Below are 144,179 nucleotides of genomic sequence, written 5' to 3'. Positions count from 1 at the left end.
GGAATTTTAAATTTAATACTAAACAGAAAACAATAAACTTGCGGAAAAGATGGTATACCACCAATAAAGGTGCAAAGGTTTTTGTACACCATATCCGGATTTCGACAATTAATGTCTCTTCAGTGATGTTAGGAATCGAAACGGTATTTGGAAAGCCATACAATTTACCTCAATTTAGGATAGACTTGAATTTTGAGGAGTCAAAATAGGATGAACGGATCATATAAACCCGAAGGCAAATATACTTCAAGCCCAAACGAAAAAATATAAACAAGTCTAAATTGAAAACAACGTTCAAACCTATGATTGCGTTGGATAAAAACCGCAATTTTTATACGTGTGCATGCAAAACCAATTTCTTGTTAGAAAGCCATACAATTTACCTCAATTTAGGATAGACTCTTGAATTTTGAGGAGTCAATATAGAATGAACGGATCATATAAACCCGAAGGCAAATATAATACAAGCTCAAACGAAAAAATATAAACAAGTCTAAATTGAAAACAACGTTCAAACCTATGATTGCGTTGGATAAAAACCACAAATTTTATACGTGTGCATGCAAAACAAATTTCTTGTAAGAGGGATATAAATACAGCACAAACAACATTTTCCAAAAGACCAAAAACGTGAAAATGTATATTTTAACAAAACGCATTTGACTAACAGGTCGAACAACAAATGTTCTTAAACCCTGCTGACTGCCATTGGCGATTGCCAAATAAACGGATCACCGATGTAATAAATGGAATTTTAAATTTAATACTAAACAGAAAACAATAAACTTGCGGAAAAGATGGTATACCACCAATAAAGGTGCAAAGGGTTTTGTACACCATATCCGGATTTCGACAATTAATGTCTCTTCAGTGATGTTAGGAATCGAAACGGTATTTGGAAAGCCATACAATTTACCTCAATTTAGGATTGACTTGAATTTTGAGGAGTCAAAATAGTATGAACGGATCATATAAACCCGCAGGCATATATAATTCAAGCCCAAACGAAAAATTATAAACAAGTCTAAATTGAAAAAAAAACGTTCAAACCTATGATTGCGCTGGATAAATACCGCAATTTTTACACGTGTGCATGCAAAACAAATTTCTTGTAGCACAAACAACATTTTCCAAAAGACCAAAAACGTGAAAATGTATATTTTAACAAAACGCATTTGACTAACAGGTCGAACAAAAAATGTTCTTAAACCCTGCTGACTGCCATTGGCGATTGCCAAATAAACGGATCACCAATGTCATAAATGGAATTTTAAATTTAATACTAAACAGAAAACAATAAACTTGCGGAAAACATGAAGGTGCAAAGGTTTTTGTACACCATATCCGGATTTCGACAATTAATGTCTCTTCAGTGATGTTAGGAATCGAAACGGTATTTGGAAAGCCATACAATTTACCTCAATTTAGGATAGACTTGAATTTTGAGGAGTCAAAATAGGATGAACGGATCATATAAACCCGAAGGCAAATATACTTCAAGCCCAAACGAAAAAATATAAACAAGTCTAAATTGAAAACAACGTTCAAACCTATGATTGCGTTGGATAAAAACCGCAATTTTTATACATGTTGCATGCAAAACAAATATGCGGATTTCGACAATTAATGTCTCCTCAGTGATGTTAGGAATCGAAACGGTATTTGGAAAGCCATACAATTTACCTCAATTTAGGATAGATTCTTGCATTTTGAGGAGTCAAAATAGGATGAACGGATCATATAAACCCGAAGGCAAATATACTTCAAGCCCAATCGAAAAAATATAAACAAGTCTAAATTGAAAACAACGTTCAAACCTATGATTGCGTTGGATAAAAACCGCAATTTTTATACGTGTGCATGCAAAACCAATTTCTTGTTAGAAAGCCATACAATTTACCTCAATTTAGGATAGACTCTTGAATTTTGAGGAGTCAAAATAGAATGAACGGATCATATAAACCCGAAGGCAAATATAATACAAGCCCAAACGAAAAAATATAAACAAGTCTAAATTGAAAACAACGTTCAAACCTATGATTGCGTTGGTTAAAAACCACAAATTTTATACGTGTGCATGCAAAACAAATTTCTTGTAAGAGGGATATAAATACAGCACAAACAACATTTTCCAAAAGACCAAAAACGTGAAAATGTATATTTTAACAAAACGCATTTGACTAACAGGTCGAACAACAAATGTTCTTAAACCCTGCTGACTGCCATTGGCGATTGCCAAATAAACGGATCACCTATGTCATAAATGGAATTTTAAATTTAATACTAAACAGAAAACAATAAACTTGCGGAAAAGATGGTATACCACCAATAAAGGTGCAAAGGGTTTTGTACACCATATCCGGATTTCGACAATTAATGTCTCTTCAGTGATGTTAGGAATCGAAACGGTATTTGGAAAGCCATACAATTTACTTCAATTTACGATTGATTTGAATTTTGAGGAGTCAAAATAGGATGAACGGATCATATAAACCCGCAGGCAAATATAATTCAAGCCCAAACGAAAAATTATAAACAAGTCTAAATTGAAAAAAAAACGTTCAAACCTATGATTGCGCTGGATAAAAACCGCAATTTTTATACGTGTGCATGCAAAACAAATATCTTGTAGCAAAAACAACATTTTCCAAAAGACCAAAAACGTGAAAATGTATATTTTAACAAAACGCATTTGACTAACAGGTCGAACAAAAAATGTTCTTAAACCCTGCTGACTGCTATTGGCGATTGCCAAATAAACGGATCACCTATGTAATAAATGGAATTTTAAATTTAATACTAAACAGAAAACAATAAACTTGCGGAAAAGATGGTATACCACCAATAAAGGTGCAAAGGTTTTTGTACACCATATCCGGATTTCGACAATTAATGTCTCTTCAGTGATGTTAGGAATCGAAACGGTATTTGGAAAGCCATACAATTTACCTCAATTTAGGATAGACTTGAATTTTGAGGAGTCAAAATAGGATGAACGGATCATATAAACCCGAAGGCAAATATACTTCAAGCCCAAACGAAAAAATATAAACAAGTCTAAATTGAAAACAACGTTCAAACCTATGATTGCGTTGGATAAAAACCGCAATTTTTATACGTGTGCATGCAAAACCAATTTCTTGTTAGAAAGCCATACAATTTACCTCAATTTAGGATAGACTCTTGAATTTTGAGGAGTCAATATAGAATGAACGGATCATATAAACCCGAAGGCAAATATAATACAAGCTCAAACGAAAAAATATAAACAAGTCTAAATTGAAAACAACGTTCAAACCTATGATTGCGTTGGATAAAAACCACAAATTTTATACGTGTGCATGCAAAACAAATTTCTTGTAAGAGGGATATAAATACAGCACAAACAACATTTTCCAAAAGACCAAAAACGTGAAAATGTATATTTTAACAAAACGCATTTGACTAACAGGTCGAACAACAAATGTTCTTAAACCCTGCTGACTGCCATTGGCGATTGCCAAATAAACGGATCACCGATGTAATAAATGGAATTTTAAATTTAATACTAAACAGAAAACAATAAACTTGCGGAAAAGATGGTATACCACCAATAAAGGTGCAAAGGGTTTTGTACACCATATCCGGATTTCGACAATTAATGTCTCTTCAGTGATGTTAGGAATCGAAACGGTATTTGGAAAGCCATACAATTTACCTCAATTTAGGATTGACTTGAATTTTGAGGAGTCAAAATAGTATGAACGGATCATATAAACCCGCAGGCAAATATAATTCAAGCCCAAACGAAAAATTATAAACAAGTCTAAATTGAAAAAAAAACGTTCAAACCTATGATTGCGCTGGATAAATACCGCAATTTTTACACGTGTGCATGCAAAACAAATTTCTTGTAGCACAAACAACATTTTCCAAAAGACCAAAAACGTGAAAATGTATATTTTAACAAAACGCATTTGACTAACAGGTCGAACAAAAAATGTTCTTAAACCCTGCTGACTGCCATTGGCGATTGCCAAATAAACGGATCACCAATGTCATAAATGGAATTTTAAATTTAATACTAAACAGAAAACAATAAACTTGCGGAAAACATGAAGGTGCAAAGGTTTTTGTACACCATATCCGGATTTCGACAATTAATGTCTCTTCAGTGATGTTAGGAATCGAAACGGTATTTGGAAAGCCATACAATTTACCTCAATTTAGGATAGACTTGAATTTTGAATAGTCAAAATAGGATGAACGGATCATATAAATCCGAAGGCAAATATAATTCAAGCCCAAACGAAAAAATATAAACAAGTCTAAATTGAAAACAACGTTCAAACCTATGATTGCGTTGGATAAAAACCGCAATTTTTATACATGTTGCATGCAAAACAAATATGCGGATTTCGACAATTAATGTCTCCTCAGTGATGTTAGGAATCGAAACGGTATTTGGAAAGCCATACAATTTACCTCAATTTAGGATAGATTCTTGCATTTTGAGGAGTCAAAATAGGATGAACGGATCATATAAACCCGAAGGCAAATATACTTCAAGCCCAATCGAAAAAATATAAACAAGTCTAAATTGAAAACAACGTTCAAACCTATGATTGCGTTGGATAAAAACCGCAATTTTTATACGTGTGCATGCAAAACCAATTTCTTGTTAGAAAGCCATACAATTTACCTCAATTTAGGATAGACTCTTGAATTTTGAGGAGTCAAAATAGAATGAACGGATCATATAAACCCGAAGGCAAATATAATACAAGCCCAAACGAAAAAATATAAACAAGTCTAAATTGAAAACAACGTTCAAACCTATGATTGCGTTGGATAAAAACCACAAATTTTATACGTGTGCATGCAAAACAAATTTCTTGTAAGAGGGATATAAATACAGCACAAACAACATTTTCCAAAAGACCAAAAACGTGAAAATGTATATTTTAACAAAACGCATTTGACTAACAGGTCGAACAACAAATGTTCTTAAACCCTGCTGACTGCCATTGGCGATTGCCAAATAAACGGATCACCTATGTCATAAATGGAATTTTAAATTTAATACTAAACAGAAAACAATAAACTTGCGGAAAAGATGGTATACCACCAATAAAGGTGCAAAGGGTTTTGTACACCATATCCGGATTTCGACAATTAATGTCTCTTCAGTGATGTTAGGAATCGAAACGGTATTTGGAAAGCCATACAATTTACTTCAATTTACGATTGATTTGAATTTTGAGGAGTCAAAATAGGATGAACGGATCATATAAACCCGCAGGCAAATATAATTCAAGCCCAAACGAAAAATTATAAACAAGTCTAAATTGAAAAAAAAACGTTCAAACCTATGATTGCGCTGGATAAATACCGCAATTTTTACACGTGTGCATGCAAAACAAATTTCTTGTAGCACAAACAACATTTTCCAAAAGACCAAAAACGTGAAAATGTATATTTTAACAAAACGCATTTGACTAACAGGTCGAACAAAAAATGTTCTTAAACCCTGCTGACTGCCATTGGCGATTGCCAAATAAACGGATCACCAATGTCATAAATGGAATTTTAAATTTAATACTAAACAGAAAACAATAAACTTGCGGAAAACATGAAGGTGCAAAGGTTTTTGTACACCATATCCGGATTTCGACAATTAATGTCTCTTCAGTGATGTTAGGAATCGAAACGGTATTTGGAAAGCCATACAATTTACCTCAATTTAGGATAGACTTGAATTTTGAATAGTCAAAATAGGATGAACGGATCATATAAATCCGAAGGCAAATATAATTCAAGCCCAAACGAAAAAATATAAACAAGTCTAAATTGAAAACAACGTTCAAACCTATGATTGCGTTGGATAAAAACCGCAATTTTTATACATGTTGCATGCAAAACAAATATGCGGATTTCGACAATTAATGTCTCCTCAGTGATGTTAGGAATCGAAACGGTATTTGGAAAGCCATACAATTTACCTCAATTTAGGATAGATTCTTGCATTTTGAGGAGTCAAAATAGGATGAACGGATCATATAAACCCGAAGGCAAATATACTTCAAGCCCAATCGAAAAAATATAAACAAGTCTAAATTGAAAACAACGTTCAAACCTATGATTGCGTTGGATAAAAACCGCAATTTTTATACGTGTGCATGCAAAACCAATTTCTTGTTAGAAAGCCATACAATTTACCTCAATTTAGGATAGACTCTTGAATTTTGAGGAGTCAAAATAGAATGAACGGATCATATAAACCCGAAGGCAAATATAATACAAGCCCAAACGAAAAAATATAAACAAGTCTAAATTGAAAACAACGTTCAAACCTATGATTGCGTTGGATAAAAACCACAAATTTTATACGTGTGCATGCAAAACAAATTTCTTGTAAGAGGGATATAAATACAGCACAAACAACATTTTCCAAAAGACCAAAAACGTGAAAATGTATATTTTAACAAAACGCATTTGACTAACAGGTCGAACAACAAATGTTCTTAAACCCTGCTGACTGCCATTGGCGATTGCCAAATAAACGGATCACCTATGTCATAAATGGAATTTTAAATTTAATACTAAACAGAAAACAATAAACTTGCGGAAAAGATGGTATACCACCAATAAAGGTGCAAAGGGTTTTGTACACCATATCCGGATTTCGACAATTAATGTCTCTTCAGTGATGTTAGGAATCGAAACGGTATTTGGAAAGCCATACAATTTACTTCAATTTACGATTGATTTGAATTTTGAGGAGTCAAAATAGGATGAACGGATCATATAAACCCGCAGGCAAATATAATTCAAGCCCAAACGAAAAATTATAAACAAGTCTAAATTGAAAAAAAAACGTTCAAACCTATGATTGCGCTGGATAAATACCGCAATTTTTACACGTGTGCATGCAAAACAAATTTCTTGTAGCACAAACAACATTTTCCAAAAGACCAAAAACGTGAAAATGTATATTTTAACAAAACGCATTTGACTAACAGGTCGAACAAAAAATGTTCTTAAACCCTGCTGACTGCCATTGGCGATTGCCAAATAAACGGATCACCAATGTCATAAATGGAATTTTAAATTTAATACTAAACAGAAAACAATAAACTTGCGGAAAACATGAAGGTGCAAAGGTTTTTGTACACCATATCCGGATTTCGACAATTAATGTCTCTTCAGTGATGTTAGGAATCGAAACGGTATTTGGAAAGCCATACAATTTACCTCAATTTAGGATAGACTTGAATTTTGAATAGTCAAAATAGGATGAACGGATCATATAAATCCGAAGGCAAATATAATTCAAGCCCAAACGAAAAAATATAAACAAGTCTAAATTGAAAACAACGTTCAAACCTATGATTGCGTTGGATAAAAACCGCAATTTTTATACATGTTGCATGCAAAACAAATATGCGGATTTCGACAATTAATGTCTCCTCAGTGATGTTAGGAATCGAAACGGTATTTGGCAAGCCATACAATTTACCTCAATTTAGGATAGATTCTTGCATTTTGAGGAGTCAAAATAGGATGAACGGATCATATAAACCCGAAGGCAAATATACTTCAAGCCCAATCGAAAAAATATAAACAAGTCTAAATTGAAAACAACGTTCAAACCTATGATTGCGTTGGATAAAAACCGCAATTTTTATACGTGTGCATGCAAAACCAATTTCTTGTTAGAAAGCCATACAATTTACCTCAATTTAGGATAGACTCTTGAATTTTGAGGAGTCAAAATAGAATGAACGGATCATATAAACCCGAAGGCAAATATAATACAAGCCCAAACGAAAAAATATAAACAAGTCTAAATTGAAAACAACGTTCAAACCTATGATTGCGTTGGATAAAAACCACAAATTTTATACGTGTGCATGCAAAACAAATTTCTTGTAAGAGGGATATAAATACAGCACAAACAACATTTTCCAAAAGACCAAAAACGTGAAAATGTATATTTTAACAAAACGCATTTGACTAACAGGTCGAACAACAAATGTTCTTAAACCCTGCTGACTGCCATTGGCGATTGCCAAATAAACGGATCACCTATGTCATAAATGGAATTTTAAATTTAATACTAAACAGAAAACAATAAACTTGCGGAAAAGATGGTATACCACCAATAAAGGTGCAAAGGGTTTTGTACACCATATCCGGATTTCGACAATTAATGTCTCTTCAGTGATGTTAGGAATCGAAACGGTATTTGGAAAGCCATACAATTTACTTCAATTTACGATTGATTTGAATTTTGAGGAGTCAAAATAGGATGAACGGATCATATAAACCCGCAGGCAAATATAATTCAAGCCCAAACGAAAAATTATAAACAAGTCTAAATTGAAAAAAAAACGTTCAAACCTATGATTGCGCTGGATAAATACCGCAATTTTTACACGTGTGCATGCAAAACAAATTTCTTGTAGCACAAACAACATTTTCCAAAAGACCAAAAACGTGAAAATGTATATTTTAACAAAACGCATTTGACTAACAGGTCGAACAAAAAATGTTCTTAAACCCTGCTGACTGCCATTGGCGATTGCCAAATAAACGGATCACCAATGTCATAAATGGAATTTTAAATTTAATACTAAACAGAAAACAATAAACTTGCGGAAAACATGAAGGTGCAAAGGTTTTTGTACACCATATCCGGATTTCGACAATTAATGTCTCTTCAGTGATGTTAGGAATCGAAACGGTATTTGGAAAGCCATACAATTTACCTCAATTTAGGATAGACTTGAATTTTGAATAGTCAAAATAGGATGAACGGATCATATAAATCCGAAGGCAAATATAATTCAAGCCCAAACGAAAAAATATAAACAAGTCTAAATTGAAAACAACGTTCAAACCTATGATTGCGTTGGATAAAAACCGCAATTTTTATACATGTTGCATGCAAAACAAATATGCGGATTTCGACAATTAATGTCTCCTCAGTGATGTTAGGAATCGAAACGGTATTTGGAAAGCCATACAATTTACCTCAATTTAGGATAGATTCTTGCATTTTGAGGAGTCAAAATAGGATGAACGGATCATATAAACCCGAAGGCAAATATACTTCAAGCCCAATCGAAAAAATATAAACAAGTCTAAATTGAAAACAACGTTCAAACCTATGATTGCGTTGGATAAAAACCGCAATTTTTATACGTGTGCATGCAAAACCAATTTCTTGTTAGAAAGCCATACAATTTACCTCAATTTAGGATAGACTCTTGAATTTTGAGGAGTCAAAATAGAATGAACGGATCATATAAACCCGAAGGCAAATATAATACAAGCACAAACGAAAAAATATAAACAAGTCTAAATTGAAAACAACGTTCAAACCTATGATTGCGTTGGATAAAAACCACAAATTTTATACGTGTGCATGCAAAACAAATTTCTTGTAAGAGGGATATAAATACAGCACAAACAACATTTTCCAAAAGACCAAAAACGTGAAAATGTATATTTTAACAAAACGCATTTGACTAACAGGTCGAACAACAAATGTTCTTAAACCCTGCTGACTGCCATTGGCGATTGCCAAATAAACGGATCACCTATGTCATAAATGGAATTTTAAATTTAATACTAAACAGAAAACAATAAACTTGCGGAAAAGATGGTATACCACCAATAAAGGTGCAAAGGGTTTTGTACACCATATCCGGATTTCGACAATTAATGTCTCTTCAGTGATGTTAGGAATCGAAACGGTATTTGGAAAGCCATACAATTTACTTCAATTTACGATTGATTTGAATTTTGAGGAGTCAAAATAGGATGAACGGATCATATAAACCCGCAGGCAAATATAATTCAAGCCCAAACGAAAAATTATAAACAAGTGTAAATTGAAAAAAAAACGTTCAAACCTATGATTGCACTGGATAAAAACCGCAATTTTTATACGTGTGCATGCAAAACAAATATCTTGTAGCAAAAACAACATTTTCCAAAAGACAAAAAACGTGAAAATGTATATTTTAACAAAACGCATTTGACTAACAGGTCGAACAAAAAATGTTCTTAAACCCTGCTGACTGCTATTGGCGATTGCCAAATAAACGGATCACCTATGTCATAAATGGAATTTTAAATTTAATACTAAACAGAAAACAATAAACTTGCGGAAAAGATGGTATACCACCAATAAAGGTGCAAAGGTTTTTGTACACCATATCCGGATTTCGACAATTAATGTCTCTTCAGTGATGTTAGGAATCGAAACGGTATTTGGAAAGCCATACAATTTACCTCAATTTAGGATAGACTTGAATTTTGAGGAGTCAAAATAGGATGAACGGATCATATAAACCCGAAGGCAAATATACTTCAAGCCCAAACGAAAAAATATAAACAAGTCTAAATTGAAAACAACGTTCAAACCTATGATTGCGTTGGATAAAAACCGCAATTTTTATACGTGTGCATGCAAAACCAATTTCTTGTTAGAAAGCCATACAATTTACCTCAATTTAGGATAGACTCTTGAATTTTGAGGAGTCAATATAGAATGAACGGATCATATAAACCCGAAGGCAAATATAATACAAGCTCAAACGAAAAAATATAAACAAGTCTAAATTGAAAACAACGTTCAAACCTATGATTGCGTTGGATAAAAACCACAAATTTTATACGTGTGCATGCAAAACAAATTTCTTGTAAGAGGGATATAAATACAGCACAAACAACATTTTCCAAAAGACCAAAAACGTGAAAATGTATATTTTAACAAAACGCATTTGACTAACAGGTCGAACAACAAATGTTCTTAAACCCTGCTGACTGCCATTGGCGATTGCCAAATAAACGGATCACCGATGTAATAAATGGAATTTTAAATTTAATACTAAACAGAAAACAATAAACTTGCGGAAAAGATGGTATACCACCAATAAAGGTGCAAATGGTTTTGTACACCATATCCGGATTTCGACAATTAATGTCTCTTCAGTGATGTTAGGAATCGAAACGGTATTTGGAAAGCCATACAATTTACCTCAATTTAGGATTGACTTGAATTTTGAGGAGTCAAAATAGTATGAACGGATCATATAAACCCGCAGGCAAATATAATTCAAGCCCAAACGAAAAATTATAAACAAGTCTAAATTGAAAAAAAAACGTTCAAACCTATGATTGCGCTGGATAAATACCGCAATTTTTACACGTGTGCATGCAAAACAAATTTCTTGTAGCACAAACAACATTTTCCAAAAGACCAAAAACGTGAAAATGTATATTTTAACAAAACGCATTTGACTAACAGGTCGAACAAAAAATGTTCTTAAACCCTGCTGACTGCCATTGGCGATTGCCAAATAAACGGATCACCAATGTCATAAATGGAATTTTAAATTTAATACTAAACAGAAAACAATAAACTTGCGGAAAACATGAAGGTGCAAAGGTTTTTGTACACCATATCCGGATTTCGACAATTAATGTCTCTTCAGTGATGTTAGGAATCGAAACGGTATTTGGAAAGCCATACAATTTACCTCAATTTAGGATAGACTTGAATTTTGAATAGTCAAAATAGGATGAACGGATCATATAAATCCGAAGGCAAATATAATTCAAGCCCAAACGAAAAAATATAAACAAGTCTGAATTGAAAACAACGTTCAAACCTATGATTGCGTTGGATAAAAACCGCAATTTTTATACATGTTGCATGCAAAACAAATATGCGGATTTCGACAATTAATGTCTCCTCAGTGATGTTAGGAATCGAAACGGTATTTGGAAAGCCATACAATTTACCTCAATTTAGGATAGATTCTTGCATTTTGAGGAGTCAAAATAGGATGAACGGATCATATAAACCCGAAGGCAAATATACTTCAAGCCCAATCGAAAAAATATAAACAAGTCTAAATTGAAAACAACGTTCAAACCTATGATTGCGTTGGATAAAAACCGCAATTTTTATACGTGTGCATGCAAAACCAATTTCTTGTTAGAAAGCCATACAATTTACCTCAATTTAGGATAGACTCTTGAATTTTGAGGAGTCAAAATAGAATGAACGGATCATATAAACCCGAAGGCAAATATAATACAAGCCCAAACGAAAAAATATAAACAAGTCTAAATTGAAAACAACGTTCAAACCTATGATTGCGTTGGATAAAAACCACAAATTTTATACGTGTGCATGCAAAACAAATTTCTTGTAAGAGGGATATAAATACAGCACAAACAACATTTTCCAAAAGACCAAAAACGTGAAAATGTATATTTTAACAAAACGCATTTGACTAACAGGTCGAACAACAAATGTTCTTAAACCCTGCTGACTGCCATTGGCGATTGCCAAATAAACGGATCACCTATGTCATAAATGGAATTTTAAATTTAATACTACAGAAAACAATAAACTTGCGGAAAAGATGGTATACCACCAATAAAGGTGCAAAGGGTTTTGTACACCATATCCGGATTTCGACAATTAATGTCTCTTCAGTGATGTTAGGAATCGAAACGGTATTTGGAAAGCCATACAATTTACTTCAATTTACGATTGATTTGAATTTTGAGGAGTCAAAATAGGATGAACGGATCATATAAACCCGCAGGCAAATATAATTCAAGCCCAAACGAAAAATTATAAACAAGTCTAAATTGAAAAAAAAACGTTCAAACCTATGATTGCGCTGGATAAAAACCGCAATTTTTATACGTGTGCATGCAAAACAAATATCTTGTAGCAAAAACAACATTTTCCAAAAGACCAAAAACGTGAAAATGTATATTTTAACAAAACGCATTTGACTAACAGGTCGAACAAAAAATGTTCTTAAACCCTGCTGACTGCTATTGGCGATTGCCAAATAAACGGATCACCTATGTCATAAATGGAATTTTAAATTTAATACTAAACAGAAAACAATAAACTTGCGGAAAAGATGGTATACCACCAATAAAGGTGCAAAGGTTTTTGTACACCATATCCGGATTTCGACAATTAATGTCTCTTCAGTGATGTTAGGAATCGAAACGGTATTTGGAAAGCCATACAATTTACCTCAATTTAGGATAGACTTGAATTTTGAGGAGTCAAAATAGGATGAACGGATCATATAAACCCGAAGGCAAATATACTTCAAGCCCAAACGAAAAAATATAAACAAGTCTAAATTGAAAACAACGTTCAAACCTATGATTGCGTTGGATAAAAACCGCAATTTTTATACGTGTGCATGCAAAACCAATTTCTTGTTAGAAAGCCATACAATTTACCTCAATTTAGGATAGACTCTTGAATTTTGAGGAGTCAATATAGAATGAACGGATCATATAAACCCGAAGGCAAATATAATACAAGCTCAAACGAAAAAATATAAACAAGTCTAAATTGAAAACAACGTTCAAACCTATGATTGCGTTGGATAAAAACCACAAATTTTATACGTGTGCATGCAAAACAAATTTCTTGTAAGAGGGATATAAATACAGCACAAACAACATTTTCCAAAAGACCAAAAACGTGAAAATGTATATTTTAACAAAACGCATTTGACTAACAGGTCGAACAACAAATGTTCTTAAACCCTGCTGACTGCCATTGGCGATTGCCAAATAAACGGATCACCGATGTAATAAATGGAATTTTAAATTTAATACTAAACAGAAAACAATAAACTTGCGGAAAAGATGGTATACCACCAATAAAGGTGCAAAGGGTTTTGTACACCATATCCGGATTTCGACAATTAATGTCTCTTCAGTGATGTTAGGAATCGAAACGGTATTTGGAAAGCCATACAATTTACCTCAATTTAGGATTGACTTGAATTTTGAGGAGTCAAAATAGTATGAACGGATCATATAAACCCGCAGGCAAATATAATTCAAGCCCAAACGAAAAATTATAAACAAGTCTAAATTGAAAAAAAAACGTTCAAACCTATGATTGCGCTGGATAAATACCGCAATTTTTACACGTGTGCATGCAAAACAAATTTCTTGTAGCACAAACAACATTTTCCAAAAGACCAAAAACGTGAAAATGTATATTTTAACAAAACGCATTTGACTAACAGGTCGAACAAAAAATGTTCTTAAACCCTGCTGACTGCCATTGGCGATTGCCAAATAAACGGATCACCAATGTCATAAATGGAATTTTAAATTTAATACTAAACAGAAAACAATAAACTTGCGGAAAACATGAAGGTGCAAAGGTTTTTGTACACCATATCCGGATTTCGACAATTAATGTCTCTTCAGTGATGTTAGGAATCGAAACGGTATTTGGAAAGCCATACAATTTACCTCAATTTAGGATAGACTTGAATTTTGAATAGTCAAAATAGGATGAACGGATCATATAAATCCGAAGGCAAATATAATTCAAGCCCAAACGAAAAAATATAAACAAGTCTAAATTGAAAACAACGTTCAAACCTATGATTGCGTTGGATAAAAACCGCAATTTTTATACATGTTGCATGCAAAACAAATATGCGGATTTCGACAATTAATGTCTCATCAGTGATGTTAGGAATCGAAACGGTATTTGGAAAGCCATACAATTTACCTCAATTTAGGATAGATTCTTTCATTTTGAGGAGTCAAAATAGGATGAACGGATCATATAAACCCGAAGGCAAATATACTTCAAGCCCAATCGAAAAAATATAAACAAGTCTAAATTGAAAACAACGTTCAAACCTATGATTGCGTTGGATAAAAACCGCAATTTTTATACGTGTGCATGCAAAACCAATTTCTTGTTAGAAAGCCATACAATTTACCTCAATTTAGGATAGACTCTTGAATTTTGAGGAGTCAAAATAGAATGAACGGATCATATAAACCCGAAGGCAAATATAATACAAGCCCAAACGAAAAAATATAAACAAGTCTAAATTGAAAACAACGTTCAAACCTATGATTGCGTTGGATAAAAACCACAAATTTTATACGTGTGCATGCAAAACAAATTTCTTGTAAGAGGGATATAAATACAGCACAAACAACATTTTCCAAAAGACCAAAAACGTGAAAATGTATATTTTAACAAAACGCATTTGACTAACAGGTCGAACAACAAATGTTCTTAAACCCTGCTGACTGCCATTGGCGATTGCCAAATAAACGGATCACCGATGTAATAAATGGAATTTTAAATTTAATACTAAACAGAAAACAATAAACTTGCGGAAAAGATGGTATACCACCAATAAAGGTGCAAAGGGTTTTGTACACCATATCCGGATTTCGACAATTAATGTCTCTTCAGTGATGTTAGGAATCGAAACGGTATTTGGAAAGCCATACAATTTACCTCAATTTAGGATTGACTTGAATTTTGAGGAGTCAAAATAGTATGAACGGATCATATAAACCCGCAGGCAAATATAATTCAAGCCCAAACGAAAAATTATAAACAAGTCTAAATTGAAAAAAAAACGTTCAAACCTATGATTGCGCTGGATAAATACCGCAATTTTTACACGTGTGCATGCAAAACAAATTTCTTGTAGCACAAACAACATTTTCCAAAAGATCAAAAACGTGAAAATGTATATTTTAACAAAACGCATTTGACTAACAGGTCGAACAAAAAATGTTCTTAAACCCTGCTGGCGATTGCCAAATAAACGGATCACCAATGTCATAAATGGAATTTTAAATTTAATACTAAACAGAAAACAATAAACTTGCGGAAAACATGAAGGTGCAAAGGTTTTTGTACACCATATCCGGATTTCGACAATTAATGTCTCTTCAGTGATGTTAGGAATCGAAACGGTATTTGGAAAGCCATATAATTTACCTCAATTTAGGATAGACTTGAATTTTGAATAGTCAAAATAGGATGAACGGATCATATAAATCCGAAGGCAAATATAATTCAAGCCCAAACGAAAAAATATAAACAAGTCTAAATTGAAAACAACGTTCAAACCTATGATTGCGTTGGATAAAAACCGCAATTTTTATACATGTTGCATGCAAAACAAATATGCGGATTTCGACAATTAATGTCTCCTCAGTGATGTTAGGAATCGAAACGGTATTTGGAAAGCCATACAATTTACCTCAATTTAGGATAGATTCTTGCATTTTGAGGAGTCAAAATAGGATGAACGGATCATATAAACCCGAAGGCAAATATACTTCAAGCCCAATCGAAAAAATATAAACAAGTCTAAATTGAAAACAACGTTCAAACCTATGATTGCGTTGGATAAAAACCGCAATTTTTATACGTGTGCATGCAAAACCAATTTCTTGTTAGAAAGCCATACAATTTACCTCAATTTAGGATAGACTCTTGAATTTTGAGGAGTCAAAATAGAATGAACGGATCATATAAACCCGAAGGCAAATATAATACAAGCCCAAACGAAAAAATATAAACAAGTCTAAATTGAAAACAACGTTCAAACCTATGATTGCGTTGGATAAAAACCACAAATTTTATACGTGTGCATGCAAAACAAATTTCTTGTAAGAGGGATATAAATACAGCACAAACAACATTTTCCAAAAGACCAAAAACGTGAAAATGTATATTTTAACAAAACGCATTTGACTAACAGGTCGAACAACAAATGTTCTTAAACCCTGCTGACTGCCATTGGCGATTGCCAAATAAACGGATCACCTATGTCATAAATGGAATTTTAAATTTAATACTAAACAGAAAACAATAAACTTGCGGAAAAGATGGTATACCACCAATAAAGGTGCAAAGGGTTTTGTACACCATATCCGGATTTCGACAATTAATGTCTCTTCAGTGATGTTAGGAATCGAAACGGTATTTGGAAAGCCATACAATTTACTTCAATTTACGATTGATTTGAATTTTGAGGAGTCAAAATAGGATGAACGGATCATATAAACCCGCAGGCAAATATAATTCAAGCCCAAACGAAAAATTATAAACAAGTCTAAATTGAAAAAAAAACGTTCAAACCTATGATTGCGCTGGATAAAAACCGCAATTTTTATACGTGTGCATGCAAAACAAATATCTTGTAGCAAAAACAACATTTTCCAAAAGACCAAAAACGTGAAAATGTATATTTTAACAAAACGCATTTGACTAACAGGTCGAACAAAAAATGTTCTTAAACCCTGCTGACTGCTATTGGCGATTGCCAAATAAACGGATCACCTATGTAATAAATGGAATTTTAAATTTAATACTAAACAGAAAACAATAAACTTGCGGAAAAGATGGTATACCACCAATAAAGGTGCAAAGGTTTTTGTACACCATATCCGGATTTCGACAATTAATGTCTCTTCAGTGATGTTAGGAATCGAAACGGTATTTGGAAAGCCATACAATTTACCTCAATTTAGGATAGACTTGAATTTTGAGGAGTCAAAATAGGATGAACGGATCATATAAACCCGAAGGCAAATATACTTCAAGCCCAAACGAAAAAATATAAACAAGTCTAAATTGAAAACAACGTTCAAACCTATGATTGCGTTGGATAAAAACCGCAATTTTTATACGTGTGCATGCAAAACCAATTTCTTGTTAGAAAGCCATACAATTTACCTCAATTTAGGATAGACTCTTGAATTTTGAGGAGTCAATATAGAATGAACGGATCATATAAACCCGAAGGCAAATATAATACAAGCTCAAACGAAAAAATATAAACAAGTCTAAATTGAAAACAACGTTCAAACCTATGATTGCGTTGGATAAAAACCACAAATTTTATACGTGTGCATGCAAAACAAATTTCTTGTAAGAGGGATATAAATACAGCACAAACAACATTTTCCAAAAGACCAAAAACGTGAAAATGTATATTTTAACAAAACGCATTTGACTAACAGGTCGAACAACAAATGTTCTTAAACCCTGCTGACTGCCATTGGCGATTGCCAAATAAACGGATCACCGATGTAATAAATGGAATTTTAAATTTAATACTAAACAGAAAACAATAAACTTGCGGAAAAGATGGTATACCACCAATAAAGGTGCAAAGGGTTTTGTACACCATATCCGGATTTCGACAATTAATGTCTCTTCAGTGATGTTAGGAATCGAAACGGTATTTGGAAAGCCATACAATTTACCTCAATTTAGGATTGACTTGAATTTTGAGGAGTCAAAATAGTATGAACGGATCATATAAACCCGCAGGCAAATATAATTCAAGCCCAAACGAAAAATTATAAACAAGTCTAAATTGAAAAAAAAACGTTCAAACCTATGATTGCGCTGGATAAATACCGCAATTTTTACACGTGTGCATGCAAAACAAATTTCTTGTAGCACAAACAACATTTTCCAAAAGACCAAAAACGTGAAAATGTATATTTTAACAAAACGCATTTGACTAACAGGTCGAACAAAAAATGTTCTTAAACCCTGCTGACTGCCATTGGCGATTGCCAAATAAACGGATCACCAATGTCATAAATGGAATTTTAAATTTAATACTAAACAGAAAACAATAAACTTGCGGAAAACATGAAGGTGCAAAGGTTTTTGTACACCATATCCGGATTTCGACAATTAATGTCTCTTCAGTGATGTTAGGAATCGAAACGGTATTTGGAAAGCCATACAATTTACCTCAATTTAGGATAGACTTGAATTTTGAATAGTCAAAATAGGATGAACGGATCATATAAATCCGAAGGCAAATATAATTCAAGCCCAAACGAAAAAATATAAACAAGTCTAAATTGAAAACAACGTTCAAACCTATGATTGCGTTGGATAAAAACCGCAATTTTTATACATGTTGCATGCAAAACAAATATGCGGATTTCGACAATTAATGTCTCCTCAGTGATGTTAGGAATCGAAACGGTATTTGGAAAGCCATACAATTTACCTCAATTTAGGATAGATTCTTGCATTTTGAGGAGTCAAAATAGGATGAACGGATCATATAAACCCGAAGGCAAATATACTTCAAGCCCAATCGAAAAAATATAAACAAGTCTAAATTGAAAACAACGTTCAAACCTATGATTGCGTTGGATAAAAACCGCAATTTTTATACGTGTGCATGCAAAACCAATTTCTTGTTAGAAAGCCATACAATTTACCTCAATTTAGGATAGACTCTTGAATTTTGAGGAGTAAAAATAGAATGAACGGATCATATAAACCCGAAGGCAAATATAATACAAGCCCAAACGAAAAAATATAAACAAGTCTAAATTGAAAACAACGTTCAAACCTATGATTGCGTTGGATAAAAACCACAAATTTTATACGTGTGCATGCAAAACAAATTTCTTGTAAGAGGGATATAAATACAGCACAAACAACATTTTCCAAAAGACCAAAAACGTGAAAATGTATATTTTAACAAAACGCATTTGACTAACAGGTCGAACAACAAATGTTCTTAAACCCTGCTGACTGCCATTGGCGATTGCCAAATAAACGGATCACCTATGTCATAAATGGAATTTTAAATTTAATACTAAACAGAAAACAATAAACTTGCGGAAAAGATGGTATACCACCAATAAAGGTGCAAAGGGTTTTGTACACCATATCCGGATTTCGACAATTAATGTCTCTTCAGTGATGTTAGGAATCGAAACGGTATTTGGAAAGCCATACAATTTACTTCAATTTACGATTGATTTGAATTTTGAGGAGTCAAAATAGGATGAACGGATCATATAAACCCGCAGGCAAATATAATTCAAGCCCAAACGAAAAATTATAAACAAGTCTAAATTGAAAAAAAAACGTTCAAACCTATGATTGCGCTGGATAAAAACCGCAATTTTTATACGTGTGCATGCAAAACAAATATCTTGTAGCAAAAACAACATTTTCCAAAAGACCAAAAACGTGAAAATGTATATTTTAACAAAACGCATTTGACTAACAGGTCGAACAAAAAATGTTCTTAAACCCTGCTGACTGCTATTGGCGATTGCCAAATAAACGGATCACCTATGTAATAAATGGAATTTTAAATTTAATACTAAACAGAAAACAATAAACTTGCGGAAAAGATGGTATACCACCAATAAAGGTGCAAAGGTTTTTGTACACCATATCCGGATTTCGACAATTAATGTCTCTTCAGTGATGTTAGGAATCGAAACGGTATTTGGAAAGCCATACAATTTACCTCAATTTAGGATAGACTTGAATTTTGAGGAGTCAAAATAGGATGAACGGATCATATAAACCCGAAGGCAAATATACTTCAAGCCCAAACGAAAAAATATAAACAAGTCTAAATTGAAAACAACGTTCAAACCTATGATTGCGTTGGATAAAAACCGCAATTTTTATACGTGTGCATGCAAAACCAATTTCTTGTTAGAAAGCCATACAATTTACCTCAATTTAGGATAGACTCTTGAATTTTGAGGAGTCAATATAGAATGAACGGATCATATAAACCCGAAGGCAAATATAATACAAGCTCAAACGAAAAAATATAAACAAGTCTAAATTGAAAACAACGTTCAAACCTATGATTGCGTTGGATAAAAACCACACATTTTATACGTGTGCATGCAAAACAAATTTCTTGTAAGAGGGATATAAATACAGCACAAACAACATTTTCCAAAAGACCAAAAACGTGAAAATGTATATTTTAACAAAACGCATTTGACTAACAGGTCGAACAACAAATGTTCTTAAACCCTGCTGACTGCCATTGGCGATTGCCAAATAAACGGATCACCGATGTAATAAATGGAATTTTAAATTTAATACTAAACAGAAAACAATAAACTTGCGGAAAAGATGGTATACCACCAATAAAGGTGCAAAGGGTTTTGTACACCATATCCGGATTTCGACAATTAATGTCTCTTCAGTGATGTTAGGAATCGAAACGGTATTTGGAAAGCCATACAATTTACCTCAATTTAGGATTGACTTGAATTTTGAGGAGTCAAAATAGTATGAACGGATCATATAAACCCGCAGGCAAATATAATTCAAGCCCAAACGAAAAATTATAAACAAGTCTAAATTGAAAAAAAAACGTTCAAACCTATGATTGCGCTGGATAAATACCGCAATTTTTACACGTGTGCATGCAAAACAAATTTCTTGTAGCACAAACAACATTTTCCAAAAGACCAAAAACGTGAAAATGTATATTTTAACAAAACGCATTTGACTAACAGGTCGAACAAAAAATGTTCTTAAACCCTGCTGACTGCCATTGGCGATTGCCAAATAAACGGATCACCAATGTCATAAATGGAATTTTAAATTTAATACTAAACAGAAAACAATAAACTTGCGGAAAACATGAAGGTGCAAAGGTTTTTGTACACCATATCCGGATTTCGACAATTAATGTCTCTTCAGTGATGTTAGGAATCGAAACGGTATTTGGAAAGCCATACAATTTACCTCAATTTAGGATAGACTTGAATTTTGAATAGTCAAAATAGGATGAACGGATCATATAAATCCGAAGGCAAATATAATTCAAGCCCAAACGAAAAAATATAAACAAGTCTAAATTGAAAACAACGTTCAAACCTATGATTGCGTTGGATAAAAACCGCAATTTTTATACATGTTGCATGCAAAACAAATATGCGGATTTCGACAATTAATGTCTCCTCAGTGATGTTAGGAATCGAAACGGTATTTGGAAAGCCATACAATTTACCTCAATTTAGGATAGATTCTTGCATTTTGAGGAGTCAAAATAGGATGAACGGATCATATAAACCCGAAGGCAAATATACTTCAAGCCCAATCGAAAAAATATAAACAAGTCTAAATTGAAAACAACGTTCAAACCTATGATTGCGTTGGATAAAAACCGCAATTTTTATACGTGTGCATGCAAAACCAATTTCTTGTTAGAAAGCCATACAATTTACCTCAATTTAGGATAGACTCTTGAATTTTGAGGAGTCAAAATAGAATGAACGGATCATATAAACCCGAAGGCAAATATAATACAAGCCCAAACGAAAAAATATAAACAAGTCTAAATTGAAAACAACGTTCAAACCTATGATTGCGTTGGATAAAAACCACAAATTTTATACGTGTGCATGCAAAACAAATTTCTTGTAAGAGGGATATAAATACAGCACAAACAACATTTTCCAAAAGACCAAAAACGTGAAAATGTATATTTTAACAAAACGCATTTGACTAACAGGTCGAACAACAAATGTTCTTAAACCCTGCTGACTGCCATTGGCGATTGCCAAATAAACGGATCACCTATGTCATAAATGGAATTTTAAATTTAATAATAAACAGAAAACAATAAACTTGCGGAAAAGATGGTATACCACCAATAAAGGTGCAAAGGGTTTTGTACACCATATCCGGATTTCGACAATTAATGTCTCTTCAGTGATGTTAGGAATCGAAACGGTATTTGGAAAGCCATACAATTTACCTCAATTTAGGATTGACTTGAATTTTGAGGAGTCAAAATAGTATGAACGGATCATATAAACCCGCAGGCAAATATAATTCAAGCCCAAACGAAAAATTATAAACAAGTCTAAATTGAAAAAAAAACGTTCAAACCTATGATTGCGCTGGATAAATACCGCAATTTTTACACGTGTGCATGCAAAACAAATTTCTTGTAGCACAAACAACATTTTCCAAAAGACCAAAAACGTGAAAATGTATATTTTAACAAAACGCATTTGACTAACAGGTCGAACAAAAAATGTTCTTAAACCCTGCTGACTGCCATTGGCGATTGCCAAATAAACGGATCACCAATGTCATAAATGGAATTTTAAATTTAATACTAAACAGAAAACAATAAACTTGCGGAAAACATGAAGGTGCAAAGGTTTTTGTACACCATATCCGGATTTCGACAATTAATGTCTCTTCAGTGATGTTAGGAATCGAAACGGTATTTGGAAAGCCATACAATTTACCTCAATTTAGGATAGACTTGAATTTTGAATAGTCAAAATAGGATGAACGGATCATATAAATCCGAAGGCAAATATAATTCAAGCCCAAACGAAAAAATATAAACAAGTCTAAATTGAAAACAACGTTCAAACCTATGATTGCGTTGGATAAAAACCGCAATTTTTATACATGTTGCATGCAAAACAAATATGCGGATTTCGACAATTAATGTCTCCTCAGTGATGTTAGGAATCGAAACGGTATTTGGAAAGCCATACAATTTACCTCAATTTAGGATAGATTCTTGCATTTTGAGGAGTCAAAATAGGATGAACGGATCATATAAACCCGAAGGCAAATATACTTCAAGCCCAATCGAAAAAATATAAACAAGTCTAAATTGAAAACAACGTTCAAACCTATGATTGCGTTGGATAAAAACCGCAATTTTTATACATGTTGCATGCAAAACAAATATGCGGATTTCGACAATTAATGTCTCCTCAGTGATGTTAGGAATCGAAACGGTATTTGGAAAGCCATACAATTTACCTCAATTTAGGATAGATTCTTGCATTTTGAGGAGTCAAAATAGGATGAACGGATCATATAAACCCGAAGGCAAATATACTTCAAGCCCAATCGAAAAAATATAAACAAGTCTAAATTGAAAACAACGTTCAAACCTATGATTGCGTTGGATAAAAACCGCAATTTTTATACGTGTGCATGCAAAACCAATTTCTTGTTAGAAAGCCATACAATTTACCTCAATTTAGGATAGACTCTTGAATTTTGAGGAGTCAAAATAGAATGAACGGATCATATAAACCCGAAGGCAAATATAATACAAGCCCAAACGAAAAAATATAAACAAGTCTAAATTGAAAACAACGTTCAAACCTATGATTGCGTTGGATAAAAACCACAAATTTTATACGTGTGCATGCAAAACAAATTTCTTGTAAGAGGGATATAAATACAGCACAAACAACATTTTCCAAAAGACCAAAAACGTGAAAATGTATATTTTAACAAAACGCATTTGACTAACAGGTCGAACAACAAATGTTCTTAAACCCTGCTGACTGCCATTGGCGATTGCCAAATAAACGGATCACCTATGTCATAAATGGAATTTTAAATTTAATACTAAACAGAAAACAATAAACTTGCGGAAAAGATGGTATACCACCAATAAAGGTGCAAAGGGTTTTGTACACCATATCCGGATTTCGACAATTAATGTCTCTTCAGTGATGTTAGGAATCGAAACGGTATTTGGAAAGCCATACAATTTACTTCAATTTACGATTGATTTGAATTTTGAGGAGTCAAAATAGGATGAACGGATCATATAAACCCGCAGGCAAATATAATTCAAGCCCAAACGAAAAATTATAAACAAGTCTAAATTGAAAAAAAAACGTCCAAACCTATGATTGCGCTGGATAAAAACCGCAATTTTTATACGTGTGCATGCAAAACAAATATCTTGTAGCAAAAACAACATTTTCCAAAAGACCAAAAACGTGAAAATGTATATTTTAACAAAACGCATTTGACTAACAGGTCGAACAAAAAATGTTCTTAAACCCTGCTGACTGCTATTGGCGATTGCCAAATAAACGGATCACCTATGTAATAAATGGAATTTTAAATTTAATACTAAACAGAAAACAATAAACTTGCGGAAAAGATGGTATACCACCAATAAAGGTGCAAAGGTTTTTGTACACCATATCCGGATTTCGACAATTAATGTCTCTTCAGTGATGTTAGGAATCGAAACGGTATTTGGAAAGCCATACAATTTACCTCAATTTAGGATAGACTTGAATTTTGAGGAGTCAAAATAGGATGAACGGATCATATAAACCCGAAGGCAAATTTACTTCAAGCCCAAACGAAAAAATATAAACAAGTCTAAATTGAAAACAACGTTCAAACCTATGATTGCGTTGGATAAAAACCGCAATTTTTATACGTGTGCATGCAAAACCAATTTCTTGTTAGAAAGCCATACAATTTACCTCAATTTAGGATAGACTCTTGAATTTTGAGGAGTCAATATAGAATGAACGGATCATATAAACCCGAAGGCAAATATAATACAAGCTCAAACGAAAAAATATAAACAAGTCTAAATTGAAAACAACGTTCAAACCTATGATTGCGTTGGATAAAAACCACAAATTTTATACGTGTGCATGCAAAACAAATTTCTTGTAAGAGGGATATAAATACAGCACAAACAACATTTTCCAAAAGACCAAAAACGTGAAAATGTATATTTTAACAAAACGCATTTGACTAACAGGTCGAACAACAAATGTTCTTAAACCCTGCTGACTGCCATTGGCGATTGCCAAATAAACGGATCACCGATGTAATAAATGGAATTTTAAATTTAATACTAAACAGAAAACAATAAACTTGCGGAAAAGATGGTATACCACCAATAAAGGTGCAAAGGGTTTTGTACACCATATCCGGATTTCGACAATTAATGTCTCTTCAGTGATGTTAGGAATCGAAACGGTATTTGGAAAGCCATACAATTTACCTCAATTTAGGATTGACTTGAATTTTGAGGAGTCAAAATAGTATGAACGGATCATATAAACCCGCAGGCAAATATAATTCAAGCCCAAACGAAAAATTATAAACAAGTCTAAATTGAAAAAAAAACGTTCAAACCTATGATTGCGCTGGATAAATACCGCAATTTTTACACGTGTGCATGCAAAACAAATTTCTTGTAGCACAAACAACATTTTCCAAAAGACCAAAAACGTGAAAATGTATATTTTAACAAAACGCATTTGACTAACAGGTCGAACAAAAAATGTTCTTAAACCCTGCTGACTGCCATTGGCGATTGCCAAATAAACGGATCACCAATGTCATAAATGGAATTTTAAATTTAATACTAAACAGAAAACAATAAACTTGCGGAAAACATGAAGGTGCAAAGGTTTTTGTACACCATATCCGGATTTCGACAATTAATGTCTCTTCAGTGATGTTAGGAATCGAAACGGTATTTGGAAAGCCATACAATTTACCTCAATTTAGGATAGACTTGAATTTTGAATAGTCAAAATAGGATGAACGGATCATATAAATCCGAAGGCAAATATAATTCAAGCCCAAACGAAAAAATATAAACAAGTCTAAATTGAAAACAACGTTCAAACCTATGATTGCGTTGGATAAAAACCGCAATTTTTATACATGTTGCATGCAAAACAAATATGCGGATTTCGACAATTAATGTCTCCTCAGTGATGTTAGGAATCGAAACGGTATTTGGAAAGCCATACAATTTACCTCAATTTAGGATAGATTCTTGCATTTTGAGGAGTCAAAATAGGATGAACGGATCATATAAACCCGAAGGCAAATATACTTCAAGCCCAATCGAAAAAATATAAACAAGTCTAAATTGAAAACAACGTTCAAACCTATGATTGCGTTGGATAAAAACCGCAATTTTTATACGTGTGCATGCAAAACCAATTTCTTGTTAGAAAGCCATACAATTTACCTCAATTTAGGATAGACTCTTGAATTTTGAGGAGTCAAAATAGAATGAACGGATCATATAAACCCGAAGGCAAATATAATACAAGCCCAAACGAAAAAATATAAACAAGTCTAAATTGAAAACAACGTTCAAACCTATGATTGCGTTGGATAAAAACCACAAATTTTATACGTGTGCATGCAAAACAAATTTCTTGTAAGAGGGATATAAATACAGCACAAACAACATTTTCCAAAAGACCAAAAACGTGAAAATGTATATTTTAACAAAACGCATTTGACTAACAGGTCGAACAACAAATGTTCTTAAACCCTGCTGACTGCCATTGGCGATTGCCAAATAAACGGATCACCTATGTCATAAATGGAATTTTAAATTTAATACTAAACAGAAAACAATAAACTTGCGGAAAAGATGGTATACCACCAATAAAGGTGCAAAGGGTTTTGTACACCATATCCGGATTTCGACAATTAATGTCTCTTCAGTGATGTTAGGAATCGAAACGGTATTTGGAAAGCCATACAATTTACTTCAATTTACGATTGATTTGAATTTTGAGGAGTCAAAATAGGATGAACGGATCATATAAACCCGCAGGCAAATATAATTCAAGCCCAAACGAAAAATTATAAACAAGTCTAAATTGAAAAAAAAACGTTCAAACCTATGATTGCGCTGGATAAAAACCGCAATTTTTATACGTGTGCATGCAAAACAAATATCTTGTAGCAAAAACAACATTTTCCAAAAGACCAAAAACGTGAAAATGTATATTTTAACAAAACGCATTTGACTAACAGGTCGAACAAAAAATGTTCTTAAACCCTGCTGACTGCTATTGGCGATTGCCAAATAAACGGATCACCTATGTCATAAATGGAATTTTAAATTTAATACTAAACAGAAAACAATAAACTTGCGGAAAAGATGGTATACCACCAATAAAGGTGCAAAGGTTTTTGTACACCATATCCGGATTTCGACAATTAATGTCTCTTCAGTGATGTTAGGAATCGAAACGGTATTTGGAAAGCCATACAATTTACCTCAATTTAGGATAGACTTGAATTTTGAGGAGTCAAAATAGGATGAACGGATCATATAAACCCGAAGGCAAATTTACTTCAAGCCCAAACGAAAAAATATAAACAAGTCTAAATTGAAAACAACGTTCAAACCTATGATTGCGTTGGATAAAAACCGCAATTTTTATACGTGTGCATGCAAAACCAATTTCTTGTTAGAAAGCCATACAATTTACCTCAATTTAGGATAGACTCTTGAATTTTGAGGAGTCAATATAGAATGAACGGATCATATAAACCCGAAGGCAAATATAATACAAGCTCAAACGAAAAAATATAAACAAGTCTAAATTGAAAACAACGTTCAAACCTATGATTGCGTTGGATAAAAACCACAAATTTTATACGTGTGCATGCAAAACAAATTTCTTGTAAGACGGATATAAATACAGCACAAACAACATTTTCCAAAAGACCAAAAACGTGAAAATGTATATTTTAACAAAACGCATTTGACTAACAGGTCGAACAACAAATGTTCTTAAACCCTGCTGACTGCCATTGGCGATTGCCAAATAAACGGATCACCGATGTAATAAATGGAATTTTAAATTTAATACTAAACAGAAAACAATAAACTTGCGGAAAAGATGGTATACCACCAATAAAGGTGCAAAGGGTTTTGTACACCATATCCGGATTTCGACAATTAATGTCTCTTCAGTGATGTTAGGAATCGAAACGGTATTTGGAAAGCCATACAATTTACCTCAATTTAGGATTGACTTGAATTTTGAGGAGTCAAAATAGTATGAACGGATCATATAAACCCGCAGGCAAATATAATTCAAGCCCAAACGAAAAATTATAAACAAGTCTAAATTGAAAAAAAAACGTTCAAACCTATGATTGCGCTGGATAAATACCGCAATTTTTACACGTGTGCATGCAAAACAAATTTCTTGTAGCACAAACAACATTTTCCAAAAGACCAAAAACGTGAAAATGTATATTTTAACAAAACGCATTTGACTAACAGGTCGAACAAAAAATGTTCTTAAACCCTGCTGACTGCCATTGGCGATTGCCAAATAAACGGATCACCAATGTCATAAATGGAATTTTAAATTTAATACTAAACAGAAAACAATAAACTTGCGGAAAACATGAAGGTGCAAAGGTTTTTGTACACAATATCCGGATTTCGACAATTAATGTCTCTTCAGTGATGTTAGGAATCGAAACGGTATTTGGAAAGCCATACAATTTACCTCAATTTAGGATAGACTTGAATTTTGAATAGTCAAAATAGGATGAACGGATCATATAAATCCGAAGGCAAATATAATTCAAGCCCAAACGAAAAAATATAAACAAGTCTAAATTGAAAACAACGTTCAAACCTATGATTGCGTTGGATAAAAACCGCAATTTTTATACATGTTGCATGCAAAACAAATATGCGGATTTCGACAATTAATGTCTCCTCAGTGATGTTAGGAATCGAAACGGTATTTGGAAAGCCATACAATTTACCTCAATTTAGGATAGATTCTTGCATTTTGAGGAGTCAAAATAGGATGAACGGATCATATAAACCCGAAGGCAAATATACTTCAAGCCCAATCGAAAAAATATAAACAAGTCTAAATTGAAAACAACGTTCAAACCTATGATTGCGTTGGATAAAAACCGCAATTTTTATACGTGTGCATGCAAAACCAATTTCTTGTTAGAAAGCCATACAATTTACCTCAATTTAGGATAGACTCTTGAATTTTGAGGAGTCAAAATAGAATGAACGGATCATATAAACCCGAAGGCAAATATAATACAAGCCCAAACGAAAAAATATAAACAAGTCTAAATTGAAAACAACGTTCAAACCTATGATTGCGTTGGATAAAAACCACAAATTTTATACGTGTGCATGCAAAACAAATTTCTTGTAAGAGGGATATAAATACAGCACAAACAACATTTTCCAAAAGACCAAAAACGTGAAAATGTATATTTTAACAAAACGCATTTGACTAACAGGTCGAACAACAAATGTTCTTAAACCCTGCTGACTGCCATTGGCGATTGCCAAATAAACGGATCACCTATGTCATAAATGGAATTTTAAATTTAATACTAAACAGAAAACAATAAACTTGCGGAAAAGATGGTATACCACCAATAAAGGTGCAAAGGGTTTTGTACACCATATCCGGATTTCGACAATTAATGTCTCTTCAGTGATGTTAGGAATCGAAACGGTATTTGGAAAGCCATACAATTTACTTCAATTTACGATTGATTTGAATTTTGAGGAGTCAAAATAGGATGAACGGATCATATAAACCCGCAGGCAAATATAATTCAAGCCCAAACGAAAAATTATAAACAAGTCTAAATTGAAAAAAAAACGTTCAAACCTATGATTGCGCTGGATAAAAACCGCAATTTTTATACGTGTGCATGCAAAACAAATATCTTGTAGCAAAAACAACATTTTCCAAAAGACCAAAAACGTGAAAATGTATATTTTAACAAAACGCATTTGACTAACAGGTCGAACAAAAAATGTTCTTAAACCCTGCTGACTGCTATTGGCGATTGCCAAATAAACGGATCACCTATGTCATAAATGGAATTTTAAATTTAATACTAAACAGAAAACAATAAACTTGCGGAAAAGATGGTATACCACCAATAAAGGTGCAAAGGTTTTTGTACACCATATCCGGATTTCGACAATTAATGTCTCTTCAGTGATGTTAGGAATCGAAACGGTATTTGGAAAGCCATACAATTTACCTCAATTTAGGATTGACTTGAATTTTGAGGAGTCAAAATAGTATGAACGGATCATATAAACCCGCAGGCAAATATAATTCAAGCCCAAACGAAAAATTATAAACAAGTCTAAATTGAAAAAAAAACGTTCAAACCTATGATTGCGCTGGATAAATACCGCAATTTTTACACGTGTGCATGCAAAACAAATTTCTTGTAGCACAAACAACATTTTCCAAAAGACCAAAAACGTGAAAATGTATATTTTAACAAAACGCATTTGACTAACAGGTCGAACAAAAAATGTTCTTAAACCCTGCTGACTGCCATTGGCGATTGCCAAATAAACGGATCACCAATGTCATAAATGGAATTTTAAATTTAATACTAAACAGAAAACAATAAACTTGCGGAAAACATGAAGGTGCAAAGGTTTTTGTACACCATATCCGGATTTCGACAATTAATGTCTCTTCAGTGATGTTAGGAATCGAAACGGTATTTGGAAAGCCATACAATTTACCTCAATTTAGGATAGACTTGAATTTTGAATAGTCAAAATAGGATGAACGGATCATATAAATCCGAAGGCAAATATAATTCAAGCCCAAACGAAAAAATATAAACAAGTCTAAATTGAAAACAACGTTCAAACCTATGATTGCGTTGGATAAAAACCGCAATTTTTATACATGTTGCATGCAAAACAAATATGCGGATTTCGACAATTAATGTCTCCTCAGTGATGTTAGGAATCGAAACGGTATTTGGAAAGCCATACAATTTACCTCAATTTAGGATAGATTCTTGCATTTTGAGGAGTCAAAATAGGATGAACGGATCATATAAACCCGAAGGCAAATATACTTCAAGCCCAATCGAAAAAATATAAACAAGTCTAAATTGAAAACAACGTTCAAACCTATGATTGCGTTGGATAAAAACCGCAATTTTTATACGTGTGCATGCAAAACCAATTTCTTGTTAGAAAGCCATACAATTTACCTCAATTTAGGATAGACTCTTGAATTTTGAGGAGTCAAAATAGAATGAACGGATCATATAAACCCGAAGGCAAATATAATACAAGCCCAAACGAAAAAATATAAACAAGTCTAAATTGAAAACAACGTTCAAACCTATGATTGCGTTGGATAAAAACCACAAATTTTATACGTGTGCATGCAAAACAAATTTCTTGTAAGAGGGATATAAATACAGCACAAACAACATTTTCCAAAAGACCAAAAACGTGAAAATGTATATTTTAACAAAACGCATTTGACTAACAGGTCGAACAACAAATGTTCTTAAACCCTGCTGACTGCCATTGGCGATTGCCAAATAAACGGATCACCTATGTCATAAATGGAATTTTAAATTTAATAATAAACAGAAAACAATAAACTTGCGGAAAAGATGGTATACCACCAATAAAGGTGCAAAGGGTTTTGTACACCATATCCGGATTTCGACAATTAATGTCTCTTCAGTGATGTTAGGAATCGAAACGGTATTTGGAAAGCCATACAATTTACCTCAATTTAGGATTGACTTGAATTTTGAGGAGTCAAAATAGTATGAACGGATCATATAAACCCGCAGGCAAATATAATTCAAGCCCAAACGAAAAATTATAAACAAGTCTAAATTGAAAAAAAAACGTTCAAACCTATGATTGCGCTGGATAAATACCGCAATTTTTACACGTGTGCATGCAAAACAAATTTCTTGTAGCACAAACAACATTTTCCAAAAGACCAAAAACGTGAAAATGTATATTTTAACAAAACGCATTTGACTAACAGGTCGAACAAAAAATGTTCTTAAACCCTGCTGACTGCCATTGGCGATTGCCAAATAAACGGATCACCAATGTCATAAATGGAATTTTAAATTTAATACTAAACAGAAAACAATAAACTTGCGGAAAACATGAAGGTGCAAAGGTTTTTGTACACCATATCCGGATTTCGACAATTAATGTCTCTTCAGTGATGTTAGGAATCGAAACGGTATTTGGAAAGCCATACAATTTACCTCAATTTAGGATAGACTTGAATTTTGAATAGTCAAAATAGGATGAACGGATCATATAAATCCGAAGGCAAATATAATTCAAGCCCAAACGAAAAAATATAAACAAGTCTAAATTGAAAACAACGTTCAAACCTATGATTGCGTTGGATAAAAACCGCAATTTTTATACATGTTGCATGCAAAACAAATATGCGGATTTCGACAATTAATGTCTCCTCAGTGATGTTAGGAATCGAAACGGTATTTGGAAAGCCATACAATTTACCTCAATTTAGGATAGATTCTTGCATTTTGAGGAGTCAAAATAGGATGAACGGATCATATAAACCCGAAGGCAAATATACTTCAAGCCCAATCGAAAAAATATAAACAAGTCTAAATTGAAAACAACGTTCAAACCTATGATTGCGTTGGATAAAAACCGCAATTTTTATACATGTTGCATGCAAAACAAATATGCGGATTTCGACAATTAATGTCTCCTCAGTGATGTTAGGAATCGAAACGGTATTTGGAAAGCCATACAATTTACCTCAATTTAGGATAGATTCTTGCATTTTGAGGAGTCAAAATAGGATGAACGGATCATATAAACCCGAAGGCAAATATACTTCAAGCCCAATCGAAAAAATATAAACAAGTCTAAATTGAAAACAACGTTCAAACCTATGATTGCGTTGGATAAAAACCGCAATTTTTATACGTGTGCATGCAAAACCAATTTCTTGTTAGAAAGCCATACAATTTACCTCAATTTAGGATAGACTCTTGAATTTTGAGGAGTCAAAATAGAATGAACGGATCATATAAACCCGAAGGCAAATATAATACAAGCCCAAACGAAAAAATATAAACAAGTCTAAATTGAAAACAACGTTCAAACCTATGATTGCGTTGGATAAAAACCACAAATTTTATACGTGTGCATGCAAAACAAATTTCTTGTAAGAGGGATATAAATACAGCACAAACAACATTTTCCAAAAGACCAAAAACGTGAAAATGTATATTTTAACAAAACGCATTTGACTAACAGGTCGAACAACAAATGTTCTTAAACCCTGCTGACTGCCATTGGCGATTGCCAAATAAACGGATCACCTATGTCATAAATGGAATTTTAAATTTAATACTAAACAGAAAACAATAAACTTGCGGAAAAGATGGTATACCACCAATAAAGGTGCAAAGGGTTTTGTACACCATATCCGGATTTCGACAATTAATGTCTCTTCAGTGATGTTAGGAATCGAAACGGTATTTGGAAAGCCATACAATTTACTTCAATTTACGATTGATTTGAATTTTGAGGAGTCAAAATAGGATGAACGGATCATATAAACCCGCAGGCAAATATAATTCAAGCCCAAACGAAAAATTATAAACAAGTCTAAATTGAAAAAAAAACGTCCAAACCTATGATTGCGCTGGATAAAAACCGCAATTTTTATACGTGTGCATGCAAAACAAATATCTTGTAGCAAAAACAACATTTTCCAAAAGACCAAAAACGTGAAAATGTATATTTTAACAAAACGCATTTGACTAACAGGTCGAACAAAAAATGTTCTTAAACCCTGCTGACTGCTATTGGCGATTGCCAAATAAACGGATCACCTATGTAATAAATGGAATTTTAAATTTAATACTAAACAGAAAACAATAAACTTGCGGAAAAGATGGTATACCACCAATAAAGGTGCAAAGGTTTTTGTACACCATATCCGGATTTCGACAATTAATGTCTCTTCAGTGATGTTAGGAATCGAAACGGTATTTGGAAAGCCATACAATTTACCTCAATTTAGGATAGACTTGAATTTTGAGGAGTCAAAATAGGATGAACGGATCATATAAACACGAAGGCAAATTTACTTCAAGCCCAAACGAAAAAATATAAACAAGTCTAAATTGAAAACAACGTTCAAACCTATGATTGCGTTGGATAAAAACCGCAATTTTTATACGTGTGCATGCAAAACCAATTTCTTGTTAGAAAGCCATACAATTTACCTCAATTTAGGATAGACTCTTGAATTTTGAGGAGTCAATATAGAATGAACGGATCATATAAACCCGAAGGCAAATATAATACAAGCTCAAACGAAAAAATATAAACAAGTCTAAATTGAAAACAACGTTCAAACCTATGATTGCGTTGGATAAAAACCACAAATTTTATACGTGTGCATGCAAAACAAATTTCTTGTAAGAGGGATATAAATACAGCACAAACAACATTTTCCAAAAGACCAAAAACGTGAAAATGTATATTTTAACAAAACGCATTTGACTAACAGGTCGAACAACAAATGTTCTTAAACCCTGCTGACTGCCATTGGCGATTGCCAAATAAACGGATCACCGATGTAATAAATGGAATTTTAAATTTAATACTAAACAGAAAACAATAAACTTGCGGAAAAGATGGTATACCACCAATAAAGGTGCAAAGGGTTTTGTACACCATATCCGGATTTCGACAATTAATGTCTCTTCAGTGATGTTAGGAATCGAAACGGTATTTGGAAAGCCATACAATTTACCTCAATTTAGGATTGACTTGAATTTTGAGGAGTCAAAATAGTATGAACGGATCATATAAACCCGCAGGCAAATATAATTCAAGCCCAAACGAAAAATTATAAACAAGTCTAAATTGAAAAAAAAACGTTCAAACCTATGATTGCGCTGGATAAATACCGCAATTTTTACACGTGTGCATGCAAAACAAATTTCTTGTAGCACAAACAACATTTTCCAAAAGACCAAAAACGTGAAAATGTATATTTTAACAAAACGCATTTGACTAACAGGTCGAACAAAAAATGTTCTTAAACCCTGCTGACTGCCATTGGCGATTGCCAAATAAACGGATCACCAATGTCATAAATGGAATTTTAAATTTAATACTAAACAGAAAACAATAAACTTGCGGAAAACATGAAGGTGCAAAGGTTTTTGTACACCATATCCGGATTTCGACAATTAATGTCTCTTCAGTGATGTTAGGAATCGAAACGGTATTTGGAAAGCCATACAATTTACCTCAATTTAGGATAGACTTGAATTTTGAATAGTCAAAATAGGATGAACGGATCATATAAATCCGAAGGCAAATATAATTCAAGCCCAAACGAAAAAATATAAACAAGTCTAAATTGAAAACAACGTTCAAACCTATGATTGCGTTGGATAAAAACCGCAATTTTTATACATGTTGCATGCAAAACAAATATGCGGATTTCGACAATTAATGTCTCCTCAGTGATGTTAGGAATCGAAACGGTATTTGGAAAGCCATACAATTTACCTCAATTTAGGATAGATTCTTGCATTTTGAGGAGTCAAAATAGGATGAACGGATCATATAAACCCGAAGGCAAATATACTTCAAGCCCAATCGAAAAAATATAAACAAGTCTAAATTGAAAACAACGTTCAAACCTATGATTGCGTTGGATAAAAACCGCAATTTTTATACGTGTGCATGCAAAACCAATTTCTTGTTAGAAAGCCATACAATTTACCTCAATTTAGGATAGACTCTTGAATTTTGAGGAGTCAAAATAGAATGAACGGATCATATAAACCCGAAGGCAAATATAATACAAGCCCAAACGAAAAAATATAAACAAGTCTAAATTGAAAACAACGTTCAAACCTATGATTGCGTTGGATAAAAACCACAAATTTTATACGTGTGCATGCAAAACAAATTTCTTGTAAGAGGGATATAAATACAGCACAAACAACATTTTCCCCCCCAAGGGTGACTGGGGAATAGAAGTATGGTCACCATTGGTCTTCCTCCGACCGGCAGTAAAACCCGTGCTAAAGTGGGGCGTCCGTTTGGCTGTGCGGGATGTACAAATTTGCAGCCACGTCCGGTCAGAATGGGGACGTTAAATCCGATGCCTCGTGTAAAGAGAGTGCCACGCTCTTTGCACGTTAAGAACCCTTGCAACAACTCTTTGAGGGGTCCGTAGGTGACCTGTTGCAAAGCTAAATTTCTGTCCCTATCCAATATACCCTCATTTCCCGTGGCAGTCTAAATTTCTCCAACCTTAATCCCTTAATCTATTACAGAACTTACCTATTGTATTTATTGTGAACTTGTTCTCGTCCTGAATATGCATGAAATATTTGCCACTGGACGTTAAGCAACCAACAATCAATCAATCAAACAACATTTTCCAAAAGACCAAAAACGTGAAAATGTATATTTTAACAAAACGCATTTGACTAACAGGTCGAACAACAAATGTTCTTAAACCCTGCTGACTGCCATTGGCGATTGCCAAATAAACGGATCACCTATGTCATAAATGGAATTTTAAATTTAATACTAAACAGAAAACAATAAACTTGCGGAAAAGATGGTATACCACCAATAAAGGTGCAAAGGGTTTTGTACACCATATCCGGATTTCGACAATTAATGTCTCTTCAGTGATGTTAGGAATCGAAACGGTATTTGGAAAGCCATACAATTTACTTCAATTTACGATTGATTTGAATTTTGAGGAGTCAAAATAGGATGAACGGATCATATAAACCCGCAGGCAAATATAATTCAAGCCCAAACGAAAAATTATAAACAAGTCTAAATTGAAAAAAAAACGTTCAAACCTATGATTGCGCTGGATAAAAACCGCAATTTTTATACGTGTGCATGCAAAACAAATATCTTGTAGCAAAAACAACATTTTCCAAAAGACCAAAAACGTGAAAATGTATATTTTAACAAAACGCATTTGACTAACAGGTCGAACAAAAAATGTTCTTAAACCCTGCTGACTGCTATTGGCGATTGCCAAATAAACGGATCACCTATGTCATAAATGGAATTTTAAATTTAATACTAAACAGAAAACAATAAACTTGCGGAAAAGATGGTATACCACCAATAAAGGTGCAAAGGTTTTTGTACACCATATCCGGATTTCGACAATTAATGTCTCTTCAGTGATGTTAGGAATCGAAACGGTATTTGGAAAGCCATACAATTTACCTCAATTTAGGATAGACTTGAATTTTGAGGAGTCAAAATAGGATGAACGGATCATATAAACCCGAAGGCAAATTTACTTCAAGCCCAAACGAAAAAATATAAACAAGTCTAAATTGAAAACAACGTTCAAACCTATGATTGCGTTGGATAAAAACCGCAATTTTTATACGTGTGCATGCAAAACCAATTTCTTGTTAGAAAGCCATACAATTTACCTCAATTTAGGATAGACTCTTGAATTTTGAGGAGTCAATATAGAATGAACGGATCATATAAACCCGAAGGCAAATATAATACAAGCTCAAACGAAAAAATATAAACAAGTCTAAATTGAAAACAACGTTCAAACCTATGATTGCGTTGGATAAAAACCACAAATTTTATACGTGTGCATGCAAAACAAATTTCTTGTAAGACGGATATAAATACAGCACAAACAACATTTTCCAAAAGACCAAAAACGTGAAAATGTATATTTTAACAAAACGCATTTGACTAACAGGTCGAACAACAAATGTTCTTAAACCCTGCTGACTGCCATTGGCGATTGCCAAATAAACGGATCACCGATGTAATAAATGGAATTTTAAATTTAATACTAAACAGAAAACAATAAACTTGCGGAAAAGATGGTATACCACCAATAAAGGTGCAAAGGGTTTTGTACACCATATCCGGATTTCGACAATTAATGTCTCTTCAGTGATGTTAGGAATCGAAACGGTATTTGGAAAGCCATACAATTTACCTCAATTTAGGATTGACTTGAATTTTGAGGAGTCAAAATAGTATGAACGGATCATATAAACCCGCAGGCAAATATAATTCAAGCCCAAACGAAAAATTATAAACAAGTCTAAATTGAAAAAAAAACGTTCAAACCTATGATTGCGCTGGATAAATACCGCAATTTTTACACGTGTGCATGCAAAACAAATTTCTTGTAGCACAAACAACATTTTCCAAAAGACCAAAAACGTGAAAATGTATATTTTAACAAAACGCATTTGACTAACAGGTCGAACAAAAAATGTTCTTAAACCCTGCTGACTGCCATTGGCGATTGCCAAATAAACGGATCACCAATGTCATAAATGGAATTTTAAATTTAATACTAAACAGAAAACAATAAACTTGCGGAAAACATGAAGGTGCAAAGGTTTTTGTACACAATATCCGGATTTCGACAATTAATGTCTCTTCAGTGATGTTAGGAATCGAAACGGTATTTGGAAAGCCATACAATTTACCTCAATTTAGGATAGACTTGAATTTTGAATAGTCAAAATAGGATGAACGGATCATATAAATCCGAAGGCAAATATAATTCAAGCCCAAACGAAAAAATATAAACAAGTCTAAATTGAAAACAACGTTCAAACCTATGATTGCGTTGGATAAAAACCGCAATTTTTATACATGTTGCATGCAAAACAAATATGCGGATTTCGACAATTAATGTCTCCTCAGTGATGTTAGGAATCGAAACGGTATTTGGAAAGCCATACAATTTACCTCAATTTAGGATAGATTCTTGCATTTTGAGGAGTCAAAATAGGATGAACGGATCATATAAACCCGAAGGCAAATATACTTCAAGCCCAATCGAAAAAATATAAACAAGTCTAAATTGAAAACAACGTTCAAACCTATGATTGCGTTGGATAAAAACCGCAATTTTTATACGTGTGCATGCAAAACCAATTTCTTGTTAGAAAGCCATACAATTTACCTCAATTTAGGATAGACTCTTGAATTTTGAGGAGTCAAAATAGAATGAACGGATCATATAAACCCGAAGGCAAATATAATACAAGCCCAAACGAAAAAATATAAACAAGTCTAAATTGAAAACAACGTTCAAACCTATGATTGCGTTGGATAAAAACCACAAATTTTATACGTGTGCATGCAAAACAAATTTCTTGTAAGAGGGATATAAATACAGCACAAACAACATTTTCCAAAAGACCAAAAACGTGAAAATGTATATTTTAACAAAACGCATTTGACTAACAGGTCGAACAACAAATGTTCTTAAACCCTGCTGACTGCCATTGGCGATTGCCAAATAAACGGATCACCTATGTCATAAATGGAATTTTAAATTTAATACTAAACAGAAAACAATAAACTTGCGGAAAAGATGGTATACCACCAATAAAGGTGCAAAGGTTTTTGTACACCATATCCGGATTTCGACAATTAATGTCTCTTCAGTGATGTTAGGAATCGAAACGGTATTTGGAAAGCCATACAATTTACCTCAATTTAGGATAGACTTGAATTTTGAGGAGTCAAAATAGGATGAACGGATCATATAAACCCGAAGGCAAATTTACTTCAAGCCCAAACGAAAAAATATAAACAAGTCTAAATTGAAAACAACGTTCAAACCTATGATTGCGTTGGATAAAAACCGCAATTTTTATACGTGTGCATGCAAAACCAATTTCTTGTTAGAAAGCCATACAATTTACCTCAATTTAGGATAGACTCTTGAATTTTGAGGAGTCAATATAGAATGAACGGATCATATAAACCCGAAGGCAAATATAATACAAGCTCAAACGAAAAAATATAAACAAGTCTAAATTGAAAACAACGTTCAAACCTATGATTGCGTTGGATAAAAACCACAAATTTTATACGTGTGCATGCAAAACAAATTTCTTGTAAGAGGGATATAAATACAGCACAAACAACATTTTCCAAAAGACCAAAAACGTGAAAATGTATATTTTAACAAAACGCATTTGACTAACAGGTCGAACAACAAATGTTCTTAAACCCTGCTGACTGCCATTGGCGATTGCCAAATAAACGGATCACCGATGTAATAAATGGAATTTTAAATTTAATACTAAACAGAAAACAATAAACTTGCGGAAAAGATGGTATACCACCAATAAAGGTGCAAAGGGTTTTGTACACCATATCCGGATTTCGACAATTAATGTCTCTTCAGTGATGTTAGGAATCGAAACGGTATTTGGAAAGCCATACAATTTACCTCAATTTAGGATTGACTTGAATTTTGAGGAGTCAAAATAGTATGAACGGATCATATAAACCCGCAGGCAAATATAATTCAAGCCCAAACGAAAAATTATAAACAAGTCTAAATTGAAAAAAAAACGTTCAAACCTATGATTGCGCTGGATAAATACCGCAATTTGTACACGTGTGCATGCAAAACAAATTTCTTGTAGCACAAACAACATTTTCCAAAAGACCAAAAACGTGAAAATGTATATTTTAACAAAACGCATTTGACTAACAGGTCGAACAAAAAATGTTCTTAAACCCTGCTGACTGCCATTGGCGATTGCCAAATAAACGGATCACCAATGTCATAAATGGAATTTTAAATTTAATACTAAACAGAAAACAATAAACTTGCGGAAAACATGAAGGTGCAAAGGTTTTTGTACACCATATCCGGATTTCGACAATTAATGTCTCTTCAGTGATGTTAGGAATCGAAACGGTATTTGGAAAGCCATACAATTTACCTCAATTTAGGATAGACTTGAATTTTGAATAGTCAAAATAGGATGAACGGATCATATAAATCCGAAGGCAAATATAATTCAAACCCAAACGAAAAAATATAAACAAGTCTAAATTGAAAACAACGTTCAAACCTATGATTGCGTTGGATAAAAACCGCAATTTTTATACATGTTGCATGCAAAACAAATATGCGGATTTCGACAATTAATGTCTCCTCAGTGATGTTAGGAATCGAAACGGTATTTGGAAAGCCATACAATTTACCTCAATTTAGGATAGATTCTTGCATTTTGAGGAGTCAAAATAGGATGAACGGATCATATAAACCCGAAGGCAAATATACTTCAAGCCCAATCGAAAAAATATAAACAAGTCTAAATTGAAAACAACGTTCAAACCTATGATTGCGTTGGATAAAAACCGCAATTTTTATACGTGTGCATGCAAAACCAATTTCTTGTTAGAAAGCCATACAATTTACCTCAATTTAGGATAGACTCTTGAATTTTGAGGAGTCAATATAGAATGAACGGATCATATAAACCCGAAGGCAAATATAATACAAGCTCAAACGAAAAAATATAAACAAGTCTAAATTGAAAACAACGTTCAAACCTATGATTGCGTTGGATAAAAACCACAAATTTTATACGTGTGCATGCAAAACAAATTTCTTGTAAGAGGGATATAAATACAGCACAAACAACATTTTCCAAAAGACCAAAAACGTGAAAATGTATATTTTAACAAAACGCATTTGACTAACAGGTCGAACAACAAATGTTCTTAAACCCTGCTGACTGCCATTGGCGATTGCCAAATAAACGGATCACCGATGTAATAAATGGAATTTTAAATTTAATACTAAACAGAAAACAATAAACTTGCGGAAAAGATGGTATACCACCAATAAAGGTGCAAAGGGTTTTGTACACCATATCCGGATTTCGACAATTAATGTCTCTTCAGTGATGTTAGGAATCGAAACGGTATTTGGAAAGCCATACAATTTACCTCAATTTAGGATTGACTTGAATTTTGAGGAGTCAAAATAGTATGAACGGATCATATAAACCCGCAGGCAAATATAATTCAAGCCCAAACGAAAAATTATAAACAAGTCTAAATTGAAAAAAAAACGTTCAAACCTATGATTGCGCTGGATAAATACCGCAATTTTTACACGTGTGCATGCAAAACAAATTTCTTGTAGCACAAACAACATTTTCCAAAAGACCAAAAACGTGAAAATGTATATTTTAACAAAACGCATTTGACTAACAGGTCGAACAAAAAATGTTCTTAAACCCTGCTGACTGCCATTGGCGATTGCCAAATAAACGCATCACCAATGTCATAAATGGAATTTTAAATTTAATACTAAACAGAAAACAATAAACTTGCGGAAAACATGAAGGTGCAAAGGTTTTTGTACACCATATCCGGATTTCGACAATTAATGTCTCTTCAGTGATGTTAGGAATCGAAACGGTATTTGGAAAGCCATACAATTTACCTCAATTTAGGATAGACTTGAATTTTGAATAGTCAAAATAGGATGAACGGATCATATAAATCCGAAGGCAAATATAATTCAAGCCCAAACGAAAAAATATAAACAAGTCTAAATTGAAAACAACGTTCAAACCTATGATTGCGTTGGATAAAAACCGCAATTTTTATACATGTTGCATGCAAAACAAATATGCGGATTTCGACAATTAATGTCTCCTCAGTGATGTTAGGAATCGAAACGGTATTTGGAAAGCCATACAATTTACCTCAATTTAGGATAGATTCTTGCATTTTGAGGAGTCAAAATAGGATGAACGGATCATATAAACCCGAAGGCAAATATACTTCAAGCCCAATCGAAAAAATATAAACAAGTCTAAATTGAAAACAACGTTCAAACCTATGATTGCGTTGGATAAAAACCGCAATTTTTATACGTGTGCATGCAAAACCAATTTCTTGTTAGAAAGCCATACAATTTACCTCAATTTAGGATAGACTCTTGAATTTTGAGGAGTCAAAATAGAATGAACGGATCATATAAACCCGAAGGCAAATATAATACAAGCCCAAACGAAAAAATATAAACAAGTCTAAATTGAAAACAACGTTCAAACCTATGATTGCGTTGGATAAAAACCACAAATTTTATACGTGTGCATGCAAAACAAATTTCTTGTAAGAGGGATATAAATACAGCACAAACAACATTTTCCAAAAGACCAAAAACGTGAAAATGTATATTTTAACAAAACGCATTTGACTAACAGGTCGAACAACAAATGTTCTTAAACCCTGCTGACTGCCATTGGCGATTGCCAAATAAACGGATCACCGATGTAATAAATGGAATTTTAAATTTAATACTAAACAGAAAACAATAAACTTGCGGAAAAGATGGTATACCACCAATAAAGGTGCAAAGGGTTTTGTACACCATATCCGGATTTCGACAATTAATGTCTCTTCAGTGATGTTAGGAATCGAAACGGTATTTGGAAAGCCATACAATTTACCTCAATTTAGGATTGACTTGAATTTTGAGGAGTCAAAATAGTATGAACGGATCATATAAACCCGCAGGCAAATATAATTCAAGCCCAAACGAAAAATTATAAACAAGTCTAAATTGAAAAAAAAACGTTCAAACCTATGATTGCGCTGGATAAATACCGCAATTTTTACACGTGTGCATGCAAAACAAATTTCTTGTAGCACAAACAACATTTTCCAAAAGACCAAAAACGTGAAAATGTATATTTTAACAAAACGCATTTGACTAACAGGTCGAACAAAAAATGTTCTTAAACCCTGCTGACTGCCATTGGCGATTGCCAAATAAACGGATCACCAATGTCATAAATGGAATTTTAAATTTAATACTAAACAGAAAACAATAAACTTGCGGAAAACATGAAGGTGCAAAGGTTTTTGTACACCATATCCGGATTTCGACAATTAATGTCTCTTCAGTGATGTTAGGAATCGAAACGGTATTTGGAAAGCCATACAATTTACCTCAATTTAGGATAGACTTGAATTTTGAATAGTCAAAATAGGATGAACGGATCATATAAATCCGAAGGCAAATATAATTCAAACCCAAACGAAAAAATATAAACAAGTCTAAATTGAAAACAACGTTCAAACCTATGATTGCGTTGGATAAAAACCGCAATTTTTATACATGTTGCATGCAAAACAAATATGCGGATTTCGACAATTAATGTCTCCTCAGTGATGTTAGGAATCGAAACGGTATTTGGAAAGCCATACAATTTACCTCAATTTAGGATAGATTCTTGCATTTTGAGGAGTCAAAATAGGATGAACGGATCATATAAACCCGAAGGCAAATATACTTCAAGCCCAATCGAAAAAATATAAACAAGTCTAAATTGAAAACAACGTTCAAACCTATGATTGCGTTGGATAAAAACCGCAATTTTTATACGTGTGCATGCAAAACCAATTTCTTGTTAGAAAGCCATACAATTTACCTCAATTTAGGATAGACTCTTGAATTTTGAGGAGTCAAAATAGAATGAACGGATCATATAAACCCGAAGGCAAATATAATACAAGCCCAAACGAAAAAATATAAACAAGTCTAAATTGAAAACAACGTTCAAACCTATGATTGCGTTGGATAAAAACCACAAATTTTATACGTGTGCATGCAAAACAAATTTCTTGTAAGAGGGATATAAATACAGCACAAACAACATTTTCCAAAAGACCAAAAACGTGAAAATGTATATTTTAACAAAACGCATTTGACTAACAGGTCGAACAACAAATGTTCTTAAACCCTGCTGACTGCCATTGGCGATTGCCAAATAAACGGATCACCTATGTCATAAATGGAATTTTAAATTTAATACTAAACAGAAAACAATAAACTTGCGGAAAAGATGGTATACCACCAATAAAGGTGCAAAGGGTTTTGTACACCATATCCGGATTTCGACAATTAATGTCTCTTCAGTGATGTTAGGAATCGAAACGGTATTTGGAAAGCCATACAATTTACTTCAATTTACGATTGATTTGAATTTTGAGGAGTCAAAATAGGATGAACGGATCATATAAACCCGAAGGCAAATATAATTCAAGCCCAAACGAAAAATTATAAACAAGTGTAAATTGAAAAAAAAACGTTCAAACCTATGATTGCGCTGGAAGAAAACCGCAATTTTTATACGTGTGCATGCAAAACAAATATCTTGTAGCAAAAACAACATTTTCCAAAAGACAAAAAACGTGAAAATGTATATTTTAACAAAACGCATTTGACTAACAGGTCGAACAAAAAATGTTCTTAAACCCTGCTGACTGCTATTGGCGATTGCCAAATAAACGGATCACCTATGTCATAAATGGAATTTTAAATTTAATACTAAACAGAAAACAATAAACTTGCGGAAAAGATGGTATACCACCAATAAAGGTGCAAAGGTTTTTGTACACCATATCCGGATTTCGACAATTAATGTCTCTTCAGTGATGTTAGGAATCGAAACGGTATTTGGAAAGCCATACAATTTACCTCAATTTAGGATAGACTTGAATTTTGAGGAGTCAAAATAGGATGAACGGATCATATAAACCCGAAGGCAAATATACTTCAAGCCCAAACGAAAAAATATAAACAAGTCTAAATTGAAAACAACGTTCAAACCTATGATTGCGTTGGATAAAAACCGCAATTTTTATACGTGTGCATGCAAAACCAATTTCTTGTTAGAAAGCCATACAATTTACCTCAATTTAGGATAGACTCTTGAATTTTGAGGAGTCAATATAGAATGAACGGATCATATAAACCCGAAGGCAAATATAATACAAGCTCAAACGAAAAAATATAAACAAGTCTAAATTGAAAACAACGTTCAAACCTATGATTGCGTTGGATAAAAACCACAAATTTTATACGTGTGCATGCAAAACAAATTTCTTGTAAGAGGGATATAAATACAGCACAAACAACATTTTCCAAAAGACCAAAAACGTGAAAATGTATATTTTAACAAAACGCATTTGACTAACAGGTCGAACAACAAATGTTCTTAAACCCTGCTGACTGCCATTGGCGATTGCCAAATAAACGGATCACCGATGTAATAAATGGAATTTTAAATTTAATACTAAACAGAAAACAATAAACTTGCGGAAAAGATGGTATACCACCAATAAAGGTGCAAAGGGTTTTGTACACCATATCCGGATTTCGACAATTAATGTCTCTTCAGTGATGTTAGGAATCGAAACGGTATTTGGAAAGCCATACAATTTACCTCAATTTAGGATTGACTTGAATTTTGAGGAGTCAAAATAGTATGAACGGATCATATAAACCCGCAGGCAAATATAATTCAAGCCCAAACGAAAAATTATAAACAAGTCTAAATTGAAAAAAAAACGTTCAAACCTATGATTGCGCTGGATAAATACCGCAATTTTTACACGTGTGCATGCAAAACAAATTTCTTGTAGCACAAACAACATTTTCCAAAAGACCAAAAACGTGAAAATGTATATTTTAACAAAACGCATTTGACTAACAGGTCGAACAAAAAATGTTCTTAAACCCTGCTGACTGCCATTGGCGATTGCCAAATAAACGGATCACCAATGTCATAAATGGAATTTTAAATTTAATACTAAACAGAAAACAATAAACTTGCGGAAAACATGAAGGTGCAAAGGTTTTTGTACACCATATCCGGATTTCGACAATTAATGTCTCTTCAGTGATGTTAGGAATCGAAACGGTATTTGGAAAGCCATACAATTTACCTCAATTTAGGATAGACTTGAATTTTGAATAGTCAAAATAGGATGAACGGATCATATAAATCCGAAGGCAAATATAATTCAAGCCCAAACGAAAAAATATAAACAAGTCTAAATTGAAAACAACGTTCAAACCTATGATTGCGTTGGATAAAAACCGCAATTTTTATACATGTTGCATGCAAAACAAATATGCGGATTTCGACAATTAATGTCTCCTCAGTGATGTTAGGAATCGAAACGGTATTTGGAAAGCCATACAATTTACCTCAATTTAGGATAGATTCTTGCATTTTGAGGAGTCAAAATAGGATGAACGGATCATATAAACCCGAAGGCAAATATACTTCAAGCCCAATCGAAAAAATATAAACAAGTCTAAATTGAAAACAACGTTCAAACCTATGATTGCGTTGGATAAAAACCGCAATTTTTATACGTGTGCATGCAAAACCAATTTCTTGTTAGAAAGCCATACAATTTACCTCAATTTAGGATAGACTCTTGAATTTTGAGGAGTCAAAATAGAATGAACGGATTATATAAACCCGAAGGCAAATATAATACAAGCCCAAACGAAAAAATATAAACAAGTCTAAATTGAAAACAACGTTCAAACCTATGATTGCGTTGGATAAAAACCGTAATTTTTATACGTGTGCATGCAAAACAAATTTCTTGTTATATATATATATATAACAATTCAGACAAGAAATTTAACAGCCTAATTTATGTACAAAATAATGAACATAAAACAAGTATGACACACAAAAACAAACGGCAACCACTGAATTACATGCTCCTGACTTGGGACAGGCATATACAGAATTTGGTTGGGTTGAAATATGTTTTGCAGGCGCCTTAGTTCATCTGGGTATTAAACTGTTTTGAAACAATAATTGTGATATGACAATGTCATCAATGTATGAGAGAGTGCATCCAGGTATTAAACTATGTTAAAACATTCTTGTATCTTCTTTTGATTTTTTACATGTACCTCTTGAACAGTAATATATCTTGACATGTCAATAATAATAAATTGAACTACTTGACTGTAAATTAACTATGCTAGGGTAAATATCTATTTTTGATTGTATTGTGATGTGTGTGTGAGGGCCTCAATGAAGATTCGTTTTTTGTAACTTTGTTTGTTAAATAAAGAATTTAAACTATTATTATTACAATTTTTATTATTATGATTGTATGAGAGTTCATCCGGGTATTTTACTATGTTATAACATTAATTGATCGATGATATTTATCGTCACTTTCATCATCATGATCATGTTCATCATTATAAGCTAATCGTGGAAGCCTCGAAAGTCGCAGTTTGCGGGACATAAGTATTACTATCCGGCGGCGGCGGTGGCGTAAACTATTTGAATAAAGCTTTATATTTCAGAAGGTAGAAGACCTGGATGCTTCTTAACTTGTGTACAGATTCCCAATGTTACGAATTTTTTGTCTATTATATGTTCAATGTTATTGACTTATTTTCATGGTTCAGTGACTGCTTGAAAAAGAAAGAGTTTGTTTGCAATGTGAATTTCTTACTTATTATGAGTAATAGGATAACTATATTTGGTATATGGGTTCCTTGCAACGTCTACATGTCCGTCAGACAGGATCCACCTGACCTCGACCTCATTTTATTGATCAGACAGTGATCAAGGTTAAAGTTACGTGATTAGTTCCGTTTCTCAAATACTGTAAGCAGTAGGATAGCTATGTGTTGTGTATGTAATAAATGACTGTAATGGGTACGTGTCAGTCTGGCAGGTTTCGTCTGATATTGACCTTATTTTCATGGTCCATTGGTCAATGTTAAGTTTTTTTGTGTTTTGGTCTGTTTTTCAAGTACTATAAGCAACAGGTCAACTATAATTGGTGTATTGAATGATTGTAGGGTATACATGTAGTTCTAGCCAGTACCTTGACCTCATTTTCATTGTTCATTGGTCAATTTTAAGTATTTGTCTGTTTTTCAAGTACTGTTAGTAATAGGTCAACTATATTTAGTGTATAAAATGATTGTATACATGTAGTTCTAGCCAGTATTATCTGACCTTGACCTCATTGTGCGTCTGCACTCTAGTTATTAGTGAAAGAAGCCGGTGTTCCCGGAATGAACCAACGACCTTTGGTAGGAAAAACAGACATACCTAGTCAATTAAAATTTGAGTCGAATTCATTCTGATTTTAAACTATGTTAAACATTTGAAAGTATTTAACCCTTCAAAATCGTTGTATAATTAAGAAGTGGGTTTTATAGAAAACTTGTAGTCACGTTGTAGTCACAGCGATTACACACGTGATGAAGGTGTAAACTGACCGTCGACTGTCAGAACTTACAGCGAAAAGAAAACACATATTAATGTCACCGCACAGCCTCAACAATGAGCAAAACCCATATCGTATAGGCAGGTATGAAAGTCCCCCCAAACAAATGTGACAAAATATAGATGCAAACGGAAAAAAAGTCCGATCTTGGACAGACACATATAGAATATGTCGTGGGTATAAACGTTTCTGAACACTCAACCTTCCTGCTAACATGGGATAGTGGTGAAACAGCACATATATACTTGTGATAAACATAAAAAATGTGGTATACATATTAAATGAACAGTTTAGTCGAAAAGGTGACGTACGTTGCTACATATATGAAATCATTCTGACAACAATTCTTACTTCTGTAAAATATGAAGAAGCTTGATTAGTCACAGATTATCTATGGCTAAGGAAACTAGAGAGATCTAGTTTCTTGACTAAAATCTCATAAAAAATGGTAACTTTTACAGCTTTCAAAAGACCTGTGGCTGTAAATATTGTGCAAATGTTCAATAGGACAATGTCAGTCAGAACTTGGAGACATGTGAACACATATAAATGTTGTGTAAATGTTCAATAGGACAATGACTGTCAGAACTTGGAGACACGTTGACACATATAAATGTTTTGTAAATATTCAATATGACAATGACAGTCAGAACTTGGAGACATGTGAACACATATAAATGTTTTGTAAATGTTCAATAGGTCAATGACAGTCAGAACTTGGAGATATGTGAACAAATAAATGTTGTGTATATGTCCAATAGTACGATGACAGTCAGAACGTGGAGACCTGTTGTGTTAATGTGGCAATGACAGTCAGAACTTAGAGACATGTGAACACATAAAAATGTTGTGTAAATGTTCAAAAGGACAATGACAATCAGAACTTGGAGATATGTGAACACATATAAATGTTGTATAAATGTTCAATAGGATAATGACATTTAGAATATGGAGACATGTGAACACATATAAATGTTGTATTAATGTTCAATAGGTCAATGACAGTCAGAACGTGGAGACATGTGAACACATTTAAATGTTGTGTAAAAGTTCAATAAGGCACTAACAGTCAGATCTTGGTGACATGTGAACACATATAAATGTTGTGTAAATATTCAATGGTTCAATTCATTTCAATAAAGTTTTTATTTAAAGTCGATAGTTGTATAAATGTTCAATAGGGCAATGACATGAGAACAGTCAGAACTTATAGACATGAGAACATAGACATGAGAATTGTCAGAACTTACAGAGACATGAAAACAATCAGACCTTATAGACATGAGAAAAGTCAGAGCTTACAGACATGAAAACAGTCAGAACTTATAGACATGAGAACAGTCAGAGCTTACACAGAGGTGAAAACAGTCAGAACTTACAGAGACATGACAACAGTCATAACTAAACAGAGGTGGTAACAGTCAGAAATACAGAGACATGAGAACAGTCAGAACTTACACAGATATGTGAACACGCACTTGTAGAAACATTAATAATCTAGTGCAAACGTTCTTTGACCATGACTCATAACTGCCGCGACATATAATGATTATATAATATATCTCTGCTGACAGTCAGTTCTTACATGTACAGAGATATATGGACTTATACTGGTGATAAAACCTGATAAATGTGGTGTAAGTGTTCAATGTTTTACTGACCGCCAGCACTCACGGAGAGTCATGTGAACACATGCTGGTGATAAACGTAATCAATGTGGTGTAAGGGTTCAATGTATTATTGACAGCTAGAACCCACGGAGAGACATGTAGACACATATACAGGTGATAAACCTAATTAATGTGGCGTTAGAGTGCAATGTTTTACTGACCACCAGAAATCATGACTCATAGACTGCCGAGACATATAATGATTGTATAACATATCTCTGCTGACAGTCAGTTCTTACAGGTACAAATACATGTGGACTCATACTTGTGATAAACCTAATTAATGTGGTATAAGTATTCAATGTTTTACTGACAGCTAGAACTCACAAAGACATGTGGACACATGCTGGTGAAAAACCTAATTAATGAGTTGTAAGTGTTCGATGTTTTACTGACAGCTAGAACTCACAGTGAGACATGTGGACACATGCTGGTGATAAACCTAATTAATGTGGTGTAAGTGTTCAATGTTTTACTGACAGATAAAACTCACAGAGAGACATGTAGACAGATACTGGTAACACATATAATTAATGTGGTGTTAGTGTTCAACGTTTTCTAACAACTAGAACTTTACAGACATGTCAACACATACTGGGGATAAACCTATAATTAATGTTGTGTAAGTTTTCAATGTTCCCTGACAGCCAGAACTTCCAGAGAGACATGTGGACATATGCTGGTGATAAACCTAATTAATGTGGTGTAGGTGTTCAGTGTTTACTGAGTGCCAGAACTCATAGAGAGACATGTGAACACATACTGGTGCAAAACCAAATTAATGTGGTGTTAGTGTTCAATGTTTTACTGACAGCTAGAACTCACAGAGGGACATGTAGACACATACTGGTGATAAACCTAATTAATGTGGTGTAGGTGTTCAGTGTTTTACTGATAGCCAGAACTCATAGAGAGACATGTGAACACATACTTGTGCAAAACCTAATTAATGTGGTGTTAGATGTTTTACTGACAGCTAGAACTTACCGAATCATGTAAAACATACTGGTGATAAACCTAATTAATGTGATATTAGTGTTCTATGTTTTACTGACAGCCAGAACGTACAGAGAGATATGTGGACACATACTGGTGACAAACCTTATTAATTTTCTGTAAGTGTTCGATGTTCTACTGACAGTTAGAATACATAGAGAGACATGTGGAAACATGCTGGTGATAAACCTAATTAATGTGGTGTAAGTGTTCAATGTTTTACTGACAGCCAAAACTTACAGAAAGACATGTTAACACAGTCTGCATGGTGATTAAATCAATTAATGTAGTGTAAGTGTTCGATGTTTTACTGACAGTTAAAACACATAGAGAGACATGTGGACACATACTGGTGATAAACCTAATTAATGTGGTGTCGTGGTTAATTTTTCCTGACGACTAGAACTCACAGAGAGACATGTGAACACATGCTGGTGATAAAGCTAATTAATGTGGTGTAAGTGTTCAATGTTTTACTAATAGTCAGAAGTTACAGAAAGACATGTGTACACATTCTGGTGATAAACATATTTAATGTAGTGTAAGTGCTCAATTTTTTACTTACAGCCCGAACTCACAAAGAGACATGTGAACACATACTGGTGATAAATCTAATTAATGTGTGTTAGTGTTCGATGTTACCTGACAGTCAGCTAGAAATCACAGAGACACATGTGAACACATACTGGTGATAAACCTAATTAAAGTGATGTAGGTGTTCGATGTTGCCTGACAGTCAGCTAGAACTCACAGAGAGACATGTGAACACATACTGGTGATAAACGTAATTAAAGTGATGTAGGTGTTCGATGTTGCCTGACAGTCAACCAGAACTCACAGAGAGACATGTGGCCATATGCTGGTGATAAACTAAATTAATGTGGTGTTAGTGTTCAATGTTATTTTTTAAAATTTTTCTCAAAAATCTATATGAATTACCACATGACGTCAATTCGTTGTTAAGGTGGCTGTGGCGTCTTAATTAAAATCCCTAGAATTTTTTGATAATTTGTCAAAATGAAGTTTTTTACATGCTTTTTTTCATAGATATAATAAAAAGTATGGGTCACCGGACTTTTTTCCCGCTACAGGTTGTGCAAAATTGTCAGATTTTGTAGAGATTATGCATGGAAAATCCAATTTTGTGTGATAAAAAGAAAACTCCCTGATAGAATTTTAAGATAAGATGTGAGAAGATAGCTCTTATAACATACTTTCAGATAAGAAAAAGAAAAAATGGGGTCACCGAACTTGTTTTGCTGCATATTGAATTGGTAAATTCACAACACTTTCTATTATAAAATTACTATATTTGAGTTATCTCCCCTACTATTTGAGTTATCTCCCCTTATTTAGCAAAGTTGATAAAAACTAATCAAAACAAATATGGTGTTTTTTTTTTAGAAATTACAGCTGCAAAATATGATAAAACACATAATTTTCTATATTTACATCAAAAGTCTTACACATGAATTACATACTATTCTAAATTTGCACACTTTATTAAAGATATAGACGACCAACTGTTATCTGCTTCTTCAAAATCCAAGATGGAGGAAGACACCTGAGCCACCTTAACAATTAAGAAAAAACAAAAATATTGTTAAAAAATAAAAAAAACCCAACAAAATCTTCCTGTAAACCAGAAACAGACATATCATATTGTTGAAATTGACAATCTAGATGTGTCCATATCTCTGTGTAAACATATTTCTGATACATGTAATATATGTTTTAAAAATTGTAGGCCGAGATTGTTAAAGTCCGACTTTGTTTTTGCCGAGTAAATAATAATAATACTGAAATAAGCTTTATCAGTTTACGAGTTGGTTGACCGTTATGGAATAACCGTTTCACAGATGATATTGGATATGTTCCTTATGTCGTTATTACAATACACTTCCTTTTTCATCACGAATGTGACCTACCGAATTAGACTATTTACAGGATTTGTAATAACATGAGCAACACAACAACAACCCTTCCGGAGCACCTGAGATCACCCCCAGTTTTTGGTGGGGTTCGTGTTGCTTAGTTTTTAGTTTCCTATGTTGTGTCTTGTGTACTATTAGAAAGTTATGGTCATGATGGTCATATGTTTAACTTTAAACATGTTTGCAGACACCCAAACCTTTCCCTAACCTCCCCCAACCTGGGACAGTGCTGTAACATCAATTGTGACATTTGAACAAGTATAAATTTCAGTTTAAAAGGGTTTAACTCGTCAGGTCAATACACATGATACACAGCACAAAACTAACAAAAATGCAAAAGACACAAAGCACATTTCAGTTACCATGGTTACTGAAAGTTAGTCAAAAACCATTACTGTAAATTCAGAAATTATTGTGTGCATCAATTATTGAAGATTATGAACAAAAATGCAAGTTTAAATATTGCAATTTTTTCCAAAAGCCACATACAGATGTATGTATTTGATATCAGAATGCAAGTTCTTATTAATATTATTGGGATGCTCTGACAAATAGAAATATTATTTACATTAATAAAAACTCTCAATAATTTTTGAATTTACCAGTCAGGGATATAACTCTTTAGGGTTATTAGAGAAAATATCTTGCATGTGTTGTTACAGATACTTTCATGAGTTGTCTACTCTTTATTCCTTAAATTTTCTAAATCTGTAGTAACATGTTTGTTATTTGTTAATACATCATAAATATTTTAACTTTTAGTCATGTTACAGTGGGCACTTGGGAATTCTTGAAACTTTGCGCAGAAACTAAATACATAGCCTTGATAACTAATTTTCATATTAAATTAATACATTTTTCATCAACCATCGTAAATCAATGAGACAAGGCTTTTAAGGGATAAACATAGCTGTAATAACAAGGCTTGGTTATTAAAGACATGTAACTTATTATATGAGGCACTTGGGAATTACTCGGAATCTTGCGCAGAACCTCATTACATGTTCTGTTCATTATTTTTTACAATAAATTAAAATACATTGTGATTAAGCATGATATATGTCTGAGCAAAGGCTTTGAAGTTATGTAGAGAAGCTGTAATAACACCCTTTAGTTATTACAGGCATATTTTTTCTGTAATAACATAGGTGTACTATGCATGATTGGCAAACTATGAACTGTTATATCTTTCTATAGTTTAATATACATAAAGACAATATAATATCAATAGAACTTGTATACATTATAACAAAACAAATAATGTATATTGGCTCTTTGAAACATGTAACATACATATGTTATCACAGGTCTTTGATTTTTTAGTTCACAATAACAAATGTATGTTATTTTTCTCTAATAACCCTATAGAGTTATATCCTTGACTGTTTACAGTAACTACAAGTTTTAAAGAATGTCATGTACATGTATCTATCATGTCTATATACTAAAAATATCAGTCCACATCCAACATCCAATGGATTTAGTGTAAAGATGTCATTAACAGTCTGAGAAAACATGACCTTGTACAAAGCCAAAATAAAGATACTGATAGATTAAAATTATTTTGTACACTGAAAAAAATACATATTAAAATCCAGGATAGTTTTAATCAAGGATACAAATCCATGTTTTAATTTATTCTTTTAATAAAATATTCATTTAGATTTTATTTACCATTTTTACCTAGGTCCTGGATTTGTACTGGATTATCTGTACTGAGAGTAAAATTTGTGATGTAAGTAAACCATGGTAAACACAGCAATATTTGTTAAGACATGTCAGTGGATAAACTGATGGACGAGAACAATAGAAAATTACCTCTTATGATAAAGTCAAGAAAATCAATAGTGAAACAATGCTGGTGACAATACTCAGTGTCAAATTAAAAGTTATTTCTAAAAAAAAAAACAATTATACTAACATTTAAAAAAAAAAGAATTTGTTAAACTGTTTAATAAGAAATATATATATATGCAAAGACGGGATGTTTTAAGTTCATTTAAATATTTACCTACATAATTACATTAGAAACTTGTGAAGCTGAGATTTAAAAAAAGAAGGATCTTTTGCTGCATATTGATAAAAAGAAATTGGAAAAATTCATATACATCATGTACATACAAAATATAAATATCTTTCAGGTCAAAATTTCTGGAGTGTTCCACATAGTGGTTAGCCATGTTAGCATGTTACAATATCCCAAAATATACCTATTTTTGTTGAGCCTGCGACTTTTGTCGCAAAAGCGAGACATAGCGATCCCACATTCCGTTGGCGTCGGCGGCGGTGTCCACAAATATTCACTCTGTGGTTTAAGTTTTTTCAAATTTTAATAACTTTCTTAAACTATCCTGGATTTCTACCAAACTTGGACAGAAGCTTGTTTATGATCATAAGATACAATGTAGTATCCAGAAGTAAATTTTGTTAAAAAAAAGTCCTGTTTATCCGTATTTTACTTTATAAATGGACTTAGCTTTTCTGCCAGTTAACATTACATTCACTCTGTGATTAAAGTTTTCAAAATTTTAATAACTTTCTTAAACTATCCTGGATTTGTACCAAACTTGGACAGAAGCTTGTTTATGATCAAAAGAAGAAAATTTTGTAAAACAAATTTCCTGTTTTTCCGTATATTACTTATAAATGGACTTACGGTAGTTTTTCTTCCAGTTAACATCACTTATGTCTGCAGTTAAAGTTTTTAAAACATTTATTAGATTCATAAACCATCCTGGATTCTTACCAAAATTGAACAGAAGCTTCTCACATTCAAAAGATAGTATCTAGTGGAAAATTTTTAATAATTATTTCCCCATTTTTGTTGAGCCTTCGACTAACAGCAAAAGTAGGTGACACACTGGGCTCCGTGGAACCCTTACAAATTTTTAACATATAATCTTTGCTGCATATCAATCGATTCCATTGGAATTTTTCCCTTGAATTTCCCTAATCTTGTTCATACATGTACAGATAATTGGCATGTTCCAGAGAGGTATATACATGTAAAGGGGTTTTACTTACTATATAAATAAGAAGATGTGGTATGAGTGCCAATGAAAAAACTCTCCATCTCAGTCACAGTGTATAAAATGTTACAAAGTTTGATTAACTTGTGTCTAAACCCTTGAAGTTTTGCATATTGAAGCAAATAAATATAAAAAAGAAGATGTGGTATGATTGCCAATGAGACAACTCTCCACAAGAGACCAAATGACACAGAAATTAACAACTATAGGTCACCGTACGGCCTTCAACAATGAGCAAAGCCCATACCGCACAGTCAGCTATAAAAGGTCCAGAAATGACAATGTAAAACAATTCAAACGAGAAAACTAAAGGCCTAATTTATGTACAAATAATGAACGAATAACAATTATGTAACACATAAACATACGACAACCACTGAATTACAGGCTCCTGACTTGGGACAGGCACATACAAACAGAATGTGGAAGGGTTAAACATGTTAGCGGGATTCCAACCCTCCCCTAATCCTGGGTCAGTGGTGCAACAAAACACTACAACAACTGTTCAAAACAATAAACAAATTATGCATATAATCAACAGCAACAACCACTCAATTATAGGCTCCCGACTTGGGACACGCACATATAGAATGTGGCGGGGTTAAACATGTTAGCAGGATCCCAACCCTCCCCCTAATCTGGGACAGTGGTGTAACAGTACAATATAAGAACGAACTATAAAAATCAGTTGAAAGAGGCTTAACTCATCAGATGGATAAAATACAAATACAAGTGGACGTGGCCTGGTTGTTGTACATCCAAACAACAAAAAGACACTAAGTACAGATCTGAGAGTACTCGCAGTTACTGACAGCTAGTTCAAAGCCACTAACAACTAATAAAAAAAATCATGCATCTAAGACTAAATTATCAATCTGTACACATCCAACATCCAATGGATTTAGTGTAAAGACGTTTAAATATGTTTAAATTAAATTACATTTAGATAACTGTTACAAAATGATGGGGATGTGTTTAACCATAGTTGTCAATGGGAGCATATAGTTTAACCCCTGTCCGTCCGTTTGTCCACCCCATTATGGGTATATAGCTATTCCACACAACTCCTACAGTTTGATTGCAACCTAGGTCATGTTCCAGTTACTGAATTTATTAGCAGTTTTTCTGTTTAAGTTAGTTTGATAGAAATTAATTGAGATATATATATATGTATATCATGTATATCAATGATATTTCTATATAAAGTTACAAAAATATCTATAGATTTTTGGAAGATTGCTGTCAGTCCTGGTGTAATTTGACTTGCACATTCTTTCAAAATTCTGTTTGGAAATCCATCTGGTCCAGAAGCTTTTGATGGGTTGACATCTTTCAGCAGTTTTTCTAATCCCTTTTCTGTTATTATGAGGTTTGGTATAGATTCCTCAATATGTTTTGTTGTGTCTGGTATTGTTGTGGATTTATCTATTGTGAAGACCGATTTGAATTGTTGTATTAGGATTTCAGCTTTCCCTTTGCTGTCGCTGATGAGTTTCCCTTTGTTTTTTAATGGGGCTACTCCAATGTTGTCATTTTTTCTGGATTTGATGTATTTCCAGAATGGCTTGGTATTGTTTGTTTCTAGGCCCTTTAGTATGGTGTCGTTGATATATGACCATTCGGCTTTCCTTATTTGACTTTTGACTTCTTTTTGGAAGTGCCTGTAGTTTGACCAATTTTTTGTTCTTTTAGCTTGCTGGTATAATCGGCTTTTCTTTTTGAACATCTTCCTTATTTTGTGTGTTATCCAGGGAAGGCTGTTATAATTATTTAAAAGAAAAATCTATATGTAATATGAATTGTAACTGAACTTTGTGAAAACACTGTTTATTTTAAACTAAAGATAATGTTATTTATACCGGCGAAATCGTGTCATTCTATAATGGGCATAAAATATGACTTGTACTCAGAGGCGTATTAAGTGGGGGACAGGAGTCCCGGTCCCCTTTGTGGGAAAATTTGTTTGACTAATAAGTTATTTAGGGATCAGTGAAGCATGACTGGAGTGGGCCCCCTCTTGGTCACTACCACCCCCTTTATCAAAATTTCTGGATCTGCACTGGTACTGCATACATACTTTTATCATTAGTACTTTATATTTTTCTCCTTTGCTTTGTTTTTACTTTTATATTCCGGCTCTGCACTCAATTTAACTGTGCTTTTTTCAGTGTTGCTATCATGAGCACTGTGACATCTTGTTTCACTTAATAATGCTTTCACATTGATATAAATAAATTTGGTGTATTTACTGTCTTCTGATTGGTTAAAAGTATTACCTTTATTTTCAATGTTGTCAATTTTTATGGCGACACGCCCATTCTGACGTTGTGTATTCATACGCCAACATGTGTGTACGTTGTTTTTGTTAATATAAATAATATAAAAAGCTCTTTGAGTCTTATTTTTGATAGAAATTTATTTATAATGAATGGCTATTATTTATTTTGAATTTATTGAACCATAAAATTAATTTTTGACTCTTCACATTTTACATAATCCGCTTCGCGGATTATTCAATGTGAAGAGTCAAAAATTAATTTTATGGTTCAATAAATTCAAAATAAATAATAGCCATTCATTAAATGCATTTTATTTTATTTGCATGTCTTAAATTGTTTACATGAATTGTATACGCCTTTTATTTGTTCGTTGGTAAAAAGCTGTACAGAGCTTACATTATTATAGGTTTATAATGTACCAAATTTTATTTTTCTCAACCTTGTTATGTTTTATAGTCTCACTTATGGGTACTTATTGGTCATCCCTAATGACCGACTTGTTTTGTATTTCTGTGAAGCAGAATTCCTACAAAACATTTCAAAGATAATAAATTGCTTCGCCGGGCGCAGCTAGATACGACCGCAGAGGTCCTACCATGAACAGTTGGGGCAAAAATGGACACAATATTCGCGCTTGGGTCTGAATATGGATTGTAATTAAATATTTGACACATAATAGGATTCTGACAGAGAACAACTATAGTCAAAGAACTTAGAATTGGTTATATGTTTCAATTTATATTAATTTTTTTGGCTTATATGCAATACACTATGCTGTTGCGAATTGACCCCCCTCCCTAAAAAAATACACCCCTTTTGCTTTGCTTTTGTGCAATACACTATGCTGTTGTGTATTGACCCCTCATTTTTTTTTGCTCTTGTGCAATACACTATTATGCTGTTGTTTATTGACACCTCCCCCTTTTTTTTTTTGGCAGAAATCATTATATTTAAAGAAAATGTCTTTTTAATTTCTGAAATTTCTGTAATCTAAAATTTAAAATTTAAAATTCCGAATAGAATTTGCAACCATAATTACCCATTTAAATACATCCTAAAATTCTTTTTTAAAACAGTTAGTTCTCTCTTGATGGCTGTATTTTTGACATTTTCACCTGTTATGTCTGTTTGATTTGTTCACACATCGTTGTCAATATAATGGAATTTGATGTGACTGTCATACAAGTGAGAGAGTTTAGCTAGTTATAAAAGCAGGCTCAATCCACCATTTTCTACATAAGAAAGTGCCTGTACCAAGTCAGAATATGATAGTTGTTATCCATTCATTTGATGTGTTTGAACTTTTGATTTTGCCATTTGATTAGGGACTTTCCGTTTTGAATTTTTCTCAGAGTTTAGCATTTTTGTGATTTTACTTTTTTCTAAAAACAAATTGGCAGCAAGTCACCTCAAGACAATACATTTCGTTATACATGATTTAAAAGTAGTGTAAGGGATGTAATTCAAACGTAACATTCATGTACTTAAATAAGTAATAGTCCATCAAACAGGAAATCATTGTTTTCCCCCTTTTTTGCCCCTAATTCCTAATTGGTTTAAGCTATAACCCTCAAAAGCCAATCCAAACCATCCTTTTGAGGAATGGAAACTTGTGGTATAATTTCAGAGAGATCCATACAATGTTCCACAAGTTATTGTCTGGAAACTAGAAAAATATTTTTTTGGGCCCCTTTTTGCCTCCTAATCCCTAAACTTTTGGGACCACAACCCCTTAAATCAACCCCAACCTTTCTTGTGTGGTTATAAACCTTGTGTTCAAATTTCATACATTTCTATTTACTTATACAAAAGTTATTTAATTATTTAATGTAAATTTGAAAATAATTGATAATCATAATATGAATGTCAAAAGTTTAATTTTGAAGTGTTTTGGTTGTGTTGATAAAAAACATGTTGCAAAAAAGACTAGATGTGTTGAAACGACACGAATAGCCCCGTCTCAAAAAGTTGAAAAATCTGCAATTGTGAACACAAACATGATGGTAGTCTCACATATCAAAATTCTGCTCAAAATCTTCAGGCTTTAAAAAACTCCATTTAACTGTGATTTTCGACCATTTATCAAAGTTCAAAGCCTGTAATTTCGGGAAAAAATTAGCAAAGCGGAACTAAACATAAACTTGATCTGTAACTCATCATGGTTAACTCACATACCAGAAATCAGCCCAATATCTGAAGGCGTTTAGAAAAAAAAATGTATAACTGTGATTTTCAACAATTTATCGAAGTCCAAAGCCCTTAATTTCGGCAAAAATAGTAGAGCAGGACAAAACTCAAACTTGATCTGTAACTCATCATGGTTAACTCACATATCAGCCCAATATCTGAAGGCGTTTAGAAAAAAAAGTCTGTATAACTGTGATTTTCAACAATTTATCGAAGTCCAAAGCCTGTAATTTTGGCAAAAATTAGCAGAGCACAACGAAACTAAAACTTGATCTAAAACTCATCATGGTGAACTCACATACCTAAAATCAGCCTAATATCTGAAGGCATTTAGAAAAAAAGCCTGTATAATGGTCTGTTGCGGAATGACGGAATGATGAAATGACAGACAAGGGTAAAACTATATGGCCCCGACAGCTTTGTTGCAGGGCCATAAAAAGCTTCATCATGTGTAATTACTAGTTCATGAAGATCAAAATGTTCTCAACTTGGAAGAAAAACACAGCACTTGGTATCATTCCAACATGAACTGTACAGAAGCTGCTGCTTAATTTGATGAAAAGCCACAACTCTATCTAGCTACTGAGAAGTGCTACAATGTTTATATATAAGCAGCACATAAACAATAACAAGAGAGGCTGTTAACCTGTGAACTTTTAGACGACAGCAATTTCTCAATATTTAAACTTATCAGATTGATGTAGAAAACAGAAACTACATGAGACAAAACAGAAACTGCACTTCCAATCAAGTACACCCTACCCTTACTATGAAATCACATTCTCTCACAGATTAACTCCCTCTCTAAATTCCACTCACAATCATATACCCTCACTCTCTCAATCATTTTATTTTTCTCCCTCCCTTTCACATTCATTACACCTTAACCACCTACCCCTATACCCCTTCTGCTTCGTGTTAAGTCCCTATGAGAAAATTGGGTTAGTAGATGAATAAGATATTATAAGATGTACCAGATATGGAAGATCTTAAATTTTAGAAATGTGAAGGAAATTTAGAACTGATTGATATCAAACATAAATATATGAACCTGAGCCACTTTTAGAAATGTAGTCTTATTTTCTACACATAATGGTCATCATAGCATTCGTACAAAAGATTAACAGCCAACGTTACAGAAAGCCAAATTGTGTAATGTAAATTTGAAAATAGAATGCTGTTTTGATTGATAAACATTATGGAGGCCAAAAGTATATATCCCACTCTTAATTTTGAAGTGTTTTTGGTGTGTTGATTACAAAATATGTTGAAAAAAATTAAAAAAACATAAATGAAAATTGCCAAATGGTATAAATTCAAATAGTTCAAAAACACATAAAACAAAAAGCCAAATGAAAAATGCCAAATGGTATTAAAAATACCTGTCTGCTTGTACTAGCCAGCCGGCCTGTGGGTTAGCTGGATTTTAAGGTGCTAGTTCACCAAGACAAATGCCCACAGTAGGTCACCTATCTTTTCCTTTTGGAGTACCAGTTTTTAAGTCTTTGATTTGACTTGGGGGCTTAACATTTAACTAAAAAAAGATAAAAAAAAAAAAGGTCTCCTGTATAAATTAAAATTTTGTCTTAAAAGTAAAATATTCCCTTTGTCCCCCTACCCCAAATGGATAAAATAATGTAAAAAGTCCCTCATTTCCCAAATAATCATAAAATGACCTGCCTCAACTTATAAATTAGGATAAAAACAGTAAAATATCCCCAATTAAAATTTGGATAAAAACAAATAAAATACTTTTTTCCCCTTAAAAGCATGTTACAGAGCTTCACATGCAGGCTGAGCCACCTCACTCTCAGTTTGTTCTAGTAAAAACAATAAAATATCCCCAATTAAAATTTGGATAAAAACAGTAAAATATCCCCAAATAAAATTTGGATAAAAACAAATAAATTATACAATTAAAAGCATGTTACAGAGTTTCACATGCAGACTGAGCCACCTCACTCTCAGTTTGTTCCAGTAAAAACAATAAAATATCCCAAATTAAAATTTGGATAAAAACAGTAAAATATCCCCAATTAAAATTTGGATAAAAACAAATAAAATATACAATTAAAAGCATGTTACAAGGCTTCACATGCAGGCTGAGCCACCTCACTCTCAGTTAGTTCCAGTAAAAACAATAAAATATCCCCAATTAAAATTTGGATAAAAACAGTAAAATATCCCCAATTAAAATTTGGATAAAAACAAATAAAATACTTTTTTCCCCTTAAAAGCATGTTACAGAGCTTCACATGCAGGCTGAGCCACCTCACTCTCAGTTTGTTCTAGTAAAAACAATAAAATATCACCAATTAAAATTTGGATAAAAACAGTAAAATATCCCCAATTAAAATTTGGATAAAAACAAATAAAATACTTTACAATTAAAAGCATGTTACAGAGCTTCACATGCAGGCTGAGCCACCTCACTCTCAGTTTGTTCCAGTAAAAACAATAAAATATCCCCAATTAAAATTTGGATAAAAACAGTAAAATATCCCCAATTAAAATTTGGATAAAAACAAATAAAATATACAATTAAAAGCATGTTTCAGAGCTTCACATGCAGGCTGAGCCACCTCACTCTCAGTAAGTTACAGTAAAAACAATAAAATATCCCCAATTAAAATTTGGATAAAAACAGTAAAATATCCCCAATCAAAATTTGGATAAAAACAAATAAAATACTTTTTTCCCCTTAAAAGCATGTTACAGAGCTTCACATGCAGGCTGAGCCACCTCACTCTCAGTTAGTTCCAGTAAAAACAATAAAATATCCCCAATTAAAATTTGGATAAAAACAGTAAAATATCCCCAATTAAAATTTGGATAAAAACAAATAAAAAACTTTTTTCCCCTTAAAAGCATGTTACAGAGCTTCACATGCAGGCTGAGCCACCTCACTCTCAGTTTGTTCTAGTAAAAACAATAAAATATCCCCAATTAAAATTTGGATAAAAACAGTAAAATATCCCCAATTAAAATTTGGATAAAAACAAATAAAATATACAATTAAAAGCATGTTACAGAGCTTCACATGCAGGCTGAGCCACCTCACTCTCAGTAAGTTCCAGTAAAAACAATAAAATATCCCCAATTAAAATTTGGATAAAAACAGTAAAATATCCCCAATTAAAATTTGAATAAAAACAAATAAAATACTTTTTTCCCCTTAAAAGCATGTTACAGAGCTTCACATGCAGGCTGAGCCACCTCACTCTCAGTTTGTTCTAGTAAAAACAATAAAATATCCCCAATCAAAATTTGGATAAAAACAAATAAAATACTTTTTTCCCCTTAAAAGCATGTTACAGAGCTTCATATGCAGGCTGAGCCACCTCACTCTCAGTTTGTTCTAGTAAAAACAATAAAATGTCCCCTATTAAAATTTGGATAAAAACAGTAAAATATCCCCAATTAAAATTTGGATAAAAACAAATAAAATATACAATTAAAAGCATGTTACAGAGCTTCACATGCAGACTGAGCCACCTCACTCTCAGTTTGTTCCAGTAAAAACAATAAAATATCCCCAATTAAAATTTGGATAAAAACAGTAAAATATCCCCAATTAAAATTTGGATAAAAACAAATAAAATATACAATTAAAAGCATGTTACAGAGCTTCACATGCAGGCTGAGCCACCTCACTCTCAGTTAGTTCCAGTAAAAACAATAAAATATCCCCAATTAAAATTTGGATAAAAACAGTAAAATATCCCCAATTAAAATTTGGATAAAAACAAATAAAATACTTTTTTCCCCTCAAAAGCATGTTACAGAGCTTCACATGCAGGCTGAGCCACCTCACTCTCAGTTTGTTCTAGTAAAAACAATAAAATATCACCAATTAAAATTTGGATAAAAACAGTAAAATATCCCCAATTAAAATTTGGATAAAAACAAATAAAATACTTTACAATTAAAAGCATGTTACAGAGCTTCACATGCAATCTGAGCCACCTCACTCTCAGTTTGTTCCAGTAAAAACAATAAAATATCCCCAATTAAAATTTGGATAAAAACAGTAAAATATCCCCAATTAAAATTTGGATAAAAACAGTGAAATATCCCCAATTAAAATTTGGATAAAAACAGTAAAATATCCCCAATTAAAATTTGGATAAAAACAAATAAAATACTTTTTTCCCCTTAAAAGCATGTTATAGAGCTTCACATGCAGGCTGAGCCACCTCACTCTCAGTTTGTTCTAGTAAAAACAATAAAATATCCCCAATTAAAATTTGGATAAAAACAGTAAAATATCCCCAATTAAAATTTGGATAAAAACAAATAAAATATACAATTCAAAGCATGTTACAGAGCTTCACATGCAGGCTGAGCCACCTCACTCTCAGTTTGTTCCAGTAAAAACAATAAAATATCCCCAATTAAAATTTGGAAAAAAACAGTAAAATATCCCCAATTAAAATTTGGATAAAAACAAATAAAATACTTTTTACAATTAAAAGCATGTTACAGAGCTTCACATGCAGACTGAGCCACCTCGCTCTCAGTTTTCCCTTAAAAGCATGTTACAGAGCTTCACATGCAGACTGAGCCACCTCGCTCTCAGTTTTCCCTTAAAAGCATGTTACAGAGCTTCACATGCAGACTGAGCCACCTCACTCTCAGTTGGTGCAAAAAATATTTTGACTGAGCCATCGCACATCAGTCAAACTGAGCCACCTCACTCTCAGTTTAACGTACCAGTAAGAATGGATACTTGATATATGACGGGGGACGTTCCTATAACTAAAAGGGAGGTATAGTATCTGTGAACCCCAAACACAGAGCGCGGCTTAACTTCGTCATACGTATACACAAGTATCCAATGCTAACTGATACATAACGTTGTCATGTCAGTCACTGAAAATAATTTTTATGTTACAACTAAAATAATAACAAAAACCTTGATTCCAAGTTGCCTGTGTTAAGAAGTGAAATAACTTCTCTGTAAAATATATCTAGTTTTGAAATTCTTGATGGTTTTCTTAAGGATTGAAGAACATGTGGCATTCCTAAAACACAGTGTGACAGCAACTCAACTATAAAGTAAAACCAGAAAGATATGAAAATGTAAAAAGTTGAGGTCTGGAGCTGGCATGTCAGTAACTGCTAGTAGTCTGTTGTTATTTATGTATTATTGTCATTTTGTTTATTTTCTTTTGTTTCATATTCTGACATTGAACTCAGACAACTCTTAAACTGAGTTTCACTGTGCGTATTTTTGTGCGATTTTTTTTTCTACATTGGCTAGAGGTATAAGGGGAGAGTTGAGATCTCAAAAAAAACAACCCCGCCACAATTTTGTGCCTGTCCCAAGTCAGGAGCCTCTGACCTTTTACTCTTGTATGATTTTCAATTGTAGTTTCTCGTGTATAATTAGGAGTTTAGTATGATGTCCATTATCACTGAACAAGTATATATGTTTAGGGGCCAGCTGAAGGACGCCTTAGGGTGCGGGAGTTTCTAGCTGCATTCAAGACCCATTAGTGGCCTTCGGCTGTTGTCTGCTCTATGGTCGAGTTGTTGTCTCTTTGACACATTCCCCATTTCCATTCTCAATTTTAGTCTTTAATCATTACTTTTCAAATTATGACTTGGATTGAGAGTTGCCTCATTGGCACTCATACCACATATTCTTATATCTATTTAACAATGAATTGTTCTTAGGTTATTATATGGAAAGTCATTTTACTATTTATTCGAAATTCAAGATATCTCATATAATATATAAGATATGTTATATAATATATAAGATATCTTATCTAATATATGATATCTTATTTAATGTATAAGATATCTTATTTAATATATAAGATAGCTTATAATTTCATTTTTATACAATATCTTATATATCAAATTAGATATCTTATATATCAAATGAGATATCTAATATATTATATAAGATATAGATATCTTATATATTATATAAGATATCTCATAAAGTAAATAAGATATATTATATACTTTATAAGATATCTTCTGAATTTTATAAGATGTCTCATATAGTTTAAAAGATATTTTATAAATTTTATGAGATATCTTATAAACTATATAAGATATCTTATGTAATATGTGAGATATCTTATAAAATTATGAGATATCTTATATAGTTAATGAGATATCTTATATAGTTTACAAGATATCTTATATAGTTTATAAGATATCTTATATAGTTTATTAGATATCTTATATAGTTTATAAGATATCATTGGCATTTAAGGATAGTTATTCTCATTGGCAACCCTTCCATATATCCTTATTTTTTATATGGTTGAGAGGTAAATGTAGTTTCCTGTGTGTATAACCGTGCATTGAGTTGCACTTTCAGGCTAAAAATAGACTTGATAAATTTCTGGCAGCACATCTATCAAGAATTAGCATATGACAATTTATTCTGTTATAAGTTTCAAGAAAGAAAATAAAAATTTGTCTATCTTTTATGTTGTTTTTGTTTATTCTAAACATATAAAACATTTTCATAATTCATTTAAATGAGCAAAAATTCTTCAATTCATACCAAGAATGTATCGTTTTAAACAAATTCTACTGAAATCTGAAGAATACCGTACAAGTTCTTCAAGTCTTTAATTGCATACAAATGTTTGTCACATACTATTATCTGCCTTGTAAGTGTTCATATGAAAAATACCATATTTAGGTCATACAAATGCTAGTCCAGATAACATCCATGTAGTCTTTGAATTACTTGATTATTGTCTCATTTCTGTTAAGGCTTCACTTCTAATACAATTGACTTTATTCAAAGATGACGTGTTGACAACTCCTCTTCAACCAAATTGCTTGTTCTGAACTTCTCTCAACATACTGAAAAGTAAAAATAACATTTATTATCCCTAAAGTATGCATGTTTGAGTTTAAGCAGCTATTCATGTAAAGTTTAGTTTGATCAATTTTGAATTGGTAAATGATTATAAAAAAGATGTGGAATGATTGCCAATGAGACAAATCTCAACAAGAGACCAAATGGCACAGAAATTAACTACTTTAAGTCACAGAACATGGTCATAGATAAAAGGCTCCAAAATTACCATAGTAAAATAATTCAAACAAGAAAACTAATGGCCTGATATAAGTACAAAACTAGAGGCTCTAAAGAGCCTGTGTCGCTCACCTTGGTCTATGTTCATACTAAACAAAGGACATACATTATAATAGATGAGAATAGCATTCATGACAAAATTATGTTTTGGTGATGATGATGTGTTTGTCAATCTTACTTTACTGAACATTCTTACTGTTTCGATTTTCTCTATCTATAATGAACTTGGCTCAGTAGTTTCAAAGGAAAATATTATGTAAAAGTTTACAAAAATTTACATAATTTACGAAAATTGTTTAAAATTTACTATAAAAAGCAATAACTCCTTATTGACCGTTTTGGTCGAGTTGACTTATTTGTAGATCTTACTTTGCTATACATAATTGCTGTTTACAGTTTATCTTTATCTAAGATAATATTGAAGATAATAACCAAAAACTGCAAAATAAAAATTACCAATTCAGGGGCAGGAACCCAACAACGGGTTGCCTGATTTGTCTGAAAATTTCAAGGCAGTTAGATCTTGACTTAATGAACATATTTTAATGAATGAGATTTGCTCTAAATGCTTTGAATTCAGAGATATTAGCCAAAAATTGCACTTTACCCCTATATACTATTTTTAGCCATGTCGGCCATCTTGGTTTATGGACGGGGTCATTGGACACATTTTTAAAACTACATACCCTTAAGATGATGATTGCCAAGTTTGGTTAAATTTGTCAAAGTAGTTTCAGAGGAGAAGATTTTTTTAAAAGATTACAAAAATTTAGGAAAAATGGTTAAAAATTGACTATAAAGGGCTATAACTGACCATTTTGGTCAAGTTGACTTATTTGTAGATCTTACTTTGCTGAACATTATTGCTGTTTACAGTTTATCTCTATCTATAATAATATTCAAGACAATAACCAAAAACAGCAAAATTTCCTTAAAATTACCAATTCAGGGGCAGCAACCCAACAACGGGTTTTCAGATTCATCTGAAAATTTCAGGGCAGATAGATCTTGACCTGATAAACAATTTTATCCCATGTCAGATTTGCTCTAAATGCTTTCGTTTCAGAGATATAAGCCAAAATCTACATTTTACCCCTATGTTCTATTTTTAGGCATGGCGGCCATCTTGGTTGGTTGGCTGGGTCACCGGACACATTTTTTAAATTAAATACCCTAGTGATGATTGTGGCCAAGTTTGTTTAAATTTGGCCAAGTAGTTTCAGAGGAGAAGATTTTTGTAAAAGTTAACGGACGACGACGGACGCCAAGTAATGAGAAAAGCTCACTTGGCCCTTTGGGCCCGGTGAGCTAAAAAAAACAAGAAACAAGAAACTCTTGTGAACCACATCAACAAACGACAACTTTATCATATCATATATTTCATTTAATTTATATACCGGTATTACTAGAACACACCCGCAAAATCGCGGGTATTTAGAGCTTGGTTGAAAGTATGTAAACTGTTATAGGGTGAATTTTTGTGAAAGATTTTATGTCTGGAGAAATTCAGAAAAGGTATCAAACTGAGTCATTATAAATAAAGCACTTGGAGACAGGACAATTATTTTAAGCCCTCTCCCTTTTTTCCAAAGTCAGTTATTTTTTTGCTGTCTGTTAAATTGCATGATTTTCGCGTTTCTGTATACTATGAACATAGATCTACATATAATATAAATAAAGTGAATTTGCTATTAACTATCAATTCCATCCACGGCGATCACTGCTATATTATATAGAGAGTATATGTATGTATTAAAGTCTGTGGATTTTCTACAAAAATCTTGGTTTTATTTGCCACAAAATCCCCTTTTCCCATTTAAGGAGGCCTGATGGGTTATTTTCGTTTTTCGTGATCGGCGCATTTTCGCTATCGTTGTCCGTTTTTCTACATATTTATTTTGTTTTTATATTTTCGTGATCTGTGATCATGGAAATTTATTTTCTGTGAATCGTGATTGACAAAAAAAATCAACTCGTGAATCGTGATGAGACCCCCCCATCAAGCCCCTCATTAAAGGGGTCATATACCTTTACAAATATTTCATATACATCTGTGTTTAAACAGGCCAGGACTAACCATTAATTGGTCAGTGAATTGTATCTCAGTTAAGGTATAATTCATCTATTGACATATAATGTGGTATAATGCAGTTTTTATATAAAAAAAAAAACCTTAAAGAAATATTGTAACATGAATTCATACATTTCTCCACCATTGATGTAATTGATTCAATAAACTCCACAAATTAATGGTTATTCCTGACATGTTTAATCTTTAAAATATCCATAGGCCCTTTATAGCTTGTTGTTCAGTGTGAGCCAAGGCTCTGTGTTAAAGGCCATACCTTGACCTATAATGGTTTACTTTTATAAATTGTTATTTGGATGGAGAGTTGTCTCATTGGCACTCATACCACATCTTCCTATATCTATGATATCTGAATCATTTATTTTGATCATTTATACAATAAAATCACATTAGTATATATGTTGAAATATGAGATATTACAAATGTAATAATAGAAAACTGACCTTTTTTATATAAAATCAAAGATGTCCATTAAATTTGAATACAAATGATATCAGCACCACTCAGACCAAGATATAAGCAAATTCTAACCAAACAAAAGAATTCACTCCAAAAAAAAGACATATGACTTAATGAACCAATCATTAAAAAGAAGAGAGAGTTGTCATACCCCAAACTTTTTAAAAAAGTTAAGGGGTTATAACTCATTGATCCATGAAGAAGTTTAACAATAAACATAATCACTAGTGCATGACTAACAACTACTCACTAAGTAACTTAGAATTAAAAATATTAACTCATCAGATATATTATTTAGAACAATTGTTTACCTCTGCTAGTGTAAGACATAATAGTGACCTGTGAAAATGCGTCCACTTGGACAGTTTTTCATTGAATTTTGGTATTTAATAATGTCCATGCCATGTATGAAATATGGTCCATCTACAGGACAATATTTTGTAATTGTTGTTATTAAATTATGTCCATGTCCTTGGAAAATAATACTGAAAAGCATCTGTTACTTGTTTGAACTTAAATCATTATACATGTTTACATGTACATATTAAAAAATATAAATAAGGAGATAAGGATGGTATGAGTACCAATGAAACAACTCTTTGTCAAAGTAACAATGTATTAAAGTTCGCAATTATACATGTAGGTTACAATACGTATAGTCTACAAGGCAATGGATATCATTTAATACTTTAATCATATCGAAAATTGTCCTGGTGGACACAATATCCTGAGATAAAATGTCACCCTGGACAGAACTATAGTATTAAATATGGACACTTTTTCATACCTGAGGACATATTTTCATAGGAAATTGTGTCCATGGACAGTATTTTCTATAAAATAATGTCCAGTGGACATTATTTCATGAGGGACACTTTTAAATCCTACACTAGTCTGCATAGAAGTTTTGCAAGTTTCTTGTGATATGGGGCAATCTGAATCTAAAAAAAATCAAATATAATAATAAAATTTCTATGATGGAAAGTGCAAAAATATTGCATACAAGTCTATGAAAGAAAAACTTAGGTAAATCATTGCATCAAATAATGAAAAATTGTTATATACAGCAGTTATTTCTTAAAAACGTTGAAAATATGCAGAAAACTATTTTACAGCCACTTTCTGGTTTCGAAAACTATAAGCCCCTCAAGAAAATATGAAAAGCTGTACACGATATACATCTGAATATTAAAGCTGATCCAGATTTTAAAAAATGTGCGGCAACAGAAAACCAAAAAAGAGATTGGCACCCCCTTTCCCCCCAAAAAAAAAATCAAACGCAACAAAAATGTTAACCCCCTCCCCATCCAATGTCTTTTTTGAACTAAAGTATATGATATTATGTCATACCCTCCCTTCCACTGAGCGCAGTAGTTCTAACAAAAAAAAATTATATGAACAGGCTCCTGGTATGTTTCATGACAGACACATACAAAAGGACAAATGTAAATTTCACGACTATACATGAGTATAAATTATCACAAAGATAAAATATATATTGAGAATATAAATGGGGAATGTGTCAAATAGAAATAAACCTGACCAAAAAAACATTACAAGAACATCTCAAACACAAGTTACACCTAAAAAATCAACTCAATGACACCCTCAGCTGACCCCTAACAAAAATGTTTATTGGTTTAGTGAAAATGGACATCACACTCTTGAAACTCCAAAACATATTATAAACGAACTCAATTAAAAATAAAATGCTCCGCAGGGCGCAGCTTGATACGACCGCAGAGGTCGAACCCTGAACAGTTGGGGCAAGTATGGACACAACATTCAAGCTTGATACAGCTTTGCATTTGGATTGTGATTAAATATTTGACACAGCATAGGTTTCTGACACAGAATGAATGTGGTCTAAGAACTTAAAAATTTCAAATTGGACATTCACCTTTTATGGTCCAATATCCAAAATCTAAATACATGGTTAGATTCAGCATATCAAAGAACCCCAAGAATTCAATTTTTGATGAAATCAAAAAAAGTTTAATTTTGGACCCTTTTGACCTCAATGTGGACAAAGTTGATAACGGGGCCCAAAAATCAAAAATCTGAATACATGGTTAGATTCAGCATATCAAAGAACCCCATGTATTCAATTTTTGTTGAAATCAAACAAAGTTTAATTTTGAACCCAAATTTGGACCAACTTGAAAACTGGGCCCATAATCAAAAATCTAAATACATGTTTAGATTCAGCATATCAAAGAACCCTAAGAATTCAATTTTTGTTAAAATCAAACTAAGTTTAATTTTGGACCCTTTGGACCTTAATGTAGACCAATTTGAAAACGGAACCAAAAATTAAGAATCTAAATACACGGTTAGATTCGGCATATCAAAGAACCCCAATAATTCAAGAATAAAACCCCATTGAAATTGGTCAAGAAATAAGCAATTTATACTAAGTATCTTCTTTTGCACAATACTGTGCAATTAAATATTTCTTGTTATTGCGCAATACTGTACAATTGAAGATTTCTTGCTATTGCGCAATACTGTGCAATTGAAGATTTCTTGCTATTGTGCAATACTGTGCAATTGAAAATTTCTTGCTATTGCACAATACTTATTATATAATACTTTACACATCCTGTTTGGTGTGTATCTCCTACCATATCATTATTATTTGCTTTTAAATATAAATCAGAAATAACCAACTTAAAATGGAAAATTTTAAAAGAAAAAAAAAAGGAAAAAAAAAAAAATCCCCCCCCCCAAATTTTTTGAACCCCCTTATGATTCATCACCCCTAAACTCAATCCCAGCCTTCCCTTTGTGGTATGGTACCTTGCAGTACAATTTCAGAGAGATCCATACACTTGAACACAAGTTATTGTCTGGAAACTAGAAAAATGTGTTTTTTGGCCCCTTTTTGGCCCCAAATTCCTAAACATTTAGGGCAATTACCCCCAAACTCAAACCCAGCTTTCCCTTTGTGATATGGAACCTTGTAGTACAATTTCAGAAAGATCCATACACTTACACACAAGTTATTGTCCTGAAACTAGAAAAATGCTTGTTTTTTGCCCCTTTTTGGCCCCTAATTCCTAAAATATTGAGGCAATTACCCCCATCATCAATCCCAGCCTTCCCTTTGTGGTATGGTACCTTGCAGTACAATTTCAGAGAGATCCATACACTTGAACACAAGTTATTGTCTGGAAACTAGAAAAATGTGTTTTTTGGCCCCTTTTTGGCCCCAAATTCCTAAACATTTAGGGCAATTACCCCCAAACTCAAACCCAGCTTTCCCTTTGTGATATGGAACCTTGTAGTACAATTTCAGAAAGATCCATACACTTACACACAAGTTATTGTCCTGAAACTAGAAAAATGCTTGTTTTTTGCCCCTTTTTTGCCCCTAATTCCTAAAATATTGAGGCAATTACCCCCATCATCAATCCCAGCCTTCCCTTTGTGGTATGGTACCTTGCAGTACAATTTCAGAGAGATCCATACACTTGAACACAAGTTATTGTCTGGAAACTAGAAAAATGCTTATTTTTGGCCCTTTTTGGCCCCAAATTCCTAAACGTTTCGGCAATTACCCCCAAACTCAATTCCAGCTTTCCCTTTGTGATATGGAACCTTGTAGTACAATTTCATAAAGATCCATACACTTACATACAAGTTATTGTCATGAAACTAGAAAAATGCTTGTTTTTTGCCCCTTTTTTTTGCCCCTAATTCCTAAAATTTTGAGGCAAATACCCCCAAAATCAATCCCAGCATTCCTTTTGTGATATGGAACCTTGTGGTACAATGTCAGAGAGATCCATACACTAACACACAAGTTATGTCTGGAAGTTACAAAAATGCTTATTTTTGGCCCCTTTTTGGCCCCTAATTCCTTTACTGTTGGTACCATAACCCCCAAAATCAATCCCAACCTTCCTTTTGTGGTATTGAACCTTGTGGTAAAATTTCATAGAGATCCATTCACTTAAACTAAAGTTAGAGTGCGAAAACCAATGTGTCTACGGACGACGCCGGACGACGACGACGACGACGCCAACGTCATACCAATATACGACCACAAAAATTTTTTTGCGGTCGTATAAAAATCACAAGACTTACATTAATTTAAAAACGCTAGAGGCTCCTGACTTGGGACAGGCGCAAGAAATGCGGTGAGGTTTAAAATGTTTTATGAGATGTCAAATCTTTCTCTCATACTTTAGCTTATGTAGAAAAAACCAATACACGGTAAAACCCATTTCAAAAGAAATCTGTGTCAGATATCGATGTGAGAATAGTTAACGGAAGAAATTAAGCAAAATATCATTGGTGCATACATTAACTATAGAAGCAGTTTCAGTTTCTGATATGACAGCTCCATTCCTAACATGATTATGGCTCCAACATATGAACTATGCATTATTATTTTACATGACCATATATATATATAAATGAAGTCAGTTGAAAGGTGAAATTGTTACTTGAGCTTGGTAACAGTCGTACCAGCATAGACATGTAACAGAGAAGACAGAGAAGATACTAATGATAAATCGAGCCACAAGTTGTTGACAAATCGACAGTGCCATGGTAAAAACGAAACTACAAATTATAAGGACTGAACATAATCAAAAATCTAAATAATATATATATTAGCTTGTCTTGCTGAAGGTCAAGGAAAAGAAACCGTTGTTTTACATTTATAAAATACATGTGTCAACTTTATAATTTATAATTATAAGTGATTAGGTAGTCAGTGGCTTCTACTTAATCCTTAAATTTCCTTATATTTTTTATGATTATTACTACAACAAAACAGAAAGTATGCAACACTTTCCAAGGACTTATCATTAAGACTTCCAACATTAAGAAATGCGAATTGCAAGGGCATGTGATTCGGAGTTGATGGTTAAAATATAAAAAAAGAAGATGTGGTATGCTTGCCAATGAGACAACTCTCCACGAGAGACCAAAATGACACAGAAATTAACAACTATTGGTCATTATGTACAGCCTACAGCAATGAGCAAAGCCCATACCACATAGTGAGCTATAAAAGGCCCTGAAATGACAATGTAAAACAATTCAAGCGAGAAAACAGTCTTATTAATGTAAAAAAATTGAACGAAAAGCATGTTTCCCAAACCACCATTTTTTAAGGGTGTAGCATCAGAATTTAAAATCATTAAATACAGGGACACACTGTTTCGTGTATATAGTTATATACATATTACATATATATCCCACTGAGGGACGAACAAAAATTTGTCAGCATAAAAATCTAATTTTAATACTGTTGGGTGTAAATGTAAGAGATAAATTTGTCCTGGTAAAATATGTCCGGGCGGACACATATTACTAGTATAAAAAGTCCATCAGGTTACAGAATTTACTAGTATTTTTAGTCCGATGTTAGTAATTTATGTCCCCAGACTAATTTTCCTAGGAATTCAAGACCATGTCATTAATATTCCTAGGTAAAAACGTCCATGTCCTTTTTTTTATAGGAAAAATATTAATGAATCAAATCATTTACATTTAAACAATATTGGAAATTTAAATGTTAAGTTTTACTATTGTTTAAGAGTTGTGTATTTATATTTTTAATAAAATTCATGTTCCTAGACTAATTTTCCTAGGAAATCATGTCCATGTCATTAATATTCTTAGGTAAAAACGTCCATGCCCTTTATTTTAAAAGGTAAATATAAATGTTATGTTTTAATATTTTTTACCAGTTGTGTATCAATTTTTTTAATAAAATGTTTGTCCCCAGACTAATTTTCCTTTGGAAATCATTTCCATGTCATTTATATTCTTAGGTAAAAAATATCCATGCCCTTTATTTTAAAAGGAATATTTTAATGAAACAAATTATTTACATGTAAACAATGAAAATTCAATGTTTATGTTTTAATATTGTTAAAGAGTTGAGCATTAATATTTTAATAAAATTCATGTCCCAGACTAATTTTCCTAGGAAATCATGTTGATGTCATTAATATTCTTAGGTAAAAATGTCCATTCCCTTTATTTTGAAAGGTAAATTTAAATGTCATGTTCTAATATTGTTTTAGAGCTGTGTATTAATATTTTAATAAAAAATTTTGTGTCCCCAGACTAATTTTCCTAGGACATCATGTCCACGTCATTAACATGCCTAGGTTATAACGTCCAGCCATGTCCTCTATTTTAATAGGAAACAATTGATGAAACTTTACAATCTTAACTAAGAAAATATGTTGTTTTTTTAATTTTCAATAATTTTTATGATATAATAAAAATTACTAGAAAAAAACAAGTTTTAGGACAATTTTTCCTAGGAAAATAAGTGCCAGACATATTTTACTAGCTATGGACTTATTTTCCTAGGAAAATTTGTCCTGGGACTTACATTTCTAGTAAAATAATGGTCATGGACTTGATTAACTAGGGAAAAAAGTCTGGCGGACAAATTTTACTGCCGGACCATTTTTACTGTTACATAATTATTAAGACTTAAATATATTATGAATAAGAAGACGGGTTCTAGTTCTACTCCTACACCACCATGTTTCCATGATTCCTTACAACGTTGTAATCTTTAAGCCATCACATGCAGTTATTGAGATAATTGCAAAATTTATACTATACAATTATAGCCTTTAGTGCAAAACATGTTCCAGATTATAAAAAACCAAATTTCGGATGCTTTGTCTTGTTTACAGATCACCCGTTTTCACAAGCTGGCCCCAAAAGCAGAACAGAGTCCATGCATAGTTCCAAGTGCATCAGAAGTAATGTGGCACTGAGTGAAACAGTTAGTAAATTATGGATTTTTCTATTTCTGAAGGGACAAAAGTGTCATATGAGACTGGTTATAATCATTTTTTTTAATTTTTGCTATTAAATGGTATAAGTGTTACTGACAGCAAGCCTTATTCAGTGTCAGAAGATCTATTGATATATTTTGCTACACATTGCTTTCAACATCTCAAACTACAGTACTCTACAATTAAACTATACATATGTGGAATTAGACATAGATGCTTAAAGGATAATATATGTTCTCCTTTCAATAATTCTAGTAACAATTTAGAGAGACTGTCCTTGTTTTTTAATTCTATTAAAAGATTACAGAAACCGATCATTAAAGATCACTTACCTATAACCTTTGATATCCTTCAAAATTTATGTGTTAAGCTTAAAGAAGGAATTTTTTCACCTTTTATTGACCAGATGTTATATACTGCTTTTACAGTAGCTTTTTATGGTTTCTTACGCTGTGGCGAGTTTACAATTCGCAGGTCAAAATCATTTGATTGTACCAACAATATATGTATATCTGATGTTTTATTTTATTCTGACTATGTTATTTTACATTTAAAGCATTCTAAAACTGACCCTTTCAGGATGGGTGTTGATATTCAACTTCACAAGCTAAATCATGATTGTTGTCCATTTAAAGCTTTACATGATTATTTGATTGTAAGCTTAAGGAAAACCATGTTTAAATTTCAAAATAATAGTGCTTTATTTATTGAGGAATCGGATAAAGCTCTAGATAGAGAATTTTTTATCAGAATTTAGTTAAAGCATCTTTTGGGTATCTGTGCATGGTTATAATCCTCAGTCCTTTAACGGACATTCATTTCGAATTGGAGCTGCTACAACAGCTGGAAAATCTAATATTGAGGATCACTTAATTAAAACATTAGGTGGATGGAATTCTAATAGTTATTGTCGCTATATAAGAACTAGTAAAAATGTAATTAAAAAAGCACAACAAAAGTTTTCATGATGATTCTTCCATTATGTCATATATCCTGTGTAAATAGTTTTTGCTTTTATTCTTATTTTATACCATATAGTGTACATTTGCACATGTACAATACATACCTGTAGATATTAAATATTTGAGTATTTAAATATCATGTATTTGATTGTTTTATTTTAAAAATTGATTCATAAGATTAAACACATATTTTATTATTTCTATCTTTCATTATCAGTGAAGTATTGAAGGTGTCCAAGGTGTTAAACTTTAAGTCCATCCCTTACAACCACTTTCCTATTCAATTCCTTGGGGGTCACTTAGGGGACGACCATTTGATATTCTGGGGGGGCCAGGAAGATTTTGAAAATAAATAACTCAGCCTTGATAATCACAAAAATAAATGGTTTGTTCTGTGGTAGTTTGAAAATAAATGACCTGACTTGCAATGTATTGAAAATAAATAACTCAGCAGGTCTAATCGAAAGTATGAGATGGCACCAGATTCTTCATAAATTAATCTTTTTTCCAAAAAAAAAAATCGGGAAACACTTCCCATATCTTTTAATAATAAAAGTATAAATATTATTTAAATATACTTGAAATGTCAGAAAATTGGTTTCATTTAACTTGAGGTTAATTGTCTCAGGATCACTTACCTCACTTTTATTAAATCAGGGCCGTAACTACATTGAGACAAATGCCTCATGTAGGAAATTTCAAAACCAAACGCTTGTCTCCATATCAAATTGTGTTCACCGTGAGTGCCTTGCAAGAAGCAAGTTCTGTTCTCCCTCAGACGTAGCCCCTGATTTTTCGGGATCAATATTTCTTATTTATTTGTCTTTTGTTCATTGATTGCCCTTCTGTATTCTGTTAGTGTTGCATTCATTTTGTAATTTAGTAATTTTATTATTAACTTGATCATGAGTTTAAAAAAACACAGCAGCCACAGACTTAACTATGTGAATTACATTTTTGCTTTTAATATCATGCATATTTGTCTTTTGATGTTGTTCCTAGAAACTTAAGTCTTACACTGAATCTATAACGTGATTTTGCTTTGAGACCAAAATATTGTCATAAAATTATTAAAACAGAACTTGCATTTTCAGTTTAAGAAAGGGTCTGGGGAACACCCAGAAGGCATGATTTTGCATCATTTGTTCTATAGCTTCTTGGGCCTTCAGCGGTTCAAAAACCCTTCAAAAAAAATTTTGCCTCGCTCCGCTCCGCGAAACACATTTGCCAATACTTTTAGAAGAGCCTTAGTTTCAACCAAACTTTAATACTGTGTATGTATACAATACATGTATATGCATTGGGGGATATAAAAAGATTCATTTCTGCAGAGGATAATAATTAATTCTGATTAAATGGTACATAATGACTTGACTATACATGAATTATTTATAATAAACAAATAATTTAAAAATTGTATGTTTTCGAATATTATAAATATAGTTGTGAAAATAAATAATCAGTCCCTTGCTTTAATGAAAATGAAAAATCTTGCTTCAATAGTGCAGAAAATAGATAATCTGTCCTCTTAGTTTACAAAAATAAATAACCGATCCACAACAAATCCTCCTGCTCCCCCCCCCCCCCCCCCCCCCCCCCCCCCCCCCCCCCCGAGAATATCAAATGGTCGTCCCCTTAGCTGTTTCACATCTGATCTTTGGACCATTACGAAATTCACCACTGGTTAATTTCTCTTCTTATCCCCAAGTAATTAACTACTTTTCATCTCTCCACCATGAATTCAACCCCTTTTTGTAGCACCCTGCTACGAGATGAAGCATCGCTTCATCCCCTTTTGGAACCCTCTGCGTTCCAGTTGATTGGCGGAGTGTCCATGTCCACGGGGCTTGGCTACCCACTATACCAAGTGTCATCGACAGGGCCTGGAGCAAAATTTTCCCAGCTGAGATACTGACTCCCAAAGGACAAACTTATATTATGTAATAAAAGTGAAACTTTATCAAGCCTTTGTTATCAACAGCCTCATCAATTTGTCGAAGTACTTGTGTCAGGTGTAGTCATTTGTCTGGTTCTTGTTTTTATATGGTCAGTAATTGTGGTTCTTCATCTTAAAGACTAGTCGAGAGACTAGCATTTGGTCCCATGTTGTATATACATGTACATGTTTATGTTGAGTATGATTTAGCACCAGTGTTCTAGGATTAAAGAGCAACACTCGAAGAAACTTTCTTATAAGAGGATCTTCAAATTTAAGTTAGAGGTTGAGGTAATCATAAAGCACAGTAGTATCCAGGATCACATAGAATGTGTTAGGGGCATCACTTGGCAATCGTCATCTGCTATGTGCTTACATGTCATGTAGGTCTCAAGTCATCACTTGGCATCCGTCTATCAATATTACTTAAGCTGTCATTTTCCGCCAGGACGAAAGTGTAAATAATCTTTAAGCCATCACATAGAGTTATTGAGATAATTGCAAAATTTATACTATTCATTTATAGCCTTTGTATGAGGTCGATACAAGGATATATTGACCTGAAAGAAGTATATTGACTGAGGACGAAGTCTGAGGTCGATATACTTCTTTGGGTCGATATATCCTGTACTGACCTCATAAACAGGCTATAATTGTTATATTATTAATTTCCGACCATATTTATATCAAAATCATCATTTGAATTTGTTGGAATTTTATAGATATCATATTGTCTCCTAGACATTTTAAAACAACATATTTGATTTGTTGTTATTTCATTTACTTCCAACGTTCTAACAAATATATGCATACTCAGATTAATGTTCAAATGTAGAATCCTTAACAGTTTGATGGCAGACGACACAAGTTTACGATCATTACAAACACAGGCAGAACCCAATTCCATATTTTCTCAAAAGTTGTACCCTGCTTACACAAAAGCCCTGATGACTGATACTAATAGTTTGCAATACACATTACAGTCAAGATATTGTATTGTTTTATATCTCATTTCACAACAAAGGTGTATGAACATATATAGATATACGATTAATTTACGTTATTTGATTGAGTTAAGCCTTCCAAATGTTATTTTATTGTGTGTTTTTCTATGTTGTTATGTTATACTATTGTTTCAGAAAAAGGGAGAAGGTTTGGTACCATTAAAACGTTTAATCCGATGCAAATGTTTGCACCTGTCCTAAGTAGATGTACAGTAGTTGTTGTTTGTTTATGTAATTTATACATGTTTCTCTTTTCTCGTTTTTATCTCACCTGGCCCGAAGGGCCAAGTGAGCTTTTCTCATCACTTGGCGTCCGTCGTCGTTAACTTTTTTTACATTTTGAACTTCTTCTAGAGAACCACTGAATGGAATGAAACCAAATGTAGCATGAATGTTCCTTATGAGGTGCTGACCAAGTGTTGTTACTTTGTAGACGATCCACCATCCAAAATGGCCGCCAGCGGGGGACTTAGTTTAACATAGGACCCTATGGGAAATACATACAAATGTCTTCTTTTAGAGAACCACTGAATGGAATGAAACCAAACATAGCATGAATGTTCCTCATGAGGTGCTGACCACGTGTTGTTACTTTGTAGCCAATCCATCATATAAAGATGGCTGCCAGTGGGGGACTTAGTTTAACATAGGACCCTATGGGAAATGCATACAAATGTCTTCTTATAGAGAACCACTGAATGGAATGAAACCAAACATAGCATGAATGTTCTTTATGAGATGCTGACCAAGTGTTGTTACTTTGTAGCTGATCCATCATCCAAGATAGCCGCCAGCGGGGGACTTAGTTTAACATAGGACCCTATGGGAAATACATACAAATGTCTTCTTTTAGAGAACCAATAAATGGAACGAAACCAAATATAGCATGAATGTTCCTTATGAGATGCTGACCAAGTGTTGTTACATTGTAGCCAATCCATCATCCAAGATGGCCGCCAGCCAGGGACTAAGTTTAACATAGGACCCTATGGGAAATGCATACAAATATCTACTTTTAGAGAATCACTGAATGGAATGAAACCAAACGTAGCATGAATATTCCTTATGAGATGCTGACCAAGTGTTGTTACTTTGTAGCTGATCCATTATCCAAGATGGCCACCAGCAGGGGACTTAGTTTAACAAAGGACCCTATAGGAAATACATACAAATGTCTTCTTTTAGAGAACCACTGAATGGAATGAAAGCAAGCATAGCATGAATGTTCCTTATGGGATGCTGACCAAGTGTTGTTACTTTGTAGCCAATCCATCATCCAAGATGGCCGCCAGCAGGGGACTAAGTTTAACATAGGACCCTATGGGAAATGCATACAAATATCTTCTTATAGAGAACCACTGAATGGAATGAAACCAAACATAGCATGAATGTTCCTTATGAGATGCTGACCAAATGTTGTTACTTTGTAGCTGATCCATTTTCCAAGATGGCCACCAGCAGGGGACTTAGTTTTACAAAGGACCCTATGGGAAATACATACAAATGTCTTCTTTTAGAGAACCACTGAATCGAATGAAAGCAAACATAGCAATATTAAACCAAATTTGGCCTCAAACATCATTATATGTATCTGTTACAATTTTTACATTTTTTCATTTTATTTCAAAATCCCAAGTAGAGTCAGGTGAGCGACACAGGCTCTTGAGAGCCTCTAGTTTTTTATATAGATTAGACCGTTGGTTTTCCCGTTTGAATGGTTTTACACTTGTAATTTTGGGGCCCTTTATAGCTTGTTGTTCGGTGTGAGCCAAGGCTCTGTGTTGAAGGCCGTACCTTGACCTATAATGGTTTACTTTAATAAATTGTAATTTGGATGGAGAGTTGTCTCATTGGCACTCATACCACATCTTCCTATATCTATATACATGTTTTGCCTGCAAGAAACAACAATTTGAAATTCTATCAATTGCTAAGAATGAAACCAAACATAGCATGAATGTTCCTTATGAGATGCTGACCAAGTGTTGTTACTTTGTAGCCAATCCATCATCCAAGATGGCTGCCAGCGGGGGACTTAGTTTAACATAGGACCCTATGGGAAATACATACAAATGTCTTCTTTTAGAGAACCACTGAATCGAATGAAAGCAAGCATAGCATGAATGTTCCTTATGAGATGCTGACCAAGTGTTGTTACTTTGTAGCCAATCCATCATCCAAGATGGCCACCAGCGGGGGACTAAGTTTAACATAGGACCCTATTGGAAATGCATACAAATATCTTCTTATAGAGAACCACTGAATGGAATGAAACCAAACATAGCATGAATGTTCCTTATGAGATGCTGACCAAATGTTCTTACTTTGTAGCTGATCCATTTTCCAAGATGGCCACCAGCAGGGGACTTAGTTTTACAAAGGACCCTATGGGAAATACATACAAATGTCTTCTTTTAGAGAACCACTGAATCGAATGAAAGCAAACATAGCAATATTAAACCAAATTTGGCCTCAAACATCATTATATGTATCTGTTACAATTTTTACATTTTTTCATTTTATTTCAAAATCCCAAGTAGAGTCAGGTGAGCGACACAGGCTCTTGAGAGCCTCTAGTTTTTTATATAGATTAGACCGTTGGTTTTCCCGTTTGAATGGTTTTACACTTGTAATTTTGGGGCCCTTTATAGCTTGTTGTTCAGTGTGAGCCAAGGCTCCGTGTTGAAGGCCGTACCTTGACCTATAATGGTTTACTTTTATAAATTGTAATTTGGATGGAGAGTTGTCTCATTGGCACTCATACCACATCTTCCTATATCTATATACATGTTTTGCCTGCAAGAAACAACAATTTGAAATTCTATCAAGTGCTAAGATAAAGTAAGCTCTTCATATTTCTATTCTGAAATTTTTCTTAGGTCTGGAAGATAGAACTTTTTCATATTCTTTTCGTCAAAGTTCTTCATGCAATAACGCATATATTAGCGAACAATACTAAGAACTTAAATACGTCTGTTTCAATATAACCTATACCTGATATGTCGATAACTTAAAATAGACCATTGGGATAAAATTAATTGTCGTGGTTGCCTTACGGTACCTGATGAGTACCCTTGGCAGGGACGAAACAGATTGAAAAAAAAGCAGAAACAGCTGTTTAAATATAATCCTGACCTAAAATCATGGAGGTGTGGGGATATACCATTTCCTCCAAGATAAACATAATGTCGTAGTATCCAATAATTGACCATTCAATTGTTAAAATACATGTATTTTGTCAGTATACAGGTCATAACAATGATGGTGTCCACTTCCTGTAGAAGTTACCCAACTCAATGTTTGTAACTATAAACCAATAGTTTACGGATATACCAACCAATTCACTATGCTGTTGAATATTAATCCCCTCAAAAAAAAATATTTGAAGAAATTTCCTTTTTAATTTCTGAAATGATAAAAATTTTATCCCCCCCACCCCTCCAATTTGTTTTCACCTCCCCTTTCCCTTATTCCAAAAATAATCTCAATTCAAATTTCTAATGGAGTTTGCAACAATAACTACTCATTTAAATACATCATAAAATATTAAAATATAAAATGACATACAGTCATGGTTAGAATAAATATCAATTAATTGTAACTTTTAAAAAAAAATTACACAGCTAATCATCTCAAGACAATCATCATTTCTTAATACATAATTTTCAAGCAGTGTAAGGGAGGTAATCAAACAATATATAACAGTTTTCTTAAAATGGAATTGGGACTACCTCCCTTACACTGCTTTTAAATTGTCTAAATTGCCTTAAACCAGAAAATACTCTTGTTTTTTGCCCCAATTTGCTAGATGATTCGAGCCATAAAACCCCATAAAAATTCCTTTGTAGTATTGAAACTTGTGGTATAATTTTTGAGAGATTTATACACTTAAACACAAGTTATTAACTGGAAACTACAAAAATGCTTATTTTGGCCCCCAACTTATTGAAACCCCCCTTGGAGCAAGAACCCTTAAACTCAATTCCAGCTTTTCCTTTGTAGTAAGAAACCTTGTAGTATAATTTGAGAGAGATCTATACACTTAAACACAAGTTATTGTCTGTAAACTAGAAAAATGCTTCTTTTGGGCCCTTTTATCCCCCTTATTCCTACATGTTCGGGGAAATTAACCCCAAACTGAATCCCAGCCTTCCCTTTGTTAAATGGAACCTTGTGGTACAATGTCAGATAGATCAATAAAGTTATACACAAGTTATTTTCTGGAAACTAGAACCAGTTGCTCCGCAGAGCGCAGCTTTATACGACCGCAGAGGTCAAACCCTGAACAGTTGGGGCAAGTATGGACACAACATTCAAGCTTGATACAGCTCTGAATTTGGATTGTGATTAAATAGTTGACACAGCATAGGTTTCAATGTGGTCTAATGAACTTAAACTAGAGGCTCTCAAGAGCCTGTGTCGCTCACCTGATTCTACTTTGGTTTTGGAAATCATGTAAAAATAGATTGAAATCATAACAGATACCCTAATAATGAGTGAGGCCAAATTTGGTTTAATATTGGTCCTGTAATTTAATAAAAAAATCCTGGTGGCCATCTTGAACAGTAAATCAGCAACAAAGTAGCAACACTTAATCAGCACCTCATAAGAAACATTTATGCCATGTTTTGGTTTCATTCCATTCAGTGCACCTCTAGAAGAAGCATTTGTATGTATTTCCCATAGGGTCTTATGTTAAAGGAAGTCCCCCCATTGGCGGCCATCATGGATGAAGGATCAGCTTCAAAGTAACAAAAATTAGTCAGCACCTCATAAGGAACATTCATGCCATGTTTGGTTCAATCCATTCAGTATGTGGTTCTCTAAAAGAAGACATTTGTATGTATTGTCCATAGGGTCCTTTGTTAAACATTGTCCCCATCTGGCAGCCATCATAGATGAAGGATCAGCTTCAAAGTAACAACACTTGGTCAGCACCTCGAAAGGAACATGCATGCCATGTTTGGTTTCATTCCATTCAATGGTTCTCTAAAAGAAAACATTTGTACGTATTTCTCATAGGGTCCTATGTTAAACTAAGTCCTCCGCTGGCGGCCATCTTAGATTATGGATCGGCTTCATAGTAACAACACTTGGTCAGCACCTCATAAGAAACATTCATGCCATGTTTGGTTTCATTCCATTCAGTGGTTCTCTAAAAGAAAACATTTGTATGTATTTCCCAAAGGATCCTATGTTAAACTAAGTCCCCCGCTGGCTGCCATCTTGGTTGATGGATCGGCTTCAAAGTAACAACACTTGGTCAGCACCTCATAAGGAACATTCTTGCCATGTTTGGTTTCATTCCATTCAGTGGTTCTCTAAAAGAAGACGTTTGTATGTATTTCCCATAGGGTCCCATGTTAAACTAAGTCCCCCGCTGGCGGCCATCTTGGATTATGGATCGGCTTCAAAGTAACAACACTCGGTCAGCACCTCATAAGGAACATTCATGCCATGTTTGGTTTCATTGCATTCAGTGGTTCTCTAAAAGAAAACATTTGTATGTATTTCCCATAGGATCCTATGTTAAACTAAGTCCCCCGCTGGTTGCCATCTTGGATGATGGATCGGCTTCAAAGTAACAACACTTGGTCAGCACCTCATAAGGAACATTCTTGCCATGTTAGGTTTCATTCCATTCAGTGGTTCTCTAAAAGAAGACATTTGTATGTATTTCTCATAGGGTCCTATGTTAAACTAAGTCCCTCACTGGCGGCCATTTTGGATGATGGAACGGCTACAAAGTAACAACACTTGGTCAGCACCTTGTAAGGAACATTCATGCTATGTTTTGTTTCATTCCATTCAGTGGTTCTCTAAAAGAAAACATTTGTATGTATTTCCCATAGGATCCTATGTTAAACTAAGTCCCCCGCTGGCGGCCATCTTGGATGATGGATCAAGTACAAAGTAACAACACTTGGTCAGCACCTCCTAATGAACATTCATGCTATGTTTTGTTTCATTCCATTCAGTGGTTCTCTAAAAGAAGTCATTTGTATGCCTTTCCCATAGGGTCTTATGTTAAACTATGTCCCTCGCTGGCGGCCATTTTGGATGATGGAATGGCTACAAAGTAACAACACTTGGTCAGCACCTTGTAAGGAACATTCATGCTATGTTTTGTTTCATTCCATTCAGTGGTTCTCTAAAAGAAGTCATTTGTATGCATTTCCCATAGGGTCCTATGTTAAACTAAGTCCCCCGCTGGCGGCCATCTTGGATGATGGATCAACTACAAAGTAACAACACCTGGTCAGCACCTCCTAATGAACATTCATGCTATGTTTTGTTTCATTCCATTCAGTGGTTCTCTAAAAGAAGACATTTGTATGCATTTCCCATAGGGTCCTTTGTTAAACTAAGTCCCCCGCTGGCTGCCATCTTGGATTATGGATCGGCTTCAAAGTAACAACACTCGGTCAGCACCTCATAAGAAACATTCATGCCATGTTTGGTTTCATTCCATTCAGTGGTTCTCTAAAAGAAGTCATTTGTATGCATTTCCCATAGGGTCCTTTGTTAAACTAAGTCCCCCGCTGGCGGCCATCTTGGATGATGGATCGGCTACAAAGTAACAACACTTGGTCAGCACCTCATAAGGAACATTCATGCCATGTTTGGTTTCATTCCATTCAGTGGTTCTCTAAAAGAAAACATTTGTATGTATTTCCCATAGGATCCTATGTTAAACTAAGTCCCCCGCTGGCTGCCATCTTGGTTGATGGATCGGCTTCAAAGTAACAACACTTGGTCAGCACCTCATAAGGAACATTCTTGCCATGTTTGGTTTCATTCCATTCAGTGGTTCTCTAAAAGAAGACGTTTGTATGTATTTCCCATAGGGTCCCATGTTAAACTAAGTCCCCCGCTGGCGGCCATCTTGGATTATGGATCGGCTTCAAAGTAACAACACTCGGTCAGCACCTCATAAGGAACATTCATGCCATGTTTGGTTTCATTGCATTCAGTGGTTCTCTAAAAGAAAACATTTGTATGTATTTCCCATAGGATCCTATGTTAAACTAAGTCCCCCGCTGGTTGCCATCTTGGATGATGGATCGGCTTCAAAGTAACAACACTTGGTCAGCACCTCATAAGGAACATTCTTGCCATGTTAGGTTTCATTCCATTCAGTGGTTCTCTAAAAGAAGACATTTGTATGTATTTCTCATAGGGTCCTATGTTAAACTAAGTCCCTCACTGGCGGCCATTTTGGATGATGGAACGGCTACAAAGTAACAACACTTGGTCAGCACCTTGTAAGGAACATTCATGCTATGTTTTGTTTCATTCCATTCAGTGGTTCTCTAAAAGAAGTCATTTGTATGCATTTCCCATAGGGTCCTATGTTAAACTAAGTCCCCCGCTGGCGGCCATCTTGGATGATGGATCAACTACAAAGTAACAACACCTGGTCAGCACCTCCTAATGAACATTCATGCTATGTTTTGTTTCATTCCATTCAGTGGTTCTCTAAAAGAAGACATTTGTATGCATTTCCCATAGGGTCCTTTGTTAAACTAAGTCCCCCGCTGGCTGCCATCTTGGATTATGGATCGGCTTCAAAGTAACAACACTCGGTCAGCACCTCATAAGAAACATTCATGCCATGTTTGGTTTCATTCCATTCAGTGGTTCTCTAAAAGAAGTCATTTGTATGCATTTCCCATAGGGTCCTTTGTTAAACTAAGTCCCCCGCTGGCGGCCATCTTGGATGATGGATCGGCTACAAAGTAACAACACTTGGTCAGCACCTCATAAGGAACATTCATGCCATGTTTGGTTTCATTCCATTCAGTGGTTCTCTAAAAGAAAACATTTGTATGTATTTCCCATAGGATCCTATGTTAAACTAAGTCCCCCGCTGGCTGCCATCTTGGTTGATGGATCGGCTTCAAAGTAACAACACTTGGTCAGCACCTCATAAGGAACATTCTTGCCATGTTTGGTTTCATTCCATTCAGTGGTTCTCTAAAAGAAGACGTTTGTATGTATTTCCCATAGGGTCCCATGTTAAACTAAGTCCCCCGCTGGCGGCCATCTTGGATTATGGATCGGCTTCAAAGTAACAACACTCGGTCAGCACTTCATAAGGAACATTCATGCCATGTTTGGTTTCATTGCATTCAGTGGTTCTCTAAAAGAAAACATTTGTATGTATTTCCCATAGGATCCTATGTTAAACTAAGTCCCCCGCTGGTTGCCATCTTGGATGATGGATCGGCTTCAAAGTAACAACACTTGGTCAGCACCTCATAAGGAACATTCTTGCCATGTTAGGTTTCATTCCATTCAGTGGTTCTCTAAAAGAAGACATTTGTATGTATTTCTCATAGGGTCCTATGTTAAACTAAGTCCCTCACTGGCGGCCATTTTGGATGATGGAACGGCTACAAAGTAACAACACTTGGTCAGCACCTTGTAAGGAACATTCATGCTATGTTTTGTTTCATTCCATTCAGTGGTTCTCTAAAAGAAGTCATTTGTATGCATTTCCCATAGGGTCCTATGTTAAACTAAGTCCCCCGCTGGCGGCCATCTTGGATGATGGATCGGCTACAAAGTAACAACACTTGGTCAGCACCTCCTAATGAACATTCATGCTATGTTTTGTTTCATTCCATTCAGTGGTTCTCTAAAAGAAGTCATTTGTATGCCTTTCCCATAGGGTCCTATGTTAAACTATGTCCCTCGCTGGCGGCCATTTTGGATGATGGAATGGCTACAAAGTAACAACACTTGGTCAGCACCTTGTAAGGAACATTCATGCTATGTTTTGTTTCATTCCATTCAGTGGTTCTCTAAAAGAAGTCATTTGTATGCATTTCCCGTAGGGTCCTATGTTAAACTAAGTCCCCCACTGGCGGCCATCTTGGATGATGGATCAACTACAAAGTAACAACACTTGGTCAGCACCTCCTAATGAACATTCATGCTATGTTTTGTTTCATTCCATTCAGTGGTTCTCTAAAAGAAGACATTTGTATGCATTTCCCATAGGGTCCTTTGTTAAACTAAGTCCCCCGATGGCTGCCATCTTGGATTATGGATCGGCTTCAAAGTAACAACACTCGGTCAGCACCTCATAAGAAACATTCATGCCATGTTTGGTTTCATTCCATTCAGTGGTTCTCTAAAAGAAGTCATTTGTATGCATTTCCCATAGGGTCCTTTGTTAAACTAAGTCCCCCGCTGGCGGCCATCTTGGATGATGGATCGGCTACAAAGTAACAACACTTGGTCAGCACCTCATAAGGAACATTCATGCCATGTTTGGTTTCATTCCATTCAGTGGTTCTCTAAAAGAAAACATTTGTATGTATTTCCCATAGGATCCTATGTTAAACTAAGTCCCCCGCTGGTTGCCATCTTGGTTGATGGATCGGCTTCAAAGTAACAACACTTGGTCAGCACCTCATAAGGAACATTCTTGCCATGTTTGGTTTCATTCCATTCAGTGGTCCTCTAAAAGAAGACGTTTGTATGTATTTCCCATAGGGTCCCATGTTAAACTAAGTCCCCCGCTGGCGGCCATCTTGGATTATGGATCGGCTTCAAAGTAACAACACTCGGTCAGCACCTCATAAGGAACATTCATGCCATGTTTGGTTTCATTGCATTCAGTGGTTCTCTAAAAGAAAACATTTGTATGTATTTCCCATAGGATCCTATGTTAAACTAAGTCCCCCGCTGGTTGCCATCTTGGATGATGGATCGGCTTCAAAGTAACAACACTTGGTCAGCACCTCATAAGGAACATTCTTGCCATGTTAGGTTTCATTCCATTCAGTGGTTCTCTAAAAGAAGACGTTTGTATGTATTTCCCATAGGGTCCCATGTTAAACTAAGTCCCCCGCTGGCGGCCATCTTGGATTATTGATCGGCTTCAAAGTAACAACACTCGGTCAGCACCTCATAAGGAACATTCATGCCATGTTTGGTTTCATTGCATTCAGTGGTTCTCTAAAAGAAAACATTTGTATGTATTTCCCATAGGATCCTATGTTAAACTAAGTCCCCCGCTGGTTGCCATCTTGGATGATGGATCGGCTACAAAGTAACAACACTTGGTCAGCACCTCATAAGGAACATTCATGCCATGTTTGGTTTCATTGCATTCAGTGGTTCTCTAAAAGAAAACATTTGTATGTATTTCCCATAGGGTCCTATGTTAAACTAAGTCCCCCGCTGGCTGCCATCTTGGTTGATGGATCGGCTTCAAAGTAACAACACTTGGTCAGCACCTCATAAGGAACATTCTTGCCATGTTTGGTTTCATTCCATTCAGTGGTTCTCTAAAAGAAGACATTTGTATGTATTTCCCATAGGGTCCCATGTTAAACTAAGTCCCCCGCTGGCGGCCATCTTGGATTATGGATCGGCTTCAAAGTAACAACACTCGGTCAGCACCTCATAAGGAACATTCATGCCATGTTTGGTTTCATTGCATTCAGTGGTTCTCTAAAAGAAAACATTTGTATGTATTTCCCATAGGATCCTATGTTAAACTAAGTCCCCCACTGGTTGCCATCTTGGATGATGGATCGGCTTCAAAGTAACAACACTTGGTCAGCACCTCATAAGGAACATTCTTGCCATGTTAGGTTTCATTCCATTCAGTGGTTCTCTAAAAGAAGACATTTGTATGTATTTCTCATAGGGTCCTATGTTAAACTAAGTCCCTCACTGGCGGCCATTTTGGATGATGGAACGGCTACAAAGTAACAACACTTGGTCAGCACCTTGTAAGGAACATTCATGCTATGTTTTGTTTCATTCCATTCAGTGGTTCTCTAAAAGAAGTCATTTGTATGCATTTCCCATAGGGTCCTATGTTAAACTAAGTCCCCCGCTGGCGGCCATCTTGGATGATGGATCGGCTACAAAGTAACAACACTTGGTCAGCACCTCCTAATGAACATTCATGCTATGTTTTGTTTCATTCCATTCAGTGGTTCTCTAAAAGAAGACGTTTGTATGTATTTCCCATAGGGTCCCATGTTAAACTAAGTCCCCCGCTGGCGGCCATCTTGGATTATGGATCGGCTTCAAAGTAACAACACTCGGTCAGCACCTCATAAGGAACATTCATGCCATGTTTGGTTTCATTGCATTCAGTGGTTCTCTAAAAGAAAACATTTGTATGTATTTCCCATAGGATCCTATGTTAAACTAAGTCCCCCACTGGTTGCCATCTTGGATGATGGATCGGCTTCAAAGTAACAACACTTGGTCAGCACCTCATAAGGAACATTCTTGCCATGTTAGGTTTCATTCCATTCAGTGGTTCTCTAAAAGAAGACATTTGTATGTATTTCTCATAGGGTCCTATGTTAAACTAAGTCCCTCACTGGCGGCCATTTTGGATGATGGAACGGCTACAAAGTAACAACACTTGGTCAGCACCTTGTAAGGAACATTCATGCTATGTTTTGTTTCATTCCATTCAGTGGTTCTCTAAAAGAAGTCATTTGTATGCATTTCCCATAGGGTCCTATGTTAAACTAAGTCCCCCGCTGGCGGCCATCTTGGATGATGGATCGGCTACAAAGTAACAACACTTGGTCAGCACCTCCTAATGAACATTCATGCTATGTTTTGTTTCATTCCATTCAGTGGTTCTCTAAAAGAAGTCATTTGTATGCCTTTCCCATAGGGTCCTATGTTAAACTATGTCCCTCGCTGGCGGCCATTTTGGATGATGGAATGGCTACAAAGTAACAACACTTGGTCAGCACCTTGTAAGGAACATTCATGCTATGTTTTGTTTCATTCCATTCAGTGGTTCTCTAAAAGAAGTCATTTGTATGCATTTCCCATAGGGTCCTATGTTAAACTAAGTCCCCCGCTGGCGGCCATCTTGGATGATGGATCAAGTACAAAGTAACAACACTTGGTCAGCACCTCCTAATGAACATTCATGCTATGTTTTGTTTCATTCCATTCAGTGGTTCTCTAAAAGAAGACATTTGTATGCATTTCCCATAGGGTCCTTTGTTAAACTAAGTCCCCCGCTGGCTGCCATCTTGGATTATGGATCGGCTTCAAAGTAACAACACTCGGTCAGCACCTCATAAGAAACATTCATGCCATGTTTGGTTTCATTCCATTCAGTGGTTCTCTAAAAGAAGTCATTTGTATGCATTTCCCATAGGGTCCTTTGTTAAACTAAGTCCCCCGCTGGTGGCCATCTTGGATGATGGATCGGCTACAAAGTAACAACACTTGGTCAGCACCTCATAAGGAACATTCATGCCATGTTTGGTTTCATTCCATTCAGTGGTTCTCTAGAAGAAGTTCAAAATGTAAAAAGTTTACGCAGATGACGGACGACGACGGACGACGACGGACGACGGACGACGGACGCCAAGTGATGAGAAAAGCTCACTTGGCCCTTCGGGCCAGGTGAGCTAAAAAATTAAATTTACCTATTATGGTCCAATATCCAAAATCTAAATACATGGCCATGGATTGATTCAGCATATCAAAGAATCCCAAGAATTCAATTTTTGATGAAATCAAACAAAGTTTAATTTTGGACCTTTTTGACCTCAATGTGGACCAATTTGATAACAGGGCCCAAAAATCAAAAATCTAAGTACATGGTTAGATTTAGCATACCAAAGAACCCCATACATTCAATTTTTGTTGAAATCAAACAAAGTTAAATTTTGGACCCCAATTTGGACCAACTTGAAAACTGGGCCCATAATGAATAAACAGCTGCACCATGAGCGCATGATACGCCCGTCGTCTTGTGTGTGAATTTTTATGCAATAAGCATAAATAGTTTCTGACATTTGGCGAGACATGCGAAAACACCCTTTTTTTTTACAAAAAACTCAATATCTCTAAAATAAAATTTTGAATCAAAACCAAAAAGTATACAGATCTTTAGATTAATATAACTAAGAAAAATTTTAAGCAATAATCATAAATCGTTTTTGAGATACGGCGCGACATGTGAAAACCCCCCTTTTAAAAAAAAAATCAATATCTCAAAAATAAAATTTTGAATCAAAACCAAAAAGTATACAGATCTTAAGATTAATATAACTAAGAAGTGTGTAAAATTTTAAGCAATAATCATAAATCGTTTTTGAGATACGGCGCGACATGTGAAAAACCCCTCCCCTTTTTTTACAAAATACTCAATAACTCAAAAATAAAATTTTGAATCATCACCAAAAAGTATACAGATCTTAAGGTTAATATAACTAAGAAGTGTGTAAAGTTTTAAGCAATAATCATAAACTGTTTTTGAGATACAGCGCGACATGTGAAAAACCCCTCCCCCTTTTTTAACAAAATACTCAATATCTCTAAAATAAAATTTTGAATCATCACCAAAAAGTATACAGATCTTAAGATTAATATAACTAAGAAGCGTGTAAAGTTTTTAAGCAATAATCATAAATTGTTTTTGAGATATGGTGCGACATGTGAAAAAAAAACACACACCTGTTTTAGTAACTCCAAAAGTTTTAATCTTATTTTCACCAAAAAGTATACAGATCGTTTGACCATCATAAGAAACAACTATGTTAAGTTTCATGAAATTTGGATAATTCATTCTCAAGTTACGGTGCGACATGTTTACGCCGGACAGACAGACGGACAGATGGACAGACAGACGGACAGACAACGGATGGACGCCAGACATTTGTATACCATAATACGTCCCGTCAAAAATTTGACGGGTGTATAAAAATCTAAATACATGTTTAGATTCAGCATATCAATGAACCCCAAGAATTCAATTTTTGTTAAAATCAAACTAAAGTTTTATTTTGGACCCTTTGGACCATAATGTAGACCAATTTGAAAACGGGACTCAAATTTTAATACACGGTTATATTCTGCATATCAAACAACCTCATTTATTCAATTTTTGATGAAATCAAACAAAGTTTAATTTTGGACCCTTTGATCCTCATGTAGACCAATTCAAAAACGAGGACCAAATTCCAAAAACTTAATACATGGTTAGATTCAGCATATTTAAGAACCCCAAGAATTCAAGAATAAAACCCAATTGAATAAGCAATTTAAACAAAGTATTAGAAAATAAAATTGAGAATGGAAATGGGGAATGTGTCAAAGAGACAACAACCTGATCATAGAACAGACAACAGCAGAAGGTCACCAATAGGTCTTCAATGCAGCGAGAAATTCCCGCACCCGGAGGCATCCTTCAGCTGGCCCATAAACAAATATATATACTAGTTCAGTAATAATGGACGTCATACTAAACTCAAAATTATACACAAGAAACTAAAATTAAAAACAATACAAGACTAACAAAGGCCAGAGGCTCCTGACTTGGGACAGGGGCAAAAATGCAGCGGGGTTAAACATGTTTATGAGATCTCAACCCTCCCCCTATACCTCCAGCCAATGTAGGAAAGTAAACGCATAACAATATGCACATTAAAATTCATTTCGAGAGAAGTCTGAGTGCGATGTCAGAAGATGTAACAAAAGAAAATAAACAAAATGACAATAGTACATAAATAACAACAGACTACTAGCAGTTAACTGACATGTCAGCTCCAGACCTCAATTAAACAAAAGTATTGTTTTTGGCCCCTAACTCCTAAACAGTTTGGGCTATATCCCCCAAAATCAATCCCAACCTTCCTTTTTTGAAATGGAAACTTGTGGTACAATTTCAGAAAGATCCACACACTTACACACAAGTTATTGTCTCGAAACTAAAAAAATACTTATTTTGACCCCTTGTTCCTAAACTATTGGGACCAAAACCCCCAAAATATATCCCTCCCTTCCTTAATTGGTTATAAACCTTACCTTAAAATTTTACTGATTTCTATTAACTTATACTAAAGTTATTATCCGGAAACCATCCGTCTTCGAACGACGCTAACGACGACGACGACAATGACGTGATACCAATATATGACCAAAAATTATTAATTTTTGCGGTCGTATAAAAACTGCAAAATTTCCTTAAAATCACCAATTCAGGGGCAGCAACCCAACAACTGGTTGTTTGATTCGTCTGAAAATTCCAGGGTGGATAGATCTTAACATGATGAACATTTTTACCTCATGTCAGATTTGCTCTAAATGCTTTAGTTACCGAGATATAAGCCAAAAACTGCATTTTACCCCTATGTTCTATTTTTAGCCATGGCAGCCATCTTGGTTGGTAGGCAGGGTCATCATACTCATTTTTTAAACTAGATACCCTAGTAGTTTCAGAGGAGAAGATTTTTGTAAAAATTAACAGACGACGATGGTTGACGGACGACGACGACAATGGACACCAAGTGATGAGAAAAGCTCACTTTTCCCTTAGGGCCAGGTGAGCTAAAAAAATCATAAAATAAATTTAACAACCAAAACATTTCTTATAAAAATCAAATTTCTTTTTAAAAGTAAATTTCCATATAGTTGGTAAAATAGTATTTATTAATTTTGAGGGAAATGATTCAAGTCCCCTTAAGCTTATAAATAGTAAGGTGGGATGCCTCCTTTTTGCAGATGATCTTTTAATCCTGTCAGAATCGAAAGAGGGTCTTCAAAACAGTTTAAATAATGTTAAATTATATTGCAACAAATGGCAACTCTCTTTGAATACAAACAAAACTAAATCCATGATTTTTAGTCAGTCAAAACAAAATGATGAAATTTCACATATTTACTATGAGAATAAAGCCATAGAGAGCGTATCAGAATATTCATTTTTGGGAATGTTGATAAAATGTAATGGAAATTTATCACAAAGTACTTTAGAGCTGACAAAAAAGGCAAAAAAAGTATTTTTTGCAATAAAATCCTATACTAAATCATTGAATAATCTACCTATTAAAGTAGCAAATAATCTTTTTTGATTCCTTAGTAAAACCAATTATGACCTATAATTCAGAAGTAACATATTTGGATACATATATTTCTTTTCATAGAGCCAAAAACAGAGCCTTATCTTCAGGAAAACAAATTAATCAACTTGATTTTACAGACAAAACCCCTATTGAAAATATTCATCTTAAATTTTGTAAATCTACTTTAGGAATAAGAAAAAATGCATCCAATTTAGGAGCAAGAGTTGAATTAGGGAGATTGCCTATAGAATGTTTTATTAAAACACAAACCATTTTATATTTAGCTAGACTATATAATAATAATATTAATACATTGATAAAGGAAGCTTTTTCACTAACACAGTCTCTAGATTTGACGGGAACTTATTCAGGGTATACATATGCAAAAAATATTGTTGAAGAGACTAATATTGACCTTAATATTCTTTCTACTTGTAAGGACATAAAAGATGTAAATAAAATAAAAAACGATTTAAATTTGAAAATAAAAAATAGATATGAAGATTTAATTGAAACTAAATTTGAAAACATTGATGATAAAAGTAAATTATATCTATATAAAAAACTTAAAAAAGATTACAAACTCGAATCTTATTTAAATATATCTAATTTTCAGATAAGGAGATTAATCACTAAATTTAGAATAAGTGATCACTCCCTCTTGATTGAAAAGGGGAGATATTTCCAAGAGAGGAACGACTTTGTCATAAATATAAAATACTAGAGGATGAGAAACATTTTTTACTCTATTGTGATTATAATAAAACTCTTAAGAAATGCCTTTTTTCAACACATATGTTCTGAAAATAATAACTTTAATAATTTAACTGAAGAAGAAAAAAATCATTATTTATTAAATCCATCAATGCCTTTACAAACAAATAAGTTAGGATCCTACTTGAAAAAGTCATTAGAACTGAGGGCAGGGGACTCTTAACAGCTTGTTTGTTGTTATAAATTTTGATGCTGTTTTTTATTGTGTATGTTTGATATGTATGTATATATGTTTATTGTGTTAATATATGTTGGTCACAAACTGTAAAATTTATATGACAATAAAAATATTTGATTTGATTTACGGGGCCTTTCAAGAAAAAAAATGTGAGACTCTGATAAATATTAATTCCCTTATCTGTCTTCGAATACATAAGTTCTTAAAGACTAGGAAGAATAATTTAGTAAAGAAATTTTTCTTAAATAAAAGATAGACCTATAAATGTGAAGATTTCTAATGAATATAATATACAATTAAGAATGAAGCCACATCATTTTTTCTTTTTTTGGATTTTTCTGCAAAAATTTTGGATACAATACACTTATTTAACCAAACTCAATCCAGTCACCAAAATGCCTGAATCATTGAGCTTTTTCCATAATTTTGAATTTGGAAACCATTCAATCTTTTAGTAAATTAATAAAATATCAATATTTTGCTCAATAAAAAATCAAACAGGAAGCAAATTCTGGAATCCCTTTATCTTTTTCGTCTAGTAAACAATTAACAAATTGATGTGGCCTAACTGCAATGTTATTATAGTCTCTAAACAAAACATAGCAATAGCTACCTGTATTTTGTCCAGTCTGTTCTGGATGGTATGGCAATCTCAAGACACGTCAGAACACATGGAGAGCTTCTCACGTATACCATTCAACCATTCGATACAATTGTTGTAAGCATCAGCGTACTGATGATGGTCAGCAACAAACACTTCATATTGTTGTACACGCTCCTAGAAATTTGAAGAAATGATGTCAGAGACATGTGATTTCTGCAATATATTCCTTTATCAAAAGCCAAGCATTTTACTGAGATATCATTTCCATCAAAGTTCAGTTGAAACCAAAGAACAAGGTTCAATTTTGGCACAATATGGCTGGGAGTTTCAACTAAATTATAAAATACATATATCAAAAATGCCACAATTTGTTTCTTAAATGAATCTATTTTAAAAGCCTTATAAAGCTAGATAAAAAAAATCTATATTTAAATGTTAATTGATTATACCTTGATAGTCAAAATAGAATGATTTTGTGCATTTATTTTATCCAAAAGCTTTACATTAACTTTGGCCACAACCTACTATCAAAAATGCTCTGTAAACAAATGGCGGTTATAAATTGAAATTGAATCCCTACACACACACACACCCATGCATATACGGGAATGTGTTAATAGTCATATATAAACCAATATTTTACAATTTTCTCTGTTATGGATCCAAAGGACAACAATTTCATGCACATACAAGTTCCAAGACCAAATAGAATAATATTCTCTATTTAATATTCCAAGACCAAATAGAATAATATTCTCTATTTAATATTCCAAGACCAAATAAAATAACATTCTCTATTTTATATTTCAAGACCAAATAAAATAACATTCTCTATTATATATTTCAAGACCAAATAAAATAACATTCTCTATTTTATATTTCAAGACCAAATAAAATAACATTTAAGAAATAATTCCTTCATGTCATCCTCCTGCGGTATATTGAACCCTCTACTATAGACCTCTCATGTAAAAAAATCTAGCTATTCTAACTCCTTAACATAATAATAATACTCCAATAAGTAGTTTGTATGTATTTAACATGCTGGAAAAGATGTTTTGAAAATTTTACTTAGCCATGGTATTTTGGTCCTCCTGCGGTATATTGAACCCCCTACTATAGACCTCTCATGTAAAAAAATCTAGCTATTTTAACTCCTTAACATAGTATTAATACTCCAATAAGTAGTTTGTATGTATTTAACATGCTGGAAAAGATGTTTTGAAAATTTTACTTAGCCATGGTATTTTGACCACCCCCCCCCCCTTTGCGGTATATTGAACCCCCTACTATAGACCTCTCATTTCAAAATACAGCTATTCTAACTCCTTAACATAGCAATAATACTCCAATACTTAGTAGTTTGTATGTATTTAACATGATGGAAAAGATGTTTTGAAAATTTTACTTTAATAGCCATGGTATTTTGACCCCCCTGCAGTATATTGAACCCCCTACTATAGACCTCTCATGTCAAAAATTCTAGCTCTTCTAACTCCTTTACATAGTAATAATACTCCAATAAGTAGTTTGTATGTATTTAACATGCTCGAAAAGATGTTTTGAAAATTTTACTTAGCCATGGGATTTTGACCCCCTGCGGTATATTGAACCCCCTACTAAAAACCTCCAATTAAAAAAAATGATAGCCAACAAATTGTAAATTAGATTTTCTGCAATACTTTTTATCAAAAACAGGGGGATTCAATATACCGCAAGGGGGGTTCAAAATACCATATGGGAAAAATGACCCCTGGGTCAAAATACCATGCGGTATAATGACCCGGGGTCATTTTACCGCATGGTATTTTGACCCTTGGTTCACTTTTTAGGGGGTTCAAAATTCCATATGACACCGGGCAAAAATTGTTATGGCATTTAAATGGATAAAACCAGAGGATTCCGAAAATCTAACCAAAATCCCATAACATGACAAGCGAGCTTCCTTAATTCACAAACCCTAGATACAAAAATCTTTGTCAAACATTATGGCACCAAAATTGTGTTTGCTGAACCATTCTTCACTCTACCCAATACGTCAGTCAGGAATTTCAATGTACATTTCTTAAATATCTCTGATATTTCATTATTATACAAAATAGTGCATATTTAGGAAATTTCTTCACAAAATAATAACATTGTTCATATCATATTAACACAAACAAAAGTTTTTGATTCAACACTTCACAAATTAGCTTTCTATGTCATATATTCAGTTTATCAAACCAAAATATATAACTTTATTAGAAGCAGAAAATGTTAAACCAAAAACTCTTCTTCCAAATCCCAGCATTCCATGATTAAAATTAAACTGTTGTTTTAACATCACATCACACAAACAAAAAGTACTTGTCATAAAACAACATTTTACTGTAGCTAATACAAAATTCGAATATCAACACTTTTAAGTAAAAATATTAAACTTTACCATTATTTTGAAATTACACTATTTATAATTTTTAATCGCCTTGTATAAAAATAAAAAAATCTTTTTTTTCTAACCAGATATCATTTTTTCTCTTTTGTTTATTTTGCCTGTACATTGCCATTCAATAATTTGCTCATGCTGTTTTTATATTTTGTGCTTAAACCAACAAAAGAATCTTCCTTATCATGAAAAAATTTAATATCTCGATATATGATACATTTTTTTTTTCTTTTATTAAGCTCATAGCTGCTCCATTTTTATCAGTTTTCTGCCAAAAATAGCATCTTATTTTAATAAACAGCATTTACTCCAGTCTGTGTCTTGTACATTGACAAGAGGTGAGTTTTAAACAATATCAACATCAATAGTTAATAAACTTTGCATCTAAAGTTTAATAATTTAAAATTAATTGGTAAATAAAAGATAGCATTAAAAAGTTTAAATATTTTTTTAGAAAAAATTGGTTAAAATAAGTTAGCATCAAAAGTTTTAAAAATTTAGAATTAATTTGTTTTAAAAGTTTAAGCATTATCATTTTCAAGTAGTATTAAATTCCAAGTTTTATTCAGTATTAAAATAAAGTTTTCACAGAATTATATACACAAATATCACACAATTAACATTATGGTTTTAATCAGCAATCAAAAAAACTTTGTTAAACAAATCACTCACAATTTATTATAATGTCTGCAATCATGCACAAATTTGTCATTTCTTTTTTTCAAATTTTCTTAATTAAAATTGTTAGCTACTGCAAAATGAATTAATACAACAAAACAGCTGTATGTTATGATGTCATCACAAAGTTTAACAATATCCTGTAATGCTGAAGCATGGCTTTCTTTTCTTGTAAGGTATTCCATAATTCTTTGTCTTGCTGGACTTGGTTGTCCATATCGGACACTCATCTCAACAGCTGGTCATAATTATCATCAAAGGTAGCTGCATGCGGCTACTTTCCAGCGAGCGCTGGGTATCATGGAGTTTGTCATTGAACAATTCCCATTTCTCACGAAGTGCCTCAGATCCTTGCGGACTGCTTCTCTTCCAGTATTTGAGGTATTTGGATACAGTTTTTCGCCAGCTTCTAATGCAGCAGTGAACTTAGCGAGACCTTCTTCTTTGTCTGCTAATATATCCTACAGATTAGAAAGTTTTTTATTCAGATTTTTTGAAACAGCAGGAAACAGTCATTTATTTCAACTCAACAAAATAGATTAATCAGGAGCAAAACCTTTAGGCTATACAGTTGAATGTCTCAAAATTAGATCTATGGGAACTTAAATTTTGATATAAATGTACCAGGAAAAAACAAATATTTTCTAACATGAATTAAAGCCAGGAATTTCATATATTTAAAAATGTGAAATAAAATAAGAAATAATTTACAAAATGAAGTGAGAGGAATCTAAAAAAACTTATTCTATGCGACACATTTTATGTACCAGAAAATCTCACAATAAAAGACTGCAGTCAAATTCTTAAGAAAGCCTTCTTACTTAAAACTCACGATAAAAAAATAGATACTAAACCCACCTCAACATTCTGTAGTTTAGCCTGTAGACTGTCTTGGTCATCAGTCAGATCACTACAGTCCTCTAACTGTTGTAGGGATCCTTCTAACCAGTATGTACAGTGTTTATGTTTGTTCAGGTAGTTTGATGCTGTTCAGCATTCTGATCACAATGTTCACATTGTTCCTACAAACAAAAAGTAATTGTACAAATATTAATAGAAAATTAATTAATATGCAACGCATTAGGACAGGACTAATAAAAAAAAAAGAATATTCATTGTAAATGTTTAAGAGATCAGTATAAATAATGTTTTGGTTTCCACTTAGTAGTGTCTCTGTGAAAACTGCATAGAAACTGAAATCAATTCTTAAGGTTCAAAAGTTGTTTTAAACCAACAGTACATACATACATCAAGATATCATTTAAGGTTTTTAAATAAATTAAATTTGTTAAAACAAATTAGAATAAATTATAAATTTCTGCAAGATACAACTGGTTACAAGTATTTTTTTCCATTAATCTAAAATGTTTTCATAACATACATGATTGTTACAATAAATATACTTACATTAACATTATTGGCCAGTGTCTCATATCTGGACAAAAGCTGAGTAGCATATGTAGCTGTTCTATCATCACCAGTGGTGTTAGAGATCTCTGAGGCCTCATTACGTAAGGCTTCAAATTGGGGTCTGTGTCTCTGTATATCTTCATACAAGTCCTGAAAGATATATTAGTAAGAATTAAATTAACATGGTGTAAAACAAATAAAGTAACAATACAGTGTGTTTTACTGTTATTATAATTGCAATTGTCCGACATTTTGTCTTTTCAACGGTCTTGAACCTACTGTTTTAAATGTTATTAGTTTTTTTTTCTTGTTAACATTTTGTGTGCATCTAACATCAAATAAGCTCCTTTCCTATTCATTATTCTAGTCAAGAATTAAAATTATTGCAAACTTTTCTATTTGATTGGAAAATTATGAATGTCTCTGTTATATAAATTTTATTTCATTAGTTTCACTAACCAAATCTAAATTTCCCATTAAAAAATACACTCTATGCCTCTCTGAATCCATATAAAAAAGAAATAAACAAAACTTAGATGACTTTATACATACACTGAAGTGTTCAGCTTGTTGAGTTTTGCCTTAAGCAGGTCAGATTTGAGATTGCCTTCATTTCTGATTTTGTCTTCCATATCTTTGATTCATTGAGAAAGTCGTTCATACTTATTATCATACTCCATCAACTGATCAACAGATCCTTCCAGTTTATTCCTAAAAATCACATCAATAAAGTCAATAAGAGTTAAGGAAATAGTGTATTCATTGCATTCATACATGAAATTATCCAGAGATTGTATACAAATCTTTCAGGTCTGAATATTTAGCATCATCAGCAATTATCAGTTTTAAAATGCATAAGTGATAAATTTAAAATACTTTTTTCCATTAATGACTCAGTTTTCAGGATTGAAAATTTCCCAGAAGGGTTGAAAACAGTTATTTTTATAACTCAGATGGTAGAAATTCACTTGTCAAATTGAGAATAAAAAACAACTAGTATTAGGCAATCTATTTTGCACTTAAGGTCTAACATTCAAACACTTTGAGGGATAGTGTATTCATCAAAAAAAAAAAAATCAATTTCAAAACCTACAAAAATATCTGAAATATCTTACTGTGTTTGCTGTAGTTGTTTGACTAAGTCCTGGAATTCTTTGTCAGCTTGTTTCCTCTGTCTCTCTAATTCAGTTTGTCTCTCTCTGGGTAAGACAGCCTTCAGAGAGTCTAACTTGGCTGCTGCTAGATTTTTCTTTTGTCCTCCATCTTTCAAACCAGCTATCAAGTCCTGTTCAAACAGTAAAATTCATGAATTAAATTTACATTCTGTTAATAGGATTTCACACAAACAACTTCATAATGTTTATCAAATTTTGAGTCCTCAATGTTCTTTAACTTCTTACTTTATTTGGCTACTTTAAGTTGATCTTCACTGATGGGTTTTATGTAGACAAAATGTGTGTCTGGTGTACAAAATCTAAATCCTGGTATCCATGAGTTTATTTGCAATAATAACACATCTCCTTATTTTCATATTGGTTCCATAAAAAAAAACACTGGAGTAGAAGTAATAAAGATTAATGTCTTTCCAAAATAATCACAAAAAAATGAATTAAACAACAGTCATAGATACAATACTTTGAAAGACTGAAGATTTTACATCTTACAAGTTTGAAATTTAGAAAACTAACCTTGATAGTGGCTAATTTTCCCTCTACACTGTATCTATCCCCAGGGATGTCTCCGCACCATGCTAACTTCTCTTTAGCTGCTTTAAGCCATCTCTGCTCCTGAAGCTGGGCATCCTGACAGTGTTGTTCTAGAGTGCTCTCAAGCGTGTCAGCTACCTTATCTCCACGGTTGACAACAGTGTCAAACTTCTTGCAAAGCACGAGAGCATCCTTGGCAAGGTTACTGGTTTCTGCAGATGGATATTTATTCTGTAGAGCAGTTTTGTCTTGTAGGGCTTTGATATTTTTTTCATGTTCTTCAAGTTCTTTTTGAAGTTCCTGTAAATAGACAGATGTACGTAAACTTTGTCAATTGTTGCAAAACCTTTATAATGCTCTTCTACTAAGTACTTTATTTTGCCTTTTAATCTTATTTGATTCAAGCATCACTGATTTCTTTGTACATGAAATGCCTGTCTACAGTGGAAGAATTTAATCCTAGTTTCTAATTTCATCAAGGTTCATCTGGAATCAAAAAGATAGTCTAAAAGATAAATCAAAATAGCTTGTGTTTTTTAAAAAGTTCTAAAAATTTCCATGGTAACATAGAAGTACAATCAATCTTCTTGGTATTTATCAATCCTACCCTCCTTTGCCCTTAAAATCTTTTCAAAATGAAACTGTCATATTATTTGAATTTATTTTCTGTTTGCTTTATTTATTGAACTCTCCATCACTCTCACCTGGTGAAGATTATACAAGTCTTTGGCTTCCTCCAACGAGGAACATTTAGGAAGTTCAGTAGCACAGTATCTTTGAGCTTTCTCCATCCATGGTTACAGCTGCTGGGACAAGTTCTGGTACATCTGCCAGTGAGCTACACTTCCTGTCAGAGCAGAACTTCTATCCTTAGCTCTGGAACATAGGTTCTCCCACTGACGTCTGACACTGGCCAGTTTTGTTTTGAGAGCTGATGTCTCCCTCGATCTTAAGTTTTGTGACAAGCCCCTAGCATCTTTTTCCAAATTATCTAAGGTTACCCTGTTTTCGTATACTTCTCTGGAAATATCCTGAAAAGCAAGAATACAAATTATGAAAAAGTAAAATAACTACTATTAAGAGTAATGGTAATTAAATGGGTCAACCAAATCAGTGTTATCAGGATGGTATACAAATTTATGTTATTGTATTTTAACTGTATTCTTAAAGTTTATAACATTTCTTTAAAGATATGCTAAACAAGCCAGTGTTCCAGCTAGGTCGTTTTTACAGGGCGGTCCGCCCGCCCTTTCCCGAGTGCCGCCCTGTGCCCTTTTTACAGTTTGCAGGGCGCCCTGCCTTTTTTGAAGATCGATTGGTATATTATTTTGTTCGTATTGATATGATCAGCCAATTACAAAAATTTACCTGGCGACAAGTATATGACTTTGTTTACGACCCCAAGTTAATCAACGGTTACAACAGGTGTCATAATCTGTTGATATAGGTAATCCGTTTATCGGATGGGTCATTTAATGATCATCAACATTAATTCATTCAAATAGAATCGGTCAGTCGGCATTTGTCTTTGAACTTGAAGAAATGTTCATACAACTTGGGCACAATTAGCAATGTTTACCGTAGTTTCATGGAGAAAACGTAATTGACAGAAAGTCGAAAACCATAATCAACTCGTTAAAAACATTGCTCTTATTGTTTCCGTGAAATAAATAGCAAATTAAGACGTATTTTTCATTGACTGCCTTCATTTTTTATACGAAAATAACAAAATCGGCCGCCATATTGTTGATCGTATTTACATCTTCTACGTACTATTTATTATCCCCCAAAGAAGGAGCACACCCAAATAAAGAAAGATAACTCAATCTTATTTTTCCTAGCATTGAGTAACCTACTAAGATATTATAAAATATGTCTTCATACTTCTGGCTTTAGAATTTATATGTTTAGGTGTTTTCAGTTATGGGAAAAGTTAAAGAGGGTCTTAGTAGCAGGGTTGGTAGGGTGCCTTGGTCATCTTTTTCTGTATTTTTTATTTTCAATCCAAATTTTCACTGTTCACTATATCCTAACATTGTGCATTTACAGCTGTTTTGTGCTGTATTGCCATTAAGCACAGAAAAGGTAGAAAGGTGAAACTTGTAAAGTGTGTCAGACCATAGAAACAGAATGAAGCAGGACATTTTTCAAAAAATACTGCATATAAAGCTTAACTGTGCCAAGCAATGATTTAAAACTTGTGTCACAAGCTGCTTGATAAGTTTTCAGCCAAAAAAGTAGAAAGATAGTTTTTCTCTGGGCTAATGATGTTGTTCTTGTATATTTATAACCAGTGATTCAATGAACAAACAATGTTTGATTATAATCTTTATTAAAACTTGCCCTTTTCATATTATCATATCACGCGTTAAATGCCCTTTTTCAGGATTCGCACCCTGCCCTTTTGAAATCCTAGCTGGAACACTGCAAGCTGTCTTTTGTTAATACATGTAATTCTGTACTTTTATCTATCATGTATAGACACAAATACATAAAAACTTTCTGATATCATATATAAACACAAGTACATAAAAAGACAAAGTTATGTTTGCCAAAAGTTTCTGATTACATTCAAATCAATCATCTAAATAAAACAAGATGATAGTATTAGATAGCTGCATTGTTTAAACTTATTCAATATCATAAAATTCTAAAAATCAAATTTAAAAATTTATCAACATGTTGCAAGATATGAAACTTCTGTGCTCTTCAATCAGTACAACTTATAAAAACAAGCCAAGTTTAACTGGAAAATGATGATAGCTTACAGTTGCTTTGTTCAGCTGCTCTTCAGGCTGAGCCGATTTGTTTTCAAACACATCATTAAGATTTGACTCTTTGGTGTTTAACCATTCACATAAATGATTAACTTCTCTTGTAACATTCAGTCCATTTGGCGATCGTTGCTTCCAGATCTGCCAACTTAGCATTAAGTCTGGTGAATACATTGTCAAGCCTTTTGTCTATTTCAGAGATCTCCACTTTTAACGGTCCATTCCACTGACGACTAGCACCCTCTGCCACGATCGCATTTATTTTTTGCATGTCATTTACACTTTCTTTCAATTTGTCTAATGTTCTTTGAAGTTCCTGTAAAAGAAGGATTGAAAATATTAATGGTCAGATATTTGTTTAAAAAAAAAGTCAATATTGCCAAAAACTATTCTAATCAAAGTGCTAGATAGCACCTCTGGGAAGTTTGCAACTGTAGATGTGTATTATTTCAAATACCGGTAGGTTATAGATGTGTATAATATTTCAAATAGGTTATAGATGTGTATTATTTCAAATAAGTATTTAATCACAGCTTTGATTTTTTTAACTAAAAAGTAAAATCATAAAAATACTGAACTCCGAGGAAAATTTAATCGGAAAGTCCCTAATCACATGGCAAAATCAAATGACAAAACACATCAAAAACGAATGGACAACAACTGTCATATTCCTGACTTTGTACAGGCATTTTCAAATGAAGAAAATGGTGGATTGAACCTGGTTTTATAGCGCTAAACCTCTCACTTGTACGACAGTCTCATCAAATTCCGTTATATTTACAACCATTTTCTTTTCAGCAATTTTCAAAAATCCCTTTTTTCATATGTTTGTCATATAAAATTTTGATATTTTCTATTGCAACCTTAAACTGTTGTTCTAAAACATTCAAATATACAGAAAGCTCTATTTATTTCTTTATGTGCCCATGTCATATCTAAGGCCTGTGATTTTATAGTATATCTTTTTCCATTTGTAACTGGGCATAATTAACCCTACCCATAACAGTAAAATGATGGCATCAAAATTCAAACATGATCATGGTTTTGTCGGTAAAAGTATTGTGTACAAGTTTCGTAACATTTGATAGAGGCACACTAAATATAGAGCACGGTATTGAAAAAAAATTGTAAGTGTTCCGTCACCAGGAACCTGGTGTCTCGCCTACTTTGGCTGTCAATCGCAGGCTCAACAAAAATGGGGAAAAAATTAACGAAAATATTCCTCTATATACTATCTTTTGATTGTAAGAAGATTTTGTCCAAATTTGGTAAAAATCCAGGATAGTTTATGAATCTAATAAATGTTTCCAAAAAATTTAACTGCAGACTGTATGTAATGTTACAGCTGATTTCAATGAGTATGTAGCTAAAGGCAATATCATTGGTTAGCTTGCTTGCTAGCTGAACCATGAAGTCATTGTTAGGTAATGTATACTACCCTCCTTTCGAAATATCCTAGTCCTACAGTCAGATAGATTGGTTATCTGCCAGACTAGTCTACGCTTAAAGGAGGGTAGTTTACCTAACACAACAATGACTTCACAGTTCAGCTAGCAAGCAAGCTAACCAAAGATATTGCCTTTAGCTACATACTCATAGAAATTGGATGTAACTGGAAGAAAAGCCAAGTCCATTAATCATGTTAATAAGTAAATTACAGAAAAACAAGAACAAAATGTTAACTAAATTTCCTTTTAAATACTAACTTTTGATCATAAGCAAGCTTCTGTCCAAATTTGGTACAAATCCACGATATTTTAAGAAAGTTATTAAAATGTTAACCACAGAATGAATGTAATGTTTTCTGGCAGTAAAATACTGAAAAAATGGATTTTTTTTTACAAAATTTACTTGAGGATACTATCCTATGATCATAAACAAGCTTCTGTCCAAGTTAAGTAGAAATCCAGGATAGTTTAAGAGAGTTATTAAAATTTCAAAAACTTCAACCACAGAGTTAATATTTGTGGGCGCCGCCGCCAATGCCATTGGCAAAAATCAGCAATTTTTAAATTTGTAAAGGGGCATAACTCTAGAACAGTAAAACTGACACCACCAAAAATCAAATTTGATCAGTGTTTTGTGATATTGCATGAGCATTGTGTGTGAGTTTCATAACATTTGGTTGAGATAAATCAAAGTTATGAGATCGTAAACAAAAAATTCAAGTAACTGTTCCATTTGTTAAGAAGCATAACTCTAGAATTGTAAAATTGATGCCACCAAAATTCAACTTGACCTGTTTTTTGTGGTAATATCACTCATATTCACTAGGAATTTCTTTGTATGGAGCGCAGTAGGGTCAAAATGCGGAAATGAGTATAGTGTTATTCAAAATCAATTTCTCACTATGCTCCAAGTGCATCAATGAAGGATTGTAGGTAGACCTTAGGATTATATCAATGATGTTTAAATTAATTTTTTTTTTTTTGCAGAAATACTTTACTATACATTATTGCTGTTTACAGTTTATCTCTATCTATACTAATATTCAAGATAATAACCAAAAGATGCAAAATTTTCTTACGATTACCAATTCAGGGGCAGCTACCCAACAACGGGTTGCCTGAATGGTCTAAAAATTTCAAGGCAGATAGATCTTGACCTAATGAACAATTTTATCCCTGTCAGATTTGTTCTAAATTCTTTGGTTTCAGAGATATGAGCCAAAAACTGCATATTTTTACTCTATGTACTATTTTTAGCCATGTCGGCCATCTTGTCATCAGACACAATTTTTAAACTGGATACCCTAATGATGTTTATGGACAAGTTTGGTTAAATTGGCTTAGTAGTTTCAGAGGAGCAGATTTTTGTAAAAGATTACAAAAATTTACAAAAATTGTTAAAAATTGACTATAAAGGGCAATAACTCCTGAAGGGGTCAACTGACCATTTTGGTCATGTTAACTTATTTGTAGATCTTACTTTGCTGAACATTATTGTTGTTTACAGTTTATCTCTATCTATAATAGTATTTAAGATAATAACCCAAAACAGCAAAATTTCCTTAAAATTACCAATTCAGGGGCATCAACCTAACAACGGGTTAATCAATGAAGGATTGTGATGGCAGCAACACTCAATCCGGCATCGACCATTTCAAGAACTTTCTGACGGTAACTTTCAGGGAGGCCTGGTTGACGCCCAATGAAATTTGTTCTAATGTTTGTGTTTTTCTTACCAATGGTGTGTCTATGAACGTAAGTGAAAAATAATTTTCAAATTTCGTTTTAAAAATTCAGGAACAGAAGGTAAAACATCAATTACATGTGGAAAGCTTAAAAGGCACGAAATCAGTCACCCAGAAAAAAAGTACGACTGTTTAAAATTACAGGTAGATCTTAGGATTATATCAATGATGTTTAAATTAATTTTTTTTTTTGCAGAAACAACAAAAAAAATTTGAAAAAAGTGTAGCTAAACTTTTTTTCTCAGTATTAAGTACTTACCCGGCCACATCCACTTGTATTTTTGTCCATCTGATGAGTTAAGCCTTTTTATAGTTCGTTCTTATGTTGTACTGTTATACCACTGTCCCAGGTTAGGGGAGGGTTGGGATCCCGCTAACATATTTAACCCCGCCACGTTATGTAAGTATGTGCCTGTCCCAAGTCAGGAGCCTGTAATTTAGTGTTTGTCGTTTGTTTATGTGTTACATATTTGTTTTTTGTTCATTTTTTATATAAATAAGGCCTTTAGTTTCCTCGTTTGAATTGTTTTACATTGCCATTTCGGGGCCTTTTATAGCTGACTATGCGGTATGGGCTTTGCTCATTGTTGAAGACCGTACGGTTACCTATAGTTGTTAATTTCTGTGTCATTTTGGTCTCTTGTGAAGAGTTGTCTCATTGGTAATCATACCACATCTTCTTTTTCATATTTACAGAAGAAAAAGGGTAAAACTTAATACAGTGGTGACATTACAATAGCAGTATGACGACAGGAATAATAAACTGCTTTGCTGAGCGCAGCTGGGTACGCCCCGCAGAGGTCCAACCCTGAACAGTTGGGGCAAAAATGGACACAATATTTAAGCTTGATACAGGTCTGAATTTGGATTGTATTAAATATTTGACATATTATAGGTTTCTGAATAAATGTAGTCAAAGAACTTGAAATTGGTTATATGAATATATATATAATTAGATTCAATTAAAGATTTCTTGCTGTTAAATTGTGCAATACACTGTTCTGTTGCGCAATACTTAGTAAATCTGTTGTCAGACTATAAACAATTAAAGTTCAATTAATTTTCAATGTCATATTAGAAATTTATGAAAATGTAAAGGGAGCTTACATCAATAAATATAAACAATTCACCAAAGTTTCATAAAAAACTGCTGAAAGCATTTTTGATTTTTTGTCCGAATACTGGAAAATCCCCCTTTTTTTATGAATAAATCCCTGTAACTCGGAAACGTAAAATCTAAAATATATAAAAATCGAAAAGGAGCTCATGTCAATAGATATAAACAATTCACCAGAATTTCTTTCAAGTTGGTGAAAGCATTCTTGAGTTATTGTCCGAAAACTGGAAAATCCCCCTTTTTTTAATGAATAAAACCCCATAACTCGGAAACATAAAATCTAAAATTTATAAAAAACGAAAGGGAGCTCACGTCAATAGATATTAACAATTTACCAAAGTTTTATGCAAATTGGTTAAAGCGTTTTTGAGTTAATGTCCGACATGTTGCGGACGGACGGACAGACAGACGGACGGACGGACAGAGGTATACCATAATACGTCCCGTAAACGGGCGTATAAAAGGTTTATATACACTAGATTCATAGAGGTGCGTTAAACCATGTAACACATTTTATAGTTGATGCTGTGAAATTTAGAATTGAGGCAAAAATTAAATTAAAGTGTAAGGAAAGAAAGTTCTGGATCTGCCACTGCATGGTTAAGTACTTAGAGTAAGAAAGTCATTTTGCACATGGACAGATTTTATTTAATCATGTTAATAATTGCTATAGCACTTGTCTTGATACACTGAGTTATTCTATGTAAAAGCTGACTTGTCTACCTTATCCTTGTAACGATTTGTGTATAAATGTAATTGATAATCGTAACACTGAGTAGGCTGTGATACGTACGAACTGTCGTTGAGTCAATGTTTTTCAGCTGTCAGTTTCATCCACGTAACTGTGAGCATCATGGACGAGTGAAGGTCCTTAAATCCACACTGAAATGTAAAATAGCTGGTATTTAAATAGCGAAATTTAAAAGTTTTCAAATGTTTTTGACAAAAACAATTCACTCCTGAACTTTTCTATCAGGATCAGGCACTTTTCTATCAAAACAGGTATTTACTTCCACTCGTCCTTGGCATGAGACATTAGTCATCATGATAATTATCGATTATTCTATATTCTATCACCTGTGTATTGTTCAATCAAACCATTATCACTTGTCAATTATCCAACGGACAAAATATCAACTTGTTCTCGTTTACCAGATTCTTTCGATACTCTCGGGCTTTTACTTATTCAATAATAAACAGTTGTAAATATCGTAAATAGTAAAAATAGTGCGGTAAAATGTTCATTCATGAAATATTCATGAATGAAACGCGTAGATTTCTTTTGATTTTCTCTTCAGGGCATGGCACATCGGAGGTAGTGTTTGTGATACTCATTTACAAAATGAAGTTAAATTCACCTGAATTGTCAGTGAACATTCATTCCTTTTTTATTCAAGCTGTAATTTTTTCAAAAGGACTCAATATTTCAAAAGCATCTTCCTAGAATCAGTATTCAAACACTGTCAATGTATATTTGTTCCACCTAACAGAAGTTCCATTGGAATCTTTGTTATAAACAGAGGTTCCATTGGAATCTTTGTTATAAACAATGTCATAATATCTGTTCCTGTTGGAACAAGTATTCTATATCATTTATTCTGTTAGGAACATTTACTGTAATATTTATTCCAGTGGAAATAATATTACAGAATATTGTTTCCATTTGGAACTTATATTATGAACTAGTACTACATTATCTTGGAGCAGAACATTTTGCGATAGTCCGTCACTTCCGGTTTGAGGCCGACGCCTTAAGGAAAGTATTGCTATAGCAAACTTCCCAAATATATTGCTGAATATAAGTTAATATATTCATGATGCTTATATATATATTTCTGTTTTCTGGGAAACACAGATTCTAAGAAAAAACAATTGGAAAACCAGACTTAGATACTGAATAACCTTTTTTTGTTTTTTCACTTGTTTTTATATAAATAACAGTATAATATTCTTGAATATCATTAAAAGCTAATCACAATGCAAGTGATAAAACAATTTATGATTTGTAAACAAGATTTTTGGAAAACTTTCAAAGTTAGGGAGATTTACTTCCCTTCCAGTACAAAGAAATATCTTTGATAAATATCTATAAATATGTTCCTAATGTGCATTATCATTTGATGTTTATCTTAGAACATTTGCAGACAACTGATACATGAAAAACATCAACTAGAGGCTCTAAAGAGCTTGTGTCGCTCACCTTGGTCTTTGTGCATATTAAACACAGGACACTGATGGATGCTTGACAAAATTGTGTTTTGGTGATGGTGTGTGCAGATCTTACTTTACCAAACATTCTTGCTGCTTACATTTATCTCTATCTATAATGAACTTGGCCCTGTAGTTACAGTGGAAAATATTTTGTAATATTTTACAAAATTTATGAAAATTGTTAAGAATTGACTATAAAGGGCAATATCTCCTTATGGGGTCAATTGACCATTTTGATCATGTTGACTTATTTTTAGGTCTTTCTTTACTATACATTATTGCTGTTTACAGTTTATCTCTATCTATACTAATATTCAAGATAATAACCAAAAGATGCAAAATTTTCTTACGATTACCAATTCAGGGGCAGCTACCCAACAACAGGTTGCCTGAATGGTCTAAAAATTTCAAGGCAGATAGCTCTTGACCTAATGAACAATTTTATCCCTGTCAGATTTGTTCTAAATTCTTTGGTTTCAGAGATATGAGCCAAAAACTGCATTTTACTCTATGTACTATTTTTAACCATGTCGGCCATCTTGTCATCAGACACAATTTTTAAACTGGATACCCTAATGATGTTTATGGACAAGTTTGGTTAAATTGGCTTAGTAGTTTCAGAGGAGAAGATTTTTGTAAAAGATTACAAAAATTTACTAAATTGTTAAAAATTGACTATAAAGGGCAATAACTCCTGAAGGGTCAACTGACCATTTTGGTCATGTTAACTTATTTGTAGATCTTACTTTGCTGAACATTATTGTTGTTTACAGTTTATCTCTATCTATAATAGTATTTAAGATAATAACCCAAAACAGCAAAATTTCCTTAAAATTACCAATTCAGGGGCATCAACCTAACAATGGGTTGTCTGATTCATCTGAAAATTTCAGGACAGATAAGATCTTGACATGATAAACAATTTAACCGTTGTCAGATTTTCTCTAAATGCTTTGGTTTCAGAGATATATGCCAAAATCTACATTTTACCCCTATGTTCTATTTATAGCCATGGCGGCCATCTTGGTTGGTTGGCCGGGTGGCCGGACACATTTTTTAAAGTAGATACCCCAATGATGATTGTGCCCAAGTTTGGTTAAATTTGGCCCTGTAGTTACAGTGGAAAATATTTTGTAATATTTTACAAAATTTATGAAAATTGTTAAGAATTGACTATAAAGGGCAATATCTCCTTATGGGGTCAATTGACCATTTTGATCATGTTGACTTATTTTTAGGTCTTTCTTTACTATACATTATTGCTGTTTACAGTTTATCTCTATCTATACTAATATTCAAGATAATAACCAAAAGATGCAAAATTTTCTTACGATTACCAATTCAGGGGCAGCTACCCAACAACAGGTTGCCTAAATGGTCTAAAAATTTCAAGGCAGATAGATCTTGACCTAATGAACAATTTTATCCCTGTCAGATTTGTTCTAAATTCTTTGGTTTCAGAGATATGAGCCAAAAACTGCATTTTACTCTATGTACTATTTTTAACCATGTCGGCCATCTTGTCATCAGACACAATTTTTAAACTGGATACCCTAATGATGTTTATGGACAAGTTTGGTTAAATTGGCTTAGTAGTTTCAGAGGAGAAGATTTTTGTAAAAGATTACAAAAATTTACTAAATTGTTAAAAATTGACTATAAAGGGCAATAACTCCTGAAGGGTCAACTGACCATTTTGGTCATGTTAACTTATTTGTAGATCTTACTTTGCTGAACATTATTGTTGTTTACAGTTTATCTCTATCTATAATAGTATTTAAGATAATAACCCAAAACAGCAAAATTTCCTTAAAATTACCAATTCAGGGGCATCAACCTAACAATGGGTTGTCTGATTCATCTGAAAATTTCAGGACAGATAAGATCTTGACATGATAAACAATTTAACCGTTGTCAGATTTTCTCTAAATGCTTTGGTTTCAGAGATATATGCCAAAATCTACATTTTACCCCTATGTTCTATTTATAGCCATGGCGGCCATCTTGGTTGGTTGGCCGGGTGGCCGGACACATTTTTTAAAGTAGATACCCCAATGATGATTGTGCCCAAGTTTGGTTAAATTTGGCCTGGTAGTTTCAGAGGAGAAGATTTTTGTAAAAGTTAACAACGACGCCGGAAGACGACAACGGACGACGAACGACGGACGCCAAGTGATGAGAAAAGCTCACTTGGCCTTTCTGGCCAGGTGAGCTAAAAAAATCAAAAAAAATATTTTTTTCTGCATCTTTACTTATATTCTACTTACTCTTTTAGATTGTAGATCTTTCTCTGCTAATTCATGTCCTGAAGTTGCAGGTGGTTTTTCAAGTTCAGCTTCTGCTTTCTCGAGTAACTGTATACAGTCTGATTTTGATTTTTCATAATTTTCCCATTCTTTTACTTTTTGCTAAAACATCAAAAACACATTTAAATACCTGGATAATCATAAAAACTTATCTTCCATAATTACAAGCAAATAATTTTAAGCTTCAGTCTTGGTAATTCTGGATATCATAAATTGCATTATATCTTTTTTTTCAAATTGGTAAACATAAAATCCCAAGATGCAATAAAAAAATTCTTTGCAATGTCATATCATCTTTGGCATCAGAAACAAAACACGGGTTTATGTATCGACATGTGGTTGGATTTCCAGTGCCTAAGTTATGTTAGCTCAATCAGGTAGGTTTAAAATTGTATTATTCAATAATCACCTCTTAACCTCATTAACTCATACTTTCAATTCAGAATCATTTTCTATTTATATCAAATTACAGAAATGATTTATGAGGTAAAAAGCAATCAACAATGTTTCAAGGATCATTATATATTTTAACTATCTATATTTCTATTCTGACACTCAAAGTCAACCTTGGGGACTCTGTTAAAGAGAGTACAATAACCCTACCATAAAGCATCAGTTTGTATTTATCAAAAACATACTACTGACACTTATTGCTGAGCAGAGAAGATTGCTAAACTTGTTTCTTTTTTGACTTATAAACCAATAATTCAATTTTGACTAACAAACTTAGAATTCTATTTTGACTAACAGACCAATTATTCTATTTTGACTAACAGACTAATAATGCAATTTTGACTAACAGACCAATAATCATATTTTGATTAACAAACCAATAATTGAGATGGAAATCAACCAAATGCAAGAAATACCAGTCAGTTTTACTACTCTTCTGTTTTCGAATAAACCATACTCCATGACCCCCCTTTTTCAGATTTCTCCTAGTCTTATAATCTTCCATCATATCATTTTACGCCTATATAAAGTACCTACCTTTAATTTCACTTGTTTCTGTTTTGCTTTTTCATTTGTATCTTTCAATTTTCTGTCCAATTCCTCCACTGTTTTTGAAACAAATGCAGGAGCATTCCTATCTTTCTTGAGACGTCTTCCAGCGTCAATATCAGCCTGAATCCTAGCACCTTCAGTATCTAGTTTCTTTAACATGCTCTGAAACAAGATTCAGCATTGTTATGGTACAAATACAAGCTGTAAATGGACAGTGAATTCCAAAAATAGAATTGTTGTGACTTTTTCTATAAATTAGTGTTGGTGGCATATCAAAATTTTGAAATAAATTCACTTAATTAAGGACACAAACATTAGATTAGTATACACAAATATGACTGTTATGTTGCAAATTTAAAAAGTATACAACAGGAAATGTCTTAAATACATTTTTTTTTAGATTTTTACTGTAAATAAGTGATGGTGGCATTTTGAACATTTTGTAATAAATTCACAAAAACAGTAGAAAATCATATCTCAAATTTTTAGATGTTTGGAGAAAAAAATTCTAAACATAGATGATAATATGTTTTAATTTCCTATGTAATAAAATTGCAAGCACAAACATATATGAATTAACTAATTTTCAACATGCTTTGAACTGATATTATTCTAATTATGCATCTTTCACTTGCTAAAAAAATCTTTAAAAGACCTTTTTTCTAAAAATGTTGCTTTTTTTCTAAAATAATTTTCAACACTTTAAAATGATTAAAGGATTAATGAGTTAGCCGAGTTTGAGAAACTTTGTTGAATTACTAAAAGCGAGAAACACACTTAGCAAGGAGAGTATAGGAAGGGAATTGTGAAAGAAAATCGTCACCATATGTATACTAACATCACCCTAAAACACAAAATGTACATGCATTACCATGTGTTCGTATTAAACTGAAGCTATATATCAAAACTAAAATTTTATACACTTTTATCCTTTCAAACTAGAACACTGAAAATTTTATTTAAAGCTTTTTTTGGAAAACAAATAGAACTTGCAGTTTCAGACTTTTAATCTATTTGTAAGGCATTAAAATTTATTCTTTACATCAAAACATCTATCATCATTTTTCTTACAAAGAAATCCCAACATATACTCTTGAACTTTCAGACATAAATCTAAAAAAAATTGGCTTCTACATTGAAATTAAATAATTTCCTAAAAACTATTGCAGCTAACCTACGCAGCCATGAGCAGCTTAATCATAACAATTTTTAAACACTGAAAAATCTCAAGACATTTTAGTATCACAAACAACAAGCAAAGATGACACACCATTTTTAGAAAATTAAACATCACATCAAACACAACAGACTCCTTCCTACCTCATGTTCACAGAGAAAAGCTCAAGCATCTTCTAAACCATCTATAAAAGGATCCTCATTCACAAGTCTCTGAGCTTCATCTAACCAGTCAGAGCGCTTGTGGAGTTCATCCCTGAAGTCGTAGGCCTTTGAGAAAACAGCAGATTTATCTGTTACACTCACATGCCAGGCTGAATAGACACGAATTGACCCATTAGATCCCGTAACTTTCTTCTCTCTTCATCAGCATCTGTCTCAGGAGAGTCCTTTAGAAGTTCCTCTAAGTTGTCTTCTAACCATTGGCCATCTTCTGTAAGTTTATTCATGACCCGTAATTATAAAAAAAATTAATAATTTACAATTTTAAAACATATATTTCCTTGACTTATTTTAACATATGTTTCAATTTAAAATTAATTTCACTTTTGATTAAATAAAATTCTCATTAAGAGTTAAGCTACCAAAAGTGAAGAGATTTATCTTTGCAATTACATGGTGAAAGAAAGTTGCAAGAGTTATCTCTCTTTGATCAGTCATAACACTTGCCTGGTATTTATTTTGTAAGTCGTTGTATTCCTCACTCGTGAGATCCTCTTGTTGTAAGGCTTTCATCAGATCATCCACAGTCTGAACTGCCTTTTTGACAAATGCACTTCAGTAGCCAAAAATTCCTCAGCATTTTGTAACCACTCTGATATTCTGTCTACTCCAAGCTGGTATTCTTGTCTACACTTTCCTATAACTTCTACTTTCTTATAATGTTGATATCCTTCTACTAATTCTGTAAATCTACTGTTAATCATATTAACGTTTTGTTAAATTTCTTCTGCAATATAGGTTCTTGACAATTTTCTATCAAAAAGTTTACAGATTCGTTTAAAATTTTTTTTAAAAGAAAGTCTTTCTTCGTACTGTGGAATATCGGTAAAATATTCCTCAATTTGTTCTTTGTTCCACCATGCATGACTTGTTCTCCTTCTGTGATCCATGCAATTACCATATTGTAACATCCACTATATCTTTTCCACTGCTCTAATCCCTCATCAAACATTGATTGTAAAGATTTAATTTCAGCGGACATTGTTTTCCATTTTTGTGTTTTTTCATCAGCAAATTGTGTAATCTGTGCAGCTTCTTCTTTTGCTGTAAACAAAAAAACAAAAAAAAATCATTTCAACTTTTGGATTCTTAACAAAAATTAGTGATAAAAGTTCTTTAGGTAGTATCGAAGATGCTCACTGCACCCGAACATCTCTATAATTTTGTTTTATCTTTATTATATATACTGAAATAATTTCATTGTCAGTCACTTATTTGAGACATCTGTATTGTATACTTTTGTGATTGATATAAGTCGTCATGAGAAAGATGAAAGTCATAGAACCTAAAGGGTTTTTTGTTGTTGTTTTTTTTTACAGTTGAACAGAGTAAATCAAGAAAATAACTACAAATACTTGAATGTAATTGGATTGTTCAAATTTTGATCTTTGGTTTATACTACTGTATCCCATGCTACCAAAACATCTTTTGTAACCCATGTAAACAATTTGTTCAATTCCCTGTGATATATTCATTTGGGGTACACATAGATAAAAATCTTGATGTCCCAAGAAGTTTAAATACAAAAAAAATAACAAATGTTTGGGTTGAGAAATACATGTATATGGATTTAACACATTTTTTTCTAGAGATCATTTAGAAGAAATTTTAGAATTCTCAAAGGTGACCTCAAATTAATACTCAACAATTTCATGTTTGCTGTTAAAATACTTACAGACATGTTTTCTGAAAGCATCACCTCTCTTTTTCGTCTCTCTGAGCATCTTGTCATAGTTTGCAAATAAATTATTGGTCTGTACAAAGTCCTACAAAAATCAAATGTAAAACATATAACAGCCTTTTAATTCAACCTTCTCAATTTTGGTAAATCACATAAGTAAGACTTTCAGAGAGGATGTTACATTTACTACTGGTGATAACAATCATACATTTATCTATTTTTTCTTTTTTTTTTTCTTTAAAACCCAAAAAATATTTGGTACTACTATTCCAACAAAACAGGCCTAGGTCAAAATCTATAAATGGTTTTAACGTTTTAACTGATTTATTCTGCGCTCTTTAAACTTTAAAGTAAAATACATCCATTTATTATTTCTTTATTCAGATCAGAGGTTATATAAGCAAGATGACCTTTACCTTGTAATCCAGAACCCTCTCATCTACGTCTTCTTGTGTGCCTAACTTTGACAACCACATCTTCACTTTTTCCTCCGTAGCGGCACTGAATCCAGCAAGTCTAAATCAGAATTCGTCATACTGTAGTAGATTCTCACGCTTTGGTGCTTCTTTACACACGACTTGTAGCCTAGTGTGTAAATTGTCCATTTGTGGTGGTGGGATGAATTCGCCTTCATATTTTCCTGCACGTTTCACTTGTAAAAAAAACTTTTTGTACGAGTCCATTTCTTTGAGAAAGTCCTAAAATTGGTAAAAGTATATGTTCATCTAAAAATTCTACAGCAGTGTTCAGTATAACAAATCTTCTCTGATCTTTATTTTAAGATATTTTTTTCATCATATTATTGTTAATATTTTACACATTCTTTTATCATTTAGCTATTGAAACTTGCCACTTCTTAAAATGTTCAACAGTTCATTTCATGTGTTTTGGTCATTTACTCCAAAGCAACTATAAAAATGAATTATCAACTAATAGGACAGTGCTTTCCCTTATGAGATATGACAGTCTTCAATAAAAAATAATGTTATTCCAATATCCAATTTTCTGGTCATAACGATAGGCCAATGATAAATATTTTGTTAATTTTAATGAAAACTCAACAAATACATCAAATAATAATTCTGCAATAGACTGTTATATAGCAAGAGCCTGTCTTCTTTAAGGTAACCTATAAACATACCTTGTGTTCATTTAATAGTTTAAGAAGTTGATCTGCTATTTCTATATGGTCTTACTGGTTTTCAGGTTCAATCTCTAACATTTCCTCTGCTTGATTTAACCAATCACCAAACTTTCTGGGATGACCTAGTAGATTAGCATCAAGTTTCCATAACCACATACAAGTACGTCTAGCAATGTCTTGCCATTTGGGTTCTTATTCCTGCCACATTTTGGGAGTAATTTTAACGGCTTTTTTGCTCACTACTTTCTCTTCTAACCTCTGGAATATTTTTTGTCGTCTGTCAAATTCTGTTTTAAATGATAAGTAATCCTGAAATAAAAGAATTTACTGGATTAACAACTCTGGATTGAACTTTCTCACAAATACTCATTTTCAAGGATACTTTATGAAGCTCCTTTTCAATCTAATGTTCTTGATGTATATATGTATAAATAAAAGACAAAAGTGTTATGCATTCAAAAAAATTTGTTTTGCTAGTTAAATTTGTGAAAATAAAATTGTAAGAGAAAATTATTTGATTTATAGTATAAATCATAAGGAGTCACTTTTTATCAAAGAAAATTATGTCAAAGCAAACAGGGGACTTTGTTCTAGAATCAATCATGTCTTTTTGAAGCATACATATCAAAACTACATCAACTTTACATCTCAAATGGAAAGAATTTCAGCAATGACTGCATGTATACAAATACTTATTTAATGCACTTGGTATTTATAGTGGTTCGATACTAAGTTTGTCAATTGCTTATTGAACTTTGGTTTGTCTCCCCTTATCTGTACTTTATAAAGCCATTGATATTTTCAACATATAAAAGAAATTACTACAAATGATGTATTCAATCCACATAATGCAGAATGTCTCACAGAGTTACTAACATAAACAAAGGACCAAATCGAAATCTTCATGCATTTACGAAACAAATTAGTTTTGATTGGTATTGTAAGATTTGCATGGATGACAAGACTATGTAACCACTTTCAAGCAGATGTTCAATTTCTGGAAAACCTTACCATATATTCAGCCTGACTGTCTGTCACTGGTTGGTCTACAATCTGTAGAACCTCATCAGTTTCCTCTTTAATCCAGGTGAGCAGATCATTGTAATCAGATATCTCTTGTTTTGCTGGGTTTTTCCTTTTGGATAGCTAAAAAACAATATGTTTTTCAATTAATTAGACTATTAAATTGTTCAAACAGTTTTAAAATATATCTACTGTTTATACCTTTTATACTACTGTAATTCTTTACAAAAAGAATCAAAGGCACGTAAGTCGCAATATTTTTTTTTTATCATTTAAAGAAATTTTCTTTGTAATATGTGAAATGTGTTGCAGGATATTACAGAGAGACTTGATTATGCAATTCCAGTTCATGACATATGAAATAATACATTTGTACTCAAAAAGTTTAAAATTTTGTGCTTTTATTTTGAAAGGCAATCTATCAATTTTTAATTTCGGGTGTAAAATATCACACTAGTCTCTAAATTAATAGTACTTACACTAGGTCCTCACCAGCCTCTAGGTAGGCCTTTAAGAAGTGTGCAACGTAAGTCATGACTGATTTCTCGTCAGGCTTCTCAACATCAACGTCTGAAATAATACATCATAAATTTTCAATTGAATTACCCAAACATGGGTTAAATAATCGCAGTATAGAGGTCCAGTTCAAAACCAACTGGTAAATGAAAAGGAAATATCAAGTATATATGTAAACGTTCTGGGAAATCAAAAGAAAGTGAATTGTTTTCTCTTGAATAAATCTTTAAAAAGTATCAAAACCCAATGTAAACAAAAGAGTCTATATATTTGAATTTAAGATGTTTTGTGGCCACTGTCACTATAAACAAATTGTGAATAGTTTAATATTTTCTAAATTTGTTCAATATAATAAAGAAGATGTGGTATGATTGTCAATGAGACAACTCTCCAGAAGAGACCAAAATTACACAGTAATTAACAATTATAGGTAACCGTACGGTCTTCAACAATGAGAAAAGCCCATACCGCATGTATGGGCTTTGCTCATTGTTGAAGAAAAGAATTAAATGTGCATAACTTAAAATGTTACACCCATTTTCTGAAAGATGTTAATTTTTTTTTTCATATCAAAATCATATTTCGTTTATATAAAGTGTACTAAGGTACATTCTTTGGGTGCAATCAACAGTTTTTTTCTATGACGTCATATTTTGAGGGACCATGCATAAGTGACCCTTAGTGGTGGAATGGTTAATAAAGATACTTGTATAAAACTAGATATCACTGGAATCAGAATTTTCTCTAGTTTATAATGAAATAAAAATAAAGTGTACTTTTAATATGATAAAAAAGTTCTTTTCAGAGAACATGGGGGGAAAATTGCCTAATCTGAACATAAAAAACCTGAAATCAGGTCATGTGCATACCCATGTAGACATGATACAGGCACATTTCACATAATCAAAACTGTATGAAATTCATAGGTTTTTAACTGGCCTTTCAAAAAAATCTCCCTTCAGGGTACGGTTTCCTGCTTCGAAAAGAGCTACAGTGGCTGCCAATAAGTTTTCAATTTCCACTGCCAAAAAAACAGGATGTTTACAATGTTGTCTCCCCTCAAAACATGTATATTTAATCTAATTTTTAAAAGTATTTTAATCATTCAACCTGTTTTAATTGAAAGCTAATTAACTAATTTTTACAATCAAATACAAAAAACATGATACTTTTTCACCAATTAAGTAAATAAAAATTTGTAAGGGTTCCGCGGAACCCAGTGTCTCGCCTACTTTTGCTGTTAATCGCAGGCTCAACAAAAATGAGGAAAAAAAATCAATAAAAATATTCCTTTAGATACTATCTTTTGATTGTAAGAAGCTTCTGTCAAAGTTTGGTATAAATCCAGGATAGTTTATGAATCTAATAAATGTTTTAAAAACTTTAACTGCAGACTGTATTTAATGTTAACTGGAAGAAAAACTAAGTCCATTTATTAGTAAAATATGGATAAACAGGTACAAATTTTAACAAAATTTCCTTCTAGATACTAGCTTTTGATCATAAACAAGCTTCTGTCCAAATTTGATACAAATCCAGGATAGTTTAAGAAAGTTATTAAAATTTTTAAAACTTTAACCAGAGTGAAAATATTTTTTCCTGGCAGAAAAACTAAGTCCATTTATAAGTAAAATACGGAAAAAATAAATTTTTTTTTAACAAATTTACTTCTGGATACTATCTTATGATCATAAACAAGCTTCTGTCCAAGTTTGGTACAAATCCTGGACAGTTTAAGAAAGTTATTAAAATTTTAAAAACTTTAACCACAGAGTGAATGTATTGTTTCCTGGCAGAAAAACTAAGTCCATTTATAAGTAAAATACGGAAAAAATGAAATTTTTTTTTCAACAAATTTACTTCTGGATACTATCTTATGATCATAAACAAGCTTCTGTCCGAGTATGGTACAAATCCAGGATAATTTAAGAAAGTTATTAAAATTTTAAAAACTTTAACCACAGAGTGAATGTAATGTTTCCTGGCAGAAAAACTAAGTCCATTTACAAGTAAAATACGGAAAAACAGGAATTTTATTTTTACAAAATTTACTTCTGGATACTATCTTATGATCATAAACAAGCTTCTGTCCGAGTATGGTACAAATCCAGGATAATTTAAGAAAGTTATTAAAATTTTAAAAACTTTAACCACAGAGTGAATGTAATGTTTCCTGGCAGAAAAACTAAGTCCATTTACAAGTAAAATACGGAAAAACAGGAATTTTATTTTTACAAAATTTACTTCTGGATACAATCTTATGATCATAAACAAGCTTCTGTCCAAGTTTGGTAGAAATCCAGGATAGTTTAAGAAAGTTATTAAAATTTCAAAAACTTTAACCACAGAGTGAATATTTGTGGACGCCGCCGACGACGACGACGACACCGACGGAATGTAGGATCGCTATGTCTCGCTTTTTCGACTAAAGTCGAAGGCTCGACAAAAAGGGATTTCCCTCCAAGGTTATTTTTAGTCGGGGAATAACCCCTAGTTTTTTATACGAAACTGTTTATAGCACCCTTTGCAAATCATCAGAATTTTGATTTGAAATGCCACTTTACACAAATATAGAAAACAGATAAAAACACATATCGTACATGTTTCATTTCACTAGTTTGGATTTTTATTTGGACAACAAGTGGACCTCTGTTGTATATGTTTTTGTTTATCATCTTAGTTACCTTTATTTACCTTTTTTTCAAAATATTAAGTGACAATTTCACTGAAGATTTTTTATTTGCATAACCTTCAAGCCCATTACTTAGTTTATGCCTTTGCACCCCTATCCTAAAAAAACATGAAAATATAATTGGCATTCAATCCAATGCTAATAGCATATATTAGAAATATGAATCCAATCGGCCATACAAAAGTTACTGAACTTTATTTTCAAACTCACATTTAGGAGCATGCCTTACCATCTAATCAAGCAGCCACAAAAAAACCAATGACGTAAATTAACTGTCAGACCAGCAATTTGGCACATTTATCCTACTTGTTGTACATTACTTATTTTTTTTTTGCTTTTCTGTTAATCTTAACTCTACTATACTACACCAACCGTCATACAATAATGAATTTAATTAACCTTCAACAGCTCCTGTAAGGATATGTCTTAGAACCTCTTTCCTAGCAGCCCAAACACACATTTAATAGTATGCCATTGTACCCAAACATGGCACATTCTTAACTGGAACTAACATGTGAGGCCATGTTTAAGCACAGCAGCCAATCTGTTGTGACTTTCACTAACCTATGTGTCCACATTTTAGTGCACGCCTAAGTACCTTTACCCTTACTGCCTTATAATACTAATCTTCAGGGTCAAGTTGTCTTGCGATACAAAGTTGTGACTCTGCATCTGAGAATGTCTGCTCTAGATTAGTTCTAGCATCCTGTTTCCTGCACTGATCGAAATCCACTAAGTCAGGGTTGATTGTATGTACCATGGCATTGAATGCAAGACCATCTCACCAACTTTTACTGAAATTATTAACTTCTATACCATATTTTCTGTAAAAAACAATTTGTATATAACAAATGCGTCGACTAAATATTTTTTCAAATGTATCTCTTAAATGTGGTCTTTACAATATAAAGTACTTATTGAAAATTTCAATTGACCAAAATGTTAGAAGAAGCTTCAACAAATTAAAATAATGTTTATTAGATCACACTGTGGATTTGTTATCATTTCAAATATCAGGAATATAGATTGACCACAAATTTAAAAATTTAATTAATTTCCAACTCCACATAAACTTAAATTGTGAAACAACAAAATCAAATTATTGTGAAAAAAACATGTTTAAAATTCTCAATCTACAAAAATTGGTACCCACAAAAATAAATGAATCCACAGTAGTACTTTTAACTTCTACTCTGCTTAGGATCTTATAGGTTTGCAATCAATATAAACTGTGGCATCACAGCTTAAATATCATATGGGAATGTAACCATTTTGAAGCATGAGCCACCATTAATATCCAAAGTAAGAAAAAGGTAACAGACTGAGTTGAAATAAAATTATGAATAATACTTTTGAAAACTAACCCGAATTGTTTCAGTTTTATCATATCAAAAATAAATAAAAGAACTGAAAGAAAAATTTGTAAGCCTTATCAAAAGCCAAAAAAATCAAATGACATATGACAGTTTCAAGAAAAAGAAAGATCTCCCCTGCTTCAAGTGCAATGTTCTTGATAGTTGGTTGTTGTTTTCTTCCCATCATGGATGTATTACACTTCTTTCATATGTTAAAACTTTGGAAATCGTCATTCTAGTCTCATGTGAGAGCTTTACAGCCAATTGCAATGAGTGTGTAGGTAAAGGTTATATCTTTGGTTAGCTTACTTGTTAGCTGAACTGTGAAGTCATTATTAGGTAAGGTAAACTACCCTCCTTTCAAAGTAGTCTAGTTCTACAGACAGATAGATTGGTTATCTGGTGGACTAGTCTACTCTTAAAGGTAGTTTACCTTACCTAATAATGACTTCACTGTTCAGCTAGCAAGCAAGCTAACCAAAGATATCACCTACACACAATGTAATCGGCTGTAATTCCTATCTTTCCATTCAGAATCTTACTTTGTAATAGCATTGGCTGTCCAGGCTAATAAAGCTTTCTATGCATTCTTTCGGAACATATCTATAGCTGACAGCGATTCCTGTTCGCCAGTTTCATCATTTTGTGCAAATGTGTCTTCAATCTGTTGAAAAAAATTGTTAATGCACAATAGGTTGATGATCATTCAATGTTTAGAGCTAATTTCCTTATGTTTGTAGAGTAAAACTTTGGTTGGCTTGTTTGTTTTGTTTGTAAAAATATTTAGTCAAGCTTTTCAAACAATATATATGTAAGTAAGTTTAAACCTGTGTATATCATAGTTAAACCTGTGTATATTTTATTCAAATTTGATTGGTTGTAATCCCAATTACAATTGTACAATGTTCAAACAGAGCAAGCAAGCTAACCAAAGTCTTGTTCTATATGCATTCGGAAATTAGCTCTAAAACAAAAAGTGAATTTCTTTTAATACAGCAAACTTTAATATCGATGTCAATAAATAGTTGACACAGCACTGGTTTCTGACACAGAATGAATGTGGTCTAATGAACTTAAAATTTTTTTTTTTACTTTTGAGCAATTCACTATGCTGTTGAATATTAATCCCCTCAAAAAAAATAATTTGAAGAAGTTTTCTTTTTAATTTCTGAAATCTGAAATGAGAAAAAATTGTAACCCCCTTCTCCAAATTGTTTTCACCTCCCCTTTGCCTTATTCCAAAAAATAATCTCAATTCAAATTTCTAATGGAGTTTAAAGGTTATCTTACCAATGTTGTAATTAGATCTTTGAATATAGTTTACATTGGCACTAATATCGATTTTGTCATCAGCAAATTAAAACATAACTAAATTTGTATTTTTTTCAAGTGGGATGTATAAAGACACACCCACGTTCGTTTAGATCTATAAAGAGGTTAAACTCCTAACTATCCTACTGTCTGTCGATACATTTATTTTTGGCATTGCACTAGTCATGTCTTCTTTGACTGTCCATGACGTTAAAATACTAAATCCCTGGGATGTGTTTTAGTTGATTTTAGTCTCTGATGCATGATTTTTTATTATTAATTGTTTTGGCTTTTAACTAGCTGTCAGTAACTGCGAGTACTCTCAAATCGTACTTTCTTGTTTATTTGACCTGTTGATACTAATTGTATTGCTTTTTTGTTATTTAATGTTATTCAGGGTTATATCTGGTCTATATACCAGCTTTGATAAGTGTTTGGTATAACTATAAATTTTCACTTCGTACTATGAACATCAACATTATTTATTTTGTAATAATATTTTTCCTTTCTCTATTGGTACTGTACACGTATACCTAACAACAAAATTATTTTCATTTACCTGTGTTTAAAGTTATTGCAAATGAATGGTATTTTTGTTCGAGCATATTGTTTTTCTTTAATTGTTTAACATTTCTTACCGATATAACATGTTACTTTTATTATTCTTCCCTTAGTTTATTTATTTTGTATTCAAAATTATATATTTTGTAAAAATATTTCCTTTCTCTATTGGTACTGTACAGGTATACCTAACAACAAAATTATTTTCATTTACCTGTGTTTAAAATTATTGCAAATGGATGGTATTTTTGTTTGAGCATATTGTTTTTCTTTAATTGTTTAATATTTCTTACCGATATAACATGTTACTTTTATTATTCTTCCCTTAGTTTATTTATTTTGTATTTACATTGTGTCATAGGTCAAATTTATTTGTTCAGTGTATGTTTAATGGTGTTAATATGTCCTTTGATTGAGTTAAGCTATTTCAGTTGATATTTTATAGTGTGTCTTTCTATGTTGTGATGTTACACTATTGTTTCAGAAAAAGGGTGAAGGTTTGGTACCATTAAAACGTTTAAACCCGCTGCATTTGTTTGCACCTGTCCTAAGTCAGGAATCTGATGTTCAGTAGTTGTCGTTTGTTGATGTGGTTCATAAGTGTTTCTCGTTTCTCGTTTTTTATATAGATTAGACCGTTGGTTTTCCCGTTTGAATGGTTTTACACTAGTAATTTTTTGGGGCCCTTTATAGCTTACTGTTCGGTGTGAGCCAAGGCTCCGTGTTGAAGACTGTACTGTGACCTATAATGGTTTACTTTTATAAATTTTGACTTGGATGGAGAGTTGTCTCATTGGCACTCATACCACATCTTCTTATATCTATTTGCAACAATAACTACTCATTTAAATACATAAAATTTTAAAATATAAAATGACATTCAGTCATGGTTAAAATTAATATTAATTAATAGTAACTTCTAAAAATAAATTTACAGCTAATCATGCTAAATGATTTGAGCCATAACCCGCCCATAACCATCCCTTTGTAGTAATGAAACTTGTAGTATAATTTCAGAGAGATCTATACACTTAAACACAAGTTATTGACTAGAAACTATAAAAAAGCTTATTTGGGCCCCTTTTTTGGCCCCTTATTCCTAAACCTTTGGGACCATAACCCCCTGAATCAATCCAAACCTTCCTTTTGTGGTATTGAACCTTCTTATCAAATTTCATAGAGATCCATTCATTTGAACTAAAGTTATTGTCCGGACACCAAATGTCTCTTCGGACCACGCAGACGACGACGCAGACGATGACGACAACATCATACAATTATACAATCTAAAATATTTTTTTGCGGTCGTATCAAAATTATGCATATGTTTTTTATAACTAAATGGATAGCTTTCATTATAAAATTATGTACATATACTTTTTTCTGAAGAAAATTCTTTAATTTGTCTACATTTAGAAGAAGTTTACTTTATTTCAATTGCTTGCTTCCAGGAAGCAATTTGCCGACATATTTTCGTATATGCAAGTGACCTTAACATGACCCTTTTCGTAAAAATCTGGTGATCGCAATACGCATGGATCTGTCATTAAAATAAACTATTATCTGATTGTACATGCTATACACGTGCTCAATATCAATGCTTTTCTGTTGATAGTTTACTATAAGGTAACAATCGGTAAACTTCGGCTTCAAAACACGGCAATTAATGAGCTACCATATTTGTTAGATCATAACAGACAGAGAGAAAAAAAAATTGACGATTAAACGATATCTTTGAGTAAAAAATGATAAAATTGTGCACAGAAGACTAAGTTTATGATATATACATGCATTGGTTCAAGAATTGGATAAACATTATTTTCTCACCAATCACTCGTTTCATATGACTTTAAATTTGAGAATGTAATCATTTCAATGTTTAGTGAACCGTGGAATAGGCCTAATACCATAGTAATTTCACATCATGTGGCCTTATTTTCATGTTGATAAGACCACAATTTCATTGTAAACAACCTAAAAATCTATTTGGACTGACAGACAAACAGACCATACAACATAATATCCATTAGTTGAATGATTACAATCATAAGTCGGGTTTAAAAATAACATGTAATTGGAATTAGAAGAAATGATTTTTTTTACAATTTATTGTTGGCTTTGCTTGTGAAAAGTTAAAAAACTTAATTTTGGTATATATTCTTAGTAGACAATGTGTTCAAAGGGAAATAACTCACCATAACCATAAAGCATCTATTTTCTATACAAGTCCCAGTACAACAAATGATTCCTGACAAGATAATAAAGGCTCCTGTTCCTAGTAGCAAGTATGTTGCCAAAGGGAAAGTACTGCTCCCTAGCAGACTGATATAGGTATGCTTCTGGAACTTGATATATAACCCTAATGCTAGGAAAGCTAACCGGGCTGTCAGCTGGAAAAGAAATATAGAATTTATCATGCATAAAAACACTATTGAATTTTAAAGAACATTTAATTAATTGACAGAACATGATAAAGAAAAGTTAGGAAACGGAGTATTTTTGTAATTTGTAGTTAGCTATCAATGTTAGCTGAAAAATTAGAAATAATTTTATATTAGGATCTTTTATCTTGTTAGCATGGTTAGATGATAAAATATATTTTGTAGATGGAAAATGTAATGTGTGTGCTCTTTTAAAGATGTTCTGCAATATAATGATGTGTACTTTTTCTGAATATTTTGATAGAATTTTCCCATGCTCCTTTAATCTAATGAAGCCCTATCACTGGTATTATAAGATTAAAATGTCATATCAGAAAATCATATGTTACATATTTACTAGACATAAATAAATGTTTTATTTTGACATTTCTGTCATGCCTGTTAAAATTTAAATGGGCAATTCTCTGAATGTCAATCTGTTTCGAAAAAACTTGGATTTAGGAAACCACAGATTCTGAGTAACAGAAGGCTGCATGCATAATGAACTATATATCAGTTCTTATTCAGAATCAGAATGCAAGTTCTTATTATTGTGATACCCCCAGGTACATAATTCGCATGTACGACCATGCATGACCCTCATGGATAACCAGGGTCAGTAAAACTAGAGGCTCTCAAGAGCCTGTGTCGCTCACCTGTATTTATTGATGCTTTGGAAATCATGTAAAATAAGGTTAAAATCATAATAAATATTATAATGATATCTAAGATAATAACAAAAAACTGCAAAATTTTTGTAAAATTACTAACTCAGGGGCAGCAACCCAACAACTGGTTGTCGGATTCGTCTAAAAATTTCAGGGCAGATAAATCTAAATCTGATGAACATTTTTGCCACCTGTCAGATTTGCTCTAAATGCTTAAGTTTCAGAGATATAAACCAAAAACTGCATTTTACCCCTTTGTTCTATTTTTAACCAAGTCGGCCATGATGGTTGGACGGCGGGGTCATCGGACAAATTTTTTTAAACTAAATACCCTAATAATGATTATGGCCAAGTATGGTTAAATTCATTTGTCTCAGTAGTTTCAGAGAAGATTTTTGTAAAAGATTACAAAAATTTACAAAAAATTGTTAAAAATTGACTATTTAGGGCAATAACTCCTAAAGGGGTCGACTGACAATTTTGGTCATGACAACTTATTTGTAGATCTTACTTTGCTGAACATTATTGCTGTTTACGGTTTATCTCTATCTATAATAATATTCAAGATAATAACCAAAAACTGCAAAATTTCCTTAAAATTACCAATTAAGGGGCAGCAACCTAACAACAGGATGTCAGATTTGTCTGAAAATTTCAGGGCAGATAGATCTTGACCTGATAATCAGTTTTATCCTGTCAGATTTACTCTAAATGCTTTGGTTTCAGAGATATAAGCCAAAATCTACATTTTACCCCTATGTTCTATTTTTAGCCATGGAGGCCATCTTGGTTGGTTGGCGGGGTCATCAGACACATTTTTTAAACTAGATACCCTAGTGATGATTGTGGCCAAGTTTGGTTAAATTTGGCCCAGTGGTTTCAGAGGAGAATATTTTTGTAAAAAGCTAATGACGACGACGACGGACAACGGACGACAGACGACAGACGCCAAGTGATAAGAAAAGCTCACTTGGCCCTTCGGGCCAGGTGAGCTAAAAAACCATGTCATCCACAATATAAAAACCATACAATAATTTCTGTATTAACAGTATTTGAAATGTTATACAACAGTTTAACCAGGTAGTTAAAATCTAAACCCTGAGGCTTTTAGATATAATCCAAATTGACTTTGATACTTTAGTGTTGATATTTAAATGTCTTCTTACTTTTTGTGTCATTAAGTTGCTGTCTCGTTGATATATTATACCCCTTATTTATTCATCTTTTTATCATGGTAAGCACAGGTATTTAGGTCATGTTCAATTAATTAAAGAACTTATATGTATGGGCTTTGCTCATTGTTGAAGGTCGTAAGGTGACTAGTAGCTGTTAATTTCTGTGTCATTTGGTCTCTTGTGGCTTGTTGTCTCATTGGCAATCGTACCACATCTTCTTTTTCATATTATGCAAGATAATGCTGGGTTTCCCCTTTGATTTGTTCAAATCTTCAAATATTAATGTAAACATAAAGTAACCAGATGCTCCACAGGGCGCAGCTTTATACGACCGCAGAGGTCGAACCCTGAACAGTTGGGTGCAAGTATGGACACAACATTCAAGCTCTGAATTTGGATTGTGATTAAATAGTTGACACAGCATAGGTTTCTGGTGGTCTAATGAACTTAAAAAATGTAATTGCTTTTGAGCAATACACTATGCTGTTGAATATTAATCCCCTAAAAAAAAAATATTTGAAGAAATCTGAAATGAGAAAAATTTTCACCTCCTTTTGTCCCTTATTCCAAAAATATACTCAATTCAGATTTCTAATGGAATTTTAAAAATAACTGCTCATTTGATACATCATAAAATATTACAATATAAAATGACATAGTCATGATTAAAATTAATATTAATGAATAGTATTACTTCTAATAAAAAAATTACAGCTAATCATTTCAAGACAATCATCATTTCATAATACATAATTTTCAAACAGTGTAAGGGAGGTAATCAAACATATATATAACAGTATTCTTTTAATTTGAATTGGATTACCTCCCTTACACTGCTTTTAAATTGTCTAAATTGTCCTTTAACCAGAAAAACCCTCGTTTTCCCCCCTTTTTTGCCCCTAATTGGTAAATGATTCAAGCCATTATCCCCAATAACCACCCCTTGGAAGTATGGAAGCTTGTGGTATAATTTCAGAGAGATTTATACACTTAAACACAAGTTATTGACTGTAAACTACAACCATATTGTCTGGAAACTAGAAAAATGCTTGTTTTTGGCCCTTTTATGGCCCCTAATTCTTGCATGAATTGGACAATAACGCCCAAACTCAATCCAAGCCTTCCTTTAGTGATATGGAACTTTGTGGTACAATCTCAGAGATATCTATACACTTACACACAAGTTATTGTCCAGAAACTACAAAAATGCTTGTTTTTGGCCCCTTAATTCTTAACTGTTGACACCATAGACCGTAAAATGAATCCATACCTTTTACTTGTGGTATTTAACATTGTGGAACAATTTCAGTGCAATTGAAATACTTATACACAAGTTATTATCCTGAAAGTAGAAAAATGCTTGTTTTGGGACCCTTTTGGGGCCCTTTTGGGACCCTAATCCCTAAACCGGTGGGACCATCAACCCCAAAATCAATCCCAACCTTTCTTTTGTGGTATTGAACCTTCTTTTTAAGTTCAAAGAGATCCATTCATGTAAACTAAAGTTATTGTCTGGAAACCAAATGTGTCATCAGACATCATACCATTATTTAATTCAATTCAATATTTTATTAGAAAGAGCACAATAGAGGCGTGATCCAAATACAGACAATAATAATATTAAAACAACATTTAAAAGAAATATAGATGCATGTAACAACAAGTCATAAGTAAATTCTATGGATACCATACCATTTTAAGTATATTCTATGATTACCATTACATTCTAAACTCATATTGATACCTTACACATATACAGCACAATTATATTCTAAATTTTCATAATTTTACTTAAAACACACAATCACCTATATAAGATATATGTGTATTTGCACAAACTACTATAATGGATTATTATTTGATGAAACAGTATGGTGGTCTCTCAAATCAAGAGCTTCTTCAATATACATACAAATAGATTTTAGTTCTTTTTCAGACATAGGATTTAACATTTTGGTAAAATTTTCATCCAAATTATTTGAATTAATATCATTAATTTTATATTTAGATCTAATTTTGTTATATTGAGGACATTAAATCAAGAAATGTATCACATTTTCAATTTTTCCTGTGCAAAATTTACAAAATCTCTCATTAGAGGGTATTATTGGTCTTGCATACCTTCCAGTTTCTATTGCTAATGAGTGTGCACTTATTCTTAATTTAGTGAGTTTTTTTCTAAGATATTTAGGAACATTAAAGTTCAAATATTCTTGTTGTTTAAATTTAGTAGTATAAATTTTACTAAAAAATAAAAGTTTACCACAGTTTCCATCTTTTATCTTAGATAGTTCAAATATAATTTTATTTTTGTAGAAATCTTCTAGTTTCTGTTACTATAGGGTATTCCAATATATTTTAATAATTCAGATAATTTATTAGACCAAGAGTTTTCTCTACTTGTGAGAGTTTTGTCCACTTCAAAAGCAGCTTGAGAATTTCATATGGACCACCAGACTGTTCACCAATATCACTGAGACGCACATAGTATTTATACATAAGTTGATAACATTTAATGCTAATAGGTAATGTGCCCAATTCGCACTGCACTGCTAGATTGGAAGACTTTCCATGAACCCTAAGTATGTTTTTAAATATGGAGTTTTGTGTTTTTTCTAATTTACTTTTATCTAATGCGTCAAAATTTGGTTTGAATTCTGATATCCATACTTCTAATCCATAAGTTAAAATAGGAATTATCATTGAATTCAAAAGCTGGAGCCAAGTTTTAACTGACAAGTTTTCACTATATGGGAGTTTAGACTTTAACGCAAAATACGCTTTTTTAGCTTTATCTGAGAGGCTTGACACTGCCTCTATAAATTTTCCAGAGCTATGAAAATCAACTCCTAAGTATTTATAACAATCAACGATTTCAATTGCATTAGAACTATAATAAAAGTAAAAGTTTTCTTTATTAACTTTATTTTTAGAGAAAATTATAATTTTTGTTTTCTTGAAGCTCACATCCAGTTTCCATTCAGCACTATATTTTTGCAAAGAATGAAGAGAGTTCTGGAGACCAGCTGCAGATTCAGATATTAATAATAAATCATCAGCATACAATAAATGGTTCACTTTTTGATCATGTAAATTAATTGCACTAGTTGAGTTTGTATCTAAGTATTTTCCTGTCATCAACAAATATATTGAATAAAGTTGGACTTAAACTGTATACTTGTTTGACTCCCTGATTAGCAAGAAAAGGCTTAGTAAACATATTTTGATATTTACATGAATATAAGGTATTAGAGTACATGTCATGCAGTATATTATAAATTTGCCTTGTATTCCTTTATTTTGTAATTTTAAGAATAGAGCTGATCTCCAAACACTGTCAAAAGCCTTTTTAAAATCTACAAAACACACATATAGTTTATTTTTGCATTTAAACAAATATTTGTTTATTATTGTTTTTATAATAAAGACATGATCTACAGTTCTGTAATTTTTTTCTAAAACCACCTTGATTTGAAGATAATAGATTATTTGTTTCAAGAAAGTCTTTTATAGGATACAAAAATAATATTTGTGGTTGTATAAAAACTATATTTAATATATTTATCATGTGTGCCTAAAGACTACATCAGGTGCCATTTAACTAGGTGCCAATTTGACTATACCGGGTGCCGATTTGACCAGATGCTGATTTGACTAGAACTCGGACCAATGAGCTGTTGAATACAATAAATGGGCCGTCGACATTTGATCGAGTTTCCGTCGTAAATATTGGTCACAGTGTAATTAACCAGATTATTTTGGGGCCAGATTGATTTTGGGCCAGAGCAACCTAATACCCTTGTACTTAACCAGTATAAAGAGAACAGGGCCGTAGTGATATCCGACGCTTTGATAGTCCGACAGTTCGATGGTCCAACAGTTTGATGGTCCGACGGTTCGATGATCTGACAGTTCAATAGTCCTACAGTTTAGTGGTATTTTTACTTCATATAAACATTGGACAAAAGTGAGTTCCCAGTCAAAAAACGTCCTATCATTTCAACTAAAATCAATATTTTTCAAAAAAATATTACCAAGTAACTACATGACTGATTTATATCAAATAAATACCTTAAGATGTAGAGTTTTTTAAAGTTTTATTGTTAATTTGGCCATTATATTATTCATGCTCATTTTAATTTTCTGACGAGATGAACATGAGGAAAGATATTTCATGAAAAGTTTGCTATGTATTCTAACCAAACTAAAATCGTAAGAATTTGCATTTGTGTTAAACCCATCAGATATAGAAAACAAAACTCATGAAAATTATGGCCAAATAAGCAATAAAACTTCAGACGTTTCTACATATTATGGTATTTATTTCATAAGATTCGCTCATACAGTTACTTAATAATAGTTTTTTGAAAAATATCGATTTTAGTTGAAATAATAGGATATTTTTCTAGTGAGAACTCACTTTTGACCTATGAGTGTATGTGAGTCAGAAGTTATGTACCGGATTTGAGTACTGTGTATATATGTTGAGTATCTGGAACTGATTAAGGGTACCAATATTTGTTATTCTGGGGGTTGGGCTGGAGGATTTTGAAAATAGATAATTCAGCCTTAATAATCACAAAAATAAATGGTATGTTCTGTGGTAGTTTGAAAATAAATAACCTGACTTACAATGTACTGGAAATAAATAACTCAGCAGGTCTATTCAAAAGTATGACATGGCATCAGATTCTTCATCAAATTCATCTTTTTTTCCAAAAAAATTCGGGAAACAATTCCCAAATCTTTTGACAATAAAAGTATAAGTATTATTTAAATATACTTCAAATGTCTGAAAATGGGTTTCATTTAACTTGATCAGGTACTGTATTTTGTCTCAGGAACACTTACCTCACTCTTATTACAGGACTGTAACTACATTGAGGTAAATGGGCTCATGTAGGAAATTTAAAAACCAAAAATGTGTCTTCATATCAAATTGTTTTTATGGAGAGCGTCTTGCAAGAAGCAAGCTCTGCTCTCCTCGGACATGGCCTCTGTTTTTTCAGGATCAATGTTTCCTATTTATTTGTCTTTTGTTCATTCTGTATTCTGTTAGTCTTGCATTCCTTTTGTAATTTATTAATTTTGTTATTAATTTTGGGCTATTTGTCAGGTCAAATATATCAAAAGGATTAGGAACTGCAAGCAACAGGGGTTCAAATTAACATTTGGCACTGGAAGGTCCTGGACCTTTGACACTCCAAACTGAAAGTCCACAACATAAATCCCAGGTCCTACTTTATTTGAAATATTTCATAACTCAGTAAGATTAATGTGTTTTTGGTCTTAGGTTACCTTGTTTAATTATATTTGAACTGCATGCAATATGTTGTTAAGTTTACAAATATATTGCCAGGCAACCATATAAATGTAGCACTAAACTGTCAGTGTCACTGTGGTATAACATGTATACTAATAAATGATGTAATTGTCTTACAAGTATATTATGAATTCAAATAATCTTTTTTTTTTTGGTATTGGGGAGGGTGTCACTGTGGGTGGGTGTGTTGTCTCAATTATTGGTAATTATACCATTATCTCAGAGCTTAGACTACTTCAGAATCATAGGGGGAAGTGACTTCTCTTTTTTAAACTGACAGGGAGAAGTGGTGAGATATGAAAGAAAAGTGCTCACTCAAGGCGTTACAATGTTGGATTTTTACTATAATATAAAGGGCTATATGTGTCTTTTTGTATATTGTTCAATTCATAGCCGAGTATTCAATTAAAGTAACAGTTCAAATTCATAGCTGTTTAAGTTCATCATATGTTGCACAATTATATTAGTTCCTCTCTTGTTAGAAACTACCAACTAAATATCTAGCACTAATAAAGAAAGAACTTTTTTTACATCAAAAAGAAAAGAAAGTGTGGAATGCTTAATTTTTCCCTTTTGGATCAATATGCTGCTGTCAGATGACTTTTTTGTGTCATTCATTGGTCCGTAGTCATTATCCTTAGAATCCAGATTTCATTCATAGCTGGTCCGTTTCCCGACTCCGATCAGTAGTTTTTTACAAATATTTCAATGGCTTACGAAAAAATTTACAAAAACAATTGATATTTGAAATGCTATATGACGTTTTTAATGCAACAAATGGATTACAAATTTACTTAAGGCAACTTTCATGACTTCTAATGGGTTAACAAACTTATTTTGCCGACAGTTAAAATGGTTTAAAGTACGCTCTCAAGGGGTATACCATGTCAATAGTAATATGGCTTTGAAATGACGATACTGATGGTTCAAAAGGTCGGCAAAGTTAATTTTTATTTTCTTTCAAATCGAAGGTCCGTCGGGCGTAGCAAGTAACCAAAATGAAAGTCTGATTGCAATAGTGGAAGGTCACGGACCTCGGACCACCGCTAATTTGAACCCCTGAAGCAATCTATCTGCATAATTGCAATATTGCTCTTTTATGCTTTGATTTAAACCACTAAAGTCCTCTGGAACATCAATATTAAGATTTTTTCCCGGCGAATCAAAACCATGCCGGGAGGCCCCCCTTTTTTAAGGTAGCTTTTTTTGGCAAAAAAATACATTTTTGGGAAGAAAATGCTGGAAAAAATTCCATATTTTTTTCTACTACTTGTTTTGTATTGGTATTAAGTTGTTTCACAAATAAAATAAGCTCTTTTAGCTGAAAAAAAATTATTGAATAAGAAAATCAGCATTTTGACGTTAATTTTTTAGCCAAATATACACTAAAATTGACACAAAATCTTAAAATTTTGAAGTTGACAGTAAATTTTCAGAGAATTCAGTGACTGTTACTGTGACTTTACATGTTAAAGCACCTTTTTGTCATATATTAATAGAGTTTAATGCAATAAAATTTAAAAAATGGTCAAAAATAAAAAATGTTTTGACAATTTTGAAAATCACAGACTTTTTCAAATTTTTGCGCAGTTATGAAAAAAATTAATGGAAAATTGGAGATTCCTTATGCATGTTTGGTATCATATTAAAGCTTAAATTCTTAGCTTTAAAATGAACCTAATTTCATTGTATTTGGCTGATTGATATTGATCCTAGATGTAATTTTGTTAGGCCTATACCTGCATGAAAATAAATCTATGATTTTGAAAAATCCAAATTTGGACCGAGAACATAAAAATAATCCATTTAAACTCAAAGAGATAGGTCATTACATAAATGACCTAGTCAGACATTACTATAGTGATGTTTTCTCTTGGAAAATGTATTATTTACACTCAAATATTCTCATTATTCAAAAAATTTGGTATATATTTTACAAAAAACCTGTTATTCCAATAAAAAAAAGGATATGTCGAGAACTTAACATATATAAAGATTAGTCCTATAATATAAGACTCCGCAGGTTCATATCATTTACATTCAATGTTTTTTATCAAACCAATTATCCTTTACAAAAAGTTCTCTAGTCCAAATTGTTAATTAAGCACCAACAGAAATCAAGGGCGACTTGTGAGAGCGGGCGAGGCAATGATCCTTCAAAATACTAGTTCATACAACAGGGGTGAGCGAGCCAATTCTCATTCACCAAAAGTTCTCTTGTCCAAGTTGTTTACCATTTAAAGAAATGAATATAGCTAATTGTGAGAGCGGGCGAGGCGATAAATGTATTTCAAAACACGAGTTCATACAACAGGTGTGAGTGAGCCAATTCTCATTCACCAAAAGTTCTCTTGTCCATGTTGTTAACCATTTAAAGAAATGAATAGCTAATTGTGAGAGCGGGCGAGGCGATAAATAGATTTCAAAACACGGGCTCATATAACGGGGGTGAGCGAGGCAATTCTCATTCACCAAAAGTTCTCGTCCAAATTGTTAGGCATCAGCAGAAATGAATTTCTAGTTGTAAGAGCAGGCGAGGCGATAAAATGTATTTCTAAATACGAGTTCATACAACGGCGTGAGCGAGCCAATTCTCATCCACCAAAAGTTCTCTTGTCCAAACTGTTAAGCATCAGCAGAAATGAATTTTGTAGTTGTGAGAACGGATGAGGCGATAAATATCTTTCAAAATACAAGTTCATACAACGGGGGGTGAGCGAGCCAATTCGCATACTAAACGTTTTCTTGTATGTATCAATAGAAATAAATAATAGCTGGCAAGGCAATATTTGTATTGCAATAATCGAGTTGTTACAAAGAATATTAGCAAGTTGTTAGAGAAGACAGTTCAAGAAAGAATGCAATTTTAATCTCTCGGTGTTTGTAGAAACTCTTCAACACTAAATTGGCTCCTTTCTTGACAAGTACAGTTTTTTTAACACTATGCACAAAATTTACAGGAAGGACACCGACAGTGCTGCAAATCACATCCTTCGCATTTCTTTGTATCTGATGTATCTTCTTTGAAATTGTCTACTGTCAATGAATTTACAATTTGACGTCTGATACAAATGCTGGTGTTTTTTATGATATCGCGTATACATTTGTAGGTGGTTTTGAGCGACAAAGTGAAGTTATCATATAAAATAAAACTGAATCCATCCGTCTGCCATCCCTAGCGCATCTGTCAGCTTCTTGCCAGCTTTCTTAGGACAACACTGATTTAGGACATCCTATATGAATAACAAGGCCTATGTCCCCGATGTCCAGTCCCATACCTAATGCGACAGTAGTAATTAAACATCTGATTTTGCTGTCTTACCGTTTATTGATTTACATTTGACCCCAGACTCTGCATTTGACCGCTGAGCTATGCATTAACTGTATAACTATATCTATACATGTATATACATTGTATTAAGATGTCAATCTTTTTTACAAAGCTTGTGCATGGGTACAAGTTTATACAAACAAAGCAAGCAAGCCGACCAAAGCTTTACTCTACAAGCATTATGAAATTAGCTCTAATTAAAATTGTAAGGAGATGTGGTATTGAAGCCAATGAGACAAAACAATGTTATATTAACAAGTTTAAATGAAGTTGATGTAAGCAGTTTATACCATATGGCCTTCCACGAGAGGAAAAAAACGCCGTTATGGCCATCATTGAAAAAAAATCTGTAAAGCACGTAAATCGAGAAAGCTAACTAAATTATTCATGTATACATGTAATGATTGTCACCATTTCCAGCTTTGACCGTTATTTTCATGACACAGCAAAGTTATTTTCTATAACCCTTTGGAGAAATTATCACCATGTAATTCCTGTTATTATCGGGACATAATACTCATTTATATAATCATCCTTTACCTTTTTATGAATACTAAATGGTCGCCTCTTAAGTGTTAAGAAACATTTGATGATAAGCTTCCTTTTCTATTGATGAGGAAATTAGAATTAATTTACATCATTTCATCATTTATTATCATCTTAAAGTCAAAACAAAATTCGTTTTCCAAGGAATATTCTGAAATATGTACAACTGATTTACATTCGGAAAGACCTGCGGAACTTCTCGTACTTGACCCTTTTGACAATTTGAAATGAGGGGGGGAGGGGGGGACAGTTTGAAAAGTGGTTCAAAAAAGGATGTAAACTTAAAACTGTCGAAAACATTGTCAAATTGTCGTTCAAAGTTCCCACAAAAATTTGTTGGGAATCCACTACAAGAAAATGGATGGTTCTCATAAGACTCTGCGGTTCAACATTGATAGTAAAAAAAAAATATCCGATAAAAAACGTTGAATGTAAATGATATGAACCTGCAGAGTCTTATATTATAGGACTAATATAAAGATCAATTAAGACCAATGCAGTCTTTAAGTCTAAATTGGCAATAGTGACTATCTGACCTGTTTTGGTATTCATTATAATGATACATAACTAATTCATCATTTGACTAAATTTATTGAATGTTCTAAAGTTTATATGTTGTCTACTGTTTATTGACTATTGTAGATCAAGTCAAGACCAAGCATACAATATTTGGATACTTAAGGGAGCTACCATTTGATTTATATGGGGAGCTTAAGGATGAAAAATTTTGTCCTGCCTTTTTATTTTTCCCTCTATTCGGTCCTGCCTTTTTATTTTTCACTCTATTCGGTCCTGCCTTTTTTTTTAAAGTTTATCCTGACTTTTTTTTTACATAAATTGTCATCCTGCCTTTTTTTTTTTACTCAAAACTCCTGTCCTGCCTATTTTTTTCAAATTTCATCCTAGCCCCGCCATAAAAATCCCTAAATTGTAAATAAAATTAATCTTTTTTTTTTTTATAAAAATCACAATCAGTTTTGTTTTACCTGGTTCCTGCAATATGTTATTCTTGGAAATGTTGGTATAATAACATCCGTGTTACAGAGTTGACAGATGGAGTTACACTTGTCAATAGGCGTTACACTTATTAGATTAGACGAAAAAAACATATAAAATTTAACTTCTGGTTATCTATCTTGATAATAATTTGTGTTGTCATCTATCTAAAGCACGTGAATAAAGTAAAATCACACAACAATATTGCACTTTGGATGAGTTGGGTAGAAAAGTCACGACAACAACCTAACTTCCGGTTGGTTTTGTTTAATAAATAGAAGTACTCCAGTTGCTCCGTTCGATAGCTTTATTTTGGGAAACTATTATAATAACAGTTTTATTTGACATTCAAATACCAAACCTGTTTTCGTAAATTAGAACATTCTTAAAACTTATATCTGTTATGATTATTTAAAAGAAAAATCTATATGTAATATGAATTGTAACTG

At 33.0% G+C, this 144,179-nt stretch overlaps 1 protein-coding gene and 3 long non-coding RNA genes across 8 annotated transcripts; 1 reads left to right on the top strand and 3 right to left on the bottom strand.

The window, feature by feature from the left end:
- Nucleotides 1-75,097: 75,097 nt before the first annotated feature.
- On the top strand, nucleotides 75,098-78,555 carry LOC127722385 (uncharacterized). Its single transcript, XR_007991712.1, has 2 exons — nucleotides 75,098-75,228; nucleotides 77,346-78,555. It is a non-coding gene; the product is annotated as an uncharacterized LOC127722385 (long non-coding RNA).
- A 7,189-nt stretch (nucleotides 78,556-85,744) lies between these two features.
- LOC127721404 (uncharacterized) lies at nucleotides 85,745-93,778 on the bottom strand. Of its 5 annotated transcripts, none has more exons than XR_007991220.1 (5): nucleotides 92,101-92,232; nucleotides 88,781-90,108; nucleotides 87,619-88,614; nucleotides 86,457-87,120; nucleotides 85,745-86,121 (listed from the first exon to the last, which is right to left on the bottom strand). It is a non-coding gene; the product is annotated as an uncharacterized LOC127721404 (long non-coding RNA). The 5 variants fall into 5 exon arrangements; XR_007991218.1 differs by lacking the exon at nucleotides 85,745-86,121 and adding an exon at nucleotides 93,263-93,778 and having other exon boundaries at nucleotides 87,083-87,120; nucleotides 92,101-92,930; XR_007991221.1 differs by lacking the exon at nucleotides 85,745-86,121 and adding an exon at nucleotides 93,263-93,778 and having other exon boundaries at nucleotides 87,083-87,120; nucleotides 92,101-92,764.
- Nucleotides 93,779-104,389: 10,611 nt separating this feature from the next.
- On the bottom strand, nucleotides 104,390-119,196 carry LOC127721402 (nesprin-1-like). Its single transcript, XM_052228127.1, has 8 exons — nucleotides 118,911-119,196; nucleotides 117,576-117,752; nucleotides 116,547-116,687; nucleotides 112,862-112,950; nucleotides 107,753-108,074; nucleotides 105,689-106,015; nucleotides 104,967-105,284; nucleotides 104,390-104,563 (listed from the first exon to the last, which is right to left on the bottom strand). The coding sequence occupies exons 6-8, from the start codon at nucleotides 105,773-105,775 to the stop codon at nucleotides 104,390-104,392; spliced, it is 579 nt and encodes a 192-aa protein (XP_052084087.1). The 5' UTR covers nucleotides 105,776-106,015; nucleotides 107,753-108,074; nucleotides 112,862-112,950; nucleotides 116,547-116,687; nucleotides 117,576-117,752; nucleotides 118,911-119,196.
- Nucleotides 119,197-119,441: 245 nt separating this feature from the next.
- On the bottom strand, nucleotides 119,442-143,961 carry LOC127721403 (uncharacterized). The gene is made up of 10 exons (XR_007991217.1): nucleotides 143,721-143,961; nucleotides 131,467-131,661; nucleotides 127,942-128,063; nucleotides 126,609-126,868; nucleotides 123,316-123,406; nucleotides 122,825-122,959; nucleotides 121,811-122,122; nucleotides 121,086-121,367; nucleotides 120,664-120,754; nucleotides 119,442-120,032 (listed from the first exon to the last, which is right to left on the bottom strand). It is a non-coding gene; the product is annotated as an uncharacterized LOC127721403 (long non-coding RNA).
- Nucleotides 143,962-144,179: the final 218 nt, after the last annotated feature.

This window comes from Mytilus californianus, unplaced genomic scaffold (assembly GCF_021869535.1).
Source record: "Mytilus californianus isolate M0D057914Y unplaced genomic scaffold, xbMytCali1.0.p SCAF_12, whole genome shotgun sequence".
NCBI lineage: Eukaryota > Metazoa > Mollusca > Bivalvia > Mytilida > Mytilidae > Mytilus > Mytilus californianus.
Note: the sequence above shows the minus strand (reverse complement) of the source record. Positions and strands in the feature narration are given on the sequence as shown.

Bases quoted from the DNA above. Each gene is read 5' to 3' on its own strand.
- LOC127721402 (XM_052228127.1), bottom strand. From the start codon at position 105,775: ATGGAGAAAGCTCAAAGATACTGTGCTACTGAACTTCCTAAATGTTCC. The intron at 105,285-105,688 runs GTGAGAGTGATG...GTCTATTTACAG, and splicing joins ACTTGTATAATCTTCACCAG to GAACTTCAAAAAGAACTTGA. The intron at 104,564-104,966 runs GTTAGTTTTCTA...CTGTTTGAACAG, and splicing joins GAAAATTAGCCACTATCAAG to GACTTGATAGCTGGTTTGAA.